Source organism: Myotis nattereri (genome assembly GCF_964212035.1).
Source record: "Myotis nattereri genome assembly, chromosome: 9".
NCBI lineage: Eukaryota > Metazoa > Chordata > Mammalia > Chiroptera > Vespertilionidae > Myotis > Myotis nattereri.
In genome coordinates, this window is record NC_138084.1 from 9,455,441 (window position 1) to 9,599,619 (window position 144,179).

The following is a 144,179-nucleotide window of genomic DNA, read 5'->3' on the forward strand; positions in this document are numbered from 1 at the left end:
TATGTAGCATTATCATTATCCCCATTTACAAATGAGGACATTGAATGATACTTGAATTGCTTTGTATGAAACGGGATTTTGCCCAACAGATAAATTTGAAGTATAGGACGAAGAATGCATTCCAAATAGATAGAATAGCCTATGCCATAGTCTATAGGTATAAACAAACGAACAGATATGATGCCTTGTTTACAAATAATCTACATGGCTGGAACTTGATGTGCTTGGAGAGGATGTGCAGAGATCAGAGTTGAAAGGAAAGCAAGAAAAACCTAAGCCCTTGGTTATCTTGAGGAGTTTGCCTTTTAGTCAGTTTTGACTTTGGTGGGTTGAATGTTAATGGCCTCCCCCAACTTCTACTGCTTTGAAACCATGAAAGAAATGCTTACTAAATTTAATTATGCAAAAGAAGATTTTTAGTATGCAGGGAAGGAAATGACACAAAGTCAAAAGTCAAACAATAACTTAGGATAAAATATTTGCTCTGCACAATACAGTCAATCTTTCTTAATTTACTAAGTGTGTTTACAAGTCAATGAGGGAATTATGTGTGGTGATGGATGTTAACTGGACTCATTGTGGTGATCATTTCACAACACTTAGAAATATCGAGTCATTATGTTGTACACCTGAAACTGACAGAATGTTATAGGTCAATTTTGTCAAAAATAAATAAATAAGGGGGAAAAAGACCAACAAATCAAGAGACAAAGGACGTGAACAGATAGTCCAAAGAAAAGGCATGTAAACATTTCTGAAGGTGTTCTGCCTACTTATAATAAGAGAAATGCACATGAAAATAAGAGTAAGATAAAATTGTCACTGTTGGTTTGGCAAAAGTAAAAGGTTTGATGACACACTAGCCTGGCCGGGGTTTGGGGAAACATCCACTCTCATACGTTACTGGTAGGAGGGTAAATTGGCTCAACCTCTGTGAGGGCAATTGGGCAACATCTATCAAAATTATGTATGTGCACACTTGTTAACCTGACAGTTTCACTCTCAGGAGTTTATTCTGCAGGGATACTAACACATGGACATGATGTTGTACATATAAGAATATGTCCTTCACTAAGGAACTGGCTAAGTCCATACCACTCCCTAGAATTCTTTGATGTCTTTAAGAAGAGCAAGTCTGTGCTATATGTACTGATGAGGAAGGAACTATATGTCTTTTCAACTATATGTTTTTTCAATATATAGTGAAAGAAACAAAGTACACAACAGTGGGTTGGGTTTGTTACCATCGTATGTGCATGTGTGTTTAAGGAAACGTATACATATAGGCTTGAATATGCATTAAACACTTCTAGAAGAATCAGAAGGAATTGATAATACCAATTGCCTCTAGGGAAGGAAACTAGGTAGCTGCGAAATATTATGAAGATATACTTTTCATAGTATGATTTTGGTGTCTTTTGAGTTTTTTTAAACCATGTTTCCTTTTTATTTATTTACATATTTTAATGTATTTTTATTGATTTCAGAGAGGAAGGGAGAGGGAGAGAGAGATAGAAACATCAATGATGAGAGAGAATCATTGATTGGTAGCCTCCTGCATGCCCCCTACTGGAGATTGAGCCCATGACCCAGTCATGTGCCCTGACCAGGAATTGAACCGTGACTTCCTGGTTCATAGGTCGATGCTCAACCAGTAAGTCATGCTGGCTGGGCCATGTGTTTCCTTTTTAAAAATTTTTTTGCCATGTGTTATTTTATTTTTAATTAACTTTTAAAATGTTGGGTTGACACGCCTCATCTTAAACTATTGCATTGTGATGCATTTGGTAGAAGGATCAATTGATACATTTCATAGATTTAATCTTATATAATAAAAGGCTAGTATGCAAATCGACCAAACGGCAGAACGACTGGTCACTATGACACGCACTGACCACCAGGGAGCAGACACTCAACACAGGAGCTGCCCCCTGGTGGCCAGTGCGCTCCCACAGGGGGAGCACCACTCAGCCAGAAGCCAGGCTCACAGGCTGGCGAGTGAAGCGGTGGTGGCGGAAGCCTCTCCAGCCTCTACGGCAGCACCAAGGATGTCCGACTGATGGCTTAGGCCCATTCCCCGTGGGGAGTGGGTCTAAGCCATCAGTCAGGCATCCCCCAAGGGCTCCCGCACTGTGAGAGGACACAAGCCGGGCTGAGGCACCCCTTGAGTGCATGAATTTTGTGCATTGGGCCTCTAGATTTTTATAAAACTCTAAACTAAGTTATGTCCTTGAGGAAGGGAGAGGAGAGAAGGGTGTGGCCATGATAAGCAGGAGCCTCAGGTTGAAGTTGGCTTGGAGAGGTGGCTGCTCTGTCCACCTTCTGCTGTGAGGTTCGATCATCGGCCTCCCTGCAGGACCAGCCGGTGGGAGAGATTGTGCGTCCAGGGAAGGTGTGCAGCAGAGCTTGTTGGAGGACTTTTATTTAAACACCTTCCCAGAGGCTGGCTTTGTGGTTACTTAAGCCCAGAGATAAAGGTTGTGAAATCCTTCTGGCCTCAGTTTTGGTTACAGCCCTGGGTTTGTGCTCACTGACACATTCTGGCATGCACATAATCCTCGCTGACCCTAATTGCAGCAAGGCTCAGTGTGGCTGAAAGGAATGAATTCATATATCTATTTTTAGTGAGTGTCTGGTATCAATCTGCGTTGCTCTAATATGCTTATGTAACCTCCCTGAAGGACTGATGCCCTCAGTTAAGAAGGGTGAGTGAGGAAGACCTGTGTGCCCATTTAAAGAGTCTGTGTTCAGACCTCTCAAGGTCTAATTTTTAAAGAGAATAAAGGACCAAAGATTACTTCAACTGACAAGGCCAGGCCCTTCTAATTATGAAAACTGCCCAGTTGCCCTGCAATATTTTCTTTGCCAGGAGACAACTCCTATCCCAAAAGTTTAAGTGACTTCTTGCTGAGCTGGTTTCGGAGGATTAAGCTCAGTGTAATTTCATCTTTCCCAGGTGTGAGACGCTTGTGTGAGCAGTAATATGATTCTGTGCTGTCAGGGAAAACAGTGTGTCTTTGTCAGCTCTGCCTGACAGTGTCAAACCCCTGAATCATGACCTCACTCTCAGCAAGTGTGGTCACTACTTGCCCTTTTGCTGAGAAATGCGAGGGCTCAGCTGCAGCCACACGGCCACCCTGGTCAGCAGAGTGGAGGTGTGTGCCAGTGGCCAGGCTGGACTTCAGAAAGCATTGCCAGTCCCATTCCTTTGGATTCAGATCCTAAGTGGTGAACAATACTATCTCTGTTTTCATCCAGGGTGAAAACAAAATGCTTAGTAATTAATCTGTGTTTGCTTTAGCTAGTCGTTGGGTCAATTATATCTCAGATGCTTTGAGTCATGTCCTCAATAATGGTTTCCTGCTGAATGTTGGCATTTTTGATAAATAATATGTACTCTGAAATATAAAATATTAGCTACCACTTATCTATAATAATAAAAGTATAATATGCTAATTATACTGGGCAGCCAAACGACCTTCTGGATGTCCTTCCGGATGTTCTTCCAGACAACCTTCCTGACGAAGCTACGGTGGCAGGGGCTGTGGCAGGCGGCGGCCAAGGCAGAGATGGTTAGGGGCGATGAGGCAGACAGGCAGAGGTGGTTAAGGGCAATCAGGCAGGCAACCAAGCGGTTAAGAGCCAGCAGTCCGGGATTGTGAGAGGGATGTCCGACTGCCAGTTTAGGCCCAATCCCACAGGGATCCCTTTGGAATAGGGCCTAAACTGGCAGGTGGACATCCCCCAAGGGGTCCTGGATCGCCAGAGGGTACAAGCCAGGTTGAGGGACCTTCCTCCCCCTGCCACCCGTGCATGAATTTCATGTACTGGACCTCTAGTTAATAATAATAACGATGAACTGTCATTGAGGTATAAGAGTCATGTACTGCTCTATGTGCTTACATGGATTATTGCCTTTGAGACATGTCTCTACAATTAACATGTCCATTTTTTACAGATTGAAAAGTGAAATGCAGGTGATGCTAAGTAACCTGACCAAGGATTGGTTATAGGATTCAAACCCAGGAGTCTGAGTCTAGCATTTTTTCATATAACGACAAAGGTATCTACTTCCCACACCAATCGTGGGATACAAAGGTGAACTACCAAATGCCAGAGTGAGAGAAGGATAGTCAATGTAAAGTTAATGCAACAGTACGTGCCTGTCACTTTATAAGGTATCATGCCCCTTAAACAACAGCCCTTCTAAATGGCCCATTGGCTGTGCTGGGCTGTTTTCTGGAACACTGCCTCCTACTCAAGTGATCTAAATAAGATTCCTGGACACTAATGGGGATATGCCTTCCAATGACCTCTATGACATCAACATCTTTGGATTCTTTTTCTCTGATATTGACAAGTATGACTTTTTGTGCTCTTTGAGATGTAGGTTCCAAGGTTTGAGTTTGGGTTTAGGAGTAAGAAAACCATGTCACCCAGATTTGGATATTTATGAGTCATCAGGCCAAAGAACTGTGATAATGTCACTGCTTATTAGCAGTTCATTACAAGGTCCCCATTGGGCTGGTTTTATATTAAACAAAAAAGAGTTCCAATCTTTCCAATCTTTTAGACATGTTTGCTGAAACAGTTGCAGATGATATGATGTCCATGGTTTGCTTCAAAATAATACTGAAGGAAGGGAAGATGGGCCATGAGTTTATATCAGTTGAACGGGATGATAGGTACTTAAGTGTTCATTATATCACTCTCTCTTCCTGTATATATGTTTAAAATATTCTATAATAGCCCTAGCCAGTTTTCTCAGTAGTTAAAAGAGTGTTGGCCCACAGACTGAAGGGTCTCAGGTTCAATTCTGGTCAAGGGCACATCCCTCAATTATAGCCTCGATCTTGGGCCCCCATCCAGGCACATGCAGGAAACAACCAATCAATGTGTCTCTCTCACATCAATGTTTTTCTTTCTCCAATTCTCCTTCCATTCTCTCTAAAAGTCAATGGGAAAAAAATATTCTCATGTAGATAAAAAAAAAAAAAAGAAAAGGTATCTACTTCCATAGGTTATATGGCAGACACGTGAACACCCAGAGGGATGGTGATGGTCATTCCCACTTTATAGATGGACAATAGGGTCTAAGAGAAATAAGTTACCCAGCTCCCGTAGGTAGAGAAAGGTTAATGCTAGTGAGCTCAGATCCAAATCTGAGCTCTTAACTCACAAATTGTCTGATGGAGAAAGGTGAATCTATTCTTATCTTGTCCACATGGCGCCTAGCACAAGCGATGAGTAGAAAGATATGGGCCATATTGCCACTTGTCTGCACCTGTCCATACAGAGAAGCGTTGGAGGTAAGCTGGGGATTATAGAAACTTGTTACTCTGAGTCTTGCTGCCTTACTCTGAGTCTTCTTGTAGCAAAAGAAGAGTCTTGAAGGGGTGGAACTTTAAATATCATAAGTCAAACCCCATAATTTCACAGATAAGGAGCTACCATTTCAGAGATAGAAAGCAACTTATGCAAAATCACAGAGGAAATGTTAGTGGCCTTGCTGGGGTTAGAGCCAGAGTCTCCTGACACCCGGTCTAGTGATCTCTCTTTTACACCTTTTTGTTACCACGGACCTTTACTCGTACCGCAAAAGTATTATTTGGGCGTGGTTTCCTATTGTGTAGTTTCGGGTCAGTCCTGTTCTTTAATATCACACTTTAAAGTTCTTTATCTGAAGTCTCTATACAGTTAACCCAAAGCCTGAATTTGCTGCTTTTATGGTACAAAAAGATTGAATATAATCAACTTCTTACAATTCTACCTGATAGTTTTTAATTTAGGAGGTACCAACTAGTATAGACTGCCTTGAATTTAGTAAATCAGGAAAGCATGTTCTTGCCCTCACCGGCTTGGCTCAGTGGATAGAGCATCAGCTGGAGGACTGAAAGGTCCCGGGTTCAATTTCCATTAAAGGGCACGTACCTCGATTGCAGGCTCGATCCCTGGCCCTGGTTGGGCCCATGCAGGAGGCAACCAATCGATATGTCTCATATTGGTGTTTCTCTTTCTCTGTCTCTCTTCCACTCTTTCTAAAAATCAATGAGAAAATATCCTCAGGTAAGTATTAACAATAACAACAACAAAAATAATAATAGAGCATGTTCTCTTATTGGATTACTTCTTTGTCCAAATACATCTCCTAAACCTATGTGGATCCTTTTTAGTCTTCCCTGTCCATCCAGATGAAACATTAAACAACTCAAGAAGAGTAGAGGAGGGACACCATTGCTAAGACTTTCCCGAGGTTTCCAAGTATGATGAGTTGGGAATGTCCTCTGCGTTCTTGGCAATTAACTTTGATATTCCTTTACTCCATCATCATGACCACCAAAATCAGGTCAAACTTCTTTATCTTACATTCACATGGCACCCCGTAGCTCTCTTTTGTAGCATTTACACTTTTCTATTGACTTGTAAAATGATTTGACAACTTCTTCTGGCTCCATTAGAGCAGGAACCTGACCGGTTTTACTCATATTGCACTTCCAACACTTCGTACAGTGTCCAGCACATAGCAGGGGCTCAACAAATTCATGTTGAATGAAGAACGAACAAAAAATAAAAACATAATGCTTTGTTTTATTCCTTTCCTCACCGCCCAGTAACCTAATATCAGAATGTTTTGTTTAAATTGAACGATGAAATCTGTAGAACAAGTCCATCTTATCACTCTGAGAGATTCACCTGCCCCATGCCAGCCAATGAACTATACCCAGTATCAATGTACTCACAATGTACCCAGCTCTGGCAAGGACTCCACTTGAAATTTCTTTGTATGACCATGAGGTGAGTAGTACACAGATTAACCTAAATTTTGAAATCTCAAGCTTTAGGAGGCTTTAAAACCCATCAGCCAGACAGCACCATAAACATTTGGTCATTATGCTTTCTGACCATTCTGCCAATTTCCCTTACTATCCTGGCTAGCATATATGCACACACAGCAGATCAAAGGCAGACCCACGTGGACACAGGCTGGTAGAGCCACTCCTCCTAACTAGGGCAGGGATTGGAAGTAAGAGGGGCATAAATGGAAGGTCCAGTCTCCCCGTGTTCACTAGGGGCTAAGATAGGACCATTGTGACACAGTAGAAGCTGCTCAGGAATTGATTTGAATGGGACAGACGTCTTAAGAATGTTGAGTCAAACCATAGTCTTTGACCCCCATCACCGTGCAGTCCTTCTTCGAGAAAGTTATCTGACCCTACAGTGGTTCATAGCCTGTCAGTAACTGGGAAAGCTAAATCCGCACAGATGACCTAGTTGTTGCCCTACGTGCATCCCGGAACGTGACATGAAACCTGGCGTTACTGCAGAGACTAGAACTTTCAGTGATTGCTTTATTTGTTTAAGCCAAGGCATGGAAAGAATGATCTCTCCCCAGGTGGGAAAAGGACAGTGTGACTTGGCACCTTAACTGCTCTTAAATGCTGTGCAATCTTCTAGTCAAGATCATTATCTGCAGGCTGGGTGTACCAGAAAGTAGAGTCGTCTCCACTGACATCTCAGCAGGGATTATGATCCTTTCTGCTTATGGAACCTGAGAAAGCCAGGCCCTGGGAAAGAGCCGAGACAGATGGCTTGCTTGAGAAACCAACCCATCAAACAGGACTTAGTTTAAGTACATGGTCTAAGCTTAGGTCAGGGGTGGGCAACCCCTGGCACGCGTGCCAAACATGGCACACCCGTAACTTTTGCTGGCACGCGAAACCCTCTCTTATAATCTTCCATTTACAGTTTTCTTCTTAATATCGACTTTTTTATTTTTCAGATAAATTCAGTGTAGGTGCATCTTAGATAAATAAATAATTTTATACAACAAGCTATCTTAAAGACCATAGACATGGATTGACGAGAGAGGGGAAGAGCAATTTCTATGCCTCTGCCTTAACTCTCCCTGCCTTCCTAGATCTGACCAGTGTTTTGGTTTCATCCACATATGCTTGTGAATCTTTGTTCTCCGTGATGAATTTTGTTAAGTCTCGTAATAGGAGTAGCCTGACAGATGAAAGTAATAGCTCGTGCATATCTCTGAAGGTCACAAAATATAAACCTGATGTAAAATCTCTGTCATCAGTGATGCAGCAGCAAAAGTCCTACTGATAATATCAAACGGAGTCATAAAGTTTTCTGTCGGACTATCAGTGTACATGTATACATTAAAAAATAAATGTATTTTCATCATCATATACTGTGTTTCTGTCGCTCAAATGAATTTTATTATTTCTTCAAGGTTCTTCACATACATACACCTTAAGAGATATCAAGTAGGTGTAACATGTTCTCAAAAAATTAGGGTTGGCACGCAGAAGAATTTTGAGTCAGAGATTTTGCTGGTTTTGGCACGCACTCACAAAAAGGTTGCCCACCCCTGGCTTAGGCTGAAGTTGACAGTTGCACAGTCGGAATTTCCTGTGTCTCTGTCTTTTTACTACCAAACTTCTCCAGTGAGTGGTCTGTGCATATGTCTCTAGGTCTTCTCCTTTACCCTCTGACGTCTGGCTTCCATTTTTCAGTCCTCCCAAGCTCAGCCATCTCCCCTTTTGGATCTGGGTTTGCCAGGACATTCTACAGTTGCCTCTGATGTTTCTCTTAAAGGTTCCCTACTTCTATCCCTTCCTCTAAGGTCCATGTAAGGGCAAGAGGAAAATGGTGTGTAGCCTTCTCACTTGGCTGACTCTGATGATTGATTGATTTGTATGCTGTGGAAGACAGAGTCAATTCAGCCCCAAGTTCTGAGTTCTGAGAGCCTGAGTATATATTTTGCTTAAATTTCTAGCTGTGTGGCTGACCACATGCTCTCAGCGAAAAGTTTGAGGCATCTGGGCACTAGTTGGTGGCCCTAAATTACTATCAAAATTTCCCCTTTATTATCTTTCTTCTTATGTCTTATCAGAAGGGTGCGCAGCGAAAGGGTGCATAGTGAGATACATAGACAGTGGCAGGTTTTATGAACATGTTTGTTGGATTTTAAAGACATTAGGCAAATTTCCTAGGATTCACCAATTCTCCTTTTTGCAAATTCAAAGGTGCCCCCCAAAACTTAAAAAGCTGAAAAACTAAACCTCTATTTTTGTATATAATCTCATTTACATAACCCTATTGGAGGCATTTTCATCCCCATCAAAGTCATATCAACAATCAGTGGTGAAGGTAGGACTCATAGTTATGTTTTTCTGAAGCTATAATCCATATTCTTAATATTATACTATACTTTTCCCCCCTCAGTCATACTCTTGATTTTTTAGCAGTAGGTGATATTTTATTTTCTTTCTTCCTTTTGAAACTCTCACATCTTAAACTAAATGTGATGCCCTTCTAGTTTTCCACCTATTTCCTCTTTCTCTACTTCCTTTGCTGGTTTATTTTCTCTTTTTTACATGTTAGAATGTGCCCCAAAGCTTAGTGTTTCTTCAAACCTTGGAAAGATTGTCTATACTTATGGTTTCAATTAACACTTTGACAATACCACCAGATTCTAAATACCACGATAAAAGAGACCAGTTCTGTCATATTCCCTGGAAAATTTTGAACATATTGCAGAGTTCCTGACATATAGTAGGTAGTCAACAAATATTGTTGACTAAATAAATGGCTGAATGGATGGATGAATCACTCATCGGCTGAGATACTGTTTTTCCCAAAGTCTAAACCCATATTTTCAGCTAGCCACTGAATATTGCCACCTTAGTGTCCTGCCCTTGCTATGAAATGGTAGTAAGAGTTTGGTGGAACTACTGGGGGTCTTAATAATTTGCTGGGGCAGCCACACCAGTTTAACTCTTTCATGTTTTCCTTTTGGAGGAAGCTGTATTACCAAGGTGGATTATAAACCTCCTATAGGAAATACCAGTAATAGAAGCCTGGTCAATGACATGAGTTTGAGCTCCTTAGGGTGTGTCAGTGTAGCTACTAAATGGCATCCTTGCTAAGTAGACATAGATGGAGAAGATTTTCCTCATCTTAAGCAAATGGTAGCTCATTTGAGGGTGGCAGTATCACCACTCTCTGTGGGTAAATGCAGCCTAATGTTGAGTGCCCAGGGAAGCTTAATTCCAGGGCTGAGGCAGAGGTGTTTAGGGATGATCAGACAGGCAAGCAGGTTAGCGGTTAGGAGCCAGCAATCCCGATTGCGAGAGGGATGTCTGACTGACGGTTTAGGCCCGATCCCGCAGGGTGCAGGCCAGGCTGAAGGGCCCCCCGCCCCACTCCATGCACAAATTTCATGCACCGGGTCTCTAATATTACTAATAAAAATGCTAAAGCAGTTAGCTCTCTTCCAGTGTTTGCTCTTAGTATCACTGTTAAGCACTTACTTCCTTATAATTCCATCTGAAGCCTCCTTCATTAATCCATTGTTCTATGTAGTGGGGGGGTGGGGGAGAGGGGAGGAAATTGTCTTCTTAGTGCCTTCATCCATGGCTATTCCAGACAGCTCAGCAGAGTGAAAACACCGAGGGCTTACAAAGTTACTAAATGAGCCTTTTTATTTATTCATTTTGTAATGAAGTAAAAACTGCAGATTTTCAGCTCCCCCCCACCCCCCGCAAGATTTCCTACTTCCTTTTTCTAAAATAAAGTCTGTTTTTTTGTGGTTGTGTTTTTTAAAATATATTTTTATTGATTTCAGAGAGGAAGGGAGAGGGAGAGCTAGAAACATCAATGATGAGAGAGAATCATTGATCAGGTGCCTTCTTGCACACCCCACACTGGGGATGGAGCCTGAGACCCAGGCATATGCCCTGACCGGGAATTGAACCCTGACCTCCTGGTTCATATGTCGATGCTCAGCCACTGAGCCATGCTGGCTGGGCAGATTTCCTGTTTTCTACAGCTTTCTAAATTGTGAGAGCTAGCTCCGATGTCTCTAACACAATGTGTTGAGAAAAAATGTGTATGAACCCACACCACTTTCAGTGATGCCAATATATCAACATCATTTATCTATTTACCAATCCTGTATGAAGTGCCTAAAAGACTGTGGTCTCATCTACATTAATGTGAGTGAGCCTTTTATTTTGTGTAATTGAATAGCATCTATTAGTTGGGCTTTTCTATCAGCTAAGACTGTTAGGAAAGAACCCATCTTGAAACAATAAATCAAAAAAAGCATATTTGTTCATCCCTTCTGACTCAAAGGTTGAAGGCGAATTCAAGGGCTTGGCTGGATCTAGGTACGGAACGTCACTTTTTCTATAGATACTTCTCTATTAAGACTATTTCTATAGCAGCTTTTCCTGCTTCTCTTTGTGTGTTGGTTTCTATCTCTTCAGCAGGAGACAGGTTTCCTGTGCCTGGCAGTGTGGGAGAAGGGCCCTGACAGCTCTCTCTGAATCAGGAACCTCATACTTGAAACTATCTCTGTGGGCAGGGGGATGGGTGTGCCATGATTGGCCAAGCCTGGGTCATGTTGCTTATACCTGCATCCAGAGGGCAGGCAGGACATTGTGATTGACAACTATGCCAGAACTTCATCGAATAGGAGGTTGGGTGAAAGTGGATTCAATGAATGAGGGGAAAACAACGATTTACTACTACATAATACCAATATGTATAATAATACGAAGTATAAAAGAAAAATAGCTGAAATTAGGAATTAAAAGATCCTTAGGAAATAGCCAAAAAAAAAGAAGAAAGTTTAAGTGATTCTGCTCAAGGTCAATGCAAAAATACTCTAAGTGCTAATGTGTTAAGAATACAGGTGTCAGGAGAGAAAGTATGCCAGGGCAGAAAGATAAAAGTAAAAAAACAAAAGATATATGTTTAAAGAACAAAAAGAAAGAGAAACAAGAAAAGACAAAGGGAGAAAAAAGTAATAAAGCAATGAATAAAATCACCCTAATTAAGAATGGATGAGCAGAAGGAATTGGTGAAAAGGAAACCAAGTAGGAAAACCTCAGTCATGGGTGTGAAAGCTTTTTTGTTGTTGTTGTTAATCCTCACCCAAGGATATTTTTCCATTGGTTTTTAGGGAGAGGGAAAGAGAGAGAGAAACACAATCGATTGGTTGCCTCCTGCAGGAGCCCTGACCAGGACCTGGGCCATGGAGGAGCCTGCAACTAAGGTACATACCCTTGACCAGAATCGAACCTGGGACCCTTTGGTCGGCAGGCTGACACCCTATCCACTAAGCCAAACTGGCTAGGGCATGTGAAAGCTTTAAAAAAAGATTACAAGCGATAACACACTTTAAGGTAATGTGGATTTGGTTTACAGTAATGTTTTTATTTCATATTGGAACTATAGGTGGCGATTTGTTTCTTAAGTAAATAAGAAAAATGCCTGAAGAATATGTGAATGACATTGAATGATTGAAGATTAACAGCTAGAAGTAGTTAAGGCCTGGGTTAAAATCACACTTTTTTGTAAGCTTGGTGAGTCAGAATGATTGTAAGTGCTAAATGGCAATTCTTATGAAGTTCCCTGGGGCAAAAGTAATATCTTTCACAATGCCAGCTTTCACAACATAAGGTTTTAACCATGTCATTGGAGGCTGGGAAGGGAGATCAGCCACTTGAAGTAAGTGGATCAGAAGAGGCAAGGGAGAAAATTACAATAGGTTCTGAAACTCAGGAAAACGGAGAAAAGAAGTCTTTTTCAAAGAATTGCTATAAAAAGCACACATGGATTGCTGAATATGACATTAATGAATGTCGATCAAAATGAGTTAATTCATTCCATTGTGTGATAAGATCACTACTTAGAGATGCCAAGCAATTAAATGAACTGCAATAATTGCTAAACACCAGGGAATTTAAAGGGCAGAATTATACCTGATATCCTGTAAAAGGAATGGCTTTTTTTTTTAAAAGTGCCATTGGAAAGTGTCACTTAGGTGCCAAGCCCGTAGAGGTTTGAATTGAAAACAGAATCAACACATTTCTAGTTCCATGAGGCAGAGGTTACCAGGATTCTCCTAGCCATGAACAACTACCAGAATCCAGTGGAAAGACAGGGATGTGCAGGCTCATCAGCGTGTATAAATAAGCTCATTCTTAAGAATTGTAGAGGGAAGTAGGGAAATAATTGCTTCTTTAATAATATCCTAATACTCTAACATTTTGATGTTATTCATCTATATAAGTATTGTGAAAATGTTTTATTAAACACTAGAGGCCCAATGCATGAATTCATGCATGGGCAGGGTCCAGCTGGCCCACCCCGATCAGGGCCAACTGAGCCAGGCTGGCAGAGTGGGGGGGGAAGGGAAGGGCCGCAGGCAGTTGGCTGGTGGCCCTGCCCCCTGGTCAAACTCCCAGTTGAAGTACTGGTTGAGGGAACAATTTGCATATTAGCCTTTTATTATATAGGATATTTTAGTTTTATATTAAACATACTTTAGTTTTAGTAAAATGTCAGAAAGAATATACCCGAAATTTATATAAACAATGAAAATAGATATATCAACCTGAAAATGTCCCTGTGTACATTACCTTGAACAATTTAAGAATTAACCAATCAAATGCATAGATCAGCATTAGCTGAGATAGTTGCTTATCCAGGTTGGGCAAATGCCACAGAGTTTAGAGCCAAAGACCTGGAATTTAGAGATAAATCCCCACCTCTACCACTTATAGGCATTGGGCAAGTTAATGTTCATGAACCTACATTTTCATTTGTAACTTGGGAATTTATTCAGAAAACAAATATTTCGATTGTCTGCTATGTGTGGGCACAGGTATGGAAGTTGATAAAACATTGCCTCCTGGTTCACCAGGTGCTTATATTTTTTTGGCAAATGGTGATAACATTATAATCATGGGTTTGTTGAGAAGTTGATGAGAAGAATCAATGTGTTTACTAAACTATAGATTTTATGTAATTATTATTTATTATTAAATATAGTTAATGAATAAAGTGACTCATAGTTTGCTAATGGGAAGACTAAAAAAATAAAGACATTCAATAGATACCAGATAAGCTTTTTTTCTCTATTTAATAATCCTATTCTTCCCTTCCTTTTCAATGTAATATGTTATTGATTTATTTATTTATAACTTCCCCTCCTAATTCTGTCCTAAACAGGGATTTAAGACTTTTCCAGTGCTATTCCACTCAGCACCATGACCAATTATGTCTATAATATAAAAGCTAACATGACAGTTATTCTTCCCAGGCTCAGTTCTCTCCATATGGAATTGGGAGGTGAGGCAGACATTCCATTTTACTTGGAAGAGCCATCTGCTTTACTATTGCTGGGAGGCCAGGAAACATTCATTCAACTTCTACTGACATCTACTTACTATCCTAGGTTTGCAGCTATCATTTGAAGGGTAAAGGCTCCCCACCCGGGAACATTCAGTGCCCTGGCGATGTCTACGCCATTTTTTCTTGCTGTTGTATCCTTGTGGTTTCTTTTAGAACATTGGCATCAAACCGATAAGTTTACAGATGGTCATCAGTGCTTCCACTAGCGAGACGTACATTTGACACCAACACAACTAACTGCCTGCTTCGAGAGACTACTTGTTACACTAGTACATTGTATTTCCTTGGGGTAGGGCATTTTGCTTTTCAGTTTTTATAAAATAATACTAGCCTAAATGAACGTAAGATTACACACACACACAAACACAATCTTTTTATGTTCAGAGCACGGGAAAGAAAAGTTTGTTAATTGGAAAGTTCAACCATGCATGAGAAAAGAGAAATAATCTTAGCTAGTGAGTTCCCATCACAGTGGTATTGAATCATGTTAAAGTAACTTACAGGGGTTCTATACTAGGACAATATCCCTTTTTCCTTAATTATATTAAATGTGATGGATGCAATTAAGTCTGAAACCTATAGAAAAATTGTGATTTTAAAACACATCACTCAAATAGTAGATAAGTGGTCAATTATGGCTTCATCTATAGCCTCAAGAAAGGAAAAAACTATTATTAACTGAGAGCCATAGATAACACTCCTGAAAGAATGAAAGGAATTAGGTTAAATTCACAAATCACATATATAGTACTGCACTGTATGGGTGATTTAAAGGATTTTTTATGGTACTTATGATTATTGAAAATTTTCACTTTACTGGTTAACTTTCAAACCTAAGATGCAGCTATACTATCCTATCTAATAAAAGAGAAACATGGTACTTAGCCGTACATCTGCTACCCTTCCCATTGGCTAATCAGGGTGATATGCAAATTAACTGCCAGCCAAGATGGCGGCCGGCAGCCAGGCAGCTTGAAGCTAACATGAGGCTTGCTTGCTTCAGTGACGGAGGAAACCAATGTTCCTCGCCTGCCTTGCCGGCCTCTGAGCTTGCAGTTTGAAACATTGTTACAAATATAGAAGCTAAACAAAACCCCAGAAACCTGCTTTCAGCCAGCTGGGATCTCAGAGCTGGAGTTGATACAGTGTTTCGATTGTAGAACCCAAATAAACCAGATACCTGCTTTCAGCAGCAGAGGCCTCAGAGTTGGAGCCAGAGCTAAAGCTGGCCCAGAATAAAAAAGAAAAGAAAAAAAGGAGCAGTTGGGAGCTTCAGTCACCCGCCAGCCTGAAAACAGCCCTCAGCCCCTCACCCAGACTGGCCAGGCACCCCAATGGGGACCCCCACCCTGATCCAGGACACCCTTCAGGGCAAACCAGCTGGCCCCCACCCATGCACCAGGCCTCTATCCTATATAGTAAAAGGGTAATATACCTCCCAGCACCGGGATCAGCGTGACGGGGCAGCGCCCAAATCCCCTGATTGCCCTGCGGCTCTGTGTGTGACAGAGGGCGGGGCCACAACCTCCCTATCCGCCCTGCTCTGTGCGTGACAGGGGAAGGCACCCCAACCCCCTGATCGCCCTGCGGCTCTGTGTGTGACAGGGTGCGGCGCCCCAACCCCCTGATCGGCCCTGCTCTGTGTGTGACAGGGTGCGGTGCCTGAACACCCCCCCACCCCCCACACGGGCCCTGCTCTGTGTGTGATGGGGTAGAGCCATAACCTCCCCATCAGCCCTGCCCTGAGTGTGAGAGTGGCGGCACCCCAACCCCCTGATCGGCCCTGCTCTGTGGGTGATAGAGGGCGGCACCACCCCCCCATGGGCCCTGCTCTGTGTGTGATGGGGTAGAGCCATAACTTCCCCATCGGCCCTGCCCTGAGTGTGACAGTGGCAGCGCCCCAACCCCCTGATCCGCCCTGCTCTGTGTGTGACAGGGGGCGGTGCCCCAACTCTTCTATCGGCCCTACTCTGTGAGTGACAGGGGGGAGCTCCTCAACCCCCTGATGGGCCCTGCTCTGTGCATGACAGGGGGGAGCTCCCCAACCCCGATTGACCCTGCTCTGTGCTTGACAGGGGTGGCGCCGCAACCTCGCTATCGACCCTGCCTTGAGTGTAACAGGGGGCGGTGCCCCAACCCCCCAATCAGCCCTACCCTGAGCGTGACTGAGGGTGGCATCACAACCTCCCAATCCGCCCTGCTCTGTGCATGACAGGGGGCAGCGCCCCAACTCCCCAATCAGCCCTGCTCTGAGACCGACCAGGGGCTGCACCTAGGGATTGGGCCTGCCCTCTGCCACCTTGGGAGCAGGCCTAAGCCAGCAGGTCGTTATCTCCCGAAGGGTCCCAGACTGCACAAATTTTTGTGCACCGGGCCTCTAGTCTATATATATAAAAGTCCAGCGACCATTATTGCGGAATGACCGAAACGACCAGAATGACTGGTTGCTATGACACGCACTCACCACCTGGGAGCAGACGCTCAACACAGAAGCTGCCCCCTTGTGGTCAGTGAGCTCCCACAAGGGAAGCGCCACTCAGCCAGAAGCTGGGCTCACGGCTGGCGAGCACAGCGGTGGTGGCGGGAGCCTCTCCTGACTCTACGGCAGCGCTAAGGAGCAGCAAGCCAAGCTATAAGGAGTGAGCAGGTGGGCGGTAAGGAGTAAGCAGGCAGGCATTTAGGAACAAGGGGTCCTGGATTGTGAGAGGGATGTCTCACTGCCAGTTTAGGCCCAACTGGACATCCCCCGACGGGTCCCAGTAGGACATCCCTTGAGGAGTCCCAGATTGCAAGAGGGCACAGGTGGGCCGAGGGCCCCTGCCCACTGTGCACAAATTTCGTGCATTGGGCCTCTAGTTTATAAAAAGAAAGTCCTTGGTTTTATTTGGCCCTCATTGTAGTAAAAAGTAGTATCAAGCCCTAGCTGGTTTGGCTCAGTGGATAGAGAATAGGCCCGAATACTGAAGGGTCCCAGGTTCGATTCCAGTCAAGGGCAGGTACCTCGGTTGCAGGCTCGATCCCCAGCCTTGGTCGGGGCTTGTGTGTGAGGCAACCAATCAACATTTCTCTCTCACACTGAGGTTTCTCTCTCTGTGTCCCTCCCCTTCCCTTCCACTCTCTCTGGAAAAATATCCTAGAGTGAGGATTAACAACAAAATAGTATCAAGTAGGAAAGTAAAAGGTACTTAGTAAAATTATAAGTAAAATAACAGAATTCTATATATTTAAAAGAATAAAAATTAATCATACAGTTCAATAAAAAAAGGAACCTAATATATCACCAACAAGTTGTCTCCAAAGAAATTCTGGGAAACATTTGGTTGGTAAAGCCAAAGATGCTTCTTTGAGGACATATCAAACATTCTGCTGGAGCCCTAAGTCCCTAATGCCTGTCTCGGAACCCACGTATGCTCTAAGACAGTGGTTGGCAAACTGGGGCTCGTGGGCCACATGCGGCTCTTTGGCCCCTTGAGTGTGGCTCTTCCACAAAATACCACATGCGGGCGCGCATGTACAGTGCGATTGAAACTTCATGGCCCATGCGCAGAAGTCGGTATTTTGTGGAAGAGCCACACTCAAGGGGCCAAAGAGCCGCATGTGGCTCACGAGCCCCAGTTTGCCGACCACTGCTCTAAGAGGACATTCTCTTTACACCCATTAGAGCAAATAGTATCATATTGGTGAGGTAAAGCTGAGCTAATGCAGGAAAGTGCAGAGGGCTCACTGAGTGACATTGGTAAAATTTAAAATTTTACTTGGGTAATATGACTTCTGAATTTCCTTTTCTTCATCTGGAAAATGGGGTAATACCTTCAAGCGTTATTATAAGAATTAGATGTAAAGGATTGTTTTTAAAGGTCCTTATTACAGTGCATGGGCTCCTAAAGAACAGACTGCTAGGATGACCACAATTACACCCGGCCTGTGCGAGGTGCCGATCTAATGACATAAATTCATTTTACCCTCTGAACCTTTAACTACTTCTAACTCAAAGTTTCAAGAACCATCATAGAGGAGACTGATACAGCATTCATGATAAAAACTGGCTTGCTTATTTTCTGGCCTCTAGAAGTCTGATAATGAAAACCTTGCAGAAATTTAAACAAGGAGGAAGTAAACAGACAAAAACTATACATTGGCATTCGGTCAGGTATAATTTTCAGGAACTATACCTTCAAACAATAAAATCACACCAATAGAACTGTAAAAGAGATGAGCACTGCTTTTAATTTCTAATCACAAAGGACTCCTATTTCAGTGATTATCATCCAAAATGTGAGGATTCAGTGATTAGAAACACAGATCAGGGAAATAAAAACCAACTTCCCGCTCTTGTGGCCATGTTTTACGGCATCATGGTGGGAGAATTTGAATTGCTTCTTGAAAAATGCTATAAATGTTTCTAGTCCCACATTCGACCCCCTGACTAGAACTGCTGATGAAAGCTTCAGTTTTCTTCACAGAAAGGGAAATCGTTGAGCACACAGAAATATAAGATAAAACTCGCCACAAGGTCACAACCTTGCCATTCTGGTTGCGTGGGACATTCTCTGGGGAACTATATTATTTTGAAGTACATCCAAAAAAAGAGACCTGGGAGGGAACAGAGGGCTCTAAAATCATTTCTGAAACAACTGACACGGACTCTTGACTGAAATGTTAATCCCTTATTCAGTCTGAGAGAGGAATGTCCTGCACTTAATGGAATAAAAGTGTTTGATCTAGATCTCTTACCAGTTTAATCCTCCATTCATAACATTTCCCCTTTTAAAGAAGGGGACTGACCCAGAGAACAACAGTCAGAAGGGCATGGGGAGAATGCCCGCTGCCCCTTCCACAAACACACACTGAGCACCATGTGCCACGCACTGAGAATAAGCCCTCCCAGGGCTGTGTCTGTATTCACCTTTGGACCTCAGCTCCCAGCAATCAGTGTGGAGATCACTTTCTCCTGAATAAAACCCAAGTAGCACATAGACTGCCACCTGCCATTCCCTCCTCCCCCACCTTTAAATCAGGTTTTTGTAAAATCTGCATTTTCAGTGAAGAAACATACAAAGGTGTTTAAATGACTATTCTTTCATCTATGCTATCCCATTCATTAGCTCCATTTTAGAAACAAGGAAAATGAGATTCTTCTCTGATGAAAAGACCCTCCACCAAGAACCCAGGAGACAGGAATTTACTGAGTGGCTTACGACGTGTCAGGATTTTCCTTAGTGATTGTGAGCAAAACAGAAGTCTGTGAGAGGTTTTTGGCACTTCCATTCAGAAAAGGTTTGGAGGTGACAGGAGGGTATTGGTTTATAGGGAAGAAAAGTCAACAGCATTGTTTTAGGCACTGGCAGGTTTAAGATGCCAATTAGGCATCCAAATGCTGAGAAGTAGGAGTTGGAGAGAAGTCTGGAATGTAGGGATATTTGGGCCGGGGCTGAAAGCTGCCAGGCATTAGCATATAGATAATACTTAAAGCTAGGACACTGCATAAGATTTCCTCCGGGGGTGGGGGTGGGGGAGTGTAGATGAAGACATGGCTAAGGGCAGAGAGCCCTGAGGCCCCCTAACATTTCGAAATCTGATAAAGGAGAAAAATTCAAGAACCACAAAGCGATGTGTGAGGGAAGTAGAAAATCACAGTGTCATGGACGCCAAGAGAAAAATGTTTCAGGCGGGAGTGATCACTAGTCATGCTACTGTAAAGTCAAGTAAAATACAGAGAACTGACCACTAGTTTTGGCAAAAGCAATGTGCTCATCTCATAATTAAGTGGAAATTTCCCAATGAATTCTATTATTACCAGCAACTTTGAAGAATAAGAGGAATTCTTTGGGAGTGTATATAAAAAAGGGGAATTAATTAAAAGGGAAATATTATGCTGTTATGGATTTAAAAATAAACAGAAACATTCATTATAAAATTTTTATTCTACTGCATTGTCATTTAAAATGACAAGAATTTAAGCAAATACCATCCAGTGTCAGAAGATATTCAGGGTGGTCATCTGCAGTATTTAGTGGCAAATTAATGACAGCAGGTTCAATTTTTTAGAAGTCAGGTTTCATTTAAGTAACAGTTAAGATAAGCTTTGTCTCTGTATATAAACATCCATTTGGCTTATACAATCCCATTTTCTCCAACTGGAAGCTGTGTAGGATCCAGTCCGACTTTCTTCATTGATACTGCGATATCAAACAAATAGTCATAACACTCACACCTATGAAAGAAAAGGCAAAAAGGACTTAAGGTCGATAGAGAAACAGAGTTATTCAAACCCAATCATCACACTTCTCCTCTCCATAAGTTAACCCTGTTCCTAGCTGGGTTAGAAATTTCTCTCAGTTTCAAGCTACATTTTTCTTATTTTGCCCCCACCATTGTTAAAACATGGAAAGGGTCAATCTTGAACCATGCAACCATATTAAATAATTCTCAGGATATAAAAGGAAAATTTAAATATACCACTTACATAAATTTAAGTTTGTTACTATGTGCCACTTTTTGAAATAAATGTAGCAAACCATTATATAACTTGGGTTTGTTCTGTTCTCCCTTCCAGCCTTAAACTCCAAGAACAAGATCTGACTCCTTTTTTGTATCAAAGTGCATAGTGCCTTTCCAAATAATAGTTCATCCAATAAATATTCCTCATTAAATGAATACACAATGCAAATCAAATATCTAGAAACGATAAAAAAAATATTTAAATTTAAATCAATTTGACCAATAACACATAAAAAAATCACACTTCATTTGAAATCTTAAGACATAGTTTGTTCTCTTTCACATTGAGTGCGGTGACTTGAACCAAATGTTCTCTGATTTATGCTTACATGGTTTTAGCCTTCTCCCACGTTTCTCCCCAGACATAGACTCCATGACGTCTGACCAGTACCGCAGAGGAGTCTGGGTATTCATTCATTGCACGAGCCATTCGTTCTTTAAGGTCCTTCTCCTCAGGCGTATTCTCAATAATGGGTACCACCAACATATCATCGTATCTACAGGATGAAACAAGCCATTTTTCCCCCCATTAAAACAAAAGCATTCATATGTAAAATTTACAGTTTTTTCAAGCAACCAGTTAGACATCCTCTTTGTATCTGGAAAGCTACTCCAAGTTATGAACAAGATGCTGCATGTTAATTCTTTGTATCTTGCACAAACATCGGTATCAAAAGATGCTTTGGGAATTTAGCAGGCATTATTCCAATCCCAAGACTAAGTGGCAGAAATTTGTATAGGTTACCAAAACCTTACAAAAAAAATTATCAAGATCATACAAGTATTTCCGTGTAGCAGAGGCAATCAAAATATATTCAACAGGAAATGGGAAATGATAGATTTCAGAATCAGAACTGAAGGAGGGATTAACAATTGAACTACTTATGAAATAGGAATTTTTCAAAGATACAAAACATTTTACTTAACTCTGTAGGACCCGAAGTGTCTCAGACCAATAAATACAGGTGTGGTCTGTGGCACTGGGTTAGCAAGAAACTTAAATAGTGCACTATTAAAGGTCTGATACCATTTCAGAACATTCTTAAGAACTTCATTTATTCCACCTTGTTTAATTAAGTACATACATGTAATGAAATTAGAATGTGTGTTTCTTTCTATTCATGTAATAATATTTAAGCAAATAACTTAATTACTGTAAAGTTTAAGTCTATCCCTGAGGTTATTTATAACCAGTCGAAACTCAGACATGTTTCCTTTTTACATGAATTTCTCTTGCCTTGGTAATAGAACATCTGCTTTTTCACTCCCTCTGTAATGGCTAAACTTAATCAAAAAGCTCTGCTGCAGCATTAACAGAAATTGCTACGTTAGGGCAGGTACAGGCTAAGTAGCTGTCATGTGTAACTTGGCCAACCAATATTATTAACAGTATGGAGTTGCTCGTTACTTCATTTAAGTAAAGTAGACATAGTTATAAAATATCCTTCAATATGGAAAGAATGAATTGCTAGTTCCAAAACTTTCCTAATATTAGCCAGGAAAACCACAAGCTTACATTTTCCTCTAGCATATGCTGAATAGCCAGACATATTTTCAGGGGCAAAATTATTTCACAGCAAAAGAAGACCTGAAAGCTAATTCAAACCAGGCCACCCACTTTAAAGCTGGAACACAAATCCTTACCAGTTAAATGAGGGACAGAGCAAGGTTAGTCCATGATCACCAAACTGTGTTCTTTCCACTCTACCATATACATGCATTTGCTTCCAAAAGGAAAGGCAAGCAATTTAAACTAGAGGCCTGGTGCACGAAATTCCTGCACTGGGAGGGGGAGGAGGAGTGGCGGGAGACGGGGGGGAGGTGAGGGGCCTGCGCCCTCTCACAGTCCAGGAGCCCTCAGGGGATGTCCGACTGGCAGTTTAGGCCTGCTCCCTAGTCGGACATCCTTAGTGCTGCCGTGGAAGCGGGAGAAGCTCCCACCACTGCCGCCGCACTTGCCAGCTGTGAGCCCAGCTTCTGGCTGAGCAGCGCTCCCCCTGTGGGAGCGCACTGGCCACCAGGGAGAAGCTCCTGCGTTGAGTGGGATCAGGCCGAAAATGGCTCTCCAACATCCCCCAAGGGGTTCCGGATTGCGAGAGGGTGCAGGCCAGGCCAAGGGACCCCACCGGTGCATGACTGGGGCCAGGGACGGATGCAGGAGGTTGGCCAGCTGGGGAGGAACCGTGGGAGGGCTCCAGGACATGTCCGGCCCACCTAGCTTAGTCCCGATCAGCCAAACCCCAATAGCAAGCTAACTTACCAGTCGGAGTGTCTGCCCCCTGGTGGTCAGTGCACGTCATAGCGAGCAGTTGAGCAGCCTTATTATATCATTAGCATATTACACTTTAATTGGTTGAATGGATAACTGGACGCTTAGCATATAAGGCTTTTATTATATAGAATATGGTAACCTCCCCTGATAAGAGCTGGATATGCAAAATTTTTTTTCTCAAGATGGACTTTTAAAAATAGAGTAGAGAATATCAGAATCCTTTCTTTCTTCATCCATGTTCCTTTACTCCTTCTTTGGAAAACTGGACTCTCAGGATTCTCCCCAAACTCTGATAAACTATCACTCCCCCTTGAGCTGCAATAATGACTGTGTTCCTGATTTCCCAGCCAGGCTCACATAAAATCACAAAGGACGTCTCAAAAACAATTGTATTCTGTAAATTCTGAAACATTCACAAGAACATACTAAATGTGAATGTTACAATACATAAGACATGGCATCTTTTAAAAAAACTCATGTCTTTTTTCTCTCACAGAATTCAAAAGCTGTCTCTTGTGTTCTGTTCCTCTACCCACCCTTTCATGTTCTTTCATTTTTATTCCTTCACCAAAGCAACCAAATACTGATGAAATTGATATCACACATAATGCCTTTCCTTCAAGACCCAGATATGGAAAAGGCAGCTATACTTTCTTTAGTATGTATACTTTCTTAATATAAATATTTAACTTTTGTAAATAGGTATTTCATGGTGCTGAGGAATGCTCTAGGCACACAATAAATATTAACTACAATCAAATCAAATTAATTTCTCAGCACACTAGTTTAAACATGTACTTTCTATTACATGCAGCAACAATAAGATATTGCTGTAAGGACATTTTATAAAAACTGGCACCCCTTTCCCCTAAACAAGGCCCTTTAGGAAATGAAGACTCAGGAGTAAGGATGCCGATACATTCAAATAAAATGCTGAGCTTGTACCCAAGCCCCAAGAACATGTCTCTTCATGTCACTATATTCTAGATGTATGAATAACTACTACATTTTTGTGGGCTAGTGAATTTATGATTTTATCTAGGCCTTTGTTCTATACTATCTATGCCACTTTCCAGGCTGAAAAATTATAAAAATATGGAGATCTACTTAATGGAAATAATTATAAAACTTTTATAAATATGAACATACTAGATGCTCAGTGCACAAAATTCCTGCACTCAGGGAGGGGGGTTCCCCTCAGCCCAGCCTGCGCCCTCTCACAGTCTGGGAGCCTTGGGGGATGTCTGACTGATGACTTAGGTGGAGTGGGCCTAAGCCATCAGTCAGACATGCTTAGCGCTGCCACAGAGGTGGGAGAAGCTCCCGCCACCACTGCTGCACTCGCCAGCTGTGACCTCAGCTTCTGGCTGAGCGGTGCTCCCCGAGCGAGCGCACTGACCACCAGGAGGCAGCTCCTGCATTGAGCATCTGACCCCTGGTGGTCAGTGTGTGTCATAGCGACCAGTCATTCCACCATAGGGCCAAAATTGGCTCTCCAACATTCCCTGAGGGGTTCCAGATTGTGAGGGGGCACAGGCCAATCCAAGGACCCCACCGGTACACAATTGGGGCCGGGGAAGGACGTGGGATGTTGGCCAGCCAGGGACGGACCGTGGGAGGGTTCCAGGGCGTGTCCGGCCTGTTTCATTCAGTCCCGATCAGCCGAACCCCAGCAGTAAGCTAACCTACTGGTCGGAGCATCTGCCCCCTGGAGGTCAGTGCATGTCATAGCAAGCAGTTGAGCGGTCTTAGCATATCATTAGCATATTACACTTTGATTTGTTGAACAGCCAACTGGATGACTGGACACTTAGCATATTAGGCTTTTATTATATAGGATTCTAGAAATACAAAATCAAATAAAAATGAAGTGAAAACTTTTGCGGGGGCTGAAACTTCCTGCAGACATAGTGAAGGTGGGGATACCTTGCTCTCTGGGTGCTTCAGTGTAGGGACATAATCTTTCCATCTCTACAGAAGTCTCAGTCAAGGTCTTGTCATTTCACTCTGACAATCATTTCATTATTCATGTTGCTAATCATTTACCAAGGCTGCAGTGAAAGGGGTTGGGGGAGGCATCTGATCTGTGTCACTAAGAAGAGATCTGGAAGTATAATATCAAGTGGGGTATTACTGAACACAGATTCCACAACATCTCATTAAATGCATTAAAAAATCAGTAGCCTGTTTATAAAAAAAAAAGGAAAAATGCTTTTCAAATTTTTTAAGGAAAAGTAGAGAAGAAAATACCTATAACACCCTCCCGAGGTACACTTCCTTATTCCTTTTATCATCTCTTGATGTGTAATTTTAAACTCCTGTCCTGGAAAGAGAAGGGTGGCCATGACCGCGGCTTTAGAGTGGGTGTGAATCACTGCGCCTGCTCCTGGGGAGGAAAGAAAAGTCACATGTGAGGTGAAAGCTTAATTATACCTTAAAATTAAGAAAAAATACACACATGCACACACCCACGCGCGCGTGCAAACGCACATTTATATATGCACTTGTTGTTCTAGGTATGGAATAAGGTGGCAGCAGGTAGTAAGGTAGGAGGGAGGGAGGAAAATAGAAATACTAATAGAGGAGTCAGAAAGCAAAAAAAAATTACACTTTCCCCAGCCTCAGAACAATTCCTTATATTTTACATGTGCCCATGAACTATCTCTTGGATGGTCTGAAGTGCAGCTATAATGATCATGGAGATACTACTATCACCTACTTAGGACTTCCTATGTGCCAGGCACCCACTTAGGGATCCCCTTTTTATGTTATCTCTTCACATCATCACAATCACCACGAGGTCACCATTTAATGGTCAGTGGAAACTCGGAGAAGTTAAAAAACGTGCCCATGGTTCATGGACAGTAGGAAAAACACTTGAATTTGAACCCAGGACCACCTGACCCCTGATCACCAAGTTAGGCCTCATAGCACAGGACGTACCTTGGTAGCATAAGGGTTGACTTTAAGGCATAGATGTAATGAAATTACGTACAGAGGACTTGTATATTATAAGAGTCAGTAAGTTTATTTAGCTTTTATGCTAGGAAAGCTTCATGCTGTGAGAAGCTACTCCTTCAGTTCTATCCTCTCAGTCAGAGCTGACAATGTTCAGGAACAGAGAGCAAGGTGACTTACTCAATGCTGATTTCATGAAAGCAAAGTTCTATGACTTCACTGCTGTGGCTGAGCCAGTACTTCAGTTATCGTTTCCTATTTTCACAATGTCCTCTACGTTCAACCTTTATAGGCTGTTTTCTATCACAACTTTGGGGAATGAAAATAAGACTCCTATTTTTATCACACAGTACATTTTTCAAAAGGAGATTTACTTCTACTACAAGTTCCTGGAGGTATAACTCCAAACTGAGAGTGGGAACCTGATTGCAAACATAATCTTTAGTCAACTTGACAATCTACTAGAGTCCCACAGATCTGGGTTGGAATTCTGGACCCAAAATGCTCACTAGTTGTCTTCTCATCAGTAAAATGGACTAATAATAGACCTTCCACATAGACTGCTGCGAGGACTGAAGGGGTTAACACATTGAAAGTTTGGGTATGTAGTAGATACCCAAGAAATGTTAACTGCAGCAATAATTGGCATTATTTTTTTTAATATATTTTATTGATCTTTTACAGAGAGGAAGGGAGAGAGATAGAGAGTTAGAAACATCGATGAAAGAGAAACATCGATCAGCTGCCTCCTGCACATCTCCTACTGGGGATGTGCCCACAAGCCAGGTACATGCCCTTGACCGGAATCGAACCTGGGACCTCTCAGTCCACAGGCCGACGCTCTATCCACTGAGCCAAACCAGTTTCGGCAATCGGCATTATTTAGGGGAGCCTACTCTGGAAATATTCTTTATATCCAATACGTTTCTGCCTACCTCTCATAGTGTAAGCATTCATAAAAAGAGGAGTGCACTGGCTTTTTCTTAGATTCTTATATGATGGAGGTCCGCTTATGTCACGTTCATTGATGTCACAAACAAACATGTCTTCAGGCTATTTACAGAGAGCAAAAAAGAAAAAAAGTTTACACAATATCATCAGAAATGTCCCCTTTCTTATGTATACAGGGGCGGGGGAAAGTAGATTTATAGTTGTGAATATGAAAAAGAGTTTATTCTTGTATTATTATTTATTAATTATTGTACTATCTTTGTATTATAAATGTAAACCTACTTTTGCTCATTCCTGTATATAGTATACACTCACATGCAGAGTGATATAATTACACATATTCAACTCATAATTTTAAATATTCATATAATTGTAATTTCTCTCAAAAATTTTACCCATTTTAAGAATAAAAAATATTTTACAGTAATGAAAATATTCTAAAGAAAGCTAAAAAGAAAAAAATCTCCCTTTAAAATCCGAAGAAGAAACTGATATGGAATATTTAACATGTATGCAATGATGTTGCTGTCATTTCATCAATTTAGTTCTCAATTTAGCCCTGTAATTTCACAACTATATTTCAGAGAGACTATATAAAGAAACCATTATCCTAAAATGGGTGTTATAATTTCATAATATAAAAGGAAGAATACTACAGAGTAAAATTTTCTTATTCCAAGATGCTTAATAGGCACTCCCAGATGTTAATCTCAATAAGGTATATTATTCTGAAAGTTGTAAGGAATTATGTAGGGCCACAGACATTTCCTAGTAATGTGTGCATATTTCTGACTTGTCACTTTCATTTTTCAGGTGTATTACAAACGACAAACTACAGGGTTTGTTACAAATGTTTTATTAATGAAGCATTATGCCACAGACAGATGTTAAGTATTATGTGGTTGTTTTAAATAGATTTTAGGTATTATTCTAGCATTAATACTTTTGAAATAAGTTTTACGACTTTAAATTGGAATCGCTTTGCCATCATTAAATAGAAATCAGCTTCACACATTTGAGACCATCAACCTGATTATCCTACTAGCCTGATGAAGATGGTGTTATAGTGCTACAATGTTAGCATCCCTTTTTATTATGTGACTTAAGATTGTGCTGTTCACTTTTGCCCTCTAGAGGGTGAATGAGGATTCAAACCATCTGATTGCATGGAGGACACTTGGGACCTTAAAAAAAATTAATGGCAACTCAACAAATGTTTGTTGATTAGTTATTTAAATTATCACCATATTACCACCTTTCAAAACTAACATTTCTTTTATAACTAATTCCATTTCACAAAACAATAGTTAGGTAGAGAAGAAAAGACGTCTGGGTTTAAAAAGAACCCTTTGCCATACCTGAATCCGTTCCTTTTGCACTCCTGAAGGAGCAATGTAGATTTCATTGCTGGTAACACAAAATATAGAAATTGGTATTTAATTAACTCTATTGCTCTGCTTTTGCACAAAGAAAAACATATCCTTGCAGTCCAATCATTAATGTTCTGCATAAATGAAGTCATACAAGTAGCAGCTTGATTTAATTAATGGTATAGGTCATATAGAAAGAATACCAAATACTTTAATGCTTTTGTAATGCTGGTGACAGCGTAAAATGTTGATAGTTGCGTTAGTCTTCTATATTTTTTATGTGTATTTCTTTCCATGGGGCAAAATCATTGGTAATCAGGCTTTTATCTGGGTTGGAGAAATACAATCTGAAAACACAAGTCCTAATTGTGAATCTTGAAGCATGAATGAGCAGAGTTTATCCTAGCATATGTGGAATGCAGTTATTCTAAAATCCAATCAGGAGAAAACATGCTCACTAGGAGTAGATGTCCGTCCCTCTGGCACGCTCTCATTAGAAAACATGAAGCTCAGAGACCTCTGCTGGACAGTTCGTTAAATTACAGGTTATTAAACTGCAGCATTAACAGGGCTACTTTTGGGGTGAAACAGTATGCTCCCTGTTTGAAAAACATATCTACCTTAAGAAAATATTTGGAAATAAAAGCTAAAACAAGTGCAAAAGTTACAAGTGTAAAAGGCATGGCTACATCTGGAGATCGCTCTGTTATAGGATGTTGTGCTATACCCTATCCTTCACAAGGTGCTCTCAAATTTGATTTGGAAATTAATCTCAAAGTCTTCTCTAAATTCTCTCCCCCACTCAAGAAAGATCCTTTGGCTCATTTATCAGTTTCAGTGGCTTCCAGAGGGTATCAGAGTGGCCAGACATACAAGTGAAGGAAACACATGCATGCTCTAGCTCAGGGGTGGGCAAACTTTTTGACTCGAGGGCCACAATGGGTTCTTAAACTGGACCGGAGGGCCGGAACAAAAGCATGGGTGGAGTGTTTGCATGAACTAATATAAATTCAAAGTAAACATCATTACATAAAAGGGTACGGTCTTTTTTTTTTAGTTTTATTCATTTCAAACGGCTCCTCTAGCTTCTGCCCCTGAAGCATGGACACTGAATAAATACTAACTGTTTCATAGTGAAAATGAGGACGACAGCCTCTATTGAATCCAGCTGTCAAAGTTGGGGTCACTAGTAAACCTACAGACTTGGGACTGATGAAGATGTAAGGAAATGAAAGGTTTTTTAATGGCCCACTGGTAAATTAAGGTCTAGAAAATAAAGGCCTGGTCTGATCATGGATGGCAGTGAAATCCAAAGCACATTCAAACATCTGTTTTCACCAAGTAGCTAGTGCTTTAGAGCTTCATTGCATAAGAACCATAGAGTGCCATTCCTCTAGAGCAGCGGTCGCCAACCTTTCGGACCTCGAGGACCATTGGGACCAGTGGTTGGCGGTTGGCGGCCGCTGCTCCAAAGGTTTCCTTAAACCAGGGTCGCCATCCTTCCGGACCTCACGGACCACCAGTGGTCTGCGGACCACCGGTTGGCGACCACTGCTCTAGAGCAGGGGTGGGGAACATCCAGCCTGCGGGCCTTAGAGAGCCCGGGAAATCATTTGGTCTGGCCCTGCCAAGGCATGAGGGGTGAGTTAATTAAATGTTTGACCAAGTATAGTAGGCTAGTTTTTAAGTAGATAATTTTGTATGGCCTGCAAATGATGTCATAAATATCCAAATGGACCTTGGCAGAAGAAAGGTCCTCCCCATCCCTGCTGTAGAACTAGTGGGAGTGGGCAGGGGGTGACACAGTTAAGTGGGGCCCTTTACAACTACCAGGGATCCAAATATTTTGTCCTGTGTCACATGGAAGAAACTCTAGAATCATGCGTGGTATGGAGTCCAATGACCCCCAGTGGGAAGTGGACTGGCAGGTCTTCTTATGTGGGAGAAACTTAGGCAGTCCTGGGAACAGAGCCAAGTAAAGTACAAAACAGTCTGCTGGTAAATAAAACCCATCCACAAAGTAGGAAAACCCAGGGTATTTATCCTGTTTATTCAAGTGATTTGGTATACCAAGCCTGTTTTTAGTACTGCCTTTGTAAAAAGGAAATTAGTTTAGACTTTGGTCAACATTTTTCATTAAAAGATTAGGTAAATAGATTTTAGAAAAAAATATTTTTACACCTACAAAGGAGATATCTGGATAAAAATGCAAAGATGACAGAGCTTTTATCTTAGGAGGGAAATATGCCAAAGACTAAAAGTGAAGTATTTACTTGGTGCTGTAAGCCACAAACAAAAAGCATTTTAAATTTCAAGGTATTAAGTTTTGGAATTTACTTCTCTAAACTCCCTGCTCTTTCTTAAGTGTAAAGCAGACAGACAAAACTCAAGAGTCCATAATACATCTATTTTTATTTATTGTCTAGTCATTTGAATCTTACTATGCCTTAATTATTTTGTCCATATATGGGTTTATCAACTTTAAGTCTAATAGCATGCAACAGGATTAGTATCTCTGACATATAATATTACAGCCGAGAAAACAGGAAATGCTAAATGTGAATGGTAGGACCCAACCTAAACACAATGGCTTCTGAGTATCTTAGGATTACCTTGCTCACTGTCATTTTCTTGGTCCTCCATTTCCTCCTTCTGATTTAATTCTTATATGTGTCTTAAGCTCTTTTACATACATCTTTTGGTATCACACATCAGTAGCATAATCTGGAATAGTATCAGCCAAACCTTGGAATCAGTAAATAATTTTATATTCCTAAAGAGCTTATTGTCAGTATTTCTGTAGAAACATAATCTATTGGGTGTGTATTTCATTCCTAAGCATCAGACAAAGAAAACCAAACTTTCCCTAATAACATGAGAATAATATTGCTGACAAAGTAGTTGATGTGGGCTTCTGAAGTCATTTAAGTATCAGGAAAAAATGGAATATTTTTAGTACAAATTACTTATTTTACTATGTAAGGCACAAATTTAATAAGATTCCAAATACAGGACCAGAAAATTGTGGCTGTTTCCACTTATGAACCCCAGGAGGAGCTCCTCAGCCATTAAGAATCTAAGACAAATTTTCACAACGCAACTTTCCTACAAATAGACTGTAGTGCTATAAAAGCCACTGAATTTTTAAAAGATGTGAGTATTTTAGGGTGAGAACACAACTCAGTATATGGATTAGTAAAATTCTTCTAGGAAGAACATAGTCTTTTATGTCTATACTAGAGGCCCGGTGCACAGATTCGTGGACTGGTGGGGTCCCTCGGCCTGACCTGTGCCATCTCGCAATCTGGGACCCCTTGGGGGATGTCAGAGGCCCAGTGCACAGATTCAGCCCAATCCCCGCAGGCCAGGCCAAGGGACCCCACCGATGCACGAATCCGTGCACCAGGCCTCTAGTATGCATATAAGATCTTTGGTTAATCTCTTCCTGCCTTCCCCCTTCCCTCTTCCCTCTGAGATTCATCAGTCTGTTCCATGTTTCCATGCCTATGAGTTGAGTGTCTGCCCCTTGGTGGTCAGTGTGCGTCATAGCTACCAGTCGAATGGTCGCTTAGGCTTTTTTATATATATAGGTATATATTTTTAAAACCCTCTTTAGATTTGCAGTGACCCTTTATCTGCATTCTATTTTTAACTTTTCTTTCTTTCTTTTTTCTAAAGAGCCAGTTAAAAATGGTTATTTTAGCTCAATTTGGTAGAAAGCTCTATTTTGTTCTATGCCCACGAACAAATATTACCATGAACACAAACTACTTCTGCCTATACAAATAAAAAGTAGTTACCTAAGGGCAATGCTTAGAATAATACAGCTGAGAAACCAATGCTAGGACTCAACTCCTAAATGCATGAAATAAGAACAAATGTTGTTTTCATAGGACTTTGCTAGAATCAGGTCATCTCAAAAGTTTTGGCAAAAGAACCCAAAAGCCTGCCCAATGCTGACTTCACACATTGGTACTGGGTTGATGGTAAGGAAAGAGGCATAGATGAATGTTCGATGCGCCACACGGAATGTGACCTTCCCGGACCGAGTGCATCCCCCACACAGAACTGTTGACAGTGGTTGACTAAGACCCCTGCTGTTACTTCCCACACTTCAATTACTATTTCATGAGCTCCTCGGTAATTTGAATCAGATGAGTTACAATGGCATCATCTCATCTTGCAGTGTGCCATAAAATCCCTTTTGTTCCAAATGTCTTGACTATATTTTACATCTCATTTCTTTCACACAACACCGTCTCCTAGTAATGCTATATATACTCAATATCATATAAATGTTGTAGTAATCCAATTTTGTTAAAGTAAGTGAATTACAGTAAAAAAATAAATCAAGTTACTCAGTTTAACAGTCAGCCTCCAGACAATAATATTCTTAACCATTTCAGGAGAAAAAACACTTGAGAGAATGAGATTCCTTAACCTCTCTTTTCATTGTCAGTAAGTTGCTTATTTCTTCATCCTCTTGGAGGAAAGACACTGAATAATCGAATGAAGTATTATAAAATATTCATTCCTCCTGTTTCTAGTTCAGAAGCTCTTGTTTTGTCCTGCGCCTCATGGGCCATCAGGTGCTACCTCCATTAATAATGATACATGTGCTTGGAAAGGCATATTGCCTTTCTTTTGACTCAATAACATGTAATTTTCAGGATTTCGAGTTAGTAATCTGTATTTAAGTGGCTTTAAAATATGTATCTGGACCTTTAAGACACAGCCTGTCTACCCTGGCAATTCCAGACATAGGAACATACCTGGCAGCATGGCATTTAAGGTTGGTACTCCAAACACCGAGGACCAGATTATTCTGGTTAGAAACTGTGTTCCCAAATCCTTAGGTATTTATTATATTACAACTTGGGCATACTTGTTCCATTCTGTTACGCAAATATCTACTTCTCCAGGTGGAAATGAAATACCTTCAGTGTCACATAAAACTGCATCAGTTGTTCTTTGGACATATGTGCATTAGGCTCCCCATGGTCTACTTCTACGAGGAATTCCCAGAAATGAAACCAGCCGAAAACTTACCCATGCTTCAAGCTAATTCCTCCTCCAGTCCCAGTGACCCAGCCCAAATGGTAAAACTGTTTGCACAGCTCTGGGATCAGGTATCTTGGGTGTTCCTTGTCCTTAAAAAGAGGAACATGATTTTTTAAATAGACATTATTTTATCAAGTCACTATTGTAGCTGGTATCTCTATTAATAAGCCAATTTAAGGAAGTTTAAGAAAAATCTACCACAGAGAGGGTATTATCAGAGAGAAAACTATTATAAAACATGCTTTGTTTTTAGTTTTCAGAAAGTGGATCTATTATATTATTTGGAATTATTCAGAATAAGGCCTACAGTCCATTACTGAAACAGGCTGCAAGAACAAAGTGGGGAAATGTCCAGTATACAGTATATCACGAAGTGTCTATTGAGATGGCTGAAATAAAAAAAAATCTAGTGTTGAAAGGAACATGCTTGTCATCTAGCGAATTTCTTTACACAAAGCAATTCAGGAAGGCCCTATATATAGGATATACTATAACAGCTATATGTTCATATTCTGTGTGTTGGTTCAATTTTTTCTATTGACTATATTATTTTCTTTTAGTATAAAAACAATATATACTCATTATGAAATATAAAGTCAAGAAAATAACATAGAAACCATTTACTCAGAAACAATCACATTTCTATGAAGATAGGCGTGCTCAGGAAAATATATATGTTCAATTGGGATGACTGAGCCTTATTTATTTATTTTTATTGAGGTATAACTGATATACAACACATTAGTTTCCAGTGTATAACATAATTATTTGATATTTCTATATACTGTGAAATAATCAGCACAATAAGTCTAGTTAAAATAAGAGCCTTATTTTTATATAAGTCTAATAATTGCTTTTTTAGGGAAAAGCACACCAATGTTTCCCCCTGTTTTTAAAAGTTAAAATTAATGAAACAAAAATAAAGAAATACAATGAATCCCATTTTTGGCAGCATGATATACAGCCTTAACTTTGAAAACAACTAAAATGCTGCATAAATTATTTTTTAAAATATTTCAAAATAAATTGTTGAGCTGTCAAAAAAGTAAGGTCTCATACTAGTAGAGGCCATAAAAGAAATGAGAATACCCTGAGCTGGTGGCTCAGTTGGTTGGGCAATGTCCTGTGCATTGAGAGGTCACCATCTCGATTCCTTGTCAGGACCCATGCCCAGGTTGCAGGCTTGATCCCCAGTAGGGGCGATAGATGCAGGAGGAAGCCAATCAATGTTTTCTTCTTTCTCTCTCAAATCAATAAAAAACATATTAAAAAAAAGAGAGAAAGAAATAACAGTAAGTCTACCTGAAAGGAAAGTGAGTTCCAAAGCCATTATTTCCCTGAAGGTATTTGCAGAACTCTGGTGACCTTGAGCTTCAATTTTGATAGCTAAGCAAACTGCTAGAAACAGATAAAACCTAGGGCATGCCCAAAATACGGCATCTAACAGAAAATTGCTATATACACAAGAAACTCCAAGGGGTTATTCCCTCTATCTAAAATAGACCCACTGAGCAGCAAAGCACAGCTAGGAAGCTTGCCTACAAAATCTTGGTACTGGGTAAAAAGGATGAAAACATCTTTGAATCCAAATTATTGTTGAACAGACTAAATTTTCAGCTACTTAACTGGATTTCTGAAATCATAGTTTTTCACACTCACCTTTTAATATTAGATATACACATTTTATTTTAAGTAAGTATTATAAACTAGAGGCCCGGTGCACGAAAATTCATGCACTGGTTGCGGGGCGGGTCCCTCAGCTCGGCCTGTGGCCTCTCACAGTCCAGGAGCCCTCAGGGGACATACTTAGCACTGCCACTGAGGCTGGAGAGGCTCCTGCTACCGCTGCTCTGCTTGCCATCCATGAGCCCGGCTTCTGGCTGAGTGGCGCTCCCCCTGTGGAGTGCACTGACCACCAAGGGGCAGCCCATGCGTTAAGTGTCTGCCCCCTGGTGGTCAGTGCGTGTCATAGCAATCAGTCGTTCTGACGTTTGGTTGATTTGCATATTAGCCTTTTATTATATAGGATGATAATTTGATGGAATAGATTCAAAATATAAAATTAAGAACATGGGAATACTGACATACTTTTAAGTTCTGATCCAACATATGTCTTAGGAGTAAATGGACATACATTCAAATCCACATTACATAATTTTATGCTTACATGACTTTGAGTTTCAGTTTACTGATCCATAAAACGAGAACATTGTGAGAGTTAAAATGAGATCAAATGAATATAAAGCACCCAGCACAATATGTGACACAGTCAATGTTAGTTTCCTTCCCATTTTAATGAGTTAAAAATTCTTGAATTAAAATGAATAGTCAAGCTATGTTGGTTTTTTACATCTGTCCTTACTAAATCTAGCCAAGTTATCCATACCCTGTATAATTTGCTATTTCCTTTTTTAGAGATACAAATGTTATTTTAATTATATAGTAAAGTACAGCTAATGAGAAGACTCCTGTAGTTTTCCAATCCTTAGAACCACCCATTTTCACAGCAAGTTACAAACATTATAGAAAATGGTCTGTTATTAAGGGTCTCCCTTTGCCCTTTTGTCTTTTCCAGTACTGAGGTATTATAGCAATTAGCCAGCTTCGTTCTACAGGAATAACAATGAGAAGCCAGCTGTTGTTAATGCAATTTCATTCAATCGTTCAAACCCACAAAATTACAATTTCAAGAAGAATAAGCACTTAGCAGGGGAACCAACAGAGACATATTTGGTAAAAATGCAATCATTTAAGTTGTCCAAACTAAAAATCAGAATATATATTTTTAACAAGAATTGACAGGAAGGAAAGATTTAGTATCTAGTTTTCCCCTGAATGTTAATGACATAACTTGTCTATTATTGTTACATCTGGTTTTCAAGTAGAATAAGAATTTAGAAGGACATATCTTAAGATGGATTACAATCAACTGCTTAGAGTAGAGGTCCTACTCTAAGCGAGGGAGGAACATTTACCAGTATACAGTGTTTTGTATATATTAAAGACATTAAAGTCTAAGGTTTCTGAATCAGGATTTTCTTTTTCCAATTTTTCAATCTAGCTTTTTAAGGAAATCAACCTCAATTGTCACTGAGATACCTGACAGCCAACCATGGCTCTAATCCCTTCCTCTACTTTTTGTTTCACTCTCAGCATAGTAGAGGCTTGTATTGCTCAGACAGGTTTTCTTGGGGACTCTAATACAAATGTAAAATAAACCTGTGTTAAGGATATTATTTAACTCATCAATTAATGAGGGAACCAGAAAGATGTCACAACTGCTACCACAATTCAACTTTCATCTCTATGAACAATACTCATCTGCACTGCTGTCAGTAATCTACAATTCAGAGTTGTAAAATAGCTCAAAGATGGCCCAAGTCAGCTAGCGACCTCTTTTGCTCATTTCAGTCTTTACAATTTTTCCTGACACTGGCCTCAGGAAGGGACTGGATGCAGACAGAGCAAAACTGTCAGCATTGTCTGTCTCTGGTTTTTGCTGCTTTCTGCACATTTGTTTCATTGTCCGCTATGTGCATATTGGTTTTCTTTGCAACATCACCTCCACTCAAAGCCCGTTGCCACACTTAAAAACTCTTCTTCACATTAGACAAGCCCTAACTAGAAATCAGAAGACCCTAAGGCAAGTCAGTGACCCTTTCTGTGTATCAGTTTCTTTATATTAATAATTTGGACCAGTGATTCTCAGACTAGTGAGGTTCAAGATCAGTAGTTGTATTTTTAAATTTTAGGGACTGAGATAAGGTTGCCAAGTGATAGCATTAATTATACTTAACAATTACTATCACCTTCTTTCAAAAATAAAGTACATTTTTTAAAATGTATTTTTATTGATTTCAGGGAGGAAGGGAGAGGGAGAGAGAGATAGAAACGTCAATGATGAGAGAGAATCATTGATCAGCTGCCTCCTGCACGTCCCCTACTAGGGATCGGGCCCGCAACCGGCATGTGCCCTTGACCAGAATCAAACCTGGGACCCTCCAGTCCACAGGCAGACGCTCTATCCACTGAGCCAAACCAGCTGGGGTAATAAAGTACATTTTTAACATAAGAAAAGTAGAAAGGATAATCTCAGAATGAAAGCCAATCCTTAAAATGAAATGTAATTAATTTTGTGAACTTCACTCTTTCATTGTCCTTATTTTGGAGCAGTTGAGTAAAAATTCTCTCAGAGACTGCTATCTGGGGAGGATTAAGATGATCTTTTCCTATTTGGTCTCCTTGCCTACGATTTCTCCTTCTCCAGCTTACCCTTCACTCTACTATTAGTACTAAAATAATAAACTATTTTGATCATTGAACTCCGCTCCTTACATCATCAAATGGCAAAACACTCCCTCTTCAGTCTAAGTCCTTCTGCTTTCTTGCCCTAATTCAACTTTTCAAATATTTCCACTTTTTTTACATAAATTTCCCAGTCTTATTCAACCTAGCTGTGGATGTCAACCATCAGGAAGGCTCTTAAAGACCCCCTGGTGTTCACACCATGGTATATAGTTCCTCTCCTACACTGTACCAGGGTTGGTCTGTATGCCCAACAGACTACTGCCGAATGGTACTATATCACTTGGGATTAGGCTATAAGACTATAGCTTCCATCTTGGTTGTCCTCTCTCCTTCAGTTCACTTGGTGCTCGAGATACTCAGACAGCCTATGCAAAGGCCGCGTGGTGAAGAACTGAGACCTGTGGTCAAAAATCAGTGAGGAACAGAGGCCTGCCAACAACTACATGAGGGGCTTGGACACTCACTCTAGCTGAAGTCAAGTCTTGAGATGAACTGTAGCTCCAGCCGACAGCCTGGCTGTCAACTCATGACAGACCCTGAGCCAGAACCTCAAACTAAACTCTCCTGGATTCCTAAGCCTCAGAAATTGGGACACCCAATGTTTGTGTTTTAAGCTTAAGTTCTGGGATACTTGTTATGCAGCAATAGGTAACTAAGACATTTTCTTGCCAGCCAAGAATACTTTGTCTTTGCACTGTTATTGCTTATGCTGGATCTCTAATAATCCCAGCTCTAGCTGCCAGATTCCTGCTTGTCAGCCTTTACACCAGGGCCCCTACCCACTTCACCTATATTCCTTCTCTCATGATAGCAAGGATCACTCCTTCCTTGGACTCTGTGACACAGCATTTGCTCTATGTACCTTTCTTTTGGTATTAATTATGGAGCCCTCTCATTCATTCATTCATTCATTCATCCAGCAACTTTTACGGAAGGCCCCAAAGAAATGAATACGAGGAAAATAAAATTCTTATCCTTGAGGAACTCACAATCTGGTAAAGAAGTTAACAGTTATGAAGTGACAAAGCAACATACAATACAAGCTGGTCCTGGGCATTGCGGGAGCAGAAAGCTCTGGGTGGGAGGGAGCAGTAGTTAGGAAAAGCTTCATACAGGAGGGGACGGGTGTGCTAAGTCTTAATGGACTGGGAATAAGCTGGGTAGGTACAGAGAGAACTCCAGTAGTTGGAAGTGGTTCTAAATTAGGTTCTGTGGAATGGAGGGGAGAGGGAGGCAGATGCACAGGAGTTTGGACTTTATGTTCTAGGTACTTGAAAACCACTGAGCAGTTTTAGATAGAGGACATGACCAGATCTTGGGTTGGCAACATTTCTACAGTGGCAGTGAAGCATAGTAACCTCCATCTTGTATAAAAACTGCTGTTTGAAATTCTCTGCTATTGTTAGATAGTCCCTTGTTCTGTAAACTCTGTCATTTTTAGACAGTCTCTTATTCTATGAAATAACTGTTTTAGTTTGAATAACAGAAAAAGATAAAAACTTAACTGTGTGACCTTGCAAGCTAGCCATCTAATGTAATGGACTAATACTGGTGATAATTCCCATATTCTTATGCCAAATGTTTGTTCTTTATGTATCCAAGATTACCAACTGCCTGTAACAATAACTCACACAGAGCTCTTTGTAAAATCTGCAAAGAAGCTCAAAAGATATAAATGCAGGAAACTTCCTGTGTGACTTCGCTCAGCGATTTGGAAGAAACACCTCCCTCCTAATTAATTGGCTCATTAAGGCGTCTTGTGTCTCACTCGCTGATTTACGATACAACAGCAGTGGAAAGAAGAGGATGAAGGTGGTAAGAAGCAAGCAAGGAAGCAAGAGACCAGACCAGTAAGGAAGCCGTGGAAAGAGTTTGTAAAGGAAATTGCAAGGAAGTGATGGTGGAGATGGACTTGGAAGGTATTTTAGAAGTTAAAAAGAAAGGATTAACTTTGGGTGAGAACACTGAAGAAAACTCAAGGTCATTTGTGAAACAGGCTTGGGCAGAGGATGAGGATAGATGGTGAGGTTTGGGGGTAGCCACTTAGGGGGACGTGAGAGGAAGCTCCCCCGAGGCCCGCCTGAGGTGCTCAGAGGCTAGCAGTAGGACATCAGAATACCTGGAGAGAAACTTCAGGGGTTCAGAACAGGCCTCCCCAAGATGTGCCACGTTGGCACCAGAATAATTTTGAGCGGAAGCCAATCGAGACCCTGCAGACTCAAGAGAAACATTTATTTCTCCCTTAGAGAATTTAAAGTTGGGGCCTTGCCCATAAGCGTTATTACCAGAAATAACTTTTCATGACCTGTTTATAAGGCAGGGTAAGCTTCTAATTACAGTGGGGCCTTGACTTACGAGTGTCCTGACTAATGAGTTTTTTGAGATACCAGCTGTCTCTTGGCTGATTTTTTGCATTGAGTTGACAGAGTAATTTGAGTTAATGAGCTCCTTAACGAGCTCGGTCTTGGAACGAATTAAACTCGTAAGTCAAGGCCCCACTGTACTTAACATCTGCTCTTCTTATTCTAAGAATGACCTTCCTCTACACTCTGAAGCTCCATGGCATCTTACCTTAACTCAGAAAGTCAACTCTGCCTCATTTTACCTTTCTGTCTCTGAACCTCTCGCGTATGGTGGGGGAGGTGCTCTGGCTCTTATGTATATGGGGTTCCCTTATGTACTACGTAATTTAATTTGGTTATTTTCTCTTATTAATCTGTCTCATGTTAATTTAATTATAGGACCAGCCAAAAGAACCTAGAAGGGTAGAGGAAAAGCTCACCTCCCCAAGTATTTCACAAACTCTCTGGCTGGTTATTACTTTTTAATTGGGACCTTCAGCCTTAAGAAAGAATAATGGGGGAGGGAAGAGGGGGCTAATTTGATCTCTGCTTCATAAGCAAGGTTTCTCACAATGTATGGAAGTTGTTTATTTGCCTGGTATTCCTACACCTTAGGCCAGTGGTTGATAAACTCATTAGTCAACAGAGCCTAATATCAATAGTACAATGATTGAAATTTCTTTTGAGAGCCAAATTTTTTAAACTTAAACTATATAGGTAGGTACATTGTTATTAACTTAATTAGGGTACTCCGAAGGCTTAGGAAGAGCCACCCTCAAGGGGCCAAAGAGCCGCATGTGGCTAGCAAGCCGCAGTTTGCAGACCACGGCCCTAGGCCATCTGTCTTAATCATCACTGCACCAATGAGCACATAGGTGCTCCATAAAATTGCTGCATGTGTCTAAGTAAATGAAAAGCATACACAGTCCCAGGGTGGATTTTTCCTTTGACCTAATTTAGGGCAGAATCGTGTCTATGGCCATCTCATCATCACTCTAAACCAGTGGTTCTCAACCCTCCTAATGCCGAGACCTTTTAATACAGGTCCTCATGTTGTGGTGACGCCCTCAACCATAAAATTATTTTCGTTGCTACTTCATAACTGTAATTTTGCTACTGTTATGAATCGTAACGTAAATATCTGATATGCAGGATGTATTTTCATTGTTACAAATTAAACATAATTAAACCATAGTGATTAATCACAAAAACAATATGTAATTATATATGTTTTTTCCGATGGTCTTAGGCGACCCCTAGTCCGACCCCCATAGGGGTCGCGATGCACAGGTTGAGAACCGCTGCGAGTCTAAACTGAGGCAGAAAAACTGCTCAGAGGGAAGGTGCTGGCTACCGAGGCACAGCTCCAGTCCAGGCGAAGGTTCCCCGTGTGCCTAGGCCCTAGGGCGTGCTTTGGGAACGTCCGGCTGGTCGCCATGGCGCACAGGGACGCCAGAGAGCTCAGTCTTTGCTCCAGTTCACTTCAGGGCTGCAAGTTTCCGCGACTGGCCTGTCTTCCTGATGATAATGATAAGCTGCTTTGAAACACACACTGAAGACTCTCCTCCGTTATTTTTCCTTTCCTTAACGTTTCAGGTGCCCAGCTCCCGCTGTAGGACACAGCCCAGCCACGGGAGCGGCGCGAGCCTGCAGGTCGCCCGGTAGAGCGTGGGCTGCAGCGCGCGGGGGTCGCGTGGGGATTGCGCCCCAGCCGCCCGGAAGCCTCCGCCGCGTCCCCCCCATCGCCTCGCCTCCTCGGAATAAAAGGCACTGGCGGCCCCGCCCCTACCTGCGCGCCGCTTCGCCGCCGGCAACAGTCTCCCTCCAGAGCGGGACCGTCAGACATGGCCCAGACTAAGGGGACCAGGGGCCTTCAACCAATATTCGCGCGCCCTTGCTCCCAGCGACCCGCCTGGACGACCGAGGCGAGATCTTAAATACAATCAGGCGGATCTGAGGACAGCACAGGGGCGGGGCGAACCAGGCGAGGGGCGGGCCTCGCTGGCTGGGGAGCCTGCGGCGCTGCAGCCTGGCCGGGAGGCGGGGCCAACGAGGCTGGGGGCGGGGCTAAGAGGCTTTAACGGAGACTCAAGGGCGCGACTGGAACTTAGGGGGCGTGGCTAGTCGGGTGAGAGGCGGGGCCTGGGAGGGGCTTGAGACTGAGTGAGCAGGCAGCGCCGTGGGGAGCCTGCGAAAAGGCCGGAAAGATGGCGGCCTCCTGGAGGCTAGGCTGTGGCCGGCGGATGCTGCGCTCTCTCCTAGGTTTCGGCGCCCGGCGAGGCCTGGGGCTGGTTACGGGGGCTGCTGGGTGGCCTGCCGGCGGCGGGGCTGCTTGGAGATGGCTTCACAGCACGCAGTGGCTGCGGGGTGAGTGGTCGCGGCTCGCTCGGCTTCTCTGTGGAGCTGAACGCTGGGCCTGGGTCAGGCAAGGGCTGTTTCTTGGAGGGCCTGCATTTGGGTGCGGGGGGACTCGGGCTCTCTGTTCCCTACCCGGGCTCTCTGATCCCTGGGCCTTCTCTGGGGACGGGGGTCAGCTGACTTGGCCGCCTGGTAAGTGCATGCGCCGAAGGGCTTCCTTGGGAGCTGGGAGAGCCTGACTGTCTGGGGCCCCCGGGTTGGTATGGCTTCCCTTGACCTTGCCTTGGAATTTGGGTGTTTGTTTCTTTGGAATGGCGCGAAGATAAGTCCCAAACGCCCTTCCCTCAGGCCCCTTCCCAGTCGCGTCTCGGGTTCCTTTAGGGTCGCCAGGCGTCCCCGTCAGGGAATAGCTGCCGAAGTTGCTGAGATTCAAAAAGCCCCTTTGGGCTGTCGTTCATTCTTGCGGCGTTTGTGGAGCGGGAGGTCTTCTCTGCGAGGCCCTCGGGTCGCTCCGCACGACGCCGGCCAAGGACTAGGTTTGTAAACGCCTCTCGCGCCCCGGCCGTAGGTACGGCCAAGCGTGAGCGTGAAAGAGTGAAAAATTAGGCGGGGAAATCAGATCATGAGGTTTATTATAGGAAACACGCATTTATTAATGATGATTGACATAATTAACAATTCTTCCGGTACTTAACCGTGTATGCATAAGGCATTATTTTTTCTTTACACGTGGGTGGGGCGGGGTCCTAGGACTAACATTTTTTGAAAGTCATCATTCTGGCACTACACAGAATGAATTTTAATCTAAAAAAATTAGGTGCAGTAGATATTTGCCTACATTCTGGGCTACCCTAGGCTCAGGGGGGTAAAAAAAAAAAAGTTACACAAAGCGACACGGTAAGATGAGTGTACACTCAGATTTCTAAGGATTTGGTGACGGGAACGACTTATTTCAGTTTCTTCAGATTAATGTTTCATAAAGTACTTAGAACAGTGTTTTCTTTTGTTTTTAACTGTGTCTAGACTTTCTTTCCTCCCAGTTTATTAACTATTGAACTTTTCCTACAGCCCCCAGAGAGCTGTCTGGGGTTGGATGAGTTTTGATGTTTTGTGTTGGTGTTTGTTGGGCTTATACTTTGAGACGGACTCACTGCCTTAGAGAAATCATGGACTAGTAAAAGCCCAGGGTTGGAAATAACCTGGGAAGAGTGTGTTTAACCTTGTCTGTAAAACAGATCCTTTTGAGGATGGTTTGGATGCTCTAGTCCTGATCGTCTCCACAGAGAAAGGGGTATGTGTTCATGCAGGTTCAGAGGTGTTCCTTAAGCCCAGTTGAAGGACGCGTGCCTTCAGAAACTCACTTAGGCGATCCTTATCTGATGTGTGGTGACATTTGACCCTCCCCCTACCCCCTCCCGGTGAACACTACCTCTGCTTGAGCATCTCCTGTAAGGAACAGGACGCTGCACCCCAAGGAAGCTGTATTCTTTTCCTAGGGCCGCCCTGTTGCACATATAAAGACCCTTGTGGTTACATTGGGCCCGCGTGGGTAATATAGGATGCTTTCCCGTGTCAAGGTCAGCTGTTGAGCAACTTTAGCTCCTTCTTAAACCTTAACTCGCCCTTGCTGTGTAACGTAACATATTCACCGGTTCTGGTTGTTAGGACCTGGCCATCTTTTATGGGGTGGCCGTGAAGGGGGGCTGTGGACATTGTTCTGCCCACCACAGAAGCTGATTGTGTTGTTGGGTAGCTCCAAGTTATTTGAAAGTTTTGGATTTTCTTTTTTTTTTTCTCTAATAAATACTGAGCCAAAATTTGTCTCCTACCTTTTCACCTGCATGCTTCTGTTTTGCCATGCTCCTGGAGCTGCAGCCCTAACTGCTGTTACAGGCCTTATTCTTAAGGTGGGTCTAGTCTTCTTGGGGAAGTAAAGAACAATGGTATGATTTCAGTAGTGTGTGTAGTGAGCTCTGAGAGGTAAGTTGAGGATAGTAAGGGAGAACATAAGAAGGTGGCAGCCCTCCTAGGCTAAAAGCACAGCAGATGCAAAGGCCCAGGTGCCAGATGTGTATTTACATACGTGACATAGCATCTGTAAACAGGTTTTCAAACTAGCCTAGGCAGTTAATTTTGAAGAGCTTCCATCGCTGCCCTTTTAGACTGAATGGCATGACTTTGAATTTAATTAATAACTAAGATGTTAATATTGGTTCTAAGTTCTTCCTGAGAAATAACATGTTAAATTTAAAATAACGTGAGGAGAAAAGTGAATGAGGCTCAACCGTTGTAGTGCTTTTGCCTAATAGACAGCTACAGGCCTTGCGTATTGTGGGTGTTAAATAAACATCTGGGGAAACTAAAAATCTGGAAAGTTACAGAAGAATACAGAGGTCCACACTATGATTGCAAATTGGCAGCCAATGAACTGGCCTGTATCATTTTAGGAGAAAATTAAATTTATTGACAACATTTACAAACTAGAAACTTTGCCCTCGCTGGTTTCTCAGTGGTTAGAGCGTCGCCCTCAGACTGAAGGGTTGAGGGTTCGATTCCAGTCAAGGGCATCATGTACCTCGATTGCAGGGTTGGTTCCCAGCCCCTGGTCAGGACGGGTTTGGGAGGCAACCAATCGATGTGTCTCTCTCACATGGATGTTTCTCTCTCTCTGTCTCTTCCCTCCCTCCCACCCTTTCTAAAAATCAATGGCAGAAAAAACATCCTTGGGCAAGGATTAATCCCAGATAGATAGATAGTTTGTCTTTTCTTGAAAATTTAAATTTAGGGTCTATATCAGTGATGGCAAACCTATGACACGCGAACTCATTTTTTTTTTGGTTGATTTTTCTTTGTTAAATGGCATTTAAATATATAAAATAAATATCAAAAATATAAGTCTTTGTTTTACTATGGTTGCAAATATCTAAAAATTTCCATATGTGACACGGCACCAGAGCTAAGTTAGGGTTTTTCAAAATGCTGACACGCCGAGCTCAAAAGGTTCACCATCACTGGTCTATATGGTGACAGTTAGTTAAAATTGAGTAACGATTGTTCTCTTTAGGTAGTAAATTACTTTCTAGTTTACCACCTTCCACTATTACTTCCCAGCCAGCAAGGCTGTATGTGCCTTGGTATATGTCATCACCTCTAGTTGTCATTTCTTTCTTGTATCTTTATCTGTTGTAGAAAGCAGAACACAAAAGGTAGACCAGGAAAAGTAGCAGAGGACAGATACTGTGTATATAGAAGGGAAGAGAGTTTTTACAGATTTAATATGAACATAAAGCATGTCTAGATCTAAAGAAGAAAGCATTAGATGTTGCTAGCCCATTTCTTTCACCTGATTATTCCCTGTAGCCGTGGTTGGCAAACTTCGGCTCGCGAGCCACATGCGGCTCTTTGGCCCCTTGAGTGTGGCTCTTCCTAAGCTTTAGGAGTACCCTAATTAAGTTAATAACAGTGTACCTACCTATATAGTTTAAGTTTAAAAAATTTGGCTCTCAAAAGAAATTTCAATCGTACTGTTGATATTTGGCTCTGTTGACTAATGAGTTTGCCGACCACTGCCCTGTAAGCATCTGAGTTTTTTTGTGTGTTTTTTTAACATATATATATATATATATATATATATATATATATATACACACACACACACACACACACACACACACACACACACACACACTAGGGGCCCGGTGCACGAAATTCGTGCACTGGGTGTGTGTGGGGGGGGGGAGAGTGTCCCTCAGCCCAGCCTGCCCCCTCTCACATACTGGGAGCCCTCAGGCGTTGACCCCCATCACCCTCCGATCGCCTGATCGGCCCCTTGCCCAGGCCTGACGCCTCTGCCAGAGGTGTCAGGCTTGGACAGGGAACCCCCATCTCCCCCTGATCACTGGCTCTGGTCCCCACCCAGGCCTGAGGCCTCTGGCCCAGGAATCATGCCTGGGCAGGGGACCCCCATCTCCCTCTGATCGCTTGCTCCACCCCCCGCCCAAGCCTGAAGCCTCTGACCCAGGCTTCAGGCCTGGGCAAGGGGACCATCATATCCCCCCAATCCCCGGCTCCGCCCCCCACCCAGGCCTGATGCCTCAGCCAGAGGAGTTGACCCTCATCACCCTCCGATCACCAATCACCGGATCGGCCCCTTGACCAGGCCTGAGGCCTCCAGCAGAGGTGTCAGGCCTGGGCGGGGGACCCCCAGCTCCCCGCGGTTGCAGGCTCTGCCCCTGCCCAGGCCTGACACCTCTGGCCTAGGCGTCCGGCCCAGGCAGCGGGGACCTGCAGTGGCAGCGGGGGGCGCCGCGATCATGGGCTTCGCTTTAGGCCCAGGCAAGGGACCCCTAGCTCCTGGGACTGCCAGCTTCGACCGTGCCCAGCTCCCATCGCTGGCTCCACCCCTACTTCCTGCTATCACTGGCCAGGGCGGCAAAGGCGCCTGATTCTCCGATCATGGCTGGGGGGCAGGGCAAAGGCGGCCCCAGGGCCGCCTTTGCCCTGCCCCCCAGCTCTTAGCTCCCCCCTGGGTTTCCGATCACTGTCAGTGGCAGGGGGCTTCTTCCTGCTTTCCCTTTCGCCTCCCTGCATTGTGCCTACATATGCAAATTAGCCGCCATCTTGTTGGCAGTTAACTGCCAATCTTAGTTGGCAGCTAATTTGCATATAGCCCTGATTAGCCAATGAAAAAGGTATCGCCGTACGCCAATTACCATTTTTCTCTTTTATTAGTGTAGATTATATATATATATATATATATATATATATATATATATATATATTTTTTTTTTTTTTTTTTTTTTTTTTTTTTTTTTTTACGGAGAGGGATAGAAAATTAGAAACATCAATGAGAGAGAAACATCGATCAGCTGCCTCTTGCACACCCCCTACTAGGGATGTGCCCGCAACCAAAGTACATGCCCTTGACCGGAATCGAACCTAGGACCCTTCAGTCTGCCGGCCGACACTCTGTCCACTGAGCCAAACCAGTTAGGGCGGCATCTGAGTTTTTGCTAGCAGTTCAGTGACAGGCAGATTCTTTGATAAGAATTGATGGTACAGTATTTCTGCCAAAGCATGAATACCATTTTAGGCCTGATCCTTATTAAGTGCTTCTATGCTAATACTGATAAGACTGATACTGTTCTTTGAATTGTTTAAATGTGGCAACAAACAGAATAGCCAAAGTAAAAATAAGATTTATTACAAGGATATGGTAGCACATATATGAAGTGCTGTTGGTCCATGGGGGAACTATGATGATTTCATCCATTTCTTCTATGGTTCCCAATGTCCGTCTTTCTCTCTTTCTTTGATTTACTTTGTTTTTCTTGGTAAACTTGCGAATCTGTTTACTCATTGCTTTCCTTTCTTTATAATGTCAGCTTGTCTTGCCTTAATGCTGATTCAGGCCCTATGCCGCACGCTCTTTCAGTTTAGTTTAAGTGGGCACTACCTCTTTGATCTAATTCCAGATTCCCTGGAGTGAAGCTGTTGACCCATTGTAGGCTAATCATACCAGAGCACATAGGGCAGATTCTTTCAAAGGCTGTGGTTTGGACATTTTCTTTTTAAAAAGGAAGTATGAGTTGGGAGTCACTGATTGGCATATCTGTTACTATGACAGGTAGATTAAAGTACAACAGTAGTGAAGTGCTTCTTAATTTTAATTGTTTCTAGGGTAAGTAATGGCTAAGTATGATTATCTAAGCAAAGCAAATCTAGGCTAGCCAGTAGTTGAGAGACGCCCCTCCTTTTCTCCCTGACCTTGTGGGTTTGTGTTTAAAAATAACAAAAACAAAAGTAAACTTTTTTTTTAGATGTTAGATAAGTTTGGGGAGAAAGTGAAATTAGGTAAATTTATTGTAGAAAGTTAACATCCTATATAATAAAAGCCTAATATTCTAAGTGTCCAATCGGCCATTCAACCAAAGCGTAATATGCTAATGATATGCTAAGGCTGCTCAACCGCTTGCTATGATGTGCACTGACCACCAGGGGGCAGACACTCCAACCGGTAGGTTAGCTTGCTGCTGGGGCCCGGCCTATTGGAACTGAGCTAGACAGGCTGGACACGCCTGGAGCCCTCCCGCAGCCCCTCCCCGCTGGCCAACCTCTCCGGCCCCAATCATGCACCAGTGGGGGTCCCTCAACCTGGCCTGCACCCTCTAGTAGTCCAGGACCCCTCAGGGGATGTCGGAGAGCCGATTTGGGCCGGTTCCCACAGGCCAGGCCAAGGGACCCCACTAGTGCATGCATTCGTGCACCAGGCCTCTAGTGTAGGCTATAAAAACAAAGGTAATGAAAACCACTTAGAGCAGCGGTTCTCAACCTGTGGGTCGCGACCCTTTGGGGGTCGAACGACCCTTTCACAGGGGCCGCCTAAGACCATTGGAAAAGACATATATAATTACATATTGTTTTTGTGATTAATCACTATGCTTTAATTATGTTCAATTTGTAACAATGAAATTAGGGGTCACCACAACATGAGGAACTGTATTAAAGGGTCGCGGCATTAGGAAGGTTGAGAACCACTGACTTAGAATAATATCACCATCTAGATATATCTATTATTGTCATTTTGGAGTATATCCTTTCAGTCTTTTTGTACAAGCTGAGCAGGTAGTAGAAATTAGATTATGCCATATATACTGTTTGAGGCATCTCTTACATGTTTTTGTACCATGCCAAGACTTATAAATGCTATTTTCATACAGACGGTTATGCATGCATTTTCTATTCTCATCCATTGATATTTTCAATGTATTTTTATTACCCCTTTACTCCATTCTGCTTTATTTTATTCAGCCTGCAGGTGGCAGAATTGTTTTCTTTGTATGGAAGTTTTAAGGGTTCAATTAAACTTAATGAGTTCTTGCCTTGAAAAGAGAGGTAATTAAATGAGCAGTATCTCTCCCTATTAGAGAAGCAAATTAATGTTAGGAACAGGGAGCCATACTAAGAAAGTACTGGGTAATTTCCTTCTTCATTGGTCTATCTGCATTTCATGATTTTTGTGTTTGGATTCTAGTGGTATAAACGGGCCAGAATAACTCTCGAGCTGTACCCTGTATAAACTGCTGACTTCCTTAATTACTCTAGTCAGCATAATGGAGCTAAGATCTGCTTCATGTTAGCCATAAAGCAATTTGATCTGCATTTGTATGCGTATATTATCTTTTTTCTTTTCTTTTTTAAATCTGGAGAACTTTTAGAACTGATCTAGATCATCAATTTAAAGCTTTGATATACACGTAATTGATTTTGCCTGAAGTAGAAGTGTTTTGCTCTTAGGGCAAAATAAATACTTTAAGGAATAAGAAACTAGAATTTTATCCGTGTACTGTATTTGATGTGGAAGGCAGAATTATGCTGTAGAAAGATTGGAAGAGCAAATTTGAAGAAATGTAAGAATTGCTTAGAGAACTGCTATACAATTCAGTGATTGAAAGATTGCTTGTGTGCCTGATGTAGCAGGTAAAGCAGCAATATGCTAAGCAAAACAATTTAATTTTTTGTGTCATTCATTTGATGAAAAAGAAAAAAGATTAAGACAGTTTGAATGACTTCAGAGACTCTACTTTTAAAATCAGCATATAGCCCTGCTGGTGTGGCTCAGTAGTTGTTGACCCAAGAACTGAGTCGCCGGTTGCATGCCCGGGTTGTGGGCTCAATCCCCAGTAGGGGGCGTGCAGGAGACAGCCAATTGATGTTTCTCTCCCTCTCCCTTCTCTCTCTAAAAATCAATGAAAATATATTTTTAAAAATTAAAAATCAAATCATAATATATATTTAATTTACATATAATCTGAAAATGTGCATTACTGTAGTTACTTTGAATATTTTTTAAATTGCTACAGAAGGACAGACTTTATTAGCCGTTCGTGTAGTTTGTTAGCTTGATAGAAAGGAATAGACCACTAAAATGACTTCAAAGGGATTAAATTCTAACAAAAAATTGGGGTATTTTTTAAAGTTAATTGTGGCGTTTTTACTAATTGAAATAGCCTGAATGACCAGCAGGAGGGGAGGAGGGGGGGGGACCACACTTCCTTTATTCTTACCCAAGAGTGTGCCCAGTTTTTCATAGGAAATATAACTTGGTGCACATTTCAAGGCCTCCTCAATTTGACAGGAGAAGGGTAGAATGTACTGCTTACTGGGATGAAAAGGGAAGCTATATTTGATTTCTATTAAGATTAAACAATATTAGGTATAGGTTAAAATTCTGAGAGGCCTAGAAAAGCCCACATACTATCTCTGGAATTTATGGCAACCATAAAGGGCGGATATTAATTATGTGCAGCTCTGTCACTCAAAGCCGATATTATGCTTGTATAATTACTTTTCCACTGGAAAAATACATTTGAAAAAGATGTGTATAATGTTCCAGTTGAAAGAGGATATATATTAGAATGAAATATGTACCATTATTAATAAATTAATGCTTATGTTTGAAATTATTTTCCAACATGACAGTTTGAGGATAGATTGGTTAGATTAATCAGAAAATACAAATGGAGGAAAAAAGGAGACATATATAATAGTTTAAACAATAAAGAATTTTTAAAAAAGTAAATACATTGCACATTTTACTTTCCACAGTAAGCCAGTATGATCAATCAAAAGATATTACTGAATAATGGAGATGTCTAAAATGTCTGTCTTTGTTTTTTGTCACCTTCATTTCAGAATAAGGGTAGTGATTTATTACACAGTTTTTATATTTTATTATTATTAAGAGAAGCAATTTCAATTCATCCAAGGCTGGCTGTATTAGGAATGATTATATTCTTTTTATTTTAAAATAGGAACAATTTTGTGGCTTTTGATGTGGTAATTTTGAAAACAATAATAAATGCAGAAGTTTTATAATATAGTCCTTAATGTCAGGAATAATGGAAATGTGAAGGTCTGTTAGGTGAGAGATTATAATGGCAGAAAAAATCATAAAACAAATATGAATTGTATCATGGCAGCTAGAACCAAGATGTAAAAATATTGAAGACAGACTTTGTTTTGAGAAAATTGATTTAGTGTTTGTCATAAATTAGAATCTGGACTCAGAAGCAATGAGGTCCATTTATTTTGCTTCTTTGAAGTGGAACTCTATTTGATATAAATTTAATATGTATGTGCCTATGAAATATTCTCTCATCATGCCAGCCTTGACCTTTTTCTTAGAAGCAACAAACTGGGATTTGTTTTAAGCTGTCTCTTTCAAGGAGTGGCTGGCCTCTTATCATGGTGCTATTAGATTGTAGGTTTATTTATATTGGTTTTCATTTTCAAAACCTAATTCTCAAAAATTAAATGCTCAGGCTTAGGCTGGCTGGACATTCTGTAGGCAAATGTGCTTCTTTGTTTTTCATTACGCCATGTAAACATTTTCATTTCATGTAAAAAGTGAAAAGGTGATATATGTACCTAGAGGTACCCCTCCAAGTAGGCAGTTCTTAAAAGAAAATGAGGAAAAGACAAAGGCAAGTCTTCACTCAGGTCTTTTTCCCAGACCTTTAGAGAGGAAGGGGTGAAAAGGGACAAGGACAGAAGCTTCCTTCCAAATGCTTCAGAGGAATTCCTTTATCATGAAGCTGTTGGAACTCTTCATTTGAAATTATAGTAAAATTCCTTCAGTTTCCCAAAGAAAATAATTAACTTCATTTAATATTAGCGGTAAAATAGTCCACATTTGAAATATGGTAGCTACGCAGTTGTGTTTTGATTGCTGAATAATCTGAGGAGAGAATAGGTTCTATGAAAGATTTCATGGACTATAATTTGTTACCATGGCTACTGCTAGAGCTGGAGCATGCTGTTAACAATTTTATCAGTATAAACTTTATATAAATTGTGATCTTGCAGCTGTGTGCTCTATGAACATGGTCCTGTTTAGTGGGTGACTATTGGGAAGCACATCTGGGCAAATATATAGGGCATCTCCTTTTCTGATATCTAAGGAAAAGCTGTGCTTCATTGAGAGGTCACCCTGGTTTGAGTCTACCTTTTTGTATCCCCAGTTGAATGGTGTGGTATGGAACACAATCTGAGGTTAATTTAACTAACCACTTAGGTTCACTTGCCTGGTCAAGCTTGACAAAGCATACCTTTCCTTTCACATATACTAGCAAGAACCTGTGATTCTTGAATAATATAATATTAGAGGAAAATAAAAACACAACCAGTTTGTTAAAGTCTAATCTTGATTATTTGTTGTAGGTTATCAGAACCCTAGATACTTTTTCTTGTCTTTCTCTTTGATCATTTTATTTGTAAATATTTTTTTGCATCAACAAAAAGGGATGGAGAAAATGAAACATAAACCAACTTTTCTATTTTTTAATCTTATAAACATCTGGCTTAAAAATATGCACAGAGTACTGGGGAACTATGAGAAAGGAGTTGAAAATATTCAAAAAAATTTATTTTTAAAAAGTTGAGAATTTCATGTTTCTATACTATTTCCTGGATACTTAGTTTGACCAGTTGGGAGTCTTTTCAACTTTGGAATATTTTCTTTCTCAAATTGAATTTGATATTAATTTACTTGAACTTTCTATTGATGCTTTGTAAGGTGCATTGTATGTTTGTGGCTAATCTTTCCTTTTTTCAATTTTAGCTGATCCTATTAAGATACTAATGCCATCCCTGTCTCCGACAATGGAAGAAGGGAACATTGTGAAATGGCTGAAAAAGGAAGGTGAGCAAGTACATTACTACTGTCTTGTGTTATTTGATTATTTTTAAAAATCAGAGGCAGAGCAACATCGAACAGACTGTCAAACTACAGCGGGAAGGCTGGGGAAGGTTGGGGAGGGGGGGCGGGGGGCGGGAGTAAGAGATTAACCAAAGGACTTGTATGCATGCATACGAGCATAACCAATGGACACAAGACACTGGGGGGCATGGGAGGCTAGGGGAGGGTCAAGGGGAGAAAAAAAAGGGAGACATATATAATACTCTTTGTAATACTTTAAGCAATAAAACAATTTTAAAAAATCAGTTGTATTACATAGTACATGATAAATGCAGTAAATTGGGTTCCTCTTCTAGTTAAGTTTGTTTAAACAAAATTTTTCCATGTTAGTGTAGCAGAAGTTTTCTGGGTTCAGCCTATAACCTTCCATAAGCTGAGAATGGTAAAATATTTTAAGGTTTTTTTCCTCCCAAGTTTTAGTCCTTATACTTAACTTTTAGTTTCAACATCATAAATTTGTTTCTAGAATTTGAGAAAGACATGTCATATAATTGAAACAGCCAGTGCTTCAATAGGAAGAACATTGAGTATTTGGCTCTGCATGGCTGTTGCCATCATTTAAAATTGTTATCAGTATCTAAGAAAGTTTCATCTTTATAAAAAAAAATGTAATTACTTGGAATCTATTTTTAAATTTCCTTTTCCTGATAAATTGCAGAGCTTTGGCTATTTCCATGTTCAGTATGATAGAGTGTTGGTATCATTAAATAGTAATTGAGACAAGAACAGCCTTTCGGGGTTACTATAAAAGATTAAATTTTTTCACACTTTGAGAACTGATAGGCAAGTAGATAAGAGGATTCTTTGGACCACATTTATCTCTCAGACTTCTAGCTCACTGGTGATCTGATAAGTTATTCACAACCATTATATGGAGAGTATGATGAAGAGCCAAGAGACAAATTGTCTTATCATTCTGTTCTTTTTTCCTTTTGATTACAATGTGCGATTTTAGATAGGACAAGCCAAGATGTACTTTAAGCCCATGGAGCACATTTTCAAGGAGATTGCTCTTAAAATTCCATGTCCTGTTAACTGAGGAGGAATGTTTCTTTGCTAATACACTACAAATAATTGAGAACAATATTAATCCTTGGTTCTTAATAATTCACTGGCTTCTTTTTTAAGTTCACCGCCTTTGTGATTTAATTGAGCATAATTTGCTTTTAACATTTATGTGCTGTACACATGGGTATGATTGTATATGTCTAAGTATGTTTAGTACTTGATAATTTATAATAACTTGGTTCAGTCATTCTGTATTCAGATCATTTATTTTCTGGCAGCAAACTTTTTACATACCTTTTTCTCTTAATAGCTATGTGTTTAAAATTTGTCTTGAGATCTTATTAATGTATGATCACCATTGTTTAAAACAATGAGTTTAGACCTTTAAACGTTAAGAGAATTGAAATTTTTTTCATGAAAAGGAAGTGTTGTATCTAATTATGAATCTGATTTGTTTTGAAGAGAAGGTTAATGTAACTTTTAATGGATAGCAGTTCAGTCTTTAAATTTTCTTGAAAATCTAAGACTGTTATTCACAGCTACTATTACTAAAGTCGTGTGTGTGTTTTAAGGCAAGGTAATAGTGTGCAGTGAAAAGAATGCTGGCCTAGAAATCATGGTTTGTCTTCTGGGGTTCCCACTCTGCCATGAAATATCTGGGAATGAGTTGAACTAGATGAGATGTAAGGTATATTCCTGGCTTTAGAATTCTCTAATAACTTAATTTCATTTTCTTGTTTTTTTAAGTCACAAAAACATGCAAATAATATAGCATATAAATTATTCCCATCTTTGTTGCTCTAATGACTGTTTGAAAAGTAGTTTTAGAATGAGTGTTAGAATACTTCATTTCCATCTGAGGATTAAGTAAAGAATATGCATCATAAAATTAGTAGAGAAAACACTTCAGAAGTGGTAGGTAACACAGCATCTCTTGAAAGGTGAGTTGAGCTGTTAATGTAATCCCACAAGTTTGTTATTGGGGTGGAAAGTGTGCTTCTGACATTTTCGGTTTAATTAAAGGTCAATTTTGTTAAAAATTTTTTTAAAAAAGAAAATGTTCTTGTTGCCCCTTTGGTGAGAGAATTTTTGAGTGGATGAAAAACATTATTTTCTTTCTTGAGATATTTAAGAGCATCTTATGAAACACTGGCACAGAGCCAGGCTGAGACAGTTACGTGGAGAACTTGGCCACGTGGTGTCTGGAACACACGGAGTGTGCTTCTTCAGTGCTGGTCGCTGCTGCTGCTCTCGCTGTTACCTGTCTTCCGTCATTTATGTGGCTATTCCTTCTGTCATGGGACTGGGAATGTTTAGGTAGTGTTGTGTTCGTTGTGAACTATAATATAGTGTGTAAAATTCAGAAGTAAAGCTGTCTTGAAGGAGTTTGTCACTGAAGTGTTATCACTTGGTACCACTAGAAGTTGTATGGGTATCTGACATCTGCTGCTAGAAGAGGCTTTGATTTTTATTTATTTGGGGGGTTTTTATAATGTGTTTGTGGTGCTAAAATGGAAATTTTTTGAAATGGTTATTTCCCAAATATCAATTTTTTCAGTATACTTCTATTTTAACACAGCTTTATTGAGGTATAATTTACACAACATGACATTTACCTTTTTTAAGTGTACAATTTAATGACTTTTAGTAAATATATAGAGTTTTGCAACCATCATCACAATCCAGTTTTAGAATATTTCCATCACCTCAAAAGATACGTATTGCCTGGTTGCAGTCCCTTTTCCTACATCACTAGACTTAACCCAGAGCTGCTTTTTGTCTCTAAAGTTTTGCTTTCGGGACATATGTAAATAGAATCTACATATACTACCATAGATAGATAAGATAGATAGATAGATAGACAGACAGACATATAGATAGATATATATAGTCTTTTGTGACTGACTTCTTCCATTTAGCATGATTTTAAGGTGCTTTCATATTGTAGTGTGTATCAACAATTCATTTATTTTGTTAGTAAATAGTATTCCATCACTGCTTTTTTACTCCTGTTAGTATTTCTATTATGTCGTTATTTTAAAATTGGTGAATGGAATTTTGGGTTACAGTATTATTCAGTAGAACTTTTAGTGGTGATGGAAATGTTCTTGTCTGCATCATCCAGTACAATAACCATTCACCACGTAGGTCAGGTACCTGTAATGAACAGTGCAATCTATAATAATAAAAGTGTAAAACACTAATTAGACCAGACAGCCAAATAACCTTCCGGTCGTCATACCACAGCAGTGGGGGCCGAGGCAGAGGCAGTAAGGGGCAATCAGGCAGGCAGGCAAGCAATTAGGGGTGATCTGGCAGGCAGTCGAGTGGTTAGGGGTGATCAAGCAGGTAGGCAGAGTGGTTAGGGGCCATCAGGCAGGCAGGTGAGCAGTTAGGGGCCATCAGGCAGGCAGGCGAGCAGTTGGGGCCATCAGGCAGGCAGAGTGGTTAGGGGCGATCAGGCAGGCAGGTGAGTTGTTAGGAGCCAGCAGTCCCAGATTGCGAGAGGGTGCAGGCCAGGCTGAGGGCCTCCCCGACGCGCCCCACCCACCACCTCCCCACCCCCCCAACCCCCCCCCCCCCCCGCACGAATTTCATGCACCCGTGCCTCTACTAAAATATAAGAGGTCAGGAGAGTGTAAGGGAGTTATCACTTTACCTAGCCATTTCCTTCTCAAACTGCTACTCATGCCCTCAGCCCTCTAGGCAGAACCTCAGATGGCCTAGGAGCCAGATTGCCTGGGGTCTTGGGCCATGCAAATAATATCTTGTGTCTGATTAAATGAAAAGAGTTGGCAGACTTGCTTACTGGGGGCTGTTCCTCTAGCTTCCCACATTGCTGTAGGCACTGATTGGGTGGAATTGGCATTGCTGCTTGTTTGTTTTTACTCTTCTTTCCTCTGATTAGGGACTTCTTGAAGCAGGTCTAACTTACTATTTTTTACTGAAGTGTCTTATACAATGTCTTACACGTAAGAGCAATTAGTAAATATTTGTTGAATAAACAGTTGAGTTACTTTTGTCTCTAATCATGGTTGTCATGATGGTTCAACATAGCACAAAAGTATTTTTTTTCTTTAATGAACATTAAAGTAGGTTTGATTTACTTGGTTTTACAGATAAAAACTAACTCGCCCCTGCCACAACTACTACACACATCTTTTTTTTTTTAATCTTCACTCAAGGATTTTTTTTTGTTTTATTGATTTTAGAGAGAGGAAGTGGGAGAGAAACATTGAGGTGAGAGAGAAACATCGATTGATTGCCTCCCATATACACCCCAATTAGGATTGGACCCAAAACCTGGGTTTGTACCCTGACCAGAATCAAACAGGTGACCCTTCAGTGCAAGGGATGATGCTCCAACCAACTGAGCCACACTGGCTAGGGCTACCACACACATCTTTTAAATGAAGACTTTTATTCTTAATTTTTTTCAGAACAAAGTTATTTTATAAAAGCCACAGGATATGTTTCATTAATAACATAAACACCACCATGAACTGTGTTTCATCAAAACTCTACTTCCTACCCAGACTGTTTAAAGAGAAAGGGAAGCCTCTTTATACTCCGTTCCTCAGCTCTGGCAGCTACCCATCGGGACAAAGGAACAGGATGATGACGCTGGCTTCGGTGCTGGGGAGCGGCCCCCGGGCGGGCCTCTGCTCTGGCCCCTCCTGGGGCCCGCACTCTTGCTCCGGGCCCGCTCCACCTCATCTGCACCACGAAGAGTTGGCACAGGGACACTGCAAGGCTGTCATCTCTTTCTGCAACCAGTCAGCCATCAACATGGCTGCTGAGGAACCGCCTGTCACCTCACACCGACCATGGTGCTCTGTCCTAGCTTCTCATCTTCTCTCGACTATTAACTTATAGACAGAACCGTATCTTACTGTTGTATTTATACCCAGTGCTTAGTATAATGTCTTGTACATGAATATTTGTTGACTGATCTGTTTGAAATAATAGGGTATGGACTAGGGAGGTAGAATGAGTCTTGGTTTTTGATGGTTATTAATAACACACCTAACATTTTCATGGAATGATGTTGCAAAGTATTATTTGAAAATGTGTGTGAAGAGTTAACATAACATTTCCAGTTCTGTGATTTTGTTTTTAATATAGCTGCACATTCAAAACTTTTTTGAGAGTCAGAGAGATTATGTAACTTGGTCAAGAGCTTAGACTCAAACATGTCTGAGTTGGAAGAGTTCCTTGTAACTACTCTGCTTTGCAGCTTTTCTAATTACAGTGCGAAATTGTGGGGCAAGGCTGCACTGAGTATATTTGGAATCTTCCTGGCTCATTATTGGATCTCAGAATTTTCTTTTGGCATTTACATTATGTTTGGTTAATTGGTAGATAGAACCTTAGTTTCATGATAAATTAAGAGTACTGTGCTCTTACATAATAAGATGCTGTTTTAAATGCAACAGTTTGCTGTATACCTTCTGAGGAAATGAGGATGTGTGAAATTATTGTAATTTTTTTTTCTAAAGTGTTTTAATCTCAAACTCATTATCTGTAAGGTACTAGCCTGGGGAATTAGGTAGACTATAAAATACTTAAGATGTGTCCTGTTCCTATTGTGAAGATGCCCATAGTCTGCTAGATAGAGGGAAACCTAATTTTTTAAAAAAGTACTTAATAGTAGCAACATAACATTTTATAATGCAATTTCTGATTCATTGCAAATAAATTACAACTATAAGAATTCAGGAACAGGAACAAAATCATTTAGGTTGATCTATGGCTGAAGTAGAGTTTATGGGTGATTCTTAAAGGATATTTAGAATATGGAATAGGTGAGCTCAAGTGATAAAACATTTTCTCTTTTTCTAGGTCTCTAGAAGAAGTATTTAATTGCTAGGTTGCCTGGTTCAGTTTTTTTCCATGGTTACAGCAGAAACATAAAGGTGTGATCTTTTCCTTTTGAAGTACAGTCTATTTTAACTACTAAAACATCTGTCTTATAAAGAAGTAAGAATGTATAATCTGTTGCTGTAGCTTTCTTTGTATGACATGTAACGAACAGTCTTCTTTTAGCTGATTCCTACTTGCCTGACCATCCTAATATCTCAACCCTTCTCGGCTACTGTTAGGAAGACCCTCCAAAGTTCTCTGTTTTCTTTTGCCTCCAGGACTTTGGGTATGTTGTGCCTTCTGCCTGGATTACTGCCCATTTACTTCATTATCTCCCCCTCATCTTTTCAGGCTCAGATTAGATGTCCTTTACCTTCCCAAAATTGAAATAGATGCCCATTCTTAATATACCCATAGCATTCTGAGTTCACCTAATCTTATTGTAATTTCCAATTAACTTTTCACTAGAAAGTAAATAAGCTTCTTGAGGCCAGAAATCTTAACTCCTCCCCCACCCTTCAATTCTGTATCTTCAGTGCACTAATGCGTTTTCAATAAATGTTTGTTCAGTAAAAAAAATCTCTTTGGAGTCAGACCAAGCACCTTTTCTTTTAGGGTGTTCACTAAATATTATCTAACAGATGAGTTTATTTCATCTATACAGTATATATTGGTGGTTCTGAACTATTTTAACTAAGGTATTATAACCACCTCTGTGAAAATTTTGGTGTGCAATGAAGTAGTTTCTGTACAGTGAACTTTCCGGGTATATTTGTTTTCTTAGTATTTTAGATTTATCTTCATGTTCTTCTATTGAGTATGCCTATTAATAATGTTGTACCAACTGTTTTTTGGTGTGTGTGTGAGGGGTGTGTGTTAGGGTTTTGGCTGGTGATATGGGCTGTGAAAGATCTCCCAACCGAGAGAAGAGATAGTAAGAGAGAGGGAGTTGATTTTACTTTCCCCAAAGGGGAAAGGGCCAGCTCGTTGTTAATTAGTTCAAGGGCAAGAAAACAAAGGGCAGCCTCCTTTTTTAAGCCCTGACTGTTGCTAAGCAACAAGGAAGGAAGGATGGAAGGAGAATTTGGGACCTGAAATTGAGCAGATATTAGGGGGGGCTGTGGTTTGTTTTATTTGTTCTTCAGGAGGCAGCCCTTACAGATGTCCTAGGGAGGTGTCATAGCAGTATTTTTCCAAGCCTGTAAAACATGCTTAGAGCAAAAGTTATGAGGCTTTCCAAAGAGGCTTGTTTGAAGTGCAGTGGGAAAGGGAAGTTTGTACTAATTATCCCTGAGTTGTAAAAACAGCAGGGAGGAGGTATTTGCAAGCATGTAGCCTTGAAAGTAGCTTATCTTGTCTTGCTATTTGAAAAGAGGGGCTGTTTGAATCAGAGGAACTAACAATCTTTGGGTTTAATTACCAGATACTTCTCAAAATTGTGGAAAGCCGTAACAAAGAAAAAGCAAGCCCTGCCCCCCTTTTCCTAATAGGTGATCTGTATGTTACATATTTCTTTTGTTCCTTATTCTTTATTGTTTTTGTTTTAGGTCTGTTATAAGCCACATTTATCATATATTTTTTTAAAATTCATTTTGATAACCTCTGCTTTTGGTAGGTAGTTTTAATCAATTTATATTTATTGCTGACACATTTGAACTTATTTCTACCTTTTTGTTTTTATTCTTTTTTGTTTTTCTTGTCATGTGTCTGCCTTCAGTTAGATGTTCGTTTTTATTATTTTCTGTTTCTTCAGCTTTTTGAATTGTATAGATATTTCTATTTTTCACAGTTTTTGGTGTACACTATTAAGTTTTTAAGGAACATATTTAATTAAATGTTGCCAATGAAGTCTAGAATTATTTGGTATTTTTTCCTCCTATCTTTATCAAATTCTTAGCATGCTTTAATGATCATCTGAACATTCCCTTATTCATCTTATTCCTTTTAAAGTTTTCAGCTTTACACATTTATAAACACTCAGAAATAACCTTTTAAATGATTAATAGTTAACATTTTTATCAACTTCTCTGCTAATTGTTTCTTGTAGCCCATGGGTTGCCTCTGTGTCCACTTTTCTTCTTGATGAACTGTAGTTTGTAATAACTCATCAATAGGTGATGTTTTCTTAGCCTTTATATGTCTAAAGAATATTTTTTCTTCATTCTTAAATGATGGTTTGGCCACATGTAAAATTCTAGACAGTTATTTTTCCTCAGCTTTTTGAAGATATTTCTCCATTTTCTTCTGACCTCTATAGCAGCTGCTGAGAAGTGTGCTCTCAGTCTGGCATCCCATTGAGGTAATCTGATTTTTTTCCTCTGAAAGCTTTTATTATTGTGTTTTTATTGTTGATAGTATGCAATTTCTCTACAGTGTATCTATGTGTATTCATGTTTATACACTCTAATACTTTTTTTTTCTGTTTAAACTTTTATCAAGTTATTACTTGCCAGAAAGCATAAGCTCAGTTCATTTTTATATATACATATATTTAGCTAGAGCAAGATAGAGAATATTTCCAACAAGCTGCAAGGCTCCCGTACCCCCCACCCAGTCTATACACATAGATAGCCATATTCTAAACTCAGTCAGGACTCTCATTTTGAGGGTACAAGTCTCTTCATTTCTGAGAAATTCTCAGTAGTTATCTTTTCATATATTGTATTGCTTCTCCACCATTCCCTCCAGTCTCTTCCCTTGGAACTCCATTAAACAAACATTGCAACCTCAATCTATGTCTAATGCCCCTTTTCTATTTTTTATCTTCTTGTCTGCCTATATTAAGTTCCAGGTAGTTCTTATGCTATCTATAATTGACCACCAGCTCACTTCACTATGTTCATCTAGAATACACCCCATCGATTGTTTCTTTTTATTTCACTGACTATATTTTTCATTTCCAAGATTTCTAATTAGTGTTTTCATTCTACCTGATACTATTTTATTTCTGTACATTATTATTTTTTCTATTTCTTGTTTTTGTGATGTGTCCTTTTTTTTCTTTTATATCTCTGAACATCTTCAAGATACTTATTTTAAAATCTTTGGTGGGTCTCACTGAACGGATTGCATCTGAAATGAGTTTCTGTTTTCATGGTTTTTCTTTCTTAGCAGTAAATTTCGTCATATGTTTTTGAACTTTGTTTTGCAACCTACTTTTGAGTGAAAGGTTTTGTGTTTTAATGTCTTCCTTACCTGTCCCCTACTCTTCCCTTCCTCTATCCTCCAATCAGGGATTTTGCTATTGATATTAGAGATATTAGCAGGTATAGTAGTGGAGCCAGAAGGTGGCTTGGCTCTGTTCCTGGTATTGAGGCAGAGTTTTTGTTCACCCACCTTCCAAGACCCACAGTTCTCCTTAAAGCCACAGTCCGAGTCGGCAGGCAATGATCGCCTCTGTTATCAGCATTCTATTATAATGAGTAGAAGGACCCTGACCCAGTCCTAGCTTTAAGTTGAGAGTCTGATTCGAGTCCCCTGGCTTCATGAGGCCACTTTTAGTTCCCTTTACTCTAAGAGCAACTACTACACTTTACCCCCAATCTGCTTCTAGATCTAGAAACCAGCCAGTCAGGTCCTGCTCAACATTTTTGAGTTTCCCTATTGTTTCTGTTGCACAGAAATGTTTCTTATTTGACCTCATTGTATCTTTGATTATCTTTCTTTTTGCTTAATATGATTTGTACATTTATGCTCTGTAGTGCCAACAGATTTTCTGAACTCAACCTACGATGTTAACCCAGAAGTGCTATTAATTGTAAAACTTTTCTCTTCATGGATTAATAGTCAAATTATATTATAAAGGAAGGAATATGGAGTCTGGAATTGATTTGTTCAGAGGAGGATGTGCATTCATTGCTATTCACTGTATATTCATATATACTCTTACACACACACATGCAAACATTCATACATACATGATGAGAATTACTTGTAATTCCACACCCTAGAAATAAACACTGAATATTTTGGTATTTAGTATTCATGTTTTACAAACATATACACACACCAACTCACATACTAAAATTCATATTTTAAAAAACAAAACAAACCCAGTCTTGTTTTGTAGGTGAAGCTGTGAGTGCTGGAGATGCCTTATGTGAAATAGAGACCGACAAAGCTGTGGTTACCTTAGATGCAAGTGATGATGGCATTTTGGCCAAAATAGTGGTAAGTTTTTATTTTGATTGCTTACAACAGATGAAGATTTCTTAAACGTTAAGTTCCTTGAAATAAAGTTATCTTTTATTTTTACCTCTTTATTTATAGTGTTCTATTTGCTGCATAATTTTAAATTCAGGTGTATAAAATATTTTAGTGGTAAGGTTTAATAATAGCCCGTGATGATCAGACCACAGAGAACTGTCTCAACCTCAACAATAGTACTTGGTGTTTGGGTTTGCTAGTGGGGAATGAGAAGCATTCTGGCCTGAGTGCTGAGAGAAGGCTATTTGATATGGAATTTGAAAACAAAGCAATAGGGTAAAGCTTAGAAATAGCAATTTTGAAGTTTGTAGTTGGTAAAATAAAAAAGAAGGAATGTTTTATCTTATCTCAGGAGAATGATAAATCCTATCTTTATTGCTCCCTGAGATGCCCAGGACTGCAGGTATATAAAGCCGTCATCTGCTCAGCTCCTTCCTCTAGACAAGACTGTGTAAAATGTCCTGGGAAGTCTTGTCCATAGGTTTCATAGTCACACTCACTGACCATTCTTAACTCATTCTCACAATTTAGACACTTTTATAATTTAAAATACATATTTATATAAAAATATAAAAATGTGGGGATAGAACAGTGATGGCAAACTTTTTGAGCTCGGCGTGTCAGCATTTTGAAAAACCCTAACTTAACTCTGGTGCCGTGTCACATATAGAAATGTTTTGATGTTTGCAACCATAGTAAAACAAAGATTTATATTTTTGATATTTATTTTATATATTTAAATGCCATTTAACCAAGAAAAATCAACCAAAAAAATGAGTTTGCATGTCACCTCTGACACGCGTGTCATAGGTTCGCCATCACTGGTATAGAATATTTCACATACTTGAATATAATTGAGTTGACAGTCTTCTGTTGATACTATATGTTCTGTTCCATGAGCATTTTTATGGAAAATACGCTTGTGGATCCAGCAAGACCAGTCATTTCCTTTAAATCTAAATCTATATCCTATATAATAAAGATATAATATGCAAATGGTTATTACGCTATCACGGATCAGCAGAAGGGTGGGGCAGTGAGCTACAAGCAGGCGGCGGAGAACTATGGGAGGAAGCAGGGCAGCAAGCTATGGTGGGGGGGGTGCCAAAGGGAGCTACAGGAGGGTGGGGCAGCGGATGGAGAGCTGTAGGAGGGCATAGCAAGCTTCTGGCTACCAGCGGTGGCGGAGAGGTACAGGAGGGCAGCAGAGAGCTATAGGAGCGGGCAGGGTAGCAAGCTGTGAGGGGGGGAGCTACAGGAGGGCAGGGCAGCGGGCGAAGAGCTACTGGAGGATGGCAGCGAGCTACTGGTGCACAGATTTGTGCACAAGGCTACTAGTCCTATAAATGAAAGGCTAATATGCAAATAGAACGAATGGCGGAACAACTGGTCGAATGATGTGCACTAGCCACCAGGGGGCATGCATGGAACATGGTGTCGGCCGTGGTGGGATGGTGGAGCAGGTGAGTGGGGGCACCAGACCAAGGCAGGGCACTGGTCGCTGTCATCAAGATGAGCCTCTGGTGGTTACTGAAAATTCTTTGCTCCCATGCACTGGGGTCCCACCCAGTGCTTGCACCTGCTGCTGGCGCCAGCCCCGCTTGCACCCATTGCCAGTGCCGGAGCCGCTGCTCACACCCGCTGCCAGCGCCCAGCACTGGCCCCAATCACTCGGCACCATCAGTGGGTGAGAGCAGTGGTTGCCGGCCTCGATCGCCCCTCAGGGCTTCTCCATCTCCCCCTGCTCCTGAGGGACAATTGGGGCTGGCAGCCAACTCTCACACCCATTGCCAGTTATGGCCCCACTCACACCCACTGCCAGCGCTGGCTGCAGGTGCAAGCGGGTCTGGTGCCATCGGTGTGTGTGAGTGGCAGTGGTGGGAGTGTGTGAGTGGGGCTGCCGGCATACAGGATACTGGGGGCAGCGGCAGGAGGGGCCGGGCAGGGGCGTGAAGGATGGGCTGAGACCTGCCTCTGTGCCCACTGCAGCCTTTCGGCCCACAGTTCCTTTCAAGGTGCACAAATTTGTGCACTGGGGCCCTAAAATATATATTATATATATATATGGCTAATATACAAAGCGTTCCCTCAGGAGTTCAACCAGTAGTTCAGTCGCTTGCTATGACATGCACTGATCACCAGGGGGCAGCATGGAACAAAGGGAGGCCCCTCCTGGCAGCAGGAAAGCCCTAATTGGCCTGATTGCCGGCCAGGCCTAGGGACTCTACCCATGCATAAATTTCGTGCACCAGCCTCTAGTTTAAATATATGCAGTTGTTTAATAAAAACATTTCTAAAAGCTTTTCTAAAAGAAAGGATTTGCTGAGCCAAATTCTAGCCAGAAAAAGAGCCAGGTCCTATGGCAGAAAGTCTGAACCGCCACCAGCAGTGCTGGATGAAGACATGGCAGCTGTCCTGGAGTTGAAGGACAACAGTTTGGGGAAGAAGATATACATTGTTTTGAAAGAATTTGCTTTGGCTGTAGATAAAGGGGGTGGGGGACGGTCAAGAAGAGCTAGTTCTGAGCTAAATACATAGTCCCTAAGGATGAAGTGTTTGTTCCTGTGGATCGGTTGTGGGTCACAGTCCAGAAAGTTCTAGCATCAGCAAGAAGCGGAGGCACCGGTGTTGGGCTATTTGGCTATTCTCTTTAAATAATCCCAGACAGTCACCTTGAAGTTCAGTCAGTTTCAGTGCACACTCAGGAATGTAAGCAGTCTTTTGTTGGTTTTGCCCGGCAGTAACCTCTCCTGTTTCTTCCTTCCACCCTCAGGCCAGTCAGGTTACTTAACTCATCTCCACTAACCACTGCGCATGCTCCTGAGTTCTCACTTAGGAGTTCTGAAGTGTTCTACTTTTAAACAGAAATATATTTAAATAATTGTTAAACTTACTAATTATATTTTAATATCAGAATCAGAACACTGTATTTACTAGAACTTAAGTGTAATGAACTCCCTTACACAGTTTCCCTGTTGGAAATACTGCTGACGTTACTGTGTCTCTTGACTTCACCTACTGTCCTTGGGTACATGGATGAGGGTAGGTGGCTGTTTTGCAGGTGATTTACGTCAGCCTACAGAGATGTTTCTGGTAAAAAGGCCCTTACTGGGGTTCATGTCTTGGGACAGAATTCAGCCTTTGAGTATTGTGGGAAAATAGTTTACCACCTTTGTCAGAAGCCTTACCACCTTTGTTTCATATGTTGCTCTTTACTCTTCGGTTCTTCCAGCCTTATTGATACTGGGCCTTAAGGCGTGAATTTCCAGCCTCTGCCAAAGGACACTCCTCTGCAGTCCAGTCTTGATCCATGTTGAGTATATTTTTTATTTTAAAAATCAGTAACTTGCCCTAGGTGGTTTTGCTCAGTGGATAGAGCGTTGGCCTGCAGACTGAGGGTCCCAAGTTTGATTCCAGTCAAGGGCACATGCCCCAGTTGTGGGCTCGATTCCCAGTGTGAGGCATGCAGGAGGCAACTGATCAATGATTCTCTCTCGTCATTGATGTTTCTATCTCTGTCCCTCTCCCTTCCTCTCTGAAATCAATAAAAATATATTTTAAAAAATAATAATAAAAAAATCAAAAACTTGAAAATACCAACACCATAGTAGTAATAATAATAATAACAACAACATCTCTTATATTTATGTAGTGGTTACTAGATGTCTGGCACTGTTTTGTATCTTATTTCAAAGTCATTTATTTCTCATGACAACTCTGAGTAGCTACTATTATTATTTCTGTTACAGATGAAGAAAGTCATGGTGAGACAACTTTCTAAGGTCACCCAACTAGCAAGTAGCAGAGCCAGAATGAAAACTGAGGGAGTCCCTAAAAGACTGGAGGGAAGGCTAATACATTAAATGACAGGTTCCAGATCCAGTATTTCAGTATTAACCAGCAGTTTTATCAGGACTAAGTATAAAAATCCTACACTTCATATTAAGAGATCAGTGACACAAGAGAAGGAGAGAATTTTATCCAGTAAGCTGGTGCGTGGAAAAAGAACTGGCTGATTGAAGTGTCCTGGAACTCCAAGTGCTCTGGTGGAATTGAGCCGTCCCAGTGCTAGCCCAGCGGGAGCAGTGACAAAGGCCACCTTGTTTGGTTTCTAAGCACTTTGGAAAGAGCATTATTTACTCTTCTTTTGCCGAGTCTGCACCAATTTTAAACATAAGCACACTAGTCTACAGGAAGCTAGCACACTTCTCAAAGTTCTCTTATTTCTCAGGGATAAAGAAAGCCAGAGAAATGATCTTAACTTCACTTAGTGATTTCCATGACTTTAAGTGGAACTCTAATAGATATTATTTTAACTTCTGTTATATATTCAAGTTGTGTAGTAGCATACACTTGTCCAGTATATTTGGGTATCATGCTTCATGGTGTCATTTTTTAATGGGAAAAAAAATGTGAGTAGTTAAAAATAAATTTTATTTGATTTTTAGATGTGATAAATGTTGGAATGATACTAAATACTTATTGCCTACTTGTGAAGGTATCCATTGGTAGGGTATGTATGGGAACCATTTATATGATTTATCATAAATAAAAAACAGATGAGGTGTCAGATTTAATATCATGTCTGATTCAAATGTTAGAAATCTATAGATATTTTTCCAATACAACTTTTCTATTTATTAAAAAGTACTTTGCTTTGGAGTGATGTTCTTTGCACTTGAATATTGATCCTATTTCTGGTTCAGTTTTGATAGGAATTATCATCAATTGGACTTTATATCACTTAGTGCTTTTTTCTATCAAGTTTTAAAGAATATTAGTCATCATTTTACTTTGTGATTCTTAGTTAGCAATTCATAAGCAAATAATTAGGCATTTTTAGAAGACGCAAAAAATAACCTAATAATAATCTTAACTCATCTTTTTGACGTAGTAAGGACAAACGAGCAGTCCAAAGAAGTAAAACTATTTAGTATGTGACAAAGAACTAAAAAAAAAGTGTTCTTGGGTTTCTTAGTATTTTTTCACAGCTTGCAGTTCTTTAAACATTCTTACTGAGTTTTAAATACCCATTTCTTATATATATTTTGCCTTATCAAAGCATTGTTCTGTTTCTTCTCCATCAGTAATTAGTAAATTAGAAAGTGTCCTTACTCCTGGGACTTAAGCCCTATTCTTTTAGGAATAGTGCACATTACTGATCAGCATAAAAATTAGAATCTCTCAGAAATGTCAGCTTCATTTTAGGAGTTATGCTTTTACTTATAATTACTATGTTAGTGAACATCCTGCAGCCTGTCATTCAGTTATTCATTAAATTACATCTGAAATGAACCTTACTTATAGTAATTGAAAGGGAATAATAGAAAATGTTAAAGGAATGACATTTTCTTCTATTACTGAACTTACAAAATATTGTCATTTGAAGGTTTTCTAGGGACTTTTTAAAAATAAGTAAATAAGAAACTTTTTAAATAAATTAATGCTACTGAAATGTTTAAAATATATTTAGCTCAAGCTTTATCTTCAATCTTACACTTTTAATTGGCATTGTCTGTGGAAATGTGTTCGGTTAGTTGAGACACCACCATGTTTCTGATGTACTTATAAAAAATTCATGCGGTTTTATTTCTCAGGCTTGTAAATAGATATGTAGAAAAAGGTGGGAACTACACTTAACATTAACCAGAGTTGTTAATCAATTCTATCTATACAGTGGGATGTTCTTTTTTTCTAGATTAAGCTTACTGAAAATATTTTTCATTGAATTAATTTTAGTAAAGTAAATAGGACCTATTGGGGGAATTAATCTCTTATGAGTTCTTAGAATTCCCTAAGCCATTATATAGAACTCTGAGAAAGACAAACAGTTGCGATATATAACACAGTTTTTTGTTTGGGATTTGTACTGATTGAATCAGAAGGAAGATGGTCATAAATATGTCTCATATATAAAGGCTGTCAGAAAAAAGGGAGATTCTAGATTTTCCCTTTATTTCAGGAAATTAGTAACTGGGAGGGGAAAAGTGGTAAAGGAAGGTATTAGTGGGGGAAGGAAAAAAAGGAAGGTCATGAGTGGGAAGAGGAGGCAGGCTGTCTTGGAAACAGATGTTAGCTCAAATTAACTGATCTTTCTAACTGGCACAGAAACATCCAACAAAGGAATAAGCTTATTCATGAGGTCGTGAGCCTTTCCATCTCTGCAGTTACTTTCTTTTTAAAATATAGGTTGAAGAAGGATCTAAAAATATACGGCTAGGTTCACTAATTGGTTTGCTAGTTGAAGAAGGAGAAGATTGGAAACATGTTGAAATTCCCAAAGATGTAGGTCCTCCAGCAGCCGCTTCACAGCCCTCAGCGCCTCGCCCCACCCCAGGGCCGCCGACTCCTGTGCTTCTCAAAAAGGAGCAGTCACCAGGGACATTGCAGTGAGTATGTTTATTGGAATGAACCACGTGAAAAGTAGAAGCTTTCTCCTTGTGAATGTTTACTCTTTTTAAAATAATATTTTGAAATAGTAACTAATTAAATTTGTGTGAAAATGTGTTGATAGTAATAGAAACAAGATTAGAGCAGATTAACTTACTTACTTATTTTAGCTTTATGTTTTTATTTTTTTTAATTATCAGAAAAACTTGACTTTAGGGTGTATTTGAATCAAATATGCGTATTAATTGATCCCACTAATCTTCATGTTTTCTCCTTAGGCTCCGTTTAAGTCCAGCTGCCCGTAATATTCTGGCAAAACACAAACTGGATGCTAGCCAGGGCACAGCCACTGGCCCTCGGGGGATCTTCACCAAAGAGTATGTGTGTGCTTTTCGTAATAACCAATTTCATTACTTATCATGATCATTATTTTCTCAAAGTATTTAAAGAAGAGCTTATTCAAGCTATGATTTAAAAGAAAGTACACTGTTTCTTTGTGTTTTTAATTGCTTTTGTCTGAATAAAATTGTATGCTATGCAAGGGTTGTTTTCTGAATAATTGCAGCATTACTGAAGAACAGTTCTAATTTGGTAACTAAGTGAGATCCTTGGAAATGGTGATAAATGCAGAAAATTAGAGTTCAGGAGAGTGAAACTGTGTTGTTTCACGTTTGTATGAAATAAACATGCAATCACATTTAAATTTCTAAAACATGGAAATATACTTTTAAAAACAATTTTATTCTTATCCGTTTGGATTTTATTCACTTTTGTATGTATCAAAGTAATTTCCAGATACAGTTGTGTCTCTGTTTAGATTTTCTTTTCTATTTTGTCTGTTTTTTTAATACTACACTCTTAATTCTTCCAAATGAATTTTAAACAATTCGTCTAGCCCCCTGGCAGGGTTTGGCAGGGGAACCTTGGTGTTTGTATTGGGATTGTGTCACATTTTAAATTAACTTAGAAAGAACTGGCATCTTTATGATGTTGAGTCTTCCAAGAACACTGATATGTCTTTCCATTTGTTTAAATTTTGTCTTTCCCTCATCTATTGAAATTTATTCTAGTGGGGAAGACAAAGATTAGTCAAATAGGCATATAAACCTAATAATATAAGGCTGCTGTAGTTATATGTGCCACATTTCTATTGGCAGTAACAGTAAAATTTTTAAATTGAGTTAATGTTTTAAAGCAATATGCTTATTTAAAAAATCAAAGGCTTGACATATTTAGTAATTTCACTATATCCTTTTAAAAAACAAAGATACCTTTATTTTACACAGTAATACAATGGCAAGTTTATTACTAGTCTATTTTTTATCCTAAATGATGTCGGTTAGGTTTATTACATTAGGTTGTGCTGATAGCCTAGTGAGCAAAATTAACGGTGTGATTTTCTGCCATAAACAAGGTAATTAACACTAAACAGTGATTTAGTAAATATCCTAATGAAAATCATAGGCACAATACACTTCATAATTTCTAAGTGTGAAAATTATTTCACAAGTATAAAGAATGAGGGTGTGGTTTAATTTATGAATTGCTCATATTCCAAATGATAGCCCCTCTCCCCCCGGGAGAGAAAAGACTAATTTCCTTTTTTAAAATAACTATCTATAGCCAGTATGTTAATAAATTTCTAATTCTTTGGTTTTTGAAACTGTACAATTATTGTACTGATTGGACAAATAATATGAATCAGCAGACAAGACTCATTTGTCTAGATCAAATAATTCCTTTTGCATTATGTATTTCTGACATGTATATATTTCTGTATCTTCCCTCCACATCTCCCTTCCATTTTTCTAAAGGTTTTATTATAGTTCTTATTGCTCATCATGGTTATCTAATCCCCTCTTATCTCCAGGGATGCTGTCAAGCTTGTCCAGTTGAAACAGACGGGCAAGATCATGGAATCCAGACCGACCCCAGCCCCTCCTGTAACTCCCACTGCACCTTTGCCCGCACAGGCCCCAGCCCCGCCATCTTATCCCCGGCCCATGGTCCCACCAATTTCAACTCCTGGACAGCCTAACGTAGCGGTAATGTCATCTAAGGAGATTTTTATTTTTCAGATTTAAGTGGGAAAGAAAATAAGCACCATTACTGTATGTTTACAAGTACTTTTTGCAATCTATTTTAATAGCAGCTAAAAGCGATAAAGACAAAACTCTTCAAGTGCTTTGTTTTGCAGAGTTCCTACCACAAACCAAATTTATTTGTACAGTTCTGACTTCCAAAAGGAACACCAGAATTATGATTCCATTCAAATTTACTACAAGTTCCACAACTTCAGTACCATGTACACTCTCTGTAATCCCGAAACTTTGCATGTCTTGTTTAGCTAATAATTAGTGGCTGACATTTGCTCCCTTTTGTGGACATGGTTTAATTTTTGACTAAGGAAGTTGGTAGGCTCACTATGACAAACACACAGACTAATCACGTTTTCTTCTGAGGTATATTCAGTGTAACAGTCTTTTTGTTTTCAATTTGCTCCATTTTGCGTCTCTCTTCCTTTCCTAGGTTTCATATCATTTCCTCCCATCAGAAGAAATGCAGAATAATCAGGCTTATTTAAAATTGAATGGGCACTTTAAATATTAACAGGCGGACAGAGAGACAAACCTTTGCTACGTTTTCTAATGGAGAGATATATTTAATATAATATTTTAGAAGAATTGAAAATAGTACAAGTTTCATAGGAAACAGATTTTTTTTACTGTACATTAATGACATGACTACATATACAAAAATTTTATGTGTAATCAAATCTTAATTTCTTTAAAACCTAAGTTATTCAGATTAGAAAGATAAACCTCACTTTCAAATTCTTACAGTCTATAGAGAGCATTTACAGTAGGTCCTCAGGTTACGTCAGAGATCCGTTCCTACCATGCAACATAACACGACTTTCGCCATAAGTCGGAACCCACCTACATAAGCACCTACGTCACTCACGTGGAAAACATACACAGCAGTAATGAAGTGAAACAGTAAAAAAAATTTTGAAGAAAGATAACAATTCTGGATCTTTACTTGTGGTAAATAAATAATAAAAAACATAAAGCACATATGTACATACGTCCAAATGACGGAACTTTTTTTTTATATATAAATAAATGGGAGATGGCGACGTAACCAAGAAACGGCGTACATCAAGTCCGACGTAACCCGAGAACTGTCTATTCTGTTTGATCAAGTACTTTGTTAACCTAAAATGTTTAATTCTAGGTTGCGTTGGTGGTATAGTGGTGAGCATAGCTGCCTTCTAAAATGTTTAATTCTGTAAGAGAGCATTTATCAAAAAGGAAATCAGCTGTACTTTCTGCTTCTGTATTATCCTGAAGTGATTGTAACTCAATCCCAGGATGATGTAAAGGACAAGGAAGGAATTAGATGTAATTTAAGTCCCATGCTTTTGTTAGAAGTTCAAGGAACAGAATGGAAAGGCTACAATAAAGTTACAGGAAGATTTTATTGCTCATTCATACTCCACATTTTGAATTTCTAGGATATAAGGTATTCATGTGATTTTAAAAAAAATAACAAGCTGAAATACAAATAATTTGATAGATTATCCAGTATATTGGCTTATCTTTTTCTACTTTATGCCATTTTTTAAATATGTTTTTATTGATTTCAGAGAGGAAGGGAGAGGAAGAGAGAGATAGAAACATCAATGATGAGAGAGAATCATTGATTGGCTGCCTCCTGCACTCCCCCTTCTGGAGATCAAGTCTATAACCCAGGCATGTGCCCTTGGCTGGAATTGAATCTGGGACCCTTTAGTCTGCAGGCTTATGTGCTATCTACTGAGCCAAACCAGCTAGGGCTACTTTATGCCGTTTTTATAAATAAAAATTGCTTTTAGTTTTGTTGATTTATTGGCTGCTTTGAGTATTATTAACACATTAAGTGCCAAGCCTGTTTTGTCTTCCTTTCCGTTTTGCCCGCAATATCCGATTTCACCGATATGCTGGCGGCACCAGTGACTGACCGGTCTGGATGGAAAGTATAGTGTCAGTCACTGGTGACTGATATAGTGCTTAATGTGTTAAGAAACTAGAAGCCCAGTGCATAAAATTCATGCATGGGTATGGTACCTAGGCCTGGCCGGCAATCAGGGCTGATCAGGGCCTTCTGGCTGCCAGCTGGGGCTGGGGCCTTTCTTCATTCCACACCGCCCCCCTGGTGGTCAGCACATGTCATAGCGAACAATCAAACTCCCAAAAGGACACTTTGCATATTAGCCTTTTATAGATATAGATGATGTTTATAACAATAATTGCTTATAGGTGGTACCTCTGGGGTGTGTGTGTGTGTGTGTGTGTGTGTATACATGTGCATGCACACACACATCCATGAGGAATTTTTCATGATTTGTTAGATATTTTAAAATCACCTCAAACATAGTAACATAAGTCTCATTCATAACTGAAACTTGAATTTTTCCACTTTCTTCTATACTCATATACTACAAAGTTTTTTTCTACAGTTTTACACTCCTCAGGTTTCTTACATTTTTCTTATACTAAGACTTCTTCTTTTTTTTTTTTTAATCTTAGAGAAAGCAAGAGAGGGAGAAAGACTTCGATGTGAGAGAAACATTGATGGATTGCCTCCTGTACACACCTTGACCAGGCATTAAGCCTGCCACCTTTCGGTATACAGGAAGACATTCTAACCAACTGAGCCACACTGGCTAGGGCACTAAGAATTTTTAGTAGTACTTTTTCTGTGTTAATCTTTAATTATTACTATAAGTAACTGAGACCTGATTTCTGTTATGAAATTTATTTTTCCCCTTTCATTTTACATGGTTTAAAGGACAAATTTCTATTCTTGTGCAGGGCACATTCACTGAAATCCCAGCTAGCAATATTCGAAGAGTTATTGCCAAAAGGCTAACTGAATCTAAAAGTACTGTACCTCATGCATATGCTACTGCTGATTGTGACGTTGGAGCTGTTTTAAAAGTTAGACAAAAACTGGTCAAAGGTTAGTAAAGTTGAATTTACTTAATGCAATATGCATGTTAACTATCATAAAATCCTTTATAAAATCCACATTGTGTAGCTTTTTATTTCAATTTCATCATCTTGGAATATATTAGTGCTAAACAATTGGTTTATTTCTTATAAAAAAATAAATTGATTCCAGCCCTGACCGGTTTGGCTTAGTGGATGGAGCATCGGCCTGCGGACTGAAGGGTCTCAGGTTCAATTCCGGTCAAGGGCATGTACCTTGGTTGCAGGCACATCCCCAGTGGGGGGTGTGCAGGAGGCAGCTGGTCGATGTTTCTCTCTCATCGATGTTTCTAACTCTCTATCCCTCTCCCTTCCTCTTTGTAAAAAATCAATAAAATATATTTTAAAAAAATTTAAAAATAAATAAATAATAAATTGAATCCATAGTATTGCGTATATCATACTTTTTGATATGATCCTCAAATAAAGCTATCCTTAGCATTTTAGAAAATATAAAATTTAAAACTGGTTTTAGATTATAAATGTCTTATGTATTAGTTTTCTTGATACAAGTTTTAATTCTTTAATTTCTCCTTCAAAGTGCATTTTAGGTTATTAAATTTATAATGTTTCTCCCAAAAATCAATTAAAGCTCAGGTTGCTGAGACATAAGAATTTTTAGCATAAACTAATGTATCATTTATTTCCAATTTGTATGGTTCTTATTTCTTTTTTTAAAAAAATATATTTTATTGATTTTTTTACAGAGAGGAAGGGAGAAGGATAGAGAGTTAGAAACATCGATCAGCTGCCTCCTGCACACTCCCTACTGGGGTTGTGCCCGTAACCAAGATACATGCCCTTGACCAGAATCGAACCTGGGACCCTTGAGTCTGCAGGCTGACGCTCTATCCACTGAGCCAAACCAGTTAGGGCGAATCTTATTTCATTTTCTTGCCTTATTGCGCTGTTGAGGACCTCTGTCACATGACGAATATAAGTAGTAAAAGCAGACATTCTCACCTCATTCTTGATCTTGGGAGAAAGTATTGAGTCTTTAATATTAGCTGTAGGTTTTTATAGATTTCCTTTTTCAGACTGAAATTCACATTTGGATGGATGTTGAATTTTGTCAAATGCTTTTTGTGTATCTTTTGAGATAACCTTTCCTTTTCCTGCCTATTAATATGGTGAATTTTATTGATTTCCAAATGTTGAATCGACCTTGTTTATATGAGTGATTACTTGTAATGAGTGAATAAAACTCATTTAATCATTAATTTTTTCATACTTGCTTGATTCCATTTTCTAAAATTTTGCTAAGAATCTTTACACTTATGTACATAAGGAAATTCTGACCTGTAAGCATTGGAAATCCATTTTTATTTCTATTCCTAAAGGGATTTTAAAGAAACAGAAAAGTTGTATGTTTCTGAAAATCTGAATTAGAAGAGCTGTGAATTAAATGAGCAGCTGACAGTTACCATGACAGTTTGGCAGTATTTATGTTTATGGTAATTCATCTGCTCTCTTTCTGAAAGCTTCAGCATGCCTTTGGAATGAGATCTTGTTCACACAAAATTCCATGATACTATAATAACAGGATTTGTGATTCCTGCCACATATCATTGACTAGATCTTGATCTTCTAGAAGCTCTTGCAATAAAGAATCAAGTGTAGTTTACATTTTCCAACACTTCCATACCCACTGGGAAAAGCAAGAGTATAAATCAAGTGCTTTAGTTATAGCAGCTCTGTGGAGAGGGAGAGGACCTCAGCTTTATCTTAAAATCATCATGTGGAAGGAAATTAATTCAAATGTACTCACCATAAAACTGGACAGAAAACTTCATTTTACTTATTACACTAGGACGTACACCAACATTGTCTCATCTTTGGTATTTGCTGTATCCTGTTTTGTTAAGTTAAAAAGCAGATCTTACCTAATGCAGTGGTCCAAAATTTTTGTTGTATACCCCATTAGTGAAAAAATTTTGAATATCCCCGAGATATATATTTATTTTATAAAGTGACTGTGTATCACAGTTCTAATACAGTCAGTATATTTTAAAGCATATGCAGAAAAAGGACATTTGAAAATGATGAGGAAAAAATGAATCATTCTGTTTATATACTAGTACATCTTAGACCAGCCGCGGGCAAACTACGGCCCGCGGGCCGGATCCGGCCCGTTTGAAATGAATACAACTAAAAAAAAAAAGACCGTACCCTTTTATGTAATGATGTTTACTTTGAATTTATATTAGTTCACACAAACACTCCATCCATGCTTTTGTTCCGGCCCTCCGGTCCAGTTTAAGAACCCATTGTGGCCCTCGAGTCAAAAAGTTTGCCCACCCCTGTCTTAGACCATTTGTATCTTCAGAGACATAGGAGTTGCTTTTCTTTCTGCAAGTTCTTGTGTATCATATCTGAGCAATTTAAAAGAATTATAATCAAGGCCCAGAAATAAACTTTTTATGGTTAATACTCGTTGTTCAGGACCTCATATAATACAAGTTTTTCTTATCAGAGAATCTTATTGAATAAGCAAACAAATAAAACCTGTCATGTTTTTTACCATTGCTTGTCAGTGTAGTAATTTACAAGTTTGAAATCCTAATGGTCAATGTTTAAGTTTATTATGAATGTTAATTTTAGTTTGCTTGTTTTTCTTTCAGATGACATTAAAGTGTCAGTAAATGATTTTATCATCAAGGCAGCAGCTGTTACCCTTAAAGTAAGTAGCAAATCCCAATAATTTTGACTTCTAAAGTAATGTCACATCTTTGGATTTTTATAGATAAACAAGGAGAAATTTCATGCCATAAACTAAATAAGGATGTTAGGAGATAGAGCAAATTAAGATTATATACAGTAACTAGTAGCCCATCGCGCAATATTGCACGCAGTAGGCTGCCCACTGCTTCCGCAGGAGCCGACTGGCTCACTCAACTCGTGCATGAATCGCGCACGCCTCCCCCGTGTTGCTTATCCCGCGGCCCGCCTGAGCCCTGTCTCCCGTTGCCCGACCTACTGACCGACACCCCCCACTTCTTCTAATGCCACTTCTTCAAAATAGACTCACCCAGGCCAAAAACCGACTTCTGCGCATGGGCCACAAAGTTTCAATCGCACTGTACGTACGCGCCTGCGCGTGGTATTTTGTGGAAGAGCCACATTCAAGGGGCCAAAGAGCCGCATGTGGCTCACGAGCTGCCGTTTGCTGACTACTGGCCTAGAGTCACTTAAGTTTGCTTATAATTATGTTAATGTCCTCAGTACCTGGGGGTTTTCTGAACTCTGCCTCGCTTTTGTATACTTACAATCACTCCCTTTTTATTTTATTATGTATTCCTTCACATCCTCAGGTTTATTTTGATAAGAGATATTTTCTTAGAAAACTTGAATCTGTAATTCATTATGATTATCTTTTATTAAGATTATTTAGGTTTATAAATTTTTCTTCAGGTACAACTTACGTCCCATAGGTTTTTGTTTACGATAGCTTCCTAACTAAATTTATTTGCCAAGTGGGGGGTGGTTTTATCTCTTTTATTTTACCATTATCTCTCAAATATTTTAAATCTTCTAAGAGGTTGGGACTTCCTTGTTTATTTTGACTTAGTGGCATTGTTGAATGAGTGGGCAGAGCCTCAAAAGATGGAGAAGTGAAGAGTGAGGAAATGGAAATGAGCTCAGCAAGGCAGGGCAGGGCCTGAGGGACTTGGGAAATTCATCTTAAGGGAATGGTCAGAAGTAAGATTAGGTAGGTAGGAGGAATTGTGTTGTGGATGGCTATGTTTACATTACAGAAGAGAGGTATGGATCTTATTCTGTAGAAAGCAAAGAATTGTTGAGAAGAGATATTTATTTTTTTTAAATATATTTTATTGACTTTTTACAGAAAGGAAGGGAGAGAGATAGTCAGAAACATCGATGAGAGAGAAACATCGATCAGCCGCCTCCTGCACATCCCCTACTGGGGATGTGCCCGCAACCCAGGTACATGCCCTTGACCGGAATCGAACCTGGGACCTTTCAGTCCGCAGGCCAACGCTCTATCCACTGAGCCAAACCGGCTTCGGCGAGATATTTGTTTTTTATGTCTATTTTTCAGCATCATTTTCTGCTGTGATACTTGACAACATATCAATTTACATTGTTTCCAAGTATTTAACCATTTCATCTGGTTTTTCAGCCTCAGTGTATTGTATGCATATTAAAAATAGACGTGCTCACATGTAGGACATATATGTTTATGAAGCTAGAAAATCTCTCTTAAATAAGGAAGTCATTTATGAATGGCCTGCTGGTACCTCCCAGGGCTGTGCTAGAAAATCAGGCTTTCTTCATGCCTCAGGAGTGAGTGGGTAAATGTCACCACTCCTCTTCCCTGTCTACCTTCTCAAGGTCATGTTGGTCAAATGTTGGGGCAGGAAGTACAACAAACATTAAATACTTTATAGCAATCATGTTGTTAACGTAAAAAAACAAAAAAACAAAAAACGATTGAAACCTGTAAAGAATTTTTGTGAGTTTATTTGAGCCAAACTGTCGACATATGCCGGGAAGCAGAACCTCAAGGAATTGAGATAATGCTCCAGAGAATGGCGGGTTACATCTGTATTTATACTTTGCAATCAAAGGAAAGAAACGTAGGTGGGTTACATGAAATCCATTGGTGATAGACTAGAGAGGCGGGAGAAAGCAAAGGCTGGGGGGGTGGGGGGGGGGACACTCCTGGGATTGGATAAAAAGTAAAATGATGGCCACATACTTAGGTGGGTACAAGAATGACTAGCATAATGAAGGAATTTGAGGTGTCTGTCCTGGTGCCCAGCACATTAGGTTGTGCCCCAAGGGGTCCGGAAAAAGGGAAGTTACAAGTTACCTAGACATTTCAAAGGGTATGTTATCATAGATGCAAAAAGACAGGCTCAATTAAGGTAAATGTTGACTTGACCTTGTTAGTGAAAATAGCAGCCAAGGAGGTGACTATCTACCATAGCTGCTTTTAGTTAAAGTTTGATTTCAGACCATCCTTTGTGGTTACTTTAGGTCTCTGAGTCTGCAAGACTGCTATGCAGGCCTCCCCTGAGTCTGTCAGGTTAGCATGTGGCCCCTTCCGTCCACAAGGTTTAACAAAGGGAGCCTTTTTTAACCATGATATAAAGGGATGAAAATGTGTACAGCATCAGAATTTCCTCAAGCTTGCTTCAGAAAAGATGGTATGCTTAATTGTTCATCCCAGATATAAAAGGTATTTAACACAGAGATCCAAACCATTTCTTAAACCAAATTTTTATTTCCTTCTGTCTAGCTATATTCACTTTCCAGTGAGCATAATAATTTAGTTATTTTTCTACTCAACTTGGTCTGAAGCTGCTTCTTTAGTAACATGTATTTTTGTTTCTTATTTCTAGCAAATGCCAAGTGTCAATGTAAGCTGGGATGGAGAGGGCCCAAAGCAACTGCCTTTTATTGATATTTCAGTGGCTGTGGCAACAGATAGAGGTTTAATTACACCAATCATAAAAGATGCTGCAGCCAAGGGCATACAGGAAATTGCTGACTCTGTGAAGGTAGGCCTTAAATACTGTGCTTTCAAAATACTGGAATTTACTTCCTGATAAAGCGTTGACATGATCTGGTCACTCGATGATTGATATGCATATATCTATATGCAATTACTTGTATTTGTATATGCAGTTGTGTTTGTGTGTATATTTCCAAGTGATTGTCATTTGTGTATATGGAGTTTAAGTTTTTATCCAGATATGATCCATTTATTTATTTTTTTATTATTATTTTTAATCCTCACCTGAAGATATGTTTTTATTGATTTCCGGGAGAGAGGGAGGGAAGGAGGGTGGGGAGAGAGAGAGAGACAGACAGACATCGATATGAGAGAAACATCGATTGGTTGCCTCCCTTATGTGCCCCAACTGGGGATTGAACCTGCAAGCTAGGTATGTGCCTTGGTAGGAAATTTAACCCACAGCCTTTTGGTGTACGGGATAACGCTCCAACCAATGGAGCCACCTGGCCAGGGCGCAGATAAGACCCATTTTAAGAACATTTAACATTCAAAATTTCAAAAATAACATGCAGATAAAGTAGGATCAGGTGTATTCAAGTTATAGATGAATGATTACTTCCCGAAGTCTAGAATTCAACTTTAAAGATGATAGTTTAGATAGTTAAAGCTGAAGCTGTATTTCTAAAAAAGTGGTACTACATAGGCCTCACTATTAACATCATATTATTAAAAGTTCATTCATTTTCTTTTTAGAATTGAGACCACTAAAAGTGCTTAGTGTTCGAAAAACAAAAGTACTTCATTTTCCCTGTGTTTTCTTATAGAAGCAGTTCTGTAGCTCTAATGTAGAAGAATCTGATTTCACCAAAAATATTCCATTGAATAAGCAGAAACACAGGCAGTAGGTCAGCTTTGACAACCTCAATAATTTCTTTGTTTTTGATCAGAGATATTATAGTGTCAGCATTGACAATTTCAGATTCTTTTAGATAAGTGATCCTTTTTTTCATTTACCAAGGAAATGTTTGCTGGCCATCTTGTATTATATTGTTTCAGCTGTCTGCTTAGAGTTGTTACCAGCTTTGATTTTAAGTTCATATTTTCAGACTACCAGGAAAATCCAGTGAGAATTCTTTAGGAATTTTTAGAACCATCAATCCTCCTCAGATTCTATTTTTATTTTAGGTTCTTAGAGTTCACTGATAGGAATATCCTGCTGATGTCTTTAGAGTGTACAGAGATTTTTTAGAAGTGTATTATGCATGCTTGCAGCCTAGTTTTTCAAATGAATATGCTTTTTATTTGTGTTAGTGCAATAACTCATCAGGACATGTGGAAATCATCTGCCTTTAAAGCAGTGCCTCTCAAGTCCGCATGACATGTGTCTGTGCAAGTCATGTGAACCGTTGTATCGCTTCAGGCAGCAAAAGCACATCTGCAGATCGCTCTCTCTGCTTCTGATACTCCACGGGCTGCACAAGTCAAGTCTCTCTCTTCAGTTTTCATTTTGGTTTCAAATGGCTTCATAAGTAACTGTATCCAAATAAAATAAATCTGTAGTTGTTTCCATTGCATTAAGTCACAGTAATACATTGAGATTATTTTTAGATTTTTAAAGAATGTTTTATTTTTCAAAGTGGAAATCATTTATGGTTTCAAATCAAACAGTTATTAATGGTGATTGTATTTGTACTTATGTTAGCTGTATAATACAGAACATTAAGTAAGCCCAGGATTTATTTTATCAACCCTTCTCATAAAGTAAATTCATTATTAATTTTTTATTATATATATTAATAATGACTGAGCCTCTGTGTCCGTGCTTTGGAAACACTGAAAAATAAAACTTAAACAGAAGTGCAGCTAACTGCAAGTGCAAGTAGAGGAAAATTTAAAGGACTTTTCTTAAACTCACTCTCAGCGTGTCATCTAAGTTTTTAGAACTCAGTATTATCAAGAGTGATATAAAATTACTATATCCTTATATGCTTTGTGGGGTGTCAGTTAGACTAGCTCATCCAGGAAATGCTTCAGCTGTAGGATGAAGAACCAGTAATGTCCACTTTCTGGGGCTTAGTAATTCCACTTCTGAGAATTTATATGAAATCATTCAAAAGAAATCAGTGAACCAAATGATGACACTGGGGAAATGACTAAGTAAATTCTGGCAGATGCAGTGTTTAGAATGTTAAACAGACATTTGAAAATCATTTATAAAGACTTGGCAACAAGAAAGATGCTTCTAATATGGGAAAGTGAAATATAAAGTTCGGGGTTTTTTTTTTAACAACTGTCTGAAATTACATATGTGTTATGGATAAAAAAGAGGAAAAAGTGAAAGATGAAAACTGGTATGTTGGTTCCAGGTTTGTTGTCATTGCATAGTTTATTTAAAATATTAGATTAACAAGAATGTCTTCTCCGAATATCTTATAAGAAAAAAGTTTTATAGACAAGATGGAAAACACCGAAATACTTGGTATAGTAGAGGTGCACAATTTTTCAAGGAAACGGCTTTTTCTAGAGTTTTGATTTACATCTTTAACTTCTTTAGACTGTATCCTATCTTGTTCATTTTAAAATTTACTTTAGAGAAAAGTACATGTACATCTTATAAAGTGAAAGCAAAGCATCTCAGAGATAAGACTGTACCCTGTGTGCATATATTTCAAGTGACAAGTACCCTGAATTGTGCATAATACAGTGTTGTTTGACATGGTCTGCATTTTTCTCAGGCTCTATCAAAGAAAGCAAGAGATGGGAAATTGTTACCTGAAGAATACCAAGGAGGATCTTTCAGGTAAAATTTAAACTCTTAGTTATAAGTAGCATCAAACAGCTGTCACCTGTTTTATTTTTTTTCTGAAACTTTTTAAAAATTTAAGCTAAATATCACATACTCTATTTAGATAACAGATTGTGTGAAAATATTCTTCAGACAAATTTTTGTGTCAAAGCTAGTAGAAACCCTTTAGGGTTAGCTAGTTAACTCATTCAGGTGTTCATAGAGTGACATCTGGAGTTTGTTTTTGATATCTAAATATATATATAAATACAATAGATTTATTTACCTCAGCAATTTTAATATATTTTTATTGATATCAGAGAGGAAGGGAGAAGGAGATAGAGATAGAAATATCAATGATGAGAGAGAATCATTGATTGACTGCCTCCTGCACAACCCACACCGGGGATCAAGCCTGCAACCCAAGCATGTGCCCCGACGGGGAATCGAACCATGACCTCCTGGTTCATGGGTCAATGCTCAACCACTGAGCCACATTGAGCAGGCTCCTTGATATTTTTGATATTATTGTATATGGTGTTCTTAAATTTTATTTTCCAATTACAGCAACTTGTTTATAAATAAAATGTGAATTTTTATATTGACCTTTTTATCTAGTGACTTAGCTAAATTCACTTACTAATCTGACTAGTTTATCTGTAGAGTTTTAGATTTTCTATGTATACAATCAGTTTACCTGTGAATGACAGTTTTAAAGTGAAAATGTGTGCTTGGGGAAAGTCTTCTTTGATTGGCGACATGCCACCTTCAGAGCTTTTTGTTTTCTCTAGTATTTCCAACTTGGGGATGTTTGGCATCGATGAGTTTACTGCAGTGATCAACCCTCCTCAGGCCTGCATCTTGGCTGTGGGGAGATTCCGATCTGTGCTGAAGCTCACTCAGGATGAAGAGGGGAATGACAAACTGCAGCAACAGCAGTTCATCAGGGTCACCATGTCAAGTGACGGCCGAGTAGTCGATGACGAGCTAGCCACCAGGTTTCTTGAAAGTTTTAAAGCAAACCTGGAGAACCCTATCCGACTTGCCTAGTTCTCCAAGATAGAACTGTTACCCAGGAACATGTACTATACGGAAAAAATTAGGTATTTAAGTATGAGGTGGATGAAGTGTTTATTTATTTAAGGTAGAAGTTTCACAAGAGTTCAGTGTGGGCTTAATATTGTAGAAATAAATAACAAACTGTAACTAATAAAAGAAAGAGAACATTTAGCTAGATCCATTTTTAACCTTGGTGCTGTACAAAGGGGGTGTTAAACTAACTGTAAATTACACTTGGCTCTTTAGAGCATATTCAAGAAATTGTTACAATTATATTTAATTGTATTGACATTGGATGTGTTCAAAGAAACACACATTAAGTTAGCAGTGGAACCTCACTTTGACAAGCACTGCTCTAGATATACTTGAACAATTAATATGTACAGACGTTCATTCTGGACAGTAGTAAGTAAATACAGATCACATTGTATTAGGGGTGGTGGCAACATTATTGAATTTTTATGTATATAAAGCCATATGTTTTAGAGTGCTTTCTACCAGTCTTGTTTTTTACTCCTGTGACACTGTGAACTTAAAAGGAACGTTTAAAAAATCAAAAATAAAGAAAGAAAGACTCCAAAAAATCTGTTTGTTTCAATGGTAAACTATAGTTTAGATATCTAAACCTCAGAAATAATAACTGCTCACCTTCATACTAAATTGGAATACGTATATTAAAATAAATTATGCTGTTTTCTAACCAAACATTTTAAATTAGTGTTGATTTGAACACAAAATGTTTCTTAGTGCATTTTGATCAGTTTTGTATTGTGCAATAGGATGTGAGAAAATGTAGAAGTGTCCATTGTATTCTACATGTTGGACATACAAGTTTAGTGAAACCTTGAAGTGCATTGGTAATTTCCCTGGAACAGCTCAGAGGGACACTACAGGAAAAAAGGAAGCATTTAAAACTAATGCATAAGGAAAATAATGGATTTGGAATGCAAAGAGGGTAGAGAAGAAGGCTTATGAAGTGAGAACTATCTGTGTTACTCCATTGATGATATGAAACTTTACTAATTATAAAGGTTAGAAGAGTTTATTTCTTTTAACAACTCTACTATAACTGGCAGGGTAGTCCCACCAAAATGGGATGGTAATTTGATTGTCCAATCACCGAGGCTCCTGGTGGTGTCTGCTGCCGTGAACCCCTGAAAAAAGACTGAGTGCGGTTGTGGGGTGTGACATGCTGAGCTCCTCACGCTCTAGGAAAAGAGCCTCCAAAACAATTAGAGCCCCAGTCCTGTGTTAAGAAAATGCTTAATCCAATTACTCCGTTTGAAAGTTGTGGCCAACTGCTACTTTTAAAGAAACTTTTATATTTTAAATTCTTTTTAGTCAGTTTTAACTGAAATTGTTTTGGTTTTTTCCTAATTTGCATATCTAAGGAATAGAGCACTGGACCGCCAAATGCCTCTTGGCCTAGTGCTCCATGGGCTGAGGTGCATAATCCCCAATTCATCTGTTCCCTGTGGGGGACATGGATGTTGATCCTCAGCCCAGCCTGCCTTATGGGGTTGTGAACTGTACAGGAGAAATCCTATGTAACTTAAGACATTTCCATTCATGAGCATCACAACCAAGCTTTTCATGTAATCAGTTGCTTCTCATGGTTTGACTGACTTCTCAGCTATTGGCACAAATGCTCGTTTATGCTGACTAATATTTCTGTACTGCTTAGTTTTATGTAAGGAAATGGTCGTTTCTGCAGAAAAAAGATTCCCATTTCAGTGTGAAGTCAAAGAATCATGCTGATTTGAGAAAGGCCTGTGGTTTGGATCATGTAGAGAGTGTGCTGCCCGAGCAGCCTCTTCCACGTTTTATATAGATTTTGGTGCTGATAGGCATCACTGTGGGAGGATAGAAAAGTGAGATTTTATCCCTCGTCATCCTTTTTCTCATTTAAACAGGGAACATGACTAAAGTATTGAGAAGACTTCTAAGGAAAACCACACCTTCCAGTTTCCACTTGGGCAGAGAATATCAGTGAATATTAGATTCATGTCAACGCAGCCCTCATCTCCCTGACTGCAACTCCAGTTAACTTTCAGGGGCACAGTCTGTGCACTGACTGTTCTGTGTCAGATTGAAGTTACTAGTATGTTGCTGGCCAGACTCCTGGGTTTGGACATTACTAGGAAATGTATGTGTACTGGTATAAGCATTTTATATATATTGCCATATGGAACTTGTTTTTAGATATTTTTTTCTTCTTTGCATTTTGAGCCTAACATTCTACTTTGTATAAGCCAGCCATTTGGGCATTACACTAAAAAGTAAACCTAGTTTCCTAGCCTTTTACTGAAAGGTAGGTGGTGCTGTGAGTTAATATATTGTACTTGGAGTATGGGAGAAAAATTAAAATGGCATTTAAGTCTTAGTGTTCACAGCCCGGCTAGCATGGCTCAGTGGTTGAGTATTGACCTATGAACCAGGAGGTCACCATTCGATTCCCGATCAGGGCACATGCCCGGGTTGCAGGCTTGATCCCCAGAGTGGGGCGTGCAGGAGTCAGTGGTTATAGGTTCTCTCATCTTTGATGTTTCTCTCTTTCCCCTTCCTTTCTAAAAATGGATAAAAATATTTTTTTAAATAAAAATCTGGGTTTTCATGGAAAACCCATTTGCCTCCGGTGAAGTGACTAAATGAAAGAACCAAACGTGGGGCAGATAAGAACGAACCATTAATTTAAATGTGACATTATCAGTGGGGAGCATTTGTTGGTCTTTGCAGAAAGAAGCACCAATACAGAATCTCTTTAAGCTTCGTCTGGTCAAAACGGAGAGGGCAGCAGTCAGGAACCAGCTGCAGGCTTTTGCTACATGAAAGCATGAGTTGTCATGACGCTGCACTAGGTCAGGTGGCTTTAAAGATGAGGAAAGATGAAGAGTACTGGCCGTGTCAGTTTGCTGTGGTGGGTTATGAATGTAAAGGTGTGTGTGCTGTCGGGTAATGCAGCAGCAGGGATGCAGTTGCCCAAACCAAACAATACGCCACGGCCCCCATCACCATGCAAACGTTATGTACAGCCAGTGGTATATTTTAGAAGACATCTAAACTTTATAAATGGCAGAAGCAGTAGTCTTCCAATGAAATTTTTAAAAATGGTTTTGTGGATTTATTTTCTACTGTCTCCATTGATTACAAGAGATGAGCACAAGCAGGGTTGGAGGGAAGGTATGGTCTAGATTTGTAAAATTGAAAACATTTAATTGAACTTATAAGGAATAAAGAAGTTTTTTGAGAACTTACTATTAGCCTCAAATAGTGGCTATCTTTTGTTTATCATATAGTGTTTACTTTTACATTTTTATCATTTACTTGCATCTACTGCAAGAAATCCTAGCAGCCTTTTTCTTTCTAGCAAAATGACTATTCTTTTAAAATTCTAATTTAACCTCTACTATCTGTGATAGGTACAGTTAAGGGACACTTGGACTTTTATTAAAAGTTGAGAACTTATTAGCAAATTCAATAATTGTTATGATTTCCCTTTTTCCATACCTTAAAAAATTTTTTTAATTCTCACCCAAGGATAAGTCTTAATTGCTTTGAGAGAGGGAGAAACATCAGTGTGAGAAAGAAACATCCATCGGTTGCCTTTAGTACGTGCCTGCAACTAGGTATGTGTTCTGACCAGGAATCGAACCTGTACCCTTTTGGGGCACAGTATAACACTCCAACCAACTGAGCCACCCAGCCACAGCTAACATAATTTGTTTTTTTTTCCTGATGTTTTTTAGTTTATGAAATTTTTTATTACTCCTATCACTAAAAAGTAGGTCTTAAAATATACAGCTGTTGTGATCAAATTAAATGACATTAGACATAGCAGTTGATCAAGCATAAAGTATTACATAAATCTAAGATGTTACTTTTTATTACATAAATTGTACTTATTCTGCACTTTTTCATCAGTAGGCTCACCAGCAATCTGGTAGGGAATGGCATTTATCAGGAAGTTAGTTATAGAATGGTACATAGTAAATTACCATCCTTCTCAATAGAGCTACTGGCATTTAGTGCATACTTTGTCTCCCTAGCTTGCATACTTAAATCAAGAGTCTTTTAAGCACTCTCAGTAAACAGCTTATTTCTGTGCCTCAATACGGTCTTAGCTATAAAATGAGGAAACAGAAGGAAAAATTAATCACAGTGGTGTTTGTTTATCATGTTTAGAATTGAGATTAACTCTGTGAGGTAAATATATCCTACTTTACAATCAACATTGCAAGACAGGATAAGGAAACAAACTCCAAGATTATGTAATTTGGCCAAAGGCACACAGCTCAGAAGTGCCACTCCTGGGATTTGAACCTTGGTCTGTGCAGTGCCAAGATTCAAACACTGCATTGCAGAATACAACTTCCTAAGTTGTGTTGCTGCTGCTGAGGTAGTTCTGTATTAACAGATAGCATTTTCCACTTGAAATAACTGAAAGTCCCTATTCTTCAGTAATAACAGATGTGTTTATACACGAGCACTCAAGTCAATTCGTATGTTCCCTGTATTGGTTCTCTTTGTGCCTTTATGATAATTATATGCAGAAAGTGCTAAGGGATTTTTGTTTCCATTATAGGCAACTATTCTTAACCCGAAATCCTGAAGTTAAGTGTTAACACCTTCTACTTCTGAATGGCAGACTTAGAAAAGTATTAGCTTTAAAAATGTAAGGGCTTAGTTCCTCTAAGGATAAAATCATGATACAGAACATGTTCCTTTTAATAAATATCTTCGAATCTGGTCAAAATTTAGAACCAAAAGAAATTACCTGAACAGTTGCCAATATATAAGCCTGGTGGCTCCAGGCTTATATATTGGCAACTGTATCAGTGTCCAATCTGTATTGACAACCTTATTAGTCAGGGTCCAATAGTGGCAGCCCGGTGGGTGGCAGAGATCTGTCTACAGTGGCCAGGGAATATGAAGCCCCTCCAGGGCACGGTCAGCCTCAGCCGCCAGGCCTGTGCTCTGGGGGTCAGGGTGCCACTGCAATGCAAGGGTGTCTCTTGGGGGGGCCATGGAAGACACCTTACAAAGGTGTGACAGTCTATATTATACCTGCTTTGCAGGTAGAAAACTGCCTAGACTACAGGTAATACTGAGAATATTGTCACTTTATTTCAAATAAATCCTCCTATTTGGTAGGTTAGATGATTTTTAAAATGTTAAACAAAAGAAAATGTTGAAATACATTATTCATTCAACAATGGTAAGTATCTGTGCATGGCACTGAGTGTTTATAGCTAAAGGCCCTTACCCTCAATCAGCTTAAACTGGTAAAATAAACATTTTTTTAAAGTATCATTTGGGAAGTTCTCTACAAGACTTCTATTTTTCTAGGTAGATATTTTAATATTTTTCTAGCTCAGCCAGCGTGGCTCAGTGGTTGAGCATCAGCCTATGAACCAGGAGGTCATGGTTCAATTACCAGTCAGGATACGTATCCGGTTGCAGGCTTGATCCCTAGTGTGGGGCATGCAGGAGGCAGCCAATCAATGATTCTCATCATTGATGTTTCTAATCTCTCCTTCTTTCTTCTTCTCTAAAATCAATAAAAAAAATTTTTTTAAAAAAGGATGGTGTAGCTTTTAAAAATATGTACATATTTTTTAAATATATTTTTATTGGTTTCATAGAGAGGGAGGGGGAGGGAGATAAAAACATCAAGGATGAAAAAAAAAAAACAAAAAAAAAAAAAAACAAAAAAAAACAAAAAACATCAAGGATGAGAGAGAATCATCAATTGGCTGCCTCCCGCACTCCCCACACTGGGGATCAAGTCCACAACCCAGACATGTGCCCTGACTGGGAATCAAACCTTGACCTCCTGGTTCATAGGTTGACGCTCAACTACTGAGCCACTCCAGTTGGGCCATATATATTTTTCTAGTTATTGAATTAGTTCTCAATAAGTACCTGGGTTTTTTTTCTCTTCAAACTGTGTATATACTCACCTTGGAAATATAATAAAATAATATGATAGCAGTAGCTAACTTATTGTGTTCCAGACATTGTTCTGAATGCTTAGTATGTATTATTAACTCATTAAGTCTTCAACACATAAGATAGGTATTGGTATTGCCCGTACTTCACAAAAGGCTCCTTACCTAACTTGTGTAAGATTACACAGCCAGCAAGCGGCAGTGACAGGATTCAAGGCAGGTAGGCTGGCCCCAGAGCCTCACAAGAGATTCCTCTTTTAAAAAACATCAAATTTTAAAGTTTAGTACATTAAAAAAATGTATGGGTTGAGGAAATGCCCCTCTGTTCATATAGTGAAAACAGTTTGTTGAACTCAGTAGCACCTCCTTTAGGAATCTATATGTATAAAAAGGCTAAGGGACTGTTATGGCAGAACGACCAGTCACTGTGAGCGCACTGACCACCAGGGGGCAGACACTCAATGCAGGAGCTGCCAAGTGACAGCAACTTTGCAGAGTGCCCTCTCGCACTCCGGGACCCCTGGGGGATGTCACACTGCGGTTTCAGCCCGATCCCTGCAGACCAGGCCAAGGGACCCACCTGCCAAAGGGACCCCGCTCACTCTGCAGATGCCCTTCGAGCCCCAACGCAGCCCCAGGTGCAGCTGGCCAGGGAGGGACTGAGGGAGGTTGGCTCCAGGGATTATTTGGCCCGTCTCGCCCAGTCCCACCCCACCAGTCACCTTCTAATTAATTTCCTTTCAATGTGCACGAATCTGTGCACTGGGCCTCTAGTCTATATAATAAAAGCCAAACAGCCATTATGGCAGAACGACCAGTCACTATGAGCACACGGACCACCAGGGGGCAGACACTCAATGCAGGGGCTGCCCCCTGGTGGTCAGTGCACTCCCACAGGGGGAGCACTGCTCAGCCAGAAGCCAGGCTCACGACTGGTGAGTGCAACGGCTGTGGTGGGAGCCTCTCCCACCTCCATGGCAGTGCTGAGGAGCAGCGAGGGATCTCAGATTGCGAGAGGGATGTCCAACTGCCTAAGCCAGCAGGAAGACATCCCCCGAGGGGTTCCGGACTATGAGAGGTTTTCATGCACCAGGCCTCTAGTATAGAAATAATATAGAAACAAGTCAGGCTAAAGCCGCAGTAACCTGACATGTAGTGTCCTCTAGGTTTTAATACTAATGAATGATGTATTCCTTTAACCTTCTGATTCATGAGTGGGTGGCAGCTGGTGTGGATTAATAATTAAAGGCCAAATAGAAAAACACCTCAGTTATTGGGTGATGACCAGGGAATTTTTTTACTTTGGAATAACAAGTTATAGAAAAAGAAATGTCTAATAAAATATTTTTAAGTTAATGTCTTTGTGGTTGAAAGTACAGTTCTTTCATGCAGATAGCAGAGCTTGGTAAGTAGAAATATCTCCTTGATTTTTCTCATATTGTTTTCTGTGTTTCTTGGATGTGTTTTTGTTAGAAACACCTCACTTCTCCATCCCGTGTTGTTACTATCACCAACACAATTATTCATAAAAGATATTAACACATGGCTCATACCTTGTAGGTTTCTCCCACTCTTTCCCCTCCAGACCCCCGTAATGTGTCAGCCTGATATCCACTAAACACATTTCTCTCCTAAGGGCCTGAGAGCAGTTCTGTGCCTGAGTTTCGAGAACATACCGATTAAGTAAAAGTGTTACCATTTGTCAAGAGTAGCTTCATGCTTTCTGTAAGATGTTCTGAAGCCAGTTTCCTTTTTGCAGTGGGTGGATATGTCAACATTTTATGATGGTAGCATTGACTCATCTGTTATTTGGAAGACAGAGAAGTCTTTTGTGCACATTATAAATAAGACAGCAAAAGCCGCTTACCTGAAGACGTATACCTGCATCAATCGTGCTTTCTCATTAGTGAAAAATTGCACTTCTTTTAATTGGGGGATGACTGTTTAGCAAAAGGTTCTACTTCACGGTACTCAGAGAACAGCAGATATATAGTGACCTTTTGCTTCTTTTGTGTTTTTTAAGAGGAAAGTCATTAAGGAGAAGGTGAGGGGGAGGATAAGACTAACAAGTAGAAAAAAATGATGGTATTGAGTAGATGCCTGGACAAGGAACAACACAGAGTAACATGAACAGTCAGAAATCTGATACGAATAGAGACAGGTCTGACCTTTTTGTTTGTTTTGTTTAAGAAAACTTTGAAGTTTCATGTCTTTCTTTCCTCTTCCTCCTCCTCCTCTTCCTCCTCCTCCTTCTTCTTCTTCTTCTTCTTCTTCTTCTTCTTCTTCTTCTTCTTCTTCTTCTTCTCTCTCTCTCTCTCTCTCTCTCTCTCTCTCTCTCTCTCTCTCTCTCTCCCCCTCCCTCCCTCCCTCTCCCTCTCTCGCATTAAAGGAAATTCCTTAGTTGTTAGGATTGGCTAATGGCATTGGCCTAAAGTTACCAATCAAGACTACCGAGTAACACTATTTTACATTCCTATACATCTTGGTTTGGTAATTTTTATTTCACCTTTAGAAAGACATTTTAAAGTCAATGACTATCCTATATAATAAAAGGCTAATATGCAAATTGAGCAGACAGCAGAACTATGATGCACACTGACCACCAGGGGGCAGATGCTCAACCAGAAGCCGGGCTCATGGCTGGCGAGTGTAGCAGTGGTGGCAGGAGCCTCTCCTGCCTCTGGCAGCGCTAAAGACCCCTGACTGCCGGCTTAGGCCCGCTCCCCGTTGGACATCCCCTGAGTATTTTATTATTTGTATGTCAGTAAAATTTCGAACAGACTTACATCGAACAGACTATATATGAAACAGACATTTCTATCTCGGAGAGCTGGCTGTTAAAACATTTACCAGCACACCATTGCCTAAACCAAGAACAAGAATAGGCCACTTTTTCTAACACCCTTAATACTATCTTAGCATCACTACTACTGTACGGAAGTAGAAACCAAACCAATTTCTCAGTTCCTAACCAGAAATTGGACTCTTCCTGAAAGACCATGGAAAAAGCAGAACTGGACATGAATGTCTATGAGCTAGTTAGTTGGAACCATGAGATCTTATGCTGGGCTTGTCTGCTGACTCCGGGGAAGTTTTCTGTTTGGTAGCCCACATTTTCAAATGCCGTTTGTTATTTAGGAAAGCGTAACAGCAAAGCATGATTGGCTCTTGGGTCGGTGTGGAGCTTAACTCAACAAATGAAAAAGACTGGTGGCCTCCAGCATTTTTTTTTTTTTTGAAATTTGAAATTAATTTATGAAAACCTAAAATTAGAACACATGAAGTGGGGAGATGTTGTTTTTTCCCAAAAGGGCTTTTGCTTTATAAAAAGAGCTACAGAAAGTTACCTGAAAAAATCCTCTTCAGATAGTTTTAAATGGTGCTTACAAAATCCTCGTTTCTGTATATGCTTGCAGAATTACACCGATTGCATTTAACATACTGAACCTACATTCATAGGACAGTATCCAGAATCTGTCTTCTTACATCTGTGAAATAGGAAATATCACCCAAGTTGGGGTTGGGAGTATCGGGGTTACATGCTAGCATAAGGGGATGCTTGGGGAAGAGAGAGAGAGAAACATCCATCGGTTGCCTTCTGTACATGCTCCAATGGGATCGAACCCGCAACCCACGTATGTGCCCTGACCGGGAATCGAATTGGCAACTTTTCAGCACATAGGATGATGCTCAACCATCTGATCCACTCCAGCCAAGCCAAAAACCTTTTTCTTCTTTGCTAGGCTGAGAGTCACTTGCAGTCAACGTGACCGAGCCAGCAATTTTGAAACTGCTTTTGTCTCTGTAACACATCCTGGGCCAGTGAAATTCCTAATAAAAACAGAAACCTTAGCTTGAGTGAAAGTTTTAAACTTTCATGTTCCTGGAAAAGGTCTCTGTGAAACATATAAATGAGGGGAAAGTATGGGTTTTGGAGGAGGGGCCTGTGTGCATGAAATGAGATAACCCTACAAGTTCCACACACTCATAAAATTCCGAATTAAGTTTACCCAAACTGTCTCTTGGAAATTGTAAAAAGCCTGTGTCCAGAAGAAAAAAAGAATTGTTCAGGGGTCATTAGGAGTCAGGTTCTTTTCCTGAGCAGTTTCCAGATCCTCTGATGAGCCTTAAGTGAACGTGAGCTATGCTACAGATGTGACAATAAATGATTAGTAGGACTTCGCTTGAGCCTTTAAAAAAGAAAGTAATTACATTTCCATCTGAAAACTCCCTTAAGCTCTGTGAACTCTGGATTTCAAAGGGAGCATGTCTAACTGGGCAGGACAGGCAGGCTGCTCGTGGGCATGGAGAGCAGAGATTAGAAACAGAAGCAAGCCAAACCATGTGATTTGTCTTCTTAATTTGCTATTGCCTCATATTTGTGCTGAGACAATTTCTTTCTACCTTAGCTTCTCCAACTTGGAAATGTGTGATCTTCTGTGCAGCAATGTTCTGATGAAACGGGGAACCCAGGGACCTCCTGGCCCCTTTCACCACATTTCCCACCTTCTCCCACCATGTGGGGCTCACGGGCTTGTGTCTCCGCCTCTCTTGTGTCTCCGCACATGCTCTCTTCCCAGCTACAAGTGCCATTTCCACTGCTGTCCATTATCTGGATCCCTCATTTCATGGCCTTATGCAAAGAAGTCCTTCCTTTTCTAGGAAGGTTTCCAGGATGGCCACCCTCCTGGAACCCTCTGCAAACCAGAGGACAGGTGGTCACTGCTGTAAGTCTCCTGGAGAGGTAGGCTGGGGCCATGAATTGGCACGAAGCTCCGATCAGTCTCTCCATGCACTGTAGGCAGTCACTGGGGCCAAGTCGCAGTGTAAGATGAAGTGAATGGGAACGTACAGTCTTACTAACATACAGTGTACACACAGTGTACGAACGTAGCAGAGATTTTGTCCTTTGATTCATGATACCATTCTATATTACAGTCCTGCTGTCTCTTCCCTTTGGGGGCTCCTGTCTACTTTTAAGATATAGTTCAAATGTCTTAGCCCCAGGGACAAAGCCCTTTGTGCCCTGGCCATGACTCTCCAGCCTCCCTTTGTCATGTCATTCTTCCGCATCCACATCTGTCCATCTGTTGTTTGGACTCCTCCCGGAATGACTGCTACTTGTCCTTTAAAGTAAAAATTAGGTCAAGCGTCACTTCTTCTTGGCTTTTGGATGGATTTTTCTGGGATCTTCCAGGTTGGGTCAAGCCCCGCTCTGCACGCCTGCAAGGATCTTTCCTTGGAGCACTTCCTGCTTTGTCTAGTCATGACCTTTCTTATCTCATTCAAGGACAGACCATCTTCAACTTTGCCCCCAGCATCCAGCAAAGTGCCCAACACAGTAATTCCTCGATTAGTGTTTGAAAGAAGACATGATCTGTTGCATTACCTAGAAATAAAATAATGAGTATGAAGAGAGGAAAGAAAACAAGACAAGAGATAGTCTGTGAGCTCAACTAAAGAAATCAGAATTTTGACACCGTTCAGTGACCCATGGGAGAGAAGAAAGACACAAAAATATGTGCCCCTGCCTGTGATTGATGAATGCTGGAGCTCTGACAGCATGTGACTCAGGTATTCCTAAGAACATAAAGCCTTGGAAAAGGGCAAGCATACTACTCAGGAAGAACTTCAAATAAAAATTATCACTAAGCAAACACTGAGGGAGAGCTGTCTTCAGTAAGAAATAATGCCTTAGGAATGCACCAGGATTCAGAACAAATAAATCTAGAGAAAGAAGAGATTGTATCCAACGGAACCTGTTCTGTTAGCTGGAAAGTTAAGAGGGATGACTCATAGCTCTCCTGGGTCACATAGTACAGTAGGTAAATCAATGACATGGTAGCAAAGAATCTACCGCTTCTTAGTTCGGTATGCTTTTAGCTCCAGGGGAAGAGAGGTATTTCATTCTATGACAGCCAGTATGCCACAGAGCTATTTGGTTGATAGGGTCAAAGAAAGTATCAATATAGAGAACTCTCCAAGTTGGTTATAGTACATAGCGGTGACAGTCTGAAGCTGTCTCGCATTGCACAGCTGTGTTGGTTAACCCCCTAAGGTGCTGTTAACTTGTGGAGTGCTGGTTGCATCAGGATCCCTGCGGCCAGGGTTATATTGTTCCTAGCTCAGCCCCACCCTCCTCCAGGAGGATTAATGGTGGAAAACCCCCGGCAGGCACTGAACTAAACAACACTCAGTAAAGTTTCCATGAAACTTCTACAGTAAATGAGTATTGAAAGGAGGCCGTGTTCAGAACCTTGGGCCCTGGTGCAAGGAGCCGAGAATCCAGATAGCATACATTCCCATCACTGTCTTTCTGCAGGGAACAGACAAAAGCTTCCCTGCCAGAGAGGCTTGTTGGGTTTGAGGGTTTCTAATAGGCCTGTTTTCAAAATGAATGAACACGTGTCTGTTCCTTTGCCAAGATCTTGCTGGACTAGAGGAGGCCAATGCTGGGGCATCAGAGCAGGGCAGTCAGGACCTCAGTGGCTGTATTTTGAAGACCCTGGAGGCGTATTTCTTCTCAAAACCAGACTTGAGTGGCTATCTTTGCCTGGCCTCTAGTGTTCCCTCATCCAGCATCATTGGAACATTTCCTGCCCCGAAGCACATCAATACACTGACAAGGTGGCAAAGAGACCCCAAGCTGATAGTTCACCTCGAAGTGATTTTGGGCTTTGCTGCCAGAATCATCCTCATTTACACCATTGCCACTTGTGTTTTGTTGTTGGTAAGGAAAGAACCCAGCAGGTGGTCAAGAGTGCATTGTCGCCGAAACCGGTTTGGCTCAGTGGATAGAGCATCGGCCTGCGGACTGAAAGGTCCCAGGTTCGATTCCGGTCAAGGGCATGTGCCTGGGTTGCGGGCACATCCCCGGTGGGGGATGTGCAGGAGGCGGCTGATCGATGTTTCTCTCTCATCGATGTTTCTGACTCTCTCTCTCCCTTCCTCTCTGTAAAAAATTAATAAAAATATATTTAAAAAAAAAAAAAGAGTACATTGTCTGGCTCTAGTCTGGGTTCTTTGTAAATGCAGTTAACTGGCCGATTAACTGATTCTCACACTTCCTCTCTCACCTTCTAAGCATGCAAACATTAGGAGGCTCAACCTCAAAACTATTTTTCTATATTTCTGGTGGTTCCTGAGTACTTCCCTTAGAGCCAGTCTGCCTGAGTTTATGCTACTTCTGTCGGACACAGGCCACGCTGTTCAAGCTCTCTCTATGCCTTTTTCCTCACCTTAAAAATAGGGGTCATAATTAGAATACCTACCTCATGGACTTCTAGAGAGGAGTAAATGAGTTACCACTTGTGGAGTGCTTAAGTGTTAGGGGCCATAGTTTTTAAGCCCTTTGGCATGCACAGATTCTCAGATTCAACCTTGCAGCTGCACAGCATAGAACATGTAGCTGAAAGGGATTGACTGTGTGGCCAGCTTTTTGTTTTTATAAAGGAGACAACTGAAATCCAGAGAAGAGACAGGTCTTTTCCCAGCGTCACATGGCTGTTAGAGACAGAGCGAGAAGCAGCATCAGAGCTCCCTGCCACTTGAAGCATCTTTCTCGAGATCCCTGGCTACCGGGCAGTGAGAGGATCAGATTCTCACAGAGTAAGTTGGCCACTTCCTGCATTAACTAGCCTTGCTTGCTTAGGCTTTCCGAATGGGCATAAAGTTGAGGACTTTATAGTTTAAGGATATAATGCCAGATTCTGAGTGTGTGAACTCAGGAGGAGAGAAGGATTTCAGAAGACAAAATTACGAGTGGCCAGTGGCCAGAGCTCCCATACTTCGAGGGCGATGGAAATGTGCTTTATCTATAGCTGCACAGTGGCCAAGTGGGCTGCATAGGAGGAGATGGACATGGATTCTCTAATTGGGACTAAAAAAATTTAAAACTAATTTTTTTTAAACCTGTGTTTTATATACATTCAGTATGGCAGCACAGTAATGAAATTGGCTTCATCAATCAGACAGTAAAATGCCTTTATAGTCATGTCTCATGTATTATCTACAGTCTCCACCATCCCTCCCCCAAGGTCATGACTATCCTTGTCAATCAGACAATGTAGGCATCATGGCCCCTCCTTACTGTCTCTCCCCTCTTCCCACATTGGTGGCTTCTATAAACCTCCATATACCGACTGGGGTGAGGCATAGTGTGGAATGATAAGACAGGAAGAAAAGAATTAAAAATCACCCTTAGAATAAAACCAGTCCACAGGCCCAACTTGTAAGTGGGTCAAGGGTTATGCTTTCTTGTGGGCAACTGTCAACCTTGGTGGTCAGATGGTTTCCTAGAGCCAGGGACACAGGGGAACCCCCAGAACAAGAGGACAGTTTCTCTCTAAACGTGCAGAGCTCATCACCCCTTCCAGATAGTCTTCATTCCCTGAAGGTTGAGGATACCTCTTCCTGTTTGCCTCTTGGGTTCTCAGGAACGGGGAGTTACCAGATTTTGTCAGTTAATATTCTTAATTTATGCTTTATGCCTCACTGAGCCTGACAGGTTAGGAAGGAAATGGTGTCTGTTTCTAGGATTGAGCCTGCTAAGGTTTTGAAATAGCCTAGAGCAGCCCTGGTGTTGGCCACCAGGAAGAGGTACCTAGAAGTTCTCTCCTTCTCAGTGTGGGACAATGTCCATTGACCTGTCTCCCCTTTCCTTCCGACCAGGAGGTTGCATCTGAAGGCGTGGTATGAAAATGAATAACCTGAGAAAGCACAGCAGGATGTGAGTAAATTAAAGCATTGGGGTTTTTCCCTTGGGTTTTTAGGCAAAGAGGACCTACCTTCTATAAAAACTTAAATGAAAAAAGTACTAACATGAGTGAACGTAGGGGCAAGTCCAAAGCCAAGATGCCATTTTTGCTCTAAGTAAATTCACTGAGGGAATTTCCCCTCTGAAAGAAAGAAGGAAAGAAAAAGAAAGAAAGAAAGAAAGAAAGAAAGAAAGAAAGAAAGAAAGAAAGAAAGAAAGAAGAAAGAAAGAAAGAAAGAAAGAAAGAAAGAAAGAAAGAAAGAAAGAAAGAAAAAAAGAGAAAGAGAGAAAGAAAGAAAGAGAAAGAAAATGAGTGATTTGGAACCACTGCTTTCACTGTTCTAATTTCCCACTCTTCTGAGGGGGCTCTTGGAGGTTAATCAAGGGGAATACTGTCAATGGGTTGGATAGTTGTGGAAACTAATGAGTTAATACTACTTGGAGCCTTTATTGAAAAGGAAATCGAACTGGCACAATTGACATGGGTCAGAGCACTTGAATGCAAGGCAAGGGTGACAAATGATAATGAGGTTGCAGTGAGGGGAGTATTCTACCCTGTTACCAATAGGCGTGGTGACCCTGGTTTCTCTGAGGGAGAGGGATCTGGCTTTGGCATTGCCCGTGTCAGGCACCCAGGGCATTCCCCTGCTGACTCTCTCCTGAGGGGCAGAACTTGCTAAATATCTCACAAGCCCAAATTCCGGGTCCCTGTTTGTTGCAAGAGGTCAGCCAGCATTCTGACCCGACTCAGGTTCCTGGTTATGGTGCTTTGAATTGGGTGGCTCAGAAATCCCCAGAGATTTCACTGTCTGATTTCTGGAAGTTCATTTAAAGTGAAACTCAGCAACAGGATCCCCAAAGAAAATAGAAAAATTAAAACGTTCTAGGAGTAGCTTCTTGGTTGCGGGGGTGTGTGTGTACAGGTAGCCAGCCCCATTGAGAGCCATACCCCTGGGCGGGGGGAAGGACACGGGCCATCATTTCACAGAGAGCAGCACAGCTTCTGCCTTCCCTCCGAGGGGGGCCTGCCTGAGAGAGAGGTGGCTTCTTTTATTGTTGCTTTGAAACGCTTATTGTTGTCTTTTGTTTTGCTGTCACCATGGAAACTAATAAATAGAGAAGCGTGATTTCTTCATCGTCTCCATCTTCAGATGCACTTCTCTGCCAGGGTACCTGAGAGCGTACAGCTGTTGGGGATCAGGAGGAGGGGGAGAGTGAGGGCGGGGTATGTGAAGCACTGGTCAGTTCCAGTCGGGGCTTTATGTCTGGGAAACAATGTACTCGCATGCCAGTTCCTGGCATCTGGTGTGCTTTTGTTTGCAAAAGGGTACAGTGTGTGCATTTTACCGTGTGTGTGTGTGTGTGTGTGTGTGTGTGTGTGTGTGTGTGTGTTTTGGAACACTGAATTACCAATAAACCCAGTGTTTTGGCTCTCTTTCATGGAGCTTTCTTTAGGGGGCTGTTTTCGTTAACTTGGGCATGGTGTCACACCGACTCACTCCAGTGGAATCCCATTAAATGTCCCTAATGCGTTTGCTCCAGCTGTGGACATGTGTTTTGATTTACATTGTGCTTGGATGGCCCGTGCGTATGCTTCATTCCTATGGAAGACCTAATTTGCAACAGAAGACTTGGAATAGCAGCATCCTGCCTCCAAAATCATTGGAACAAAAGACTCCCTGATTAATTCCCAAATCTCAGACTGCTCTTCAGAGAAATTCTATTTTAAGTGGTGAACTCAGTGTGATTCTCAACCCTGGATCCATAACAGCCTCTCCTGCATGGAACATTAACTACTCATACCCTCATCCTACCCATCCCCATCTCTCCCAGTCCCAGAGATTCCCAGCATATCTTGGGAGGTAGCCTTGGGATCAACGATAGATAGATAGATAGATAGATAGATAGATAGATAATAGATAGATAGATAGATAGATAGATAGATAATTTTTTACACAGAGATGAATTCAAAGATCAGCCATAGTTGAGAACCACTGAGTCCCTGTGATCTTTTAAAGGCAATTTGCTATAATGACAAATCATAGGTACACTTAAGGATAGGGAGAGGAAGAGCTATGCATGGACATAATGACAGCCAAAGAATGCACATGGTCACTAGGGGGCTTCATGGTTACAGCCAACTGCTCCCTTACCTCATGGGCTAATTTGGCTTTCTGTAAAGGTAAGTGTTACAAAACTCTGTAAAAATGTCATGGTTTAGAATAAGAGGCATTGGAAGGTTGCAGAAGGGGCATGCATGAGTGAGCCCACAAATGAAGAGCCGTTCATGATCTGCACCGTGTGTGGCTGGTTCTTGGTAGATATTCTTCAGTTGGATGGGGCTCAAGCTTTTGAGGGTTGTTTGGAACATCTGATAGACACACAAGCTGGTAATAACCACCTACAATGTGCCAGCTACTCATCTAACGCTTTACTTACATCACCTCTACAAGGTAGGCATTATAATTCCAGTTCTATAAACGAGACGGTAAAGACCCTTGCCCACATTCATTCAGCTGGTGGGAAGAGTTGGAACTCAGATCTGTGGTGGTCCCAAAGTCAGACTGTGGCCACTGCAAAAAGCCAGTCTCATCACCTACCCTATGGAGGGAGCCACACTGGAAAACTGAAGACCATGGAGCTGAAAGCTATGCAACCACTTCAGAGAAATATGTCAGAGACTTACATGCAAGGGTATGTTCATCAGACATGTCCTAGCCCAGGGCCAAATCTTCTTGTAAATGTGGCAGTGACGACTGAAGAGTGCGATGACAACCATATTAAGCATGCACAGTGGAGTATTAACCTCCGTTCAATCTGGGTGGTTTTATTTATCTCTGTTTTTCTGTATGTTTGAAATATTTCATTGCCAATCATTCTTGGGTGCCGGGGTCCAACCCCAGCAGGTCCAGGGGTTCCCAAAGGCGTAGACGGAGTCGGCGAAGAAGGAAGGACATGGAGACAGTGTTCAGTTGATCAGCAGCCTAGCCAGGATCTCCAGCCAGGATCTCCAGCCAAGTTCTGGTCTGGATCTCCAGAGAGGTTCTGCTGTTTATTGTCTTGTTACATCCGTATTTATACCAGTTGATTTTAATCCTGTCAATTTCTATTACAAAGGTTAGGGCGTTTCTTATCTCCATTCCAGGGAGTAAAGATTATGTAGCTTAAGCATGATAGTTTGTAGTTAAAGTGATTAACTACCCGCCTGGCACTTAGTTAAGGAGTTTTCATCCCCTCCCTAACTTCAGGGAAAAATCCCTACTTGGGGAAACAACCTTTCTCGGAGAGGTGACCTCGGTTAAAACACACAGCGCTAAGGGGAGCAAACATATTAAGAACAGTATGCTATATACGCCAGGTCCCTTGAAACATATGCTGTGCAGATGTTTCTTTCCTGCAGCGACTGTGTCAAGCAGCAAGGATGGACCGGCTTCTGGCACTTGGGCAAAGGAACATGGGAGAAAGTGGATAAGCTCTTCCTCATTATGAATTATTCATGTGGTTTCCCATAAGTTGAAGGGCAGGTAATTGCTGATATGACCTCAACAAAGATAAGGTGGAGAAAGAAATGTTTGCTACTTAACTACAAAGGAAAAAGAAGTGTGAGAGATGATTAAATCCGCTGCTCCTGTGCTCTGTGCTCCTCCAAAGCATCTCCCCAGGACTGTCTGTCTCTTCCAGCTTAACGACGGAAAGTAATTAGCCAGCAGTACACTCAAGGAGAAGAGATCTTTCTAGTTTTATGTAGGATGCCCGTTGTAAGTATATACTTTTTTCCATAGATTATACTAGAGGCCCAGTGCATGAAATTTGTGTACAGAGGTGGGGTCCCTCAGCCCGGCCTGCACCCTCTCCAATCTGGGACCCCTCAGGGGATGTCCAACTGCCTCTCGTAATCCAGGCCACTGGCTCCTAACTACTTGCCTGCCTGCCTGCCTGATCGCCCCTAACCCCTCTGCTTGCCTGCCTCATCCCACTAACCACCTCTGCCTTCCTGTCTGATCACCCGTAAATGATCATCTACTGGCCTGATCACCCCTAACTGCTCCCCTGCTGGCCTGATCGCCCCTAACTGCCTCTGCCTCGCCCCACACCTGGGACCCAGAATTCCCTCCTACAGCCGGTTGCAGCCACTCAGGACCCGGGCTGGTTTTGCCCAGGCCAGCCACAGCTGCAGGGGACTGTGGGTGGGTGGCTTCGTCCGGGCTGCAGCCACAGGCACCCAGGACCACGGGGAGGGCAGCTTGTCCCTCTCCCGGGCAGGGCTGCAGGCACAGCTGCTGTCACCCAGGATCGCAGGGCATGTGGCTTGTCCCTCTCCTGGGGCGCAGGCACAGCTGCTGGCAACAGGGCCCGCAGCGCGGGCGACTTGTCCCTCTCCTGGACTGCAGCCTGGCTGGTTCCCATTCCTTTCTGGAGAGCTCATTTGTGCCTGGCTGGTCCCCATTCGTCTCTCCCTAGTTTGAGTGTCTGTGCAGTTACAGTGTGAGGTTGTGATGACATGAGGGCATGACAACCATTTGCATATTGCTCTTTATTATATAGGATGAGTGCTCGTGAGCTGGGATTGCTGTACATTAAACACTCAAAATTATGAGACCAACCATCCCCAGTGGTCACTTGCTTTTGGGAGTGAACCTCAAAGGCAGTCCTTGCTAGGAAGAGATTCTCCCAGATTCCAGCAGTTTTTGCTCAAAAAACTTTCTTACACTGCTTTCCGGGTTCAGTGTGACACAGAAGGTTGTGCTTTGATTTTTGACTTGGGATTCATGGGAGTTATCAATGAAGTTTAATTTTCTAATCTCCCACTTCAGAGCAGCTGTCACAGTTCAGCCAACGTTTGTTGTGTGTGCAATATAAGGAAGGAGTCTCCATTTATTTCCCAATGCATTTTGGCTATCAGACACTCATGTATACGTCTTAGTGGGAACCATTGATTTGAAGAAAGCTACTAATATAAATAAGCTGTGACAGAGAGAGTTCATCCAAGTTTTAATGAGACATCTCATCTCTCCTGCTGAGTTAAAAAAAAAAAAAAAATCTACTTTGACACTTTAATCTCCAGGAAGAATGAAAGCAGAAAGGGCAGTTTAAGACACACTTCTTGCACATGTCAATCATATTAATAGAGGGTGTCCCAAAAAATGTATACACATGTAACAACTGATAGCTCGATTGATGTTTCTTTCTTTTCAGATTTAACCTGTTGGAATTAATAAATTATTTAAAGTGTGTTTAATACATTTTGGGGGGACACCCTGTATGTAGATTGGTCTTGTGTAGTAGGTATCCCCTATAGGGCCCATTGGCTCAGCCTCCCCAGTCACCTGAGCTGGGAACTCCAGGTGCACTCCTCTGTGGGCTATGAGCACAGTCTTGTTGTAGTTGAGATTTGATTGCTGTTGATGTCACTGGGAGTAATTGACCTCCAGGCCAACTGGCTGTGAGGACCAGCTGCGACTACAGTGGGAGAGCTGCTATGTGAGAGACACCCCTATGGAGCAGAACTTGCTTCAGTGGGTCTTTGGTGCTCACTGAGTCTGCCCCTTGAGTGTGTCGCTTATGGATGTGTAGAGTTGTAATCTGGTATGGTCTGCCACTGACCACTGGATACACTGGCTCTTGGGTCTCCAGGGAGGTGCAAAGTCAGCCACTGCCTGGGGCTACCCAGCCAAAGCTACAGAGAGATATGCAGATTCCTCTTCTTTGTATGCGGTTTGGAAGTGCCCAGACAAGGCCCAGCTGTGAAGTAAGGCAGGCTAGTGCTGGTGCCAAGCCTTGGGCCTTTTATTGATAGGTTTGGCTGGCGCTCCTTGACCCAGCTGCAGCTTGTTTGAAATTTTCAAAGACAGGCCATTCATATGCAAAGGCTGCTGCAGGCAGCTTGGGTGGGGTTGTAAATTGGATGAGGCGGGGTCTTAGGGAATCACCAGGGCGGAGCAAACAGAAATGGCTACCAGTCACACCTGCAACCAGGGGAGGTCCCAGCACAGGAACAATGATCCCTGCAACTACTTCAGTCTGGGAGAAAGCCTCCCTCAAGTTCCTGCCCTGATGCCAGACAAATGTGACCCCCAGAGTCTTGCTGGTGCTGGAGTTCAGAGGAAGCAGGACCTTGTAAGTTCAGTTCATGATGCTGGCCTTTTAAGAGGAGCAGCTGGATCCCAGCTGCCTCTGTGTCACTGAGCCCCAATCCGCACTGGTTTTTACAGCCTGTAGTTATGGGGAATTCTTTTCCCAGCTCTGGGACCCTGGGCTGGGGATCTGGTGTGGGGCTGGGACCCCTTGCCCCTCTGGGCGGTCTCTACAGAGACAATTTCCCTCCCAATTAAAAAGCGGTCCACTTGGGTGCCAGACCAACCTGTTCTGCATCTCCGTGCTTTCATCCTTCCTTCTCTAGTCGTAGGACTTCCATTCAGCCAGCTTTCCGGTGGTTCTGGATGATGGTTGTTCCGTATTTTAGTTGTAATTTTGATGTGGTTGTGGGAGGCAGTGAGTACAGCATTTACCTATACTGCCATCTTGGTTCCTCTCTCTGGGAGTCTTTTTAAATGCAGGTCTCTGAGTGTTACTCTCAGGGATTGGGGCTCTTTGTTCCCTAAGACCCCATAGACTGGATTTTGGGATCTACTTTAGGACAAATATTTTCCTTTTACAAGCAAGGGAACTGAGTCATTGGAACTGACTTTTTCTTTATTTTTCCCACATTATGCTGGGAATTCTACATGAGTATTATTTTCCTTTTTCAAGTGTCTTCCTTCAGATACAGCATGGTTGTTCATTGCCTTTGCTTAGAGCATGGCTGTGGCTCCTGTTTTAAAACAATAAGCTTCAAAAGCTGCATTAGGGAGCTTTCCATTCATCATATACTTTCATTAAAGATTTCCGATGGCTTCTAAATGAAATTCAATCAAATAAATAAATAAAAATTCAACACATGTAGGACACTTAGGTTGATTCACAAAAGAATAATTCAAAGCTTTAAAAATGTCTAAAATCTGATTGCTTATTCGAAGCAAGGAGATAAAGCTCATATCACTATGACAAGTGTGTTTTTTTTGTTTGTTCATTTCATCATTAGCCTTGTCACAAAAATTTAGTAGTTGAGTTATTTAGTTACTGTGTGTGTGTGTATAACTTTTGATAACTCTAGCTTTTATTTTTATTGGTAAAACAGTATTGTTTGTTTGTACACATCTATAGCTTGTGTGTGTACCCAACCAACTCTAAGTACAGTTCTGCTCCACTGTTTTCATTCAGTAGGAACATTGTTTTTGCTTTGTGGCTGTGCATCACCAAAATTTGCAGTTAGGTGATCAGTGGAAGAGCAAACACGTTTATCATCACTGTGAAACATTTTACTTACATTTATGGTAACATTCAAAATAAGGCCGTGTTTCATTTTGGACAGGATGAACTCCCGAAGCTTTCCTGGGATTCCATGAGTTGGATTTTTAAAGCCACGAATCCAATTTTAGGAAATACTTGAGCTCATTTACTAGTGGAAGTATCAAGTGACAGTGGTATGTAAAATTGGCCCTTTTGGAAAACTGTTTGCAACAGTCCCCATTTGTTAATAACGACCACTTACTCCACTTTGTAAGTTGAAAACAAGCAAAATTAATTGAGCATATGCAGTTGGTCTTCGTGCAAAGCCATTGTTTCTGAAGGGCTTTGTAAATGCATATTCCATAGCTGCCATCATTGTGGGCACATTCTTCTTTAAATATCACTGACTTAGGTAGATGCTGATGCTTCTTCAGTGGCACACTTGTCCCTTCTCATTGTCAAGTGGTTGGTGATATTGCTGTGACCCCCTTTAATAAATAAGGGATATTTACCCTTGGTAGCAAGGGATTTAGATACTAAATGCCAAACCTATTGTGTGCACATGACACTTTCATCAATTGTCTTGAGACACAGAAGATTAGTACCTAATTTTTCACTGAACATACACTTTTAGTTCAGTTAAAAAAATTTGGGGCTCATTGTTGCCTAAAGGATTTGCAAAATAAAAGTGTTGCCAAACAATAAAATGTACAAATATTTGTACATTTATACAATACAATTACTGACAAAACCACTGCATATGACTACTGTACTTCCCATTCACTCTTTCCAGTATGATTGGGCAGAGTCTGTGTACTGCACATAATTTATAAACATCTAACCTGTGATTTCCATTTTCCTCTAACCCAGTGATGGGGGCCTGGCATTTTCATCAAACTTGGAGGCTGATGCAAGGCTGGTACAATATTCAAAAATCAGTAAATGTGATACACCATAAACAAATTGGAAGACAAAAATCACATGGTCAGATTAATTGACGCAGAAAAAGCATTCAACAAAATCCAACATGCTTTTTTGATAAAAACTCAGCAAAGTGAGCCCTAGCCGGTTTGGCTCACTGGATAGAGCATCGGCCGGCAGACTGAAGGGTCCCAGGTTTGATTCTGGCCAAGGGAACATGCCTGGGTTGTGGGCTTGATCCCCAGTAGGGAGCATGTAGGAGGCAGCCTATCAATGATTCTCTCTCATCATTGATGTTTCTATCCCTCTCCCTTCCTCTCTAAAATCAATAAAAATATATTTAAAAAAAAAACAACTCAGCAAAGTGAGAATAAAGGGATTATATCTCAACATGATAAAGGCCATATATAACAAACCTATAGCCAACATCATACTCCATGGGCAAAAACTAAAAACATTTCTCCTAAGAACAGGAACAAGAGAGAGATGTCTGCTTTCACCACTCTTATTCAACATAGCACTGAAAGTCCTAACCACAGCGATCAGACAAAAAGAAGAAATAAAAGGCATCCAAATTGGAAAGGAGGAAGTAAAATTCTCATATTCGCAGATGACGTGATATTATACATAGAAAACCCTAAAGACTCCACCAAAAAAACTACTAGATTTAATAAATGAATTCAGCAATGCAGCATGATACAAAATTAACACCCAGAAATCGGAGGCATTTTTTATGCACCAATAATGGATTCTCAGAAAGAGGAACTAACAATACAATTCCATTTTATATTGCATCAATTCTTTTGGGTATCTATCCAGAAATGAAATTGCTAGATTATATGGTAATTCTGTTTTTAATTTTTTGAGGAACGGCAATACTCTTTTACATCCTACCAATGGGAATTTGCAACATGACAGCTTTATTTTATATGTGCTGGATTTTCTCAATCTAGCTTCCATATTTTCTATCTATTCATTTGTATTTGCCATCTGTTCTCAGTGATACATTCTAGGTAGTTTCCTCAATTTCACCTTCCAGTTCACTGATTTTCTCAGCAGCTATATCTTATTTACCACTCCTCCTTTCTTAAAACTCCTTACTTATTTGAAACATACTTATTTGTTGTCTTTTAGAATGTTATACTAAATCCAGCTCTTTGGGTGCTAACTCTTTAGTTCATGATGCCTCATGATTCTTTCTTAATTACTGTCATAGTTTATTATTATACTACTTTTGATGATGCAGGAAGCCCATGTACTATGGATTTTAGAAGTCTATAAAGAAATCATTTGTTTAATTTCTGCTTCTAGGGCTTTCAATGGTTCCACACCATTTTTTTTAAAATATATTTTATTGATTTTTTTACAGAGAGGAAGGGAGAGGGATAGAGAGTTAGAAACATCGATGAGAGAGAAACATCGATCAGCTGCCTCTGCACACCTCCTACTGGGGATGCTGCCTGCAACCAAGGTACATGCCCTTGACTGGAATCGAACCTGGGACCCTTTAGTCTGCAGGCCAATGCTCTATCCACTGAGCCAAACTGGTTAAGGCCTACACCATTTTTAAGTTAATTCCTTGGATAGGATTTCCATACAACACAGGTAGTATAAATTCCATCACCACACCAGTGATTTCTACAGACTTGGAGTATTTATATTTCAAGTGCAACGTTTTTCTTCACCTATGACCTTGGCAGATAGCAGACTCCCTTTCTTCTTTTGCACTTTTATAATAAATAAATTCTTGAAAATTTTCATGGGGAAAAAAGTCATACTTTCAATGCTATGGTAGATGCTTTCAATAAGTAAGTTATCATTTCAAAATTGCCCAAGAAGTAGGGTGTTATTTTATTTTATTTTTTTAATCTTTATTGTTGAAAGTATCACATATGTCCCATTTTTCCCATTGACCCTTGCTAGCCTGCCTCTGTCCCCACCCCACTCCAGGCCTTCACCACCCTATTGTCTGTGCCCATGGGTTATGCACATACGCATATGAGTTCTTTGGTTGATCTCTTCCTACCCACCCACCCATCCCCACCTTCTCTCTGAGATTCCTGGGTTTTCAGTGGGAATCCCTCACAGCTGAGATATCCCTCCAGAACTTTAGCTGCTGTCTGTGGGAACCCAGGCAGCCCTCTTGCACCTCCACACTCCCTACCAGTCTCTATGCGTTCTCCACTTTCTGTCCTTGGTTATCGGGGTTCTCTCCAGCTAGTCTTCAGTTGATTAATCAGGATGGTTTTTTCTGTATTTTAGTTATAATTCCAGTTTGGTCCTGGGAGAGTGTCAGTGAAGCTTCCGCTTGTCCTGCTGCCGTTTTGGAACTCTCTAGAGTGCTATTTTAAATTTAATTTTATATTTCTGGTTAACCTACAATTGAAAGTGATTGGACCCTCTTGCTATATCCACCACCCCCTGGACTTCTACAGCAACCCCACACAAAGCAGGAAGTTCAGCCAAAGTTTGAATGTTGTCCAATGATTCTCAGCTGATATTTAATGATAGAAATTCACTGAAAAAAATTAACTAAGCTCTTGAGTTTGCATGTGAATTCGAAGGTAGCTTGGAAGTTTGGTGTTCTTTTTTAAACTGTGGTTTCCCCCAAGCCCTTCTTTTGGTGGTACTGACAGGTTCTTATGAAAAGTCAAGCCTCTGCTTTGGGTGTGGCTCCCAAATTTGCTTTTGTTAAGTAGTGTGACTCATGTGTTGGGTTCACTTAATATAAAGTTGTAGGAAGTTGTGGGAAGCGAGCTACATCACAGGAGAAAAATATAGTACTTTGGGGGTTTCTAATGGCTTTCCTGAGACCAGGTGTCTGCTGAGCTGAAACAGCATTAGCACTTTGAAGGGCGTGTTCTGTACCTGACCGAAAGCCTGAAACTAGAATCATCCGATGACTTCTAGTCAGAAGGAAGGAAGCTGACAGTGATTGGATACCCATCATAATTGGGTTCTTGAACCTGGTGCTTTGCATACATTATTGTGGGTTTTTTTAAATCCTCATAAAAGTCCTATTTTATAAATAAGCTGGACTAAGGTTCAGAAAGTTTGACTGTTTCATTAACAGTCATATTAGCTGTAAATTGGTAATGGAGCTGGGATTTTAAAGCCCATATTCTTTCTGAATCCACCAGGCTGTACAGTAAAGTCATAAATTGAGGTCACTGCTGGGAAAGGTGTGAAGGGCTTAAATTAGCAACTATAATACCTTATAAAATGAAAGAGAAATTGTATTTGATGAAGGGAACTTTTTTTCTAGTAAAAATTGTTATCACTTTGTCTGTACTTCCTGTATCTGATATTCTGTTTTCATGGGGAGGCTGGGCCCAGGATGTAGAAAGATTCCCTTGTGTTCCATGAATCTTACTCGTCTCTGAGCTAGTCCTTTGGACCTTGTAGGAGACTGAATTCTGATGCCCAGAATGAGCCTCAGTAGACATCAAACTGGTGTGCCGTTTTATGAGTGAACACTTCAGAGCTAACTCCCAAGAGCTGTGACTCGCCCGGTTCTAATTATAACTTGTCCTGGCTTCTCTGATCATGGGTTTATATCAATGGTTTCCAGGGACAGATGAGGTCAGCAGTCCTCTATCATATGGTTCTTTGGTGTTCAGCTAACTCAAGCTGTTCTTTGTGGAAGTGGAGAAGAGAGTGACCTGCCATCAAGAATTTGAGTGATGCTTCTAAAGTTTTCACAGTCATTTGACCACGCCTCTTAGTAAGTGCTCTCGGGGTTCAGATGGCAGAGGGTGGCAGCCCTACTTCAGGTTTCAATGCTGGAGTGCACATATCCTTAAGGGGCTTTGACATCATGAGGATATGCTTACCCCACGGCTGTGATGGTGGTGATACATGACAGACTTTAGACCCCACACAGCCAGCAACTCAGGTTTGTCACAGGAAATAGCAGTGGATGAAATAGAGGGCAGAGCCAGAGCAGGAAAGAGAGAGAAGATGCCATCTGACCTGTGGAAACTGACAGAACTCCTGCGAGTGCAAGTGGGCCACCTCCTGGTGACTCTTGGGAGTAACTGGGGAGACACTGGCAGCTAGTAGTCCTGCAAAACTGGTAAGAACAAGAACCTCTGAAACACAGGCTACGTGGACACAGAATGCTGGACTGAAAGGGACTGAGGTTCTACATTTCATCAGCACACTTCACAGCCCAGCCACAGCCCAGCGAGGCCCAGTGATTTCCCAGCATTGCGCAGCCACGTAGAACCCACTACTTTTCAACCCCCCAATTGCTATCTTCAATGCACAACAGATAACTAAGTCTTTCCTCCCAAACGGAAAGGTTTTCTTGTGTTTTCAGTTTCAATTACTAAACTCGAGGGGCTTTTGGGGTCCTTTGAAATGACATGGATGTGTGATTCAGTAGTATGTCTCCAGCTGCAGGATCTTCAGAACCTGATACCACATCTAAGGCTCTGGATGGTACTATTCACACAGACATTTTTATAGAGGGTTCAGAGCAGATTCTGAAGGTGAATCTGCACCAAGACCTTCCCTCTTCCATCCTATTGCCCCTACTCTAACCCTCCCCCCCCCACATGCCTCATCCACACTGACTGAATCACTGGTCCAGACAGCTTATGATGGGGTGGAGAGAAGAAGGAACCAGAAAAAGGGCAGAGGGACCTGGGGGCAAATCTCAGCCTGAGTCACACTTGAAAGAGAGCAAGACCATATGCAGAGTATAGAGATTAAGAGTCAAAGCAGAACCAAACTTGGAGCAGGGGAGGAACAAGCTTCTAGGAAAAATGGAGCAAAGGAGGAGGATGTAGAGAAGGAAAAGTAGAAAGATTTCCTTTTAAGCGCTAACACTTATCAACTGACTAGAGCAGCCGTGGGCAAACTACGGCCCACGGGCCGGATCCGGCCCATTTGAAATGAATAAAATTTAAAAAAAAAAAAAGACCGTACCCTTTTATGTAATGATGTTTACTTTGAATTTATATTAGTTCACACAAACACTCCATCCATGCTTTTGTTCCGGCCTTCCAGTCCAGTTTAAGAACCCATTGTGGCCCTCGAGTCAAAAATTTTGCCCACCCCTGGACTAGAGGCTGGGTGCACGAATTCGTGCACAAGTGGGGTCTGGCAGGCCCCAACCCCGATCAGAGAGGGAGGGACGGTTGGGGCAGGGCTGGCTGGGGGGAGGGGCTGCGGACGGTTGGCCAGCTGGCCCGCCCCTGGTAGAACTCCCAGTCAAACTCCTGATCAAGGGGACAATTTGCATATTAGCCTTTTATTATATAGGATGGGAGCAGGTCAGGGATCAAGCCTTGTGGGGTTGTTCAGTGATGGGCCAGTGGTATCTGCTCTGGACAACAAAGGGGAAGTCAGTGCCCTGGATATTTTCAGCACATGGCAATATCACCAAATGGTTCATCAAACACAATTTCTCTTATATTTTTTAAGGTATTGGAGTTGCTCATTTAAGCCCTTCACATTCTAGTACTTTCCCAGCAGCAAATTGAATTTATGACTTTACTGTACATCTGCAGACCGTCTCATCTCCACCCCATATGGCTGGAGACCTTGGATAAGTCCCTTATTTCTTGAGTGTCTCATTTTCTCAATTTGTAAAATGTCATGAAAACCCATACAGATTTTGTGAACATTAAATGTAATAATGGAGGAACGTTCCCTAGAACCATGCCTGGGACACAGGCCGCATTCAGTAAATGTAAACTGTTTATTACTCTGCTATCCCTGACCTTGGACAATAGCCAGGAACAGCTTTGGGGTGTCCATGATGTGTAAGCATGAGGATCAGATTTAAAAGGCCGTAGCAAACATGGGGTTAATTGGACAAGTCCTCCTTTTCTGACAAGACCTGTAAGGTGTTTTTAGTCTGAGTATTTAAAATAAAACTGTAAGGTCTGTTTTGAACCTAGTTGCTGGGGAGGGAGGGATGCTCTCAAAAACAATGCGGATTTCATAAAAACAGCCTCCACCTAATCCACATTGGCGCTAAGTGGGGGCTTTTGTTTAAACCATGGTGCCACTTAATGGCCTTGATCTATGGTTATTTTTAGTCTGTAAACTTTTGAAAAGCCTCCTCTATTCTGGAAGTGGGAATGGCGGGGGGGGGGGGGGGGGCGGGGGGGCGGGGGGGGGGAGGAGAGGAAAGGCTTGGACCAAGCAGGCATTGGACCTCATATTGTGTAACAGACTGCTGTGTGCAGATGGGGAGGAAGGTGGCAGAGGGGGGATGAAGGTAGCAGGTGCCCTCTTCTTTGAACTCCACCTTGTTGCCTTCCTGGGACCTGACAGCCTGTGAGTCCACCACTCACCTCCAAGCCTCTCAACCAGAGGCTCTTGATTCACTCCTACCCTTAGTACTTCAGGTCCAGGGGAAGTGGAAGTATCTTATGGTTCCCTCCTATCCCTTTAAGATGTATGCTCCCTTGTAACTACTCTCTCTCTTCCGCTCCCTCTCTCTCACTCCCCCATCCCGCTTCTCAATGCCCAGCCTGCTGGTCAGACCTCATTCTCTGAGGACTCAAACCCCTGCCTTTCTCTCTAAGTCAAATCCCGTTGTCATTCAGTGACTCTACTTCCAGGTGGACACTTGTCCAGCTCCTTAATTCCTTGGTTCCTTGATCTGCTCATGTCCAGTGACAACCCCTCCCCTCTACCTCAGCCACCCACTCATCTATTCATTCCCTGGACACTGCGCTCTCCAGAAAGTAGACGACCTTCAAAATCTAGATCTCAACACCCTTCTCTCAGACCATCACCTCCAACTTCATTTTACCTCCTCTATCATTTTACTTTAACTCAGAGACAAAACCTTTGACGCCCACTACTCTCTCCCCACACATCAGCCCCATTTTTAAATTTACATTCCATCTTATCCCAGCATGGATTTCATGGCCTACCATTATAATCATTCTCTTGAAAATACCCTCAACTCCCTCATCTCCTCCTGTGTCCTATTCACGTGGCAAAACTCCAACTCTTTCATGAATCCAACATCCTGCCTTCTATCTTCTCTATTCTTATATCTGAACAATTGGACATTGTAGGAGAAAAATCAAAGAATGAAGGTCACTGGTTTCAGTTAAAATTCATAATCACGAGTCTCAAAAGATGTGTAGCAGTCACACCACTTCCCTCTAACAGCCCAGCCTTCCCAGTTTCCAAGGTGACAATTCTGTACTCAAAACACAGTCTCTTCTACTCGTCTCTGGGCGTGTCTCCCCCCGTACTCCACTCAGGAAAAAAGTGACCAAACATGAACTAACTTCATTTCATTACCTTTATTTCCCTAAAGTAAAAACTGCAAACCTCGCTGCATGCTATTCACCTTGGACTAGCCTCCTGTTTCAAAGCACTGAGTGTCTCTCATCTAACCCAGGGCTACTCTGCCCTGTCTCCTCTCAGCCTCTCACGGACTTCGATACTAACTCCTTTCCCTCCTATATCTCAGTGTTTCCCTTTCCACCATATTATTCCCATCAGAATATAAATAAAGGGAAAAATATTCCCATCTTTTTTAATTGAGCAATCCTCCACCGGTTCTTACCCTGTATTCTGTCTCACATCTTTTTCCATTTTATCTTCAACTCATTTCAGTCTCACTTCCATCCCACTCCTTAAAGTAACTTGTTTCCATCAAAGTCATCCATGACCTTGAAGTTCAGGAGATATTTTTTGATCCTTTCAATCAATCCAGTTGAGCATCCCCTTCTTGAAATGCTTCCCTCTCTTGACTTCCTCTGACATCACTATTTGGGTGTTTTTTCTCATCCCTCAATATTCTACCAACAGTGTGCCAGGGTTCAGTCGTGGGCATTGTCTCCCTATGTCTACACATTCATCTCAGAGCTTTAAATGCCATCTCTGTTGGCATAGTCATCTCTGTGCTGATGGCTCCCAAGTTCACATGTCCCACCTTGATAGCTCTTATGAGGTCCAAATTCTAATAATAATATTAACAATAATAACAATAACAGCAACCAAAGTAACTTACACTCAACTGTTCACCACATACCAAATCTAGTTGAAGCACTTTACATGACTGAGTCATTGATTCTCATCACATATTTTTGAAGTAGGTGCACCATCATCCCACTTAATAGATGGAGCCGAAACCGGTTTGGCTCAGTGGATAGAGCGTCGGCCTGCGGACTGAAAGGTCCCGGGTTCGATTCCGGTCAGGGGCATGTACCTGGGTTGCAGGCATATCCCCAGTAGGAGATGTGCGGGAGGCGGCTGATCGATGTTTCTCTCTCATCGATGTTTCTAACTCTCTATCTCTCTCTCCCTTCCTCTCTGTGAAAAATCAATAAAATATATTAAAAAAAAAATAGATGGAGAAATTGAGACACAAATCGCCCTTGTATCTTTCAACCCACAACTGATAAATAGTAGATGTAGAATTTTAAGCTAAGCAACTGAGTCTCTACTACACCAAAATCTTGATAGCTATTCATCCAACATATTTTCATGATGTGCTACCCAGGACAGAAATCTGAAAGCCCCTTTGTCTTATTTTTCCTCTCTCCACATTTAAGCTCTCTGGAATTCCTGGTAATTTCAGCTTAAAAATGCATCCTGAATCCAATTACTTTCCATTTCTCCTACCACAACCTAGTCCAGGGTTTTCTACTTCAGCATCATTTGACATTTGAGGCTGGATTATTCTTTGTTGTGTGGGGCTGTGGTGTGAGTTTTTAGGATCTTTAGCAGAATCTCTGGCCTCTACCCACTAGATGCCAGTAGCAAGCCCCATCAAGACCAGCAAAAATGTCTCCAAACCTTGCCAAGTGCCCCCTGGAGGACAGAGAGCCACTAACTTAGTCCAGCTCTCACTATCTCTTGACTGAACTACGCTAGTCTCCTACCTGGCCTTCTTGCTCCAAATTTTACTTCTATTTTTATTTTGTTATCAGCAAAATAAACAGAAAATGCAACTAAGATTGTTATTCCTCTGTCTAAAATGGACTGTTTCCTATTGAATTTAGAAAAAAAGTTTAAGACATAATATCAGATTTATAAAAGGTTTGAATGATCTGGCTCTGCCAAATTCACCATTCCTGTCTCATAGTGTCTTCCTCTTTGCCTCACCCACATAGAACTCTTTCAGCAGCTTGAATCAGTTGAGTTTTCTACCAATTCACTCCTCCCTCTGCCAGTAAAGCTAGTGCTTCTCCCTCTCCACACACCACACACTCCACACCACATGCATACATACATCCCACGCACCACACATCACAACACGTACACACATACCACACACCACACACCACATACACATACTCCCCACATCCACAATACAACACACATATCATATACCCCACTGACACCACACACACATATCCCACACATGCACACATCCCACACATATACATATCACATATACACACACCACATACCTCCCACACCTGCCATGCATGCCACATACATCACACACACACGACACACCTCACACATACCACTACACATACACACATTCCAAACATGCACATACACCACATTCCCCACTTATATAACACACATACTACATACCACACACACTCCCACACCACACAAACACACATACACCACACACATACATACCACATATGAACACACCTCATACACCCATACACAACCCATATGTATGCCACACACACCATACACACATGCACACATGCCACACATATACACAGAGCATGCATGTTACTCCAACCTGACCCTGCATTTCATATACTTGGCTCCTTGTCATCCATTAGGCCTCTCCATCACCTCTAACCACTCTACGCAAATATGTTCCCCCTTGCTGCCTCCCATTGTTCTCCACCATGCCCTGCACCTGCTTCCTTTCTCATGTCACTTGTAGGTACGGATTGATTTGTGCATTTTCTCTCTCCCACATTAGACTGTCAGTCCCATGGGTGCCTGGGCCATGGCAGTGTTGTTTACTGTGATGTTCCCGACCCCTGGCGCAGGCCTGGCACATGGACACTCCGTTCATCACTCAGTGGAGAGGCTGGTAAGTGCCAGCCGGTTAGAATGGATGAGTAATTTCTGACTCCCCAAGCCCCTCCCGACTAGTGTAATGCAACCTCGGGAATAATGATGTGAGTAACAAAGGAGATTGAAGCCATAACCAGGCGTATAATCAGAGCCCACGTGGTTTGTCTTGGAATAAAGGAAATCCTAGCTGGGCTACCACTGTGCGTTCTTAAGCTGTGAACTGGTCTCTCCCAGGTCAGGCTTGTTATTTCTGGCGCCAGTTGCCCACCACTGGCTAAGACCTTAGTAGCCTGGTTTTCACCTTTTCAGTTTGTGGTTAGTAACTTGGGGGAAGTACCCCATTATCAGTTGTCCTGGGCCCCGCATTCAGGATGTTAGGAAACAGAAATTAATTATAACTCCCTTGGGGCCTTTCAACAGCTGTGGTTTCTGAGGAAGTTGGCTCTTTTAGAGCCAGTGTGAGAGAAGGGGAGATGGACAGCAAGGAGAGTGTTCTGTGCCTTCCTTCTTGGAGTACATGTGCAGCACCCCCTGGAGCATGTCTACAGTGCATGTATGTGCTCACATGTGTACACATGTGGGTGTGCCTGTGCATACACTTGAGCCCTTGTGTGGACTTGTCATAGCTGAAGCTGGAAGAGTCTTTAGGTAATATTTAGCCCAACCTTCTCATTTGATAGCAGGAAGGTGAGGCCCTGAGGAATTTGACTTACCTAATGTCGCTCAGCCAGTTCATGGAAGAGCTGGATTCAAAGATCAAGCCTCTCTTCTACCATATCTCACTGTCTGGAAGGTTCGTTTCAAAATGAAACATTTGGGGTATTTTTGATTAAAGAATAATATGTAGCCCTAGCTGGTTTGGCTCAGCGTCAGCCTGGGGACTGAAGGGACCCAAGTTCGATTCTGTTCAAGGGCACATGCCCAGGTTTCGGGCTCAATTCCCAGTAGGGTTGTGGGCTCAATTCCCAGTAGGGGGGGTGGGGCGTGCAGGAGGTAGCCAATCAATGATTCTCTCTCATCATTGATGTTTCTATCTCTCCCTTCCTCTCCCTTCCTCTCTAAAAATCAATAAAAATATTTTTTTAAAAGAATAATATGTAGATGAAGATTCAGAACTGCCATACTGGGTGCTCTGGACTTGGTTAACCCAGAGAAGGCACCCCTTCCAGCTTTCCTGATAAGAGCAGCGCTTGGCAAAGGCCATTGTCAGAAGGGGCCCATCTGTAGATGAAATCCCAGCCTTGTCCTCTGACCTCAACCCCATCCTTGCCTCCCTACCCTGTTGGTTTCTTTGGCTTCAGCCATGACTTATCAACCACCACCTGGCCTGCTGGGGTTCCTCCTCCAGCCCCTTGATGTGGTCCTGCCTTAGCCACTCGGCCAATCCCCAACATGACTCCGGCCTAGTTCTTGCTTGTCCTGAGCACATATTAGCCACGCTGAATACCTGTGGACCCAACCAACCCTTCAGCCCTTTTCCTAAAAACTCACCCATCAGCCCAGAGCACCGCCTTCACCACCAGAATACAAGAGCCCACGCTGACCCCACCTTCCTTGTTAGCCCTGCCTCCTTGGAAGTACTGAGAGGAGTGGCCCCCGCACAGAGGCAAGGGCATTTCCCATCGGGGCACACTGGTTTCCATTTTCCACTGGCCTGTTTTACAGTGTGTTAAAAGGAGGCAGTGGCTACACCATTGGCAGTATCCACAGCATGTCTTCCTAAGATGTGATTTGTTGTTAATCTTCACCTGAGGATATTTTTCCTTTGATTTTTAGGGAGAGTGGTAGAGAGAGGGAAAGCCAGACAGAAATATTGATGTGAGAGAAATGCTTTGATTGGTTGCCTCCTGCATGCGACCCAACCAGGGCCTGGCCCAGGGAGGAGCCTGCAACCAAGGTACGTGCCCTTGACTGGAATTGAACCCGGGACCCTTTGGTCTGCAGGCTGATGCTCGATCCACTGAGCCAAACCGGCTAGGCCCTAAGATGTGATCTTGACAGTTCTTATTTCCTATGTCCCTGGAGCTGCTCTGGCCTTTGCATTTTCCCAAGCCTCACTCTCCTGCCTTCCTGTCTGTTCTGTGAACTTCTCTAAACCCTTCCAATAAACTTATTTTCTACTTCAGTTAATCCAGGGTTGATTTATGTTGCTTGTGCTTAAGGACTTTGGTGCATACAACATAGGTGAGGTGAATTAACCTTCCTCAGAAGTCTTCTGTATGGGATATAGAAATTCTCAATGGCTCACTTAAGCCACTGGTTTTAGGAAAAAATGGGGAGGGGGGCTGCAGAGGAACTTATATAATCTATGTGCTCCAAGGAAGTAAGAGGAGTTGTAGGTATTGATGACTGTTTACTAGTATCCTCAGATCTGCATGGCTACATACATAATATTGCTTGAAAGAATAAATGAATGAGTGAATAAATGAAATCTTCAAAGAAAAGTTGGCTCACCTTGGAGTTTCCTTCCCAGGTGGAGAACATAGGCTGCAAATGACTGTACCTACTTTATCTGTATATCATTATGATATAACTAAGAGCCTCAGAGTCTTAATTCACAGCCAAAATACTTTTTATCTGATAAATGTTGAGATGGGAAGATAATTTGATCCTGGAAGTCCTGATTCCTTAAGCTCTGCTTCCTTCATCAGTTCTGGAAGGAAGAATCCGAAGAGGGATTGATTTGCCTGTGGTCTCGTGAATCATTTTTGTTGTCTAGCTCTGGGCTACATCATCTTCATGGCTCAACCCTGAAAGAGGTTTCTGTACTCCTGAGAAACTCCCCCGAGTTAAAACTAATTCCCAAATAGGACTGCACATGTTGCAAGGCATTAGGGGATCTGCAGTGCACCATCAGGAAGCCCTATGCAAAGCAAATTCTTGTTTGAGACCTGCAGTCGAGGTAAGCAGGCTTCCCCAGGGCCCTGTCCCAACAATCGTCCCACCAGCATCACTTCACGTGAACCATCATTTTACCCACAAGGAACTGTTTCACACACCCTCTGTTTTGTTGTTGTTGTTGTTTGGTCTGTTTTATGCCAGCGGTCTTGCAAGGGGCAGGCATGGGTATCCCTTCTAAAGCCGATAGATAGCATTTTCTCTGAAGTCCAAATCAGGACATGAAGAAGTTCCAGAGGACAAGAAGACATTCCCTCTTCTGGAAAATGGATGAAAGAGTTTCTCAGTGAATTCCTCCGCACAGGCTGGCACAGAGCGACTCGTCGGCTTTGTAGAGTTTTAAAGGCACAGGCTGCTGCACTTGCTTCCCTCTGCTTCCTGAATCAAAAACCATGCACATCCTGGCAGAGGGGACACCTGAGGGCGTGCGGGGGTCGACGCTGGAAATCCACAGGGAACAGGCTTGGTCTTGATGAGAGAGGTAGGAGTGTGGGGGAGTATTCTACATGAATTCTGAGTCACTGGGAAACTGATTTTTCCAGCTGAGGAATGATCTAAAGACTAGTTCCAGAGGGGGTGGGGAAATGGGGGAACTTATATGCATATATGCATGGCCCGTGGACACAGACAATAGTCTGGTGAAGGCCTGGGAGGGGCGGGTGGGGGTGGCGGGGGTCAATGGGAAAAAAAGGACATTTGTCATACTTTCAACAATAAAGATAACTTTTTTTTTAAAAAAAGAAAAGGATTGATCCAGAGAAAAGAGTGTTGGGAGGTAGGAACACCCAGGGCAGGCTGCTCAAAATAGGAACTTGGGAGCAGTAAGAGAGCAATCTGATTGGTTTTGATGAATAGCATCTTTCTCTTTTGTAATTCATCACCTTCACTTCTGAGTCTTCAATGTGCCGCCTTGCATGGATCTGATAAAGAGATAAAAGTACTTACACTTAACATAGAAATGTGAGAACTTTCGTCTTCAGCTGCTCACGGGTAAATCTCATACTGCTTCTTTCTGGGGCTGGGAGGACAGGAGTAAAACTCACTTAGCTACCAAACTCAGATAAAACCGTGGCTCATCTTTATGGCTCATCGTTAGGTTTCCCCCTTCCTGCCCAGGTGGCAAAGCTAAGATGACCCTGACTGCCGTGGTCTGTTTTCCTTCTTCAGAGCCATTTCTCTACGGATCTTGAGTCTTATTTTCATAGTGGACGCGTGTTTTCTTTTGTTAACCAGAAGCCTGAGATACAGGAAAGAATGGATCCTGAAGGGCCCCAATTCCTAAAACACTGCTATCTTCCGAATGTTTGAAGACCAGGCATCAGAGGAGTGATAAAGACGTTAGGAAGATGAGGAGGGAACCTCCTAGTAAGAGCCTGTTTTCATACCCAGTGGCCCAGACCAACCAAGATCTGGGTAGAGACAAGGGTAAAATAAGACTGTGTTTTGGAAACTGTGGTAAGAAGGAGGCAATGAGTCAGTACTTACTCTCCCCAGAAAAATACATTGCTCACTGGGGAGGCCATGGGGCAAAGCCTGCACATGTATCTGGAGGTGGGGTGGGAAGGGCAGATCGGCACATGGGAATTTGGAGGGAATGGAGTTGGGGTGGGGGGTTGGGGGGAGAGAATGTGAATGAACAAGAGGTGGGAAAACACATTGGGGAAATGGTACTGAGAGTGGGTCTCTGGGGTGGAAGGAGCTGTCAAAACAGAAGCAGAACTTCTGCGCTGCGCTGATAGTGAAGGGAGATTTGCAGATTGGGTGGGAAACCCACAGACTTTTTTTTATTGTGTGCGTGCTTCTAATTTTAATTTCTTTTTAATTCAATATGTGTGAAACAAATGTGGTTCAGAGCAGTGTTAGTCTTGGTAACTTAGGGCTATAATTAATGTCCAAGTTTAGGGTTGACCGCACATAGCATACCTGGAAACAGTCCTTTGTTTATCAGCAGCTGAAATAGAAGCTGAGTCACAGAAGTGACACAAACATAGCGGGTGCCTGTCTCAGACCTCCTGATTCACTGGGGGGTTAATGAATTTTGCCTTTGCTTGCTCAGGCCTGGAGATCTCCTCTCGGATGATATCCACCACTTTGCTCATGGGTGATCCGCTTAAGGGATGGTCCTTCTCTAGTTATCTTCCCAGATACCAGTGACTATATGTATATGTCTGACTGACTTTCAGAGTTGAGCTATAGGGCATTTCATCAGCTACAATGTCAATAATTACACTCACTGTTCTAAACTGGTGATTGAAGAGAGAGTTCAGTTTTGAACCCCCAGATTTGCTTAAATTGCATTTCATCTGTGCTTGAAGGGAAGCGTGAGGAAGACTCCACCTGGTTTGGAAAAAGACATGTGAGCTTTTCCCACCTTGTAGTAAACAACTACCTTCATTATCCACTCTACTCCCAGGCCCGAGCCCTGGTAAGAGTAGGAAATGGGCTGACGTGAGGAGTACTACAGTGTCAGTGACTCAAAGGCCATTAAAAACAGATGGATTTAGATCTGCGAGTAATGGTAGGCCATCCCCCTATTCTCCACAGCCTTTCTATCACAGATAGGAAAGACCACGAGAATGCCCTAGTGAAGGTGCGCCTACCTCAGGGGAAATCTAGATGAGCCCTTGGGTGCAAGAAGAAAATAATACATTCTCTATTATGTTTATTTCTTATCCTTCTAAATGTTCTATTTTTGTGAATATGTGTGTTTTTTTCACCTATCTATCATATGTCATCTATCTATCCTTCTAGCAAGAGGCCCATTGAGCAGCACTTTTGGAACTACAAATCCCTGAGAGATTTTATTTCCGTAGTTTTCAGGGGAGCCTAGGAAACCATTGTTAAGTGACTCATTTATTTTCATTAAGGAACCTTTTCTTAAATAAACCTGACACAAAATTCTAACAGGTAAAACAGGTAAGGTGGACTGCTCTAGCCTTGGCTGGTGTTTCTCAGTGGTTAGAGCATCAGCCCTTGCACTGAAGGGTCATGTGTTTGATTCCAGTCAAGGGCATGTACCTGGGTTGCAGGTTCAATCCCTGGCCCTGGTTGGGGCATGTGCAGGAAGCAACCAACCGATGTGTCTCTCCCACATTGATGTTTCTTTCTCTCTCTCTCTCTCTCTCTCTTTCTCTCTCTCTCCCTCTCTCCCTCCCACCCTCCCTTCTAGTCTCTCTAAAAATCAATGGGAAAAATATCCTCAGGTGAGGATTAACAAACAACAACAACAAAAAGATGGGCTGCTCTTTTGAAGGAGGACTGGAGACAGGGTAGGGGATGGCCCAGCCCCCAGGCTTTCCCTTTCATTTGCTCTCCCCTCTGCTCTCCAGACCTGTGTTAACTTCCATTTGGAAACCACCGTGGTAACTTATGAAACACATCTTTGAAGATGAACTATCTCATGTCTGAAACCAGACAAACAGGACATGGCCCCGTTCTCAGGTTTGATCTTGTATTTTCCACTAGCTGGTCCATCCCAGCCTCTTCTTCATGCCACGTGCTAAACACCCACTCGCAGCCCAGACTAAGAGAAGGGACTGACTCCCTCCTCCTGAGAGAAGCCGGCTTTCCCAGGCCATTTTCCACCTCCCCGTGGCTGCTTCATTTTCCTCAGCAGTGACTTCCCAATAGTTACCGGTCAATACTCTCTCCCTCAGCATTCCTGTTCATTGCAGAGTGTGACCAGACCTCCGCAGCAAGCACCTCTCATCTTATTGCAGATGTGCAATTAGAGATTTTTCTTAAACTAAATGAAATCCCACATTCTAGGCACACCTCTTCCTTTAGCTAATGCAGTTATGGTCATAATTTTCTTTCTGATTTTGCTGGTTTAGAGATGGCCTATTTCCCAAGGGCTCTTCACACTGTACTTTATAGAGTTATGTTACCTTCATGAACTACCTTGAGGGGCAAATATCCTCCTAGAATTATGGGGGAATATGGGGTGTGGCAGATAGAGATAGATCACTCCAATTGGCCTTCAAAAGAGACTCTGCCCAGCTACTCGGAGGGTAGCTAGCTGACAGCCTCCCCAGTAGCAACTCTTGAACCAGACTCACCACAGAGGAATCTCTCATGGGAAAGTAAACATCTTGGTCCATAGGTGATGCATAGGCCATGGTCACATGACCTTGTCTAACCGGAGAGGAGAACAGGATAAAGGCAAGCACTAAACATGTCTATCACAGCAGCCTCCCAGTGTGCCAGAAAATTTCATTAATTATTGTCAGGGTTCAAAAGTTCTCTTACAGCCCTGACTGGTTTGGCTCACTGGATAGAGCGTCGGCCTGGGGATTGAAGGGTCCCAGGTTCGATTCCGGTCAGGGGCATGTACCTTGGTTGTGGGTACATCCCTAGTAGGGGGTGTGCAGGAGGCAGCTGATCGATGTTTCTCTCTCATTGATGTTTCTGGCTCTCTATTCCTCTCCTTTCCTCTCTGTAAAAAAAAATCAATAAAATATATATTTTTTAAAAAGTTCTCTTACAGTATTAATTGATTAATATCCATTATCACCCAACAGAATATAAATCATGAATTAGTTTGTCAGTGTTCGTTTTGTTGCTAATACTTTGAAGGAATGAAAAGCCATGGGGGAAACACACTTGCAGATCCCTTCTTAATAAAAAGTGGCCCAGTGACTTGGCCAGGCAGGACAGGGCTGTGTGGGAGAGGCTTGGGAGGCCCCTCTCTGGAGATGGATGGCAGGTGGGGCGGGGAGGGTCTGAAGGAGAAGACCTAAGGCAGCGGTTCTCAACCTGTGGGTCGCAACCCCTTTGGCGGTCGAACGACCCTTTCACAGGGGTCGCCTAAGACCCTCCTGCACATCAGATATTTACATTACAACTCATAACAGTAGCAACATTACAGTTATGAAGTAGCAACGAAAATAATTTTATGGTTGGGTCACAACATGAGGAACTGTATTTAAAGGGCCAGAAGGTTGAGAACCACTGTTCTAAGGGAAGAAGGGCATCGACAGATGGTAGAGGCCACCCATGACCGACTTCCGTGAATTCAGCACTTTGCCCCCAGCAGCTCAGGTGAGCACAGCATCTTTCAGGTGTCTGTGGGTGTCATTTGAATGATACCACGTCTTATCAAACCTTTGATCTTATGTTTGTCTCCAATCTGCCCTCCCTTTTCACTCCCTCCCCACCCCACCCCCACCACACTGCTTTGAAAATGTTAAGTTGCTTGCGTAGACGATTGGGTTTCCTGTCACACTTCGGTGTCTGCCATGCTATGGAGACCGACAGGGCAGAGATACACAACTGTAGAAGGAAGTCACGCTTGGGTTCAGTGCAAATTGACTTATTAGATCCTTGACATTTTCTAGGCTGTTACTTCTGGCAGCCTTGCACATGTGGGCTGGCTGAGGCTGGGAGCTTTGTTAGCATTTTCAAGTTGAGTGTTTACCCGAGCCCTGTAAGCCATCTGGGTCTGTGGAATGGACTTAGACCCCTTCTCCTTTGAGTTCTTCCACCTTTTCATTCCGAGCTGAAAATATTCGTGAAGAGCCACTTCTGCCCCTCGTGGATATGGGATGTTTACTCTCAAACTGAGAAGTGTTACAAAGGGGGGTCGGATTAGAACAAAACAAAGTCTAAGGGTCTGGCCTTTACGCTGTTAGAATTTTTCTTCAAAAATGGGCGAACAGACATGTGGCTTTCTGGTCCACTGCATGACTCCAGTCAGACTGCTTGGGTTCATATGCTGACTCAGCCACTTACTGATGATGTGGCTGTAGGCAGATTATTAGCCTTTCAGAACCCAAGTTTCTTTAACTGTAAAGCAAGGACAATTTTATCTACTCAATATGTGTGTGTGTGTGTGTGTGTGTGTGTGTGTGTGTGAATCTTCACCCAAGGATATTTTTTCACTGATTTTTAGAGAGAGTAGAAGAGAGGGGGAGAGACAGAGAGAGAAACATCGGTGTCAGAGAGCCACATTGATTGGTTGCCTCCTGCACAAGGCTGGACCAGGGCTGGGAATTGACCCTGCAACAGAGGTACATGTCCTTGACTAGAATCGAACCTGGGACCCTTCAGTCCATGGGCCAGCACTCTATCCACTGAGCCAAACCAGCTAGGGCTCATCTACTCAATATTGAAGCCCATAAAGAGAACTCAATACAATATGAACTATTCTTGTTTTGTTGTGCTCTAAACAGATTTGGGGAGACAGATCTGCTAATTTGACGTCGATGACTAGCTTTGTTATTGTCAGTAATAGTCTCATACCATCAAGTGTGATGGACCGGCGTGTACTTCAGTTTCCATATCCATAAAATGGGACTGATGTTGCTGGCCCTTCTTTCCTTACTGGATTATGAGATGCAGCAAATGAAGTAAGAGATGCCTTGGAAAATAAAGATATTGTCCATGCTGTGTGAAATCATAGCAGCAATAGCTGTAGAGGTAGAAGAGTGTCATTGTTCATCCTTCTGCGACATTTGCTCCTACCTCTGTGTAAGACTGTGAATGAGGAGCCGGACTTTGCTGGGGCGGGAGGGGCCAGCTCTTCCTGCACGGCCTTGGACAGAGCATCGCCTTTTGACCACCAACACTTCCATCACGGAGTCAGACGCACTTCCGTTAGGAGCTGCCTGTCTGTGAGAGGTGGATGTCGGAGCCTGCTTTCCAGCTCAGGAACCAGGGGAGGAGCAAAGCCAGCAGCAATGCTAATACACCGGACCTGGGCAGTGGGCAGGCCCTCAGCCCTCTCCCGTCTGGAGGGTCTCTATCAGGCTGAGGTTGCTTGGCTGCCCCTGGGGAGCAAATAGTAAGAGGCGTGCATTCGTGGAAAAAGGAAGGAAGAAAAAAAAAAATCCCCAGTGCGTTCATAAAATGCAGCATCTCACACTTCCTGTTTAAGAGGGAGAATTCATGTTCCCCTACGTTGAAAATCTTTAGGTCTGTGTGAGCATGGAGGGGGAAGAGGAGAGGAGAAATTGCCCTTCTGTCCAGAGCCAGGCAGAGATTTGCATACACATACACACACACACACACACACACACACACACAGAGTGAAATATGCTTGGTTCTCATTTTAGAGGGAGTTCCTTGGTTCCAAATAAATAAATAAATAAATAAATAAATAAATAAAACACATGTTAGCTAATTTAAGCAAAAAACAAACAAAAAAACTTCACACACATGTCAGACCCCACACACATGCATATTAGAAGGCCACAGAGTAGCTCACAGAATCAAATAAAAAGCTAGACTCTGGCTTTGCACAGGACAGGAAACTGGGGACCTCGGAAGAGACTTTAATGGACTCCCACCCACCAGGAGTCCCTGTGTCGCCTCACTCAGGACTGCTCTTCCCTGAAGAGAGTTCATTGGCCTTGCTTGGTGACAGGCCAATTTCTCGACCAGCAGAAGATGTGGCGCCCCCATCCTGGCTCTGTTAGGAGGGAGATGTCGGCCAGAGTCCCTGCTCATCACCATCCACCTCTTGGTTATAATTAGTGCCCAAGACAGCCTGGATTGACATTCGTCCAAAGGGCGTCAACGTGTTTCTGCTTTATAGCATCCTCAATGAAATTAAACCATGGAAAAAGTGGGGTACGGGCTTCCCATTCGAGGCAAGATCTCTACCTTGTCTTTCTGGCCCCTAGAGAGAAAAGGTGCCCCGGCCTTCCTGAGGAGGGAGGTGGCTTCTCTTCACTCTCTCGGTAAGAGCTCCATGCTCTGGATTCTGGAAATTGGGGCCCCAAGGCCCCCGGTTCCTCACCCTCGCTCTTGCTTAGACAGCAAACTAAAAATAAGTGTCTCCCGGACCGTTTGTGCTGGTGACGACGGTTGGACTGCCACCTCACCACAAAGGCACTTGCCATTTGGGGTTTGGAAAAGGGAAACGCTTAAGTGCTAGTTTATCAGCCGAAAGGAGCTGCGACAGAAAACACACAATACCCGTCCCACCCACAGGCTCTGGTCCGAGTATCAGCTTACAGGAGAAAGCACAGCCACGGGAAATTACAGACAGAGGTGTTGCTTTATTTACACATGTGCGGGGGAAGGGGCAAGATGTGGGCCCTCAGCGGCTGCCTCCTGGACGGTTCGGGGAAAACACTGAAAGAGAACAAAAGTGTTTTTTAAAAGTGTTGGGACCTTTGTATATATATATATACATATATATATATACATATATATATATATATATATATATATATATATATATACACACTAGAGGCCCAATGCACGAAATTTGTGCAAGGGGCTCGACCCTCACAGCCCCAGCTGCCTCAGCTGGCCCTCTCAGCCCCTCCCAGCCTCAGCCGACCCTCACAGCCCTGGACATCCTTCCGGACGGTTGTCCTGCTGTTTGGTCTAATTAGCATATTAGCTCTTTATTATATAGGATATTGATTTCAGAAAGGAAGAGAGAGATAGAAACATCAACAATGAGAATCATTGATTGGCTGCCTCCTGCATGCCCTACTCTGGGGACTGAGCCTGCAACCCGGGCATGTGCCCCAACTGGGAATTGAACTGTGACCTCCTGGTTCTTAGGTTGATGCTCAAACACAGCCACGCTGGCCGGGCAAGTGTTAGGACATTTGAAAAATACACTGGAACAAAGAAGAAAAGCCTGTCCAGTATTAATTCAGGAAGAAGAGCGTAGGGGTCGACGGTGCCACCCCTGGTTCATTTCCAAGCCTCCTCTCCCTGTCTCACTTGGGAAAGCTGTGTGAAGTGAAGTGATAGTTTAATCACTGTTGCTACTACAATGGCAAGTTTCAATGCATCTCAGTATCAGGCCTCCTTCATTCACTTGATAGTATCATGTAAGGCTTGCCCCATGTTTTAAAATTGCTTTGCCAGCATTATTTCAATGGCTTTTGGATATTCCATCCAATTTTCCATAGCTCACTGACGCGGCCCACAAGCAGTAGACCTGGGATATTGGGAATAAGGCTGGGATGGGTATCTTTGTGCACAAACGAGGGCACCATCTGTAGAAGAAGGGTCCAGCCTCGCAGCTTGTTGGGTGTGAGGCCTCCACACCATCACCTTTATCTCTGTTATAAAGCAGCTCTTAAGTGGACAAGGTCCATAGCTTATTCTAATCTAACTTTTTTTCACTCTTTTTCCTCTTTGCCTGTTTCTGGAAGTCATTTCCTAGACTGTTAGCAAGGATACTCGAATATGAAAAAGAGGACATACTTTGTTTTAGGTACTTGTTGCTAAGTCATAGAAAAAACTTGATGGGAGACTGTTTAAGAGCCAAGGTGAAACTTATTCAAGAAAATCAATCAGACCAGGTCTGGGCACGGCTTTAAAAAACATATTCAGTGCTCTTATGTTTTTTCAAACTATGTGCATTGCTATGGTAAAACATGCTTCCACTAGGCGTGTAGTCATTGTGTGTTACAATAACAGCAATAACTTTTTTTAAGGCAAGAAAGAATGTACAGGTTTCAAAAATTCTTTTTTAAAAAAAACAGTTTGGCTCAAATAAACTCACAAAAATTCTTTAAAAAAAAAAAAAAAGAATGTACAAGCCCCACAGTATTTTCACTTCTAAGATTATCTTACCTTCCCATCATAGAAGCTCCTGGGGGGTCCAGATGTTAATATTATTCCTCTTTCCTATTCCACTAATCTAATCCCCTAGGTATGCTCTGTGAAGCCTCTACTAGAACAACAATGGTCAAAGCAATAGCAAGAACTAACATCAGTTGAGTGCTTGCTGTGTGCCAGGAGCTGGGCTCAGACGTTGAGTGGATGGATTGATACATTTAATCTTGACAGAGGGAGGATGTCTAGTTCAGAATCAGTTGACCTTTTTGAGGAGTTGACAACGACGGACTTGGGGAAAGGCCCTGAGTGGGGTTGAGCATGACCTATCCCACCACGGCCAGGGATCAGCGAGACAGCAGGAAAGTGGCATCAAACCCAGCTGGGAGAGTATGAGAGGAGCAAGGTCAAATTCAGACCTTTGTAAGGTCACACACAGCTTCTATTTGGAGACAAGATTGAGGGTGAAGTGGGTGTACACGGGAAGGCACTGTTGATGTAGTTGGGGCAATGAGGAGAGGGTGGAGTGGCCTGGACTCAGGGGTTGCTGGTGGAGATGGACGGAAGTACATGGACTCAGGGTGCATTTAGAGATAGAATTGACAGAATTTGCTGGTAACTTATATAAAGAAGGAAGGATGAGGGATAAACGAAGGCCAAGTCCTGGGTTTTTCATTTGAGTGCCTAGGCTGATGGAGCGCCATACTCTACGATGTGAACGTCTGGGGGAGGAACTGGGAGGGAAATGGAAGGTTCTATTCTTACCTTGTCATTTGCCAAAATTGACATTGTGACCAAAAATAAAGGACACAAAACTAGAAGCTTTCACTCTTTAATCATTTTTGTGTAGTAAAAAGAGACCAGACAGACCTGGGGCTGGGCTCAGCCAAACGGAGGACTGCTGTTTGCAAGTTGCGTGACTTATCCCACCTCATTCTCAGCTTCCTCATCTCTAAAGGGGAGTTCACATGCCCGCCCCACTCTTGTGGAGATAGGTAAGGTATGTGCAGCTCCCAGCCCAGTCTCTGGCAGGCAGTAATCCCATGTCTTAAATGTTAGTGGCAGTCCTTTGAAATAACCTGCACAAGATGAAGCTGTTCTATGTAATAAATCTTCCTGTGTGGGCCCTGTATGTCCCTTAGCCTGGGTGACAGGGCATGACATGGATAAAGAGCATGTGGAAGGCAGTGGTGCCTCGCCCCCCCCTCACCCCACCCCCCCCCCCCCCCGTTACTGGCTATCTGAAGTCCACATTTAAATGTTTCATTTCTTTGAGTGAAGGCTTTTTTTTTCCTCAAATAACAATGGTCTTGAAAAAAAAAGAAGGAATCGTTTAAAGCGTATTTGTCAGTAATAGAAAGTCAGCATAATGTTCTCTTTTGGAGCGTGGAGCCTGGCTGCCCAGTTCTGAATTTCTGCTCTGTCACATATGAGCTGTGTGACTTTGGGCAAGTTACCTGACTCCTCTGTATCGACGTTCCCCCCTCTGTGAAATTAGGACATTAGTGATTCCTACCTCACAGGGCTGTTAGGAGATTTAGTGAAGCTAATACACATAAAACCACAAAATACTGCTCAGGGAAGAGTAACCACACATAACTCTCACATATGAATAAAGTGTTAGAAACAGATGATCCTGAGAAGGTGAGGGAAAGGCGAAGCTGGGGTTGGGGGGGTGGGGGAGGAGGGCTAAGAGGCGCTGGGCTCTGGAGGAGGGTCAGACACTGGGTGATCACGAGAGGAGCTGAACACAGACATTTATGCTTCTTGGTTTTGTCTTGTCAAGCCCCCGAAAAAAGAAAATTCCCAAACATTAGAGCTACATTTCCCCCTCTTAGCAGCAGCCTTTAATCCAGGTTGGGCTCAGGCAAGGTAACAGGCACCAAAACATGCTTTTCTGCAGAAGCTCCCTCCCTGGAGTTTATAAGAACATGTCAAGTGTCCCCTACCCCTACCCCTACCTGCCTAATTTGGCTTGAGTGTGTGACTTCCTGTGGCTTATCAAGGTCTCAACTGAAATCCGGCCACAGCCTACTCCTCCAAAGCCTCCAGGGATGATCATCATTTCTGACATTTAAAATGGACTGGGGTTGCCAGGAAACACGTGAGTTCCCTCTCGTGTTATCCTTTCTTAAAGGAAATTGCTTGGTGGGCTGTTATATCTGGATGGTAGTTGGCTTTTATACTTAATCTCCATCTGAGGCAAATTAGGGACAGAGCAACAACCTTCTTTAAAAAAAAAAAAAAATGGGGCAGGAGGGAAGCAGTTTGGTGGGGAGAAGGAAATCAGGAGTCCTGTCTGGCCGTGTTCATGTTGATCTGTGTAATAGACAGCTGCTTGGGGCCACATATATTGTACCATCTCTTCCTCTCCCCCGGCCAGTGCTCAATTAGCTCCGAGTTGGTTGGTCTTGTACATTCAGGTGTAAATGGAACACCGCACGGCAAGGTGGCTTTCTACAGGCCAACAAGGGTTCAGATTTTGCATAACAGGAGCCTAGAGGTAGCAACCTGAGGGTGAACCTTACATGAGGGGAAATGAGAGTGCAGTGGGAGCTAGACAATGAAGTTGTTTCTTCCCTCTCCTATGGATAACTCAAAGGTACAATATCTTCAAGCAACTCTTTCAGAGAAGCTCTACATGCTGAGTGGACACAACTTCTGAGTGACCTTCTGGGACCTTCAGCAGCTCTCTGTGTGGTGAAAGCCTGGATGGTGATACAGCTCCTCACATTATATCACACCTTCTTTTGTCTTCTTTCCATTTTTTGCTACAGCCAATACCTTCCTCACCTGCCAATTAAACTGTTAGTATCTTAATCCTTGCCTCAGGCTCTGCTTTATAGAGGACCCAATTAAGATAACATCCAAACCGAGAGGGTGTGTTCTAGTTAAAGTCTAGAACTCAGAAGTCAGGGTTGGAACTTCTAATTTGGGAAACATCACATATGTGGTATTTAGTGTCATAAGACTAAATACCAGTCACTTAGAGAGGGTGGGTCAAGAAATATGGGTCAAGGAACAGATGTGGGGCACTCTAAAATCTCATGTGTAGGCAGAGGGGTGTGGGTCCAACTGAGGGGTGTTGAGAAAGAATAGCCAATGAGGTAGAAGAAAATCTGAGGGGGTGTAGTGATATAGGCAAAAGAAGTGGAAAGTGTTGCAAGAACAATAGGAGTAACCAAGTGGGTAGAAGCTAGCTGAGCGGTCCAGTAATATGGGAGAGAGTGAAGACCAGTAGGTCCAGCAACATAGAAGTTGCGTGTGGCTTTGATGAGAGTAGTTTCAGTAAGGAAGTAGAGTTGGCGTTAGTCAAGGAGAGAAAGGGAAATGGGAAGTGAAAATAGCTAACATCATAGATAAGTCTTTGGAGAAATTTAAATGGAAATGGGGAGGAAATAAATGGGTAGCAACAAGGACGTCTGTTGGCTGGATGCTGTGACTGGGAAATGTGTGTGGGAGAAGTGTGCTGGCTGGGAGTCAGGCAGCCTAAATTCTAATCTTTTTTCTGCCATTAACCAGCTGAAGGGGCCCTAAATAAATTAGTTCCCTCTCTGGGCATTAATTTCCTCATTTGTCAAATCAAACATCTCTCAGATCCCCTCTGGCTCAGAAAAGCTATGTTCCATGGATATGCTAAAGCTGACAGAAGAGGAACAGTGAGTGGGGAAGTTAGGATCCTTGAAGAAATGATGTAAGTCCTTAAGGGGCAGTAAAAGAGGCCCTACTTCCCAGGGTGGTAGGAAGGATTAAATAAGATAATGCATGCAAAGCACTTAGCACAGTGCCTGACAATAGTAAGAACACAATACACTTCATTTATTACTAGAAACAGTAGAGGTAGTCTAAGCAGCAGAAACGTCCAGGGTATTGTGTGCACTGATTTACTGCACACCCAACACAGTGCCTTTTGGAGAAAAAGAGGGAAGGAGAAGAAGTGGGGGTGAACCAGGCAGCACCTGGTATGACGGTGAGAACCACACTAGAGGCGACCTGTGGAATGAAGCGTCTTAGGACGTCAGCTCAGAGCTGGTGGCTTGGATGATATGAGGGTCCACCAAAATGAGATGTTTTACTTTTAAGGATCCTTCCTATTCCATGTAAAAGTAAGGCGGGAATGCAAAGAGCCTAGAATAGCCAAGGCCACCTCAAAGAAGAACAAAGTTGGAGGATTAAACCACATATCAAGAATTATTATAAAGTGCTAATTAAAACAATGTGGCACGGGCACAACAATAGACAAATAGTGGAACAGAGTAAAGAGTCTAGACCAAAGCATAGGTAAGCACTTGATTTATGGAAATGAAGTCACCTAATGCAGTGGGGAGAGGACAATCTTGCAATTAATGATGCTGGTCCAATGGATATCCAAATGGAAAAATATGACTAAAACTCAACCCCTGTCTCATACCATAGGGGGAAAATAATCAATACTATGTCATCTGTAGATTGTAGAGAAAAGCTTCTAGACAGTGGTTCTCAACCTGTGGGTCGCAACCCCTTTGGGGGTCGAACGACCCTTTCACAGGGGTCGCCTAAGACCATCCTGCATATCAGATGTTTACATTATGATTCATAACAGTGGCAACATTACAGTTATGATGTAGCAACGAAAATAATTTTATGGTTGGGAGTCACCACAACATGAGGAACTGTATTTAAAGGGCCAGAAGGTTGAGAACCACTGCCTAGATAGAAACAACTCAAATATGCATCAAGTGTGGAACAGATGAATACATGATGATATTCATAGAATGAAGTGCTGTACACATGAAAATAAATTAACCACTATTACACATGACATTGATGAATCTCATAAATATAATGTGGAATGAAAGAAGCTAGTTACAAAGAGAACACATATTGTCTGATTCCATTTATTCAAAGTTCAAAAACGAGCAAATTTCATCTATGGTGCTACAAGTCAGGATAGCGGTCCCTTTAAAAAGCAAGAAGGAGGTAGCGGTGGGAAGGGCCATGAGGTGGGCCCTGAATGCTGGTACTCTTCTATTTCTTGACCTGGGTTGTGGGTACTTTGGGTGGTTTTCTTTGCACTATCCACTTAGGATTCGTGCACTTTTCTGTAGGTATGCTCTACTGAGGAAGAAAGATTTATCTAAGTAAATGAAGGCTAATCTTTATTTTAATAAATGATAAAATGTTTCTCCCCACCTTGTTTCTGACACACTCCCAAATTCAGGTTCCCCACTGGATGTGACTTTGTTATCTTACCAAATGTGTTAGCCACAATGGGAAAATTTATTGGGTTTTTACAGATTTTTTTAAAGTTTAACATCTTCCTTGTAAGGTCATTAAAAAACTCTATCCTCAAATAAAACCATCAAACTTCACCCCTATCCTTTTATGGTTAAGAAAACTGAAATGCTGAATCTGGGAATAACAGTCATCTTGGGATCAGAAAGTGAAAGTAGATCAGAAATTCACGCATTCATTCCCCTGACAAATATTGATTGAGCACCTACTATTATTATAGGCACTGCAAAGACAACAGTGAGCAAAAGAGGTCCTGTTCCCATGGGACTTACATTCTGGTGAAGATAGAAAACACACAAGTCAACAAGCAAATGTGACGAAGAGAAACAAGGCAGGGATGTGAGGTAGCAGGTGCCAAGAATAAGGTTTTGTTTGTGTGGAGAGTGGTCATGGAAGACCTCACCCAAAGGTGAGAGACCTGGAGAAGAGGGGTGGCCATGTGGGTGCCTGGGAGAAGAATGCTCCACACCGAGGGAGCCTGAGATGGGAACCGTTTCTGTGTCTGAGGAACAACCAGGGGCCAGTGTGGCAGGCAGAGAACGAGCAAAGAAGACAGCAGAGATCGGAGTCAGGGATCATTGGGGCCTCCTAGACCCATTGTAAGGGCTGTGGCTTTGCCTCTAAATGAGATAGAGGCTTGTGAGTGGAAAGAGGGACATGATCTGATTTAACTTTTAAGACTTACTCAGGCTGCTGGGAGGGAATAGAAAGAAAAGGGGAATAGAAAGCAAAAGCAAGGAGCCCGATCAGGAAGTTGTTATGGGGGTACAGTTGAGAGGCCATGGTGCCTTGGACCAGTGGTAAGGATGTTGAGACCTGGATCTCTTTCATGGCAGCGACAACCAAGGTTTACTGTTTGGAAGTGAGTTGTAAGACAAAGAGAGGAGTCAAGATGTTTGGCCTGAGCAATTGGAAGAGTGGAGTTCTTGTCCATGTGGGTGGAACAGGTGTGGTGGAAGCTTTCAAAATACTGTTTGCACATGTTTAGTCCAAGCCTATTAGATATCCTCGTGGAGATTACGGTATAAGGAGGCAGTTGGAGATAGAGAGGCTGGAGCTCCACAGAGAAGTTGGTACTGAAGATGTAAATTTGGGTGTTGGCTGAAGCTAAAAGACTGGGTGAGATCACTTAGGAAAAGAATATAGACAGAAAGGAGAAGTCATCCAAGGGATGGCCCTCTGAGATCAGCCCTGCCTTACATCCTGCTTCCGCTGCAGAATGAGATCTCCTCATGCTGGAAGAATTGGCCCCGCGTCACCTGTGCCAGATGGCTGATTTGTTGCAGGTGTGAGGGTAAGTGGGACAACACCAAGTCCTGGAAATTGGACCTCAGCGGAGACCAACCATCCGGTGAGGGAAACACGCATACATCTTCAGTTAACATCCTCTCCTCTCCCTGTCCTCAGCTCAGTGGGGATTTGAACTAGCAACCTGAGATTAACCTTCTCCAGTCTAGAACTGGTTTGCCAGACACCCTTGGCCCTCTCCTCTGGTGTTCTTTTTTCCTGTTTGCTAGTCCAGCCCAGGGCATTCTGTTCTCCCAGAAGAGTTCTTTGTCCTGGCTCAGGCAGAGCACCATTTGACACTAGGCCAGAGACTGAGGGCTGGAGGAAGGTGTCCTCCAAGGAAGCTGTCTTACCTATTGACTGAAAATCCTAAACTTTTCCAAAATTCTCTTTATAATGAATCATCAGCTGAACAGGGCCTCTGCTAGAAAGTTTGTAAAAACCCTACAGGTTTTTAAGGTTTGAGCAAAGAGAAGAAATGGCTGATGGGCTGTGGACATCTGCAGTAAGAATCTCTTCCCATAGTTTTTCTTTCTAAAACTGGATTATAAGGGAAACGAAGAAGCATGTTGGGGAAGAAGCTCTTGAAATGCCTCCCAGTCTTTTCCTTTCCTCACTTTACTGTCACCACCCAGGTTCCCTGGGAATTGTCTGGGGAGCAGCAGCCAAGAAAAGCACCCACAGAAAGGAGGGATGTTGGAGAAATAATAGCAGCAGAAATGATGTTTATTGACCTACACTTTCCAGAGATGCCATAATTTTCCTACCTTACAGCCATTCTTTTGAATGATTCTAATTTGGTTTCCCTACCCACTCCCTCCCACTCTCAGCTTGACCCTTTTTCCCCTGCTCTCTTCTCCTTTGTGATAAAGGAGCAGTGGACAGACATAGCTATTCCATGGTCTTCAAAGTCTTTAGCTGGGGCCTGTCTGAAGACCCCTCACTCTCCACGTTCCTGCCATTCACTAGAGACTCTACTCTTTGCTTTCCTGCCTGAGAGGGAAAGTAGTCCAAGGAGCCCACCACCTGAAACTGGGGGCCGTGTTTACGCAACTGGTGCCCACCTGTTTCAGGATGGGACTCCCTCCGAGTCAGCTCTGGGAACTCAGCACACAGCAATAAAAATTGGGGAGTTGGAGATCCTTGAAGACCCCTGAAGAGTTGGAAAGACAGAATTCCCTTTTGCCTTCAACCAGAGTCCTAGAACACAAATATGAATGACAATTCACTCTCTGTTTCTTGTAGCTGGTGAGAGAGCAGTTCTATTGATGTAGACAAACTCGCCGTGCAAACACTGATAGAAGTCAATGGAAAGGCACCTTTCTTGGCCTCCTCTCCATGGTGTTCCCCACTGGATAACAGGTAAGCAGTAAAAACAATTTTTTGGGCTCAACAAAATTTGGTGAAAATATTAATAGTACTAGGTGCCTTTTCTGTTCTAAAGATATGACTCATAGTTTACCCATCCAAACTTTTCATTCTCTGACTTACTCATTCAATAATTTAATATCTTTTTTTTTTGTGACTACTATGTCCCAGGCGTGGTGCCATGTGCTTCCATAAAAAAAAAAAAATGGTGAACAAGGCAGATGAAACTTATAGTAAAAGTGATGGGAGTGGCAAAGTAATAAACATATCAAATCATTACACATTTTAGTAAGTGCTATGAGATATCTGTGGGCTGTGAGCTCAGAGGGTGAGGTTGAGGTTTGATGAACTGCGTGCCAAACATAGAAATAAACGCAAGCTGAAATCTTAATGACTTGCTTTTACATGTAACTAGAAAATGTTCTTTGGAGAGTCACAGCAGGATTTAAAAATGGAATCGCTTGGCCTTAAACTAGAACTTCAGTAATATCCAAGATCTCATGAAGGTAGTTCACGTCTCTTAGGATGCCTTTAATGTAATGTCACTTTGCCTCTATGAGAGGAACAACCCAATTGCTCCAGCAACAGACACCACTGGTGGTCTACCCCACAGCTGTTCTTTATTTGCTCACCCCTTTTCCGTGATCTTATGTAATATATGGGGAGGTCTCTGTGATAGAGAAAATGGTCTAAAACTCACCATTGGGTGCTTGTTTGGATGAATTTTGCATCATGTCATCTCCTTAAGAGAGATGATATTATGGAAGTCCATAGGAAGCAAGGTGGGTTGATACTTTCTCTTCTTATGTTGTTGCTTTCCTGGACTTAGAGAATGAAGCTCTCTGACTTCTCAGTTACTCTACGTAGGACCCAAAGCCACCATTCATCTGTGGTAACCTGGACATGGGATCATTTTCCTACTCTTTGATAATTTACAACTAAAGTTCTGCCTGGTGGTTGGGAAGTGCGTAATCACATTTTACAGAGACCTATAAGCCCTGGTGCCTTTCTCAGGTTTCCTCATAGCTGACCTCATGTGGTCAGAGTCCTAAATGTTTCAAGGGGCTCTTCAAAGATGCCATCTCAACCCAGCTTGATTTTAGATCAGCAGCAAGTGTATATATCCCTTCTAACAAAATTAAATGATAGTTGACTGGCTTGAAGGAATTCAGATAATTCAAAAAGCATTCTTCTTAAGTAAATGTAGGGAGTTTCAATTTAGGGGTATAATGGTTATTGGAAATTTGTTACAATGAAAAAATAATAAATAGAAAACATTTTTTTTAATGAGGAAAGGAAGACTCCAAAATTAAAGAGAGAGATCTGTCTATTTAAAATAGGATTTGGCTTAAAAGCCTTCAATTGCACTCAACCTTTGAGAGAAATACGTATCCCACAAAGAAAAAGGATGTGTAGAACAAGGTGGTCTAAGTGACCCAGAGCAGCAGTCAGTGTCAATCAACATTACTTGAAAAGATTTGTGTAGAGTTCTTTCAAAATTGTTATCTTTTCTAATTTAAAACTTCATTTTTGAAATTCTTTTATTAGGTCCCCAAATCCTTCCCTGGTGAATAAGTGGATTTATGTACACGTGTATTTGGTTGCTTGTGAAATCTACTTTGCATTTTCATACCATAATAAGGCCTTTCTAAGGTTATATTATTGCTTCTAATAAAAGCATCGATACAATAAATAGATAATGTTGATTTTTCTTTACACTGAAGCACAGCATATGTAGCCCTGGAGTCATGCACTGGCTGCCTTTACCTGGTTCTGCCGGAGGGGGAGGGGGAGGGCGTTAATCATCTGAGAGAAATGATTTTTCTCTAATTCTGTAATTATTATAAGACAAGCAAATGCCTTGCACTGGTAGGTAGTCTCATTGGCTTACGCAGCAGTAATAGGCAGATGAAGATTCCTCAGTAAAAAGTCCAAAGAAGAGACAGAACCAGTCCAAAGCATTACCAACTAGGTCTTAAACTAAGGTAATATTTAGGGAAAGAAAGGGGGTGGACACTGGTTTGTGAAAAGAAAAGCAGAAAGAAGTTGGATTTTCTCTAGGCATGCTGGCACCGTAGAGGCTGATAGAGGGAAAGAAGAAAGCTGGGAACTGCCAGGCCCAAGACTAGGACACTGAGTTTGGAAAATAGGACTGTCCCTTGATGGGGCACGGAGCAGCTGTCAACATCATGGCAAGTAGAAAAGATGTGGCTCCCATGAGCTAATAGGCCAACATCTATTTCTAAGTGGAACCTTTTGGGCAGGAAGAACAAGGTCACAGACTTTTTTAGAACAGGACTCAGCAAATTAGGGGTCAGTCAAATCCAGCCATGACCATTTTTGTAAATTGGTCTTTATTGGAACGCATGTCTGTTCATGCTACAATGGCAGGATTGACTAGTTGTGACAGAGACTGAAGGTTTACAAAGCCCAAATAGTTTTTATCTGGCCCTTTACAGAAATGTTTGGCAATCCCTATTCTATAAGATGGTGAGGCAGAGTCAGCATTGTGGTTCTAGGTGATGTGTTTGGTTTAAAAACACTCCATAGGCATAGCCAGGGGTGGGCAAACTTTTTGACTCGAGGGCCACAATGGGTTCTTAAACTGGACCGGAGGGCCGGAACAAAAGCATGGATGGAGTGTTTGTGTGAACTAATATAAATTCAAAGTAAACATCATTACATAAAAGGGTACGGTCTTTTTTTTTTTTTTTAGTTTTATTCATTTCAAACGGGCCTAATCAGGCCCGCGGGCCATAGTTTGCCCACGGCTGGTATAGGCTAAAGGCAACCTCTTAAAAGGGAAAAATGGTAAAAGTCTAGGCAGAATGTCAAAACCACAGCTGAACGATCTAGAGTTCAGGACCTCAGATATAGGCAGAAACCGAAGCAAAAGCTCAGTTCTATTGCTAGGACAAACATGGTGGGGATTAAGGCAAGAATGAGTCTCAGTAGATTTGTGGGATCCAAGTTTATCTGAGTCATGGAAGATACCAAGTCTAGGACAGCAAGTACAATTTCAGTGACCTTCTGATGGGTTTGAAACAGTGGTCAAGTTGAAGTGCTCAGTGCTCAGCTGAGCAGGGAAGGCAGAGGCTGTCCCCAAAGGAAGGAACTATCAAGTCCAAATAACCTGGATCTTTCTGCTAGAAAGTAGGAGGATGGTGCTATCCTCTCCATTTCCTCTTCAGTGTGATATCTTATCACCCTCATCAACCCAAAGTAGTGAGATTGAAATGTCTCCAGGAAAGGACTGCCAGATTTAGCAAATAAAAATACAGAACATTGAGTTGAATTTCAGATCAACAAAGAAAAAATTTTGATATGTCTGAAATATTGCATTCTACTAAAAATTGGTACTTGAAATTCAAATTTTCCTGGAGTCTTGCATTTTGTCTGGCCCAGGAAACTGGTTGCCTTTGTGATAAATTATGGCTAAACTAAGCAATATTTTGACTCCTGGGATAGCAAGAAATTTCAAGTCCTTTGGTGTCTCCTCCAGTTTTGTTTTATTTTGCTTCTCCCTCCCTCCACATGCAGATTCTTTTCTCGCTTTCTTTCATCTCCTCTCTACCACTTTCTTTCCAAAGGCTATCACATCCATCAACACTTCTAAGAATTATAATATGGCTTCAGCTGACATTGATTAAACCAGAAAAGGGCTGAAGACTGAGAATGAAGAAGTCAAGCTTCTTAAAGTGACTCACAGGAAGGAAACCTGGTGAACAGACAGTTGGGTGATTGGCTTCTGACTCACAGGAAGTTTCTTGACTCGAGATTTCTAGCCATCTACCACCATTAGTTTGCTATCGACAAACCACTGAAGTTTCTCTGGCAGCACACAGAGGCTGTCTTGGTAAAAAACTTGGGTTTAGATGAACTGTTGGGCACTTGCTGGTTGCAAACACTGAATTAAAATGGGCATTTTTGGGATTTACAGAAAGCCTCACATAAAAAAGCAGAAAGCTCTGTGAAGGCCATGCTCATGGTTTTAAAGCATTATGCCAGCCCTGTAGGAAAGGTTCAGGACAACTCAAATCTGTGTGTCTTGCTCTGTGCTATGGTCTCAGTGCATAGGCCTCATTTGCATAGCAGAGGATGTGGGCTCATGTTATGCTAATATTATGATGACTTTAAGGGCTTAGCTAATACATACCTTATGTAGAAAATATTAAACCGATATGATTGATGTCCCCTATCAATCTTTTCTTTAGCAACTTTCCCATCATTGTGGCAGTGTTGGAGGTGCCATTTGGGTCTCTCTTCCAGAAAGGCCTTGCTGTTTTATTGTAAGAAGCACAGTCAGCTTACAGCCTATAGCTGTTAGCGACTTAGAATCTGCCTCCCCCTTCCTGGGGCAGCCCCCAGCCAATGGCTGAGCACAGAGCAGCTAGTAGGCCTGGACATTTCTCTTCAATATGAACTCCTCTAATGAACAATCTTTGTTCTGGAATTCCCCCTCGGGTTGACCAAAACTTCCTCTGATATGTGTTGTGGTCTGAGCCCCTGTCCAATTCTGCCTTCTTCCTCTTTTATCTTCACCAGTGTTGCTCCCTAATAAACCTCTGCATTCTTAATTCTGCCTCACGTCTGCTTCTCTGAGGCACACTTGACACAACCATCGTGGCCCCGGGGAAGTGGGAAGGACAGGTGCCATTCTATCACGGAAACAAAATTTTTTTCAGGGATACATTTTTACCAGCAAAGAAGCGGGGAAGGGGCACTGTTCTTCCTGTTCAGGAGAGTACAGGAAGGAGAAGAGAGGTGGAGACAGGGTAAGAACTTCACGCATCAAGATCTTACCTTGCCTCTTTCTTGGGGCCAAGCCTTGTTGGGGACGGAACTATAGAAGCAATCAGAAAGGTTTAGGGAGACTAAGGAGTATTGGGACAAATGGCCTACTTTCCCACACACAGCCTGGAGGAGGCTGAAAACAACCCGAAGCCCCACTTTCGCCTTGGCATCGTGTCTAACATGGCTTGAGTAGGACAGTGCAGCATTAGCAAATGAGGGATCTTGGTAGTCAGCGATGTGACCTACACTTCCATTCCCACGTGAAGGTCAGGGAGTTCAAGGGGGTTCCCTGGAAACACAGAGGCCTGAACTTGGAAAGTGGAGGCCAGTAAGGTCAAGGAGCTTGATTTCCAGGAACAATGGTGGTGTCAATGTTCCGTGGCTATGGATGCCATTGCATGCCAGAGGACAAACTAGACCAGGAGCACCTCGAGGGATGCTAGCACAGGACCTAGACACCCAGCAGGGAAGCCCATCGAGAACAGAGGGCACCAAGCTGATTCCCACACTTATGGCTACATGGTAATGACACGTCCACTAACCAGAGAAGCAGGTGCTGATGTCAGGAGACTGACTGACTGTGCAGGTGCAGTCTCCTCCATGCTCCATGGGGTTGGGGTTTCCAAGGAAGAGTTGATGGGAAACAAAGACGCTGCATATCTTTGCATGTTTGAGAATATGTGGGTCCCTGAGTGACCCCACTGCACTTACATGAAATATTTTACATTTTGAGTTTTTGTCCAAGCGATGGAGTGAAGGAGGGTCAGGCTTAGTGCCTCTTAAGTCATATCTGAATAGCAGCTGCCTGCCGAGAGCCTCCACGGTCTGGATAAATTATAGCATCCATGTGTGGTGAATGTTTGGCTTCTCTCTAGACCACACTTTCCAAGAGGTGGGAGATAAACCACTGGTGACAGCTAAGATGATTTCAGGTTGTGTGGGAACACCGTTAATTAACACTGAATCACACCCACACTCTCCCATTTCCAGTTTTTCTCAGCCCTTCCGAAAACATAACAGCAAGCTTGGGGGGGTGTTCTTGTCTCAGACCTAACACTTTCCAAGTCCCCTTTTTAACAAAGACTCTGGGTATCAGCAGCCCCCCACCTCCACCCCAAATCTATTCTCCATGAAGTAGCCACAATGATCCTTTAGACAGAAGTCAAATCAGGCCACTTTTCTGTTTAAGACACTCCAATGTCTCGTTGTTAACTCAGGAAAAGCCTACCCATTCTCAGTGGCCCTCAAGGCCCCATCTGACCTCACATTCCCTACTCCTCTCTTCTCTCCTGCCCACTCACTGCGTCAGCCACACTGGCTTCCTGATTGGGCCCAGAATGTTCCTTCCCCAGGTACCAACACAGCTCACGATCTCACTGGCCAGGATTGGACTCAGATGCCACTTTCATAGTGAGGACTCTCCTGGCTATGCTATCCTAGGTTGCAGATCCCTTCCACACTCCCTACCCTCCATTCTGCTTTATGTATGTGTGTGTGTGTGTGTGCTTGTGCGCTATATATTTTACTTACTCATAATAGTTTGTTGTAATCTTGTCATTTTTTATAAATTTCTCATCTTTATTTTCTGCCTCTCTCACTTGACTTAAAGCTCCATGAGGTCAGAAATTTCTATTTTGTTTGCTCCAGTTTCCCCAACATCTAAAACAAGGCCTGGTCTGCAGTGGATTCTCACGCAATATTTACTCAATGAATAATGACTTCTCTGCTGCTTCTACGTTATTGTCAGCATCTCAGCTTCCCTCTCTCACGCCTCCCTTTAATTCTGCGTCCTTTCCTGGCAAAGCAAACACAAACAAACAAAATACCACAAGATGCTCTTGGTCTCCCCTTCCCAATTTCATGGAAATTCTGATGTAAGTGTATTTTATTTGGGAGATTTGGGGTGTGGAATATCAAGGGAAGAGAATTTGGAGAATTCTTGACCAGGCGGGGCTCTCTCTGCCTTTCTCTCAGCTCCCCACTCATCTTCCCTCTGCCCTTGCTACTCACACTGTCCTCACATTCCTGCCTGCTGAGTTCTGCTCTTCAGAGGTGGGGCTTGGGCTGGGATGGTTGGAGCCCGCAGGCTCTGGCTTCCAGCATCCGCTCACTGACTGGGTGTGTAGCATCCAAAACGTGGGCGAGGCTGCCTCTTCCGAGGGCCAGAATTTGGAGTGGC

The 144,179-nt window shown here is 41.6% G+C and overlaps 2 protein-coding genes across 2 annotated transcripts; one reads left to right on the forward strand and one right to left on the reverse strand.

The window, feature by feature from the left end:
* Positions 1–20,124: 20,124 nt before the first annotated feature.
* Positions 20,125–41,929, reverse strand: APIP (APAF1 interacting protein). Its single transcript, XM_081098385.1, has 7 exons — positions 41,770–41,929; positions 33,319–33,419; positions 28,258–28,306; positions 26,884–27,001; positions 25,241–25,376; positions 21,048–21,215; positions 20,125–20,431 (listed from the first exon to the last, which is right to left on the reverse strand). Exons 1-7 carry the CDS (start codon positions 41,824–41,826, stop codon positions 20,332–20,334), a joined length of 729 nt encoding a protein of 242 aa, XP_080954511.1. The 5' UTR covers positions 41,827–41,929; the 3' UTR covers positions 20,125–20,331.
* Positions 41,930–42,141: 212 nt separating this feature from the next.
* Positions 42,142–84,625, forward strand: PDHX (pyruvate dehydrogenase complex component X). Its single transcript, XM_081100434.1, has 11 exons — positions 42,142–42,347; positions 52,960–53,040; positions 63,038–63,138; positions 69,364–69,563; positions 69,843–69,941; positions 71,435–71,609; positions 74,421–74,568; positions 77,219–77,277; positions 79,964–80,122; positions 82,815–82,879; positions 83,656–84,625. Exons 1-11 carry the CDS (start codon positions 42,188–42,190, stop codon positions 83,912–83,914), a joined length of 1,506 nt encoding a protein of 501 aa, XP_080956560.1. The 5' UTR covers positions 42,142–42,187; the 3' UTR covers positions 83,915–84,625.
* Positions 84,626–144,179: the final 59,554 nt, after the last annotated feature.

What these genes read in the sequence shown, in the direction of transcription:
- APIP (XM_081098385.1), bottom strand. Translation starts at nt 41,826, where the DNA reads ATGTCTGACGGTCCCGCTCTGGAGGGAGACTGTTGCCGGCGGCGAAGC. An exon ending in GAATGCTTACACTATGAGAG is followed by an intron (nt 25,377 to 26,883) that starts GTAGGCAGAAAC and finishes TTTCCTCCCCAG; the next exon opens with GAGCAGGCGCAGTGATTCAC. An exon ending in TGGGAGAAGGCTAAAACCAT is followed by an intron (nt 20,432 to 21,047) that starts GTAAGCATAAAT and finishes TTTCTTTCATAG; the next exon opens with GTGTGAGTGTTATGACTATT.
- PDHX (XM_081100434.1), top strand. Translation starts at nt 42,188, where the DNA reads ATGGCGGCCTCCTGGAGGCTAGGCTGTGGCCGGCGGATGCTGCGCTCT. An exon ending in GAAATGGCTGAAAAAGGAAG is followed by an intron (nt 53,041 to 63,037) that starts GTGAGCAAGTAC and finishes CTTGTTTTGTAG; the next exon opens with GTGAAGCTGTGAGTGCTGGA. An exon ending in CAGCAGCTGTTACCCTTAAA is followed by an intron (nt 77,278 to 79,963) that starts GTAAGTAGCAAA and finishes TCTTATTTCTAG; the next exon opens with CAAATGCCAAGTGTCAATGT.